Genomic DNA, 144,179 nt, shown 5'->3' with positions numbered 1-144,179 from the left:
GGCTCCCCATCAGGCATCCCTTTCCGTCTCCAATCATCAAAAAACATTCATATCCCTGAAACACATAATATGTCATCATTCACTTAATACCCTCAAGTAATTTTCCATACACCATAGGATAAATTTTTTTAACCATTAAGATTCTTTTGAATTCCTCCCCAATCTTTATTTATAGTCATATTTCTTATCACAGATAATCAATTTTACCAAGATGTCAGGAGCATCCCATTTCTTCAGCCCAAGGGCTCTCATCAGCTGGTAATTCCTTCTGAATGTTAGGTAAACACTTTTTCCTTTCTACATCCATGCATACCCTTACTCCTCCACAATTTCTCAAAGGTAGTCACAACTTCCTCTGCACTCCCACTGTGCACCTGTCTCTAGCAGCACATCTATTCGAATATTCATTTACATATCACCTCATCAATATGGCATGAAAGAATTGATCATTACTGAACTCCACTCACCAGGGATTTTGTACTTCCAACATATGTATAGTGCCTTATATATAAACATTTCTCAACAAGTCTTTGCAGTTAAATTAACAAAACTTGCAATTTCAAATTAAAAAAAAAAACTATTAGAAATCATTTTGGTCTCATTTCTTGTTAAAATCATAGCTTTGAACCCATTAAAAACTCTGAGTCATAGCACCACAATTTTTCCACTTATATTGCTTATTCATGAACTTAATAACTGTTAAGCACCTACAGTGTGACATGAATGGCTGTTAGTGTTAGGGATAGGGTACTGAACAATTCCTTGACCTTTCTGTTTATGGACCAGTGATCAAAGCTAACAACAGATGAATATCTCAGTAAGCGACACCACATTCCAGGCAGTGATAACGTATGGAGGACAACAAAGCATAAAATGGTGGAGTTCTGAAGCACAGCTGGTAGGAGCCTTCTAAACAGGGCAGCCGAGGAATTGCTTAGCGGAACCAAATTCTAGTTATTCACCTGGGAAGTCATTCTACCAATCCACAGGAGGAGGATATCAAATATCTCTCCTCGCTCTCTTCTTTTTAAAAATGAGGAAAGTAGTAGACAGCAATTTGGAACCCAAAATGGCCAGCATCTCAACACCATATGCTATGGATTCATCGGGAATGTGAACGGAATGGGATGAAATGTTATCAACGAAGGAATGCCACCTGAGGTTGATAATTCTTTCCAGAGAGACCATGGATTTCGTAAGGAAGAGACTCCTTGAAGCTCTAGGGCCTTGGGGGAGAAAACTTAGAGGAACATGTTAAGTAATATCTCTGGGACAGGCTTACCCTTGAACTCTCCAGTCATCCTTGGAAAATTTGCTCATTAGAAAAAAGACGTAGTCAAGCCAGATTGAGAGTTCCAGAAGAATAAATGCCTGGACACTAGGTTTGGGCAGGGTGTCTTTTAAGTTAATATTTCAAACATTATCCCCCTTTCTTATACATAGGCAACATAGAATCCAAACACAAATTAGTTCTTATCTCAAAATATCCAATGTTTTTACAGAATTAATTTCATTTACAACAACCTTTTCAAATTATGTCAACAATTTTTGTGATATATGACATTGATGTGTATCTTTAGAAAATACAATTTCCACAATCATTCCCATAACAATACTTAATGACTTAATGACAACAAAAATTATTCAAGGGCCCGGCGCAGTAGTTTAGTGGCTAAAGTCCTCTGCTTAAACGCACCAGATCCCATATGGGCACCAGTTCTAAACATGGCAGCCCCACTTTCCATCCAGCTCCCTGCTTGTAGCCTGGGAAAGCAGGCGAGGATGGCCCAAGGCCTTGGGACCCTGTACCCACATGGGAGACCTGGAGGAAGTTCCAGCTCCTAGCAGAGCTCCAGGCAGCGCCAGCCATTGCAGTCACTTGGGGAGTGAATCATCGGACACAAGATCTTCCTCTCTATCTCTCCTCCTCTCTGTATATCTGACTTTGCAATAAAAATAAACCTTGGAGAGGGGTGGGGAAAATCCCAGTACCTATGAAACTGTGTCACATAATACAATGTAATTAATGAATAAATTTTTAAAATTTTTTTTAAAATTATTCAAAAGACATTTTTTATTAAGAATCTAACAAAATTGCATTCTTTAACTATTCTGCTGCCTTTCTGCAAGTCTCCCTTTGTTTTTTTCTGACCCAATCACTAGTAGGTGGAACTTACTAAAATAGTATCCAAAGCCCATACAGGATTTGGCATCCAGAAAGGCTATTTTGGAAGGTTTAGTAGGTGTTGAAAACCACAATCATCACATCATTTCTAAATTCTTTTTAGTATTATTAGGACATTCTCCAGGGGAAAAAAATGACAACATAAATTATGTGATAAATTCACAGAGTAGAACACTAAAATCTCTCATTCTAGGTTCATCTAAATTTGGAATACTTTTGAAATACTGCACTTATGAATGAGATCACTTGAGAAATTGCTTCAAGCAAGGCAGAAAACACACTGGAAACAGAAAGGGGAAGAGGGGAGACAAACGATCTCACGTGGAAGCAAGATCGAGACAGGTATGTCACCACCATACTCTAAGAAGAGCTCTCCTTAAGCCACCACCTTCACCTCTCCCATAGCTGCTAAGCCATAGCTTTGAAAATGAAGTGTGTGATTGAGGATAGGGGTCACGCCCTGACAATGACCAAGACATCCACCTTGCCTACCCAAGACAAAGAATACATGTGACACCTCCTAAGGCCATTGTTCCCACTGCCACTCCAGCAGAGATACTCCGGGTTACCTCCAGCTGCCTCTTCTCTGTCTCCCCCAGCAGCAGCTAGTTCTGGCCTTCATGAGGGTGAACAGAAGTTTATGGCTCATTCATGGAGCCATTTTGTTTTCCTTGCTGAGGACACTGGTGAATACTGACCGGATGCTTTGCTGAGACACTTCTCACCAAATTTCTTACCTATGATTTTTATCCCTGGTCTGTCACTTCCGCCAGAATCATACATTGTTGTGGCTGCATTGCTAACGTGCTGAGAAGACTCATCCTGGTTCATGAAAAAAAACTATTAACTTCCCTTCGATAGGTTAACCTCGGTCATGGTGTGGCTATTCACACCAGGGAGATGGTCACATGCTACATACCAGGGCTTTCTTTCTTCTACCCTCCTGTCCCTCAAGAAAGTCCACTGAGAAGAAGCAAATGTTATATATTACCAACACACCACTGGTTCTAACCCATGGCCTGGCTCAAATTGGAAAACTTGCATATCCATGTTTCATATAATTCCCACAGATGGAAATTACTCCTTAACTGGAAGATTCTTCATCTTGCCCTTTTCAACTTACCCTTTCCTGAAGCTGGCCATGTATTATCACGGGAAGATCATCTCCCAAAACTTTCTAAGCTGCAGTGACAAATCTCTCTCTTGCTGGTTTCTGAGTAGACAAATGGCTTGTGTATGCAATAGCTCTTCTACTAGCATATTCCCTCATTTATAATATCATGGCTCTTTCTTTGTACATAATAGAGATACTATATGATTAATAAAGATTCTTTTGACAATGCAAGTGATTATTTCTAGGATGCAAAGCTGTGATTCATTTTTCATGTAAAAAGTTTTTCACTGTATTAATATGAGTAGCAAGGGACCCAGCTTAAGTCCAAGTGTATCTCTGGCCAAGATTTACTCTGTATGCAAATGGCCAGTGAGCTATGAGCTGACTTGCCAGAACTCTCTACAAGAAATTGTAAGGGACCTCAAAAGAGACAAATGACCCTAAGAGAAGTGACAATGAGGCCATTTTAACTTTTTCAAAAACAAAGTGCAAGCTAAAGGTCACATAGATAGCATGTCTCCTTACTTTATACTATAGGATACAGGAATCAGAGAATACTTTAACCCACCCATATCATAAATGTGAGTATCAAATCTTTCTCAAAATCTGTGCAAATAATGTTTGCTTGTATTTCCATGGTTTCATCTCAAGTGTTGTGAGACATTCTCCTCCAATTAGTTCAGTGTGCTGGTTACATTGAACCACATGGTAGCTCTCTGTCTCCTACAGCACAGCAGCCATTACTGTTACAGTCAGTCTGTTTCAAGCAACAACAAAAGCCAGGGCAGTTATGGGTATAGAAGACTTTACTCGGGAGATCTAGGGATTTATAACACAGGGACCTGCCGTGATCTCAATGTTTGTGTCTTTCAAAATCCCTAAGCTGAAAACCTAATCACCAACAGGCTCTAGGAAGTCATTAGATCATGAGGACAGTGTCCTCAACAACAGGATTAATGGCCTTGTGAAACAGGCCCCAGAGAGCCGCTTTTTCCCTTCTCCTTTGTAAGGACACAGCTAGAATAGTTCATACTATTTATGAACTCACTGTCTGCCAGCACTTTGGCCTTGGACTTCCCAGCATCCAGAACTATGAGACATACATTTCTGCATATTTATAAGACAATCCATGTCAAATTTCGCTATAGAAGTTCAAACAGGCTAAGAAAGAATCCAAAATACATAAAAATCCCTGCAGGCCTTGCCAAAGTGGAGCTTCCCTTTAATATCTTCTCTGTGTATGCGTCTTTCTCTCTCCCTCTTCTTTCTATTTCTTTCCCTATCCCCAATATGTTATACCCTGTAGACATACATACTCCAAAAGAGAAAGGGATGCCTACTACTACTACACACACACACACACACACACACACACACCAGCTTGGAATTTTAACAATGAGAGCACCACAGGACACCCTGTGCAGCAGGAGGCAGCCAAGCTTAGTGTGACCTTGTAATATCCAGAAAGAGACAAGATACTGAGCTGCCATCCGTGAGGTCAACAAAAGTAGTGCTGTTTCCAGACTAAGTTCTAATGGTAGATAAAAAGCAACAGCTCGCTCCAGCACAGGTAGAAATGCTTGAGGTACCACAGTACCTAGCAGCAGAAGCCAGAAATGAAAGAGAAAGAACATGGCAAACACCCGCATACCAGACTCCACTTCCAAAGAATTCATTTGACGTTTTTTTGTTTCCTTTATTATTAGGGCTAGAGGAGGGCAGCAGAGAAGACACTTAGGAAGCATTGGAGAAAAAGACCCTAGAGAAAATTGGATCATTGTTGGCAACTTTTCAGAGTTTAAAAAAAATGCTAAATTTGACCTAGGCAACTAAAAACGAGCACAATTTATTCATCTAATTATGCTTCGGTCGTTTATTCATTTATTGTATCCTATTAGCAGCAGACACTTAGGAATTGAGACCTTTGATTTTGTAGATTTGATTTGCTATGCAAATTTTGAAGAAATACTAGAGGCAAAAGGTAAAATAGCCTGCTTGTAAAATTTACAGGCATGACAGGTCAACAGAACACAAATTCTAAAAATTATAAGGTGTTTGTGAATATCATTAAGACAAAAATTCATAAATAACCTACTAGTCAAGCAAGAACAATGAAGTTGTATAACAAAGGCTTCATGGCCATGGCTTCATTTTTATGCTGATCATAATTTACAGTGACAGTAAGTGAAATTATCTGCCACAGAATCCCAAGTGAAACTCAATGGATTTCTCTATAATCATGTATGCTGTGATGGCTAATAGTATTTGTCAACTTGACTGGGCCACGGGTACCCACATTAAATATTACTTCTGGGTATGCTTGTGGCAGAGTTCCCAAATAGGATTAGCATTTGAATCAGTGCACTCAGGGGGATAAACTGCCTCCCCCTATGTGAGGAAGCATCATCCAATCCACAGAAGGCTTGCAGTGAATAAAAAGCAGAGGAAGGGAGGATTTTCCCCTTCCTTTCAGTTGCTGGAGTCGGATAATGGGTCTTCTCTTGCCTTTGATGGGAAGTTACAGCAAGTCCCCTGATCCTCCAGCCTTGGCATTGGGGGTCTCCAACTATCAGATGGCTGATCACTTAACATCTCAGCTCCTATAACTGCATGAGCCAGTTCCTCATTGTGTATGTGTACATCTATTTATCTGTCTGCCCATCTACCTGTCCATCTTACCAGCGCATCTACTTTTCTATCATTGACCTCCTACATGTTCTGTTTTTCTGGGGAATGTTGACTAATTCTGACTCTTCTCCAGCTTTTCCATAAATTATGTCAATAAATTAAGCCTGGGAACATGTAAGATTGAAACAGGTGAGACAGACTTCTGTGCAAATGGATCTCTAAGAAGATATTTTAGAATGTACCTTGTGGCAGTTGAAGGGTTACTTCATGATTCAGTATTCTGCATTGAGATTTTGATTATCTCCATCCCCAACAATTTTGAAACAAACATATACAACCATATAACTCCGTTTCAACTGCATTTAGTTAAGGCAGAGCATTTGTCAAGTAATGGCGTGCCAGCATCATTCATGACAAAGGAAAAGAAAAGCATTATTAAAATAAAATCATCCTCAAGCATTTGCCTTCCACAGTTAAGACTTCGCCTAATTTTATCCACATTTTCTGCAGTTTTTTAAGAGTCCTCTTTACAGTCTCAATTTCTCCACATTCACACCTTCATTACTGCTTGTCAGTTTTAAAATTTTTTCCTCCAGGCTGTCTTTCTTTCAGTTCCACCTACACTCTGCTATCAGAATCATTTTCCCGAAAGACAGATTTTTATCAGGATATAAATATACTTAACACCCTTTAATGGTCCCTTAAATTTTACTGAGATCTAACTCATCAGGACAGTGTATAATGCCAACTGGATCCCAATGCTCTTTTTGTAAAACAGGCTAAGTGTCAGACAGTAAATATCCAAGCTAGTCTGAACTAGATGAAGTGGTCCACAAGCATTTGGGATTTTCAGCCATCTCTGGTTTTGCATACATGATGTCTTCCTTTCTCAACATCAAATCTTACATTCTAATTACATCTATCTTCAAGAACCATCTTGAATAGGCTTTCCACCAACAGACAGCCTTCGTTTCCTACTAACACAAACTGAAGTGTAATACATATCCAGCAAAAGCAGCAATTGCCCCAGGCTTTCTTATGTAACTCCCCTAAGGCATTTAGAATGTTCTGTTGTGTTTACAAGCTTTAATGCCTTCATCTGACTTAAAGCATTTTTTTATTCTTACTTACAAATTATCATTCATAACTCATATCATAGTGTTGTTCAATCTGAGTAACTGAGAGTAAATCCTGCTAGAAAGACCACCATTTTTAGCAAGACACAAACTGAATGTTTCTGTAGCAGTAGTTTAATGTTGCTTAAACATGGCTATTTCAACGATAACTTATTTATTTGTATATGATATATAATGAGCATTCATGTATTTTCTTATTTGAATATTATCCTTACATTAATATCCAAAGAATGATAAAAATTTGTAACTGAAATGTGATTTAGTAGAGAGAGGTTTAAACAGTCCATTAAGAATTGGATGAATGAAGTGTCCCAGATGGCTGAACACTTTTTAAAAATCTGTTGTTTAGAAGTCAGAGGAACACACAGAAACAGAAAGATCTTTCATCCACTGATTCTCTAACCAAATGGCTGAATGCCGAGACCTGAATGAGACCAAAGTCAGGAGTAATGAAATTAATCTGGATCTCCCACATGAGTAACAGGTGCTCAAGTACTTTAGCTGTTTTCCACCATCTTCACAGGTACATCACCATGAAGTGGAATTGAAAGTGAAGCAACCAAGACTTGGACCAGTACTCCTCTATGGAACACCAGCACCACAAATGGCAGCCTGATGCACACAGGGCCGCAACACTCAGCCATGAAATTCTTTACTTTTTTTAGTTTTTTTAAATTTTTTGCAAAGCTCTTGCACACAGTTTACCAATTGTTTTTAATTGCAAATATCATTTTAGTGGGGTTTTTGAGATTTTTGATAGTGATCAATTTATTTATATGCTCATGAATCTTTTTAATTGATTTTTTTCACTTTAACTTTATAATGTCAATTATAAAGGTGAGGAGCCTGGAGAGCCTTGTGGGCCACCCACCTGGATGAAGAAGATCAGGATGGGGGTGGGAAGGTGGATGAGAGAAATGTTTGTGCCTTAATTGCTGTGTCCTGGTAGGGCAAAGTGGTAGGTAGGGAAATGAGGATACATAGCTCCTTGCTATCAGGCCACCACAATGCCAGGGTATGGGGGGGTGTCCCCTGCTGCCACCTCAGGGAACCAGTGGTGAAAGAATGTCCTGAGGCTATTCCTTGAGTGGTAGGTGGGTGAAACTGACCTGGGGGAGGATGGCTTCTGCTCTGTGGCTTCAAAATTAGGTTTGAAATCCAATTGTCTTGATTCTGACCTTCATCTACTGATCTACCAGTCCTAGACTTTGCCTTCAATGCGTATGGCTGTATCTCCCACATTATCCTGATTACTCTGAGAGGTTGTTAGTATCACTGTATGTGAGGTAATAAAAAAGATATTCATAAATCTTTATCAAAACAATCAACCTATTCTATACACCAAAAATTTCCCATATGCATTTTTAAATAAATGATATTTTTTATTTTATAGGGAACAGAGCTATATTATGACATAAGGAGGAGTTAGACTGGGTAGTAGGCAGTTAGGGCATTCTGGGTCCCCACGTCATTTTTTCTTCCCAAATATAAAAGGGAACTTCCCTACCATATTTTAAATTCACCAGAGCACATCTCTTCCAAGGGACAAGGGGGCTATTAGCATATCAATTCCCCATCTGAAGCACCAGCCATTACCTCCAGCCAATGTGTTGGAGGGTCTCAGGCCTATCTCCTTATCATTGAAAGGAGGACAGGAGGAAGTAATATGCAGATGCCTATAGGCCTGGAATGTCCTGTCTGGAACCTCTCTGGTCTTTTTGTCCCAAAGGCAGATACCTGGAGACCAGGAAATTCCTTTGTCCTTGGAAAACCCCCTCTTTGAACTAAAGCTTAAAAGGGTCCCAACACCCCCCATCCTCGGGTCTTTTCTATCTCAGAACCCCCTCCCGTCACTAGGGCAGGAGTCTCCTTTCTTAGCTTTTTTAATAAATCTTACTTTAAAACTAAACTGTGTCCGCATGAAAATTCTTCTTTCCTGTGAGACAAGAATTGAGGTTGCTGCAGTCTTCGGGGTTCAAAAACCCTACAACAATATGAACACAATGTGCAATAATTAAATCAAGCTTGATGATATATCTACCATTTAGATCTAGTTATTTTACAGCAAGAACACTTGAAATTACTCTTTAGCAATTTTGAAACGCACAAAACTCTCCCATGAGCAGTCACTGCCTGAATACTTCCGCTGCATTCCCTGTAACTCCACGTCTGGGTTCCCAGTAACTCCTTTCACTTTGTCACTATGGATTAGTTTATATTTGCTAAAATTGTTTTTATAAGTGGGACTATATTCTTTTTGCCTGGCTCCCTTCACTTTCATAATTATTTTTGAGATGTGTCCTGGTTTTCGCAGTGTAACATGAGTTGTTTTCTGTTGAATGCTGAGTAAGATTACACTATTGTGTTGTTTAACGGTATTCAACAGAAAACAACTCATGTTACAATGATTTTGGACTTCAAATCTCTGGAACTGTGAAAAAGAAATTTCTACTTTTTGCAAACCACCCTGGTGTATGCCATATTGTTACAGCAGCTCAGACTGACTAATGCATTAGTATCAATAGAGATAAGCCACATTTTAAAAATCCATTCCTAAGTTAAAAAAAGTCGGGTTGTTTGCACACATATCAATACTGTGATTTTTCAAAGTTGTATTTGTGGTAACTTTGTAGTATAATATTATGTCTCATATGACTACAAAACATCCATATTAATTCTATTAATCCTTACAGTAACACTAGGTGATATTTCTTATGATGTCTGTATGGAAAATTTATTTGTACGCTAAAATTTGCTTTACAATGGTTTTCATTTAGTTTATTTGCATAATTTTAGGGGCATTCTACAAATGTGTTTGATCTTTTTCCTGCACGTACTTTAAAATTTTACTTAATATCTTGAAAAATGTACGCTCAGGCAATACACGTTTGCCCTGTTATAGAGAATTTTTTTGTTTTTGAAATACCTTACAGATTTTGAGCTTTCTATTGTCTTAAGCTTTAGCATAAGCCAACATAATACAGGGAAAGATTCTGTCAATAGTCTTAGCTTTACTTTTCTTAACTGTCTGTATTTTACTTCAAGATCAATTTCCTCATTTCTCAGCAAAAAGGGAAGATTTTATCAAATCCTGTTTTCCAGAATGTGTGACCTTAACATTACTTAAGAGACATTTGTAATGTCTCAGATCTTTCCTTGTGAAGACTCTAAATAAATAGGTTTAGACAAACGCCATGGATTTTTAACTGTAAAATATTGTATTTTATTAAATAGGATATTTTATTGTGAAAATACTTACTGAAATATTTCAAACTGATTAGCATTATGCTTAATTCACAGTCATCCTCAATTATAAAAATAGAATTTTAGTGATTCAATGGAATGAATAATCCCTTTTTGACATTTTTGTAATCTAAATTAGTTTTGCATTTGGTCAATAATTATATGTTTCTAGTTTTTCTTATTATGATTTAATTTCAAGATTCTTAACTATGTATTGTTCCTGGAAGAAATTTTCAAAAGATACAGTTTCCACATGACTGTATCATCCCACTTCTGAGTATTTGTCCTCGAGACACGAAGGCCTACATTCATACAGAGGGTTGCATAGAAATCTTCAGTGTCTGTTTTGTGCAATAGAAAATAATGAAAACAACACATGGATTTCTAATAGCAAATACTGAGCCCAAAATCAGTGTACTAACATGGTACCATCGTAGTAAGGACTCTCTTCTAGGTTTGCCCTCATCTTCTTGGATTCATATGTGGTAGAAAGAAGGTCAAAAATACTTTGGTAGCAGCACTGCCCAATTAGTAGTGCTAACCCAATTCTTGAGGATTCCATCCTCATAACTTAACTACACATAGAGGAGAAAGTTTGGATTTCAACATATGAATTTTGAAAGTATACACTCAATCCGTTACAACTACTCTCTAGTAAAAAGGGGCAAACTATCAATTCATAAAATAGCTCAAATCATCTCAATTTCTACATGAAGAAAGAATGAGTTAAGAGCTGAAAACAATGGAAAGAAAGGCAGGAATTAATACACAAATCAACCAAATCAAATTTGGGTTCATCAAGAAAAGGTAAGAAGAAACAAATTAATAACATCAGAGGTAACAATGATGACATGAGCACAGATCCCATAGATATCTACAAACCACAGAAAGGGAGTACTGGGAAGAAATGTATGCTTATAAAAGCTACAATTTAGATGAAATGGACAAATCTTTTTTTTTTTTCAACATTTCCAACAGAGACCGCTGGCATGAGCAGGGTGAAGCCCGACAGGTCGGGGTCCGCGTCCCCACAGGGCACGAACATGGCCAGCGGCTGGAGGACGCCCACAGAGCAGCCTGCAGCACGCCACGGACGGAGGAGGCCGAGCAGCGCGCCGGCCCTCTCGCCCCGCCCTCTGCCGAAATGGACAAATCTTAACAATATTAAGAATTTGAATTTATGGTTAATACTTTTCCAGAAAGGAAATTTGAGAAAGAGATGGTTTCACTTACAAATTGCAACATATATTGTGGGGAGCGGCCGATCCCACATGGATTAGGGGCTTCAAGATGGCGGCTGGCCGAGTGCCAGGAGGCAGGACTTGTCCCGCAAGTGGGAAGGCAGGAAGTCACAAGGATAGGCTAATTCTCCCTAGCTGCGATTGCTGGCCTATCAGATAGCGTCCCGTGGACCACGTGCAGAAGTGATTGGTGGAAGAACTAAATATAAACAGTCCGTTTTCGGCAATAAGGGCCTTTTTTGGTTCGCCCTCTCGTTTTGGTTTTGTCTCTCTCCTTTTTGGTTCATGACATTCTGGTGGCCCTGACGGGGGAATACAGAAACGGAAAGAATTGGGAAGAAGGGTGGTGGAAAACGGGAGGAAGGGTGGCGAAGAAGCGGGTAGGAAAGCTTAGACAGACGGGGACAGGAGCAGTGGAGAAAAGGTTTTAAAACGCAGCCGCTTTTGCCAGTTTTTCCCGGACCTCCAAGAATATTCCTCATCATTTTAGTGTCGCTGCAGGGCGGCGACAATATATTGAAAGAAAACGATCATCTTTTATTGTCTTTCACGGTTCCTGTGGTCAGGGCAGAAGCAGCTCCCATGGGTGATTCTAGCTAAGACTCCCCTGTGGTTACTGTCAGACATTGATTAAGGCTAGAACGACCCTTGAGTGTTCTTTATTCAAAGACTCAAATGACTGAACACTGGGTCGCTTAAATTTCTTTCCATGACCTAGCTCATGTAGCTAAGTTCTGCCATCCACACAGGAGACTGAGAGTAAGTTAACAGCTCCCAGTTTCCAATCCCAAATCAGGAGATGCTGTGTGCATTGGGGAAGTGAATCAGCAGATATGAGACATTCTCTCTCTCTCTCTCTCTCTCTCTCTCTCTCTCTCTGGTTTTCCCTTTTTCTGTCTGCCTCTTAAAATATTAAAAAAAATTTATTTTTTACATAAATACAGATGCAGTGTCAGGTGAGAGCATGTGAAATTTGTGGAGGTCTCTATGATGATAAAACCCTTGCCCTCTCTATTTGCAGCGTGAGTATCACATCATCAGGCAGCAGAGCTAGTGAGAGGAACAGCAAGAGCAAACATCTGTGTCTCAATTCAAGAAGGAAAAGTAAACTTGCACAATGTATTTATCTAATCTGCAGGTACCTGTGGTTGCGTATTTGTGTTGGCCTGTCAATGAAGAGAAGCAATTAAGCAGAGAGCTGTGATAAATTCCTTCATCTCAGTCACTGTTCCTTCGCCTGTAAATGGGGCTAACAAAACACTATCTTCAAAGGATTTGCAAGGGAGGATGAAACAAGAAAAAGCACAAAATTCTTGGCAGAATGGCTGATATGGAGTGAGAGCTCAATAAAAGCTTGCACCTCTAAGCTTTTCCTCCATAAAACTCAGACACCAGATTTGTCCAGGGTGGAAACCATTGTTATCCCAGGGCCAGTACCATGTTTGGTGATGCAGGCTTTTGGTGAGTAGAGTGGATGAAACTGAATTGGAAAGAACCTTAATAGATAAACACTATTTTTCAGTTATATAGGGCTCTCACTTTCTGCTGCTTTCTAAGTTAGCTTAGGGCTGATCAGTACTATTTGAGACATTCAGGGTGAGGTCATCTCGTACCAGAGCACCTGGGCCTCAGGACAGGTTCTGCTCCCAAGTCTAGCTTCCTGCTAAAGCACACTCTGGGAAGCCATAGGTGATGGCCAGTGATTTGGTCCTTGACATTTGTGTGGAAAGCTTAAGGTTAGTTCCCACCTCCCGACCTTAGCTTGTCCCAGACCCTGCTTGCTTTGGGTATCTGGGAAGAAAACCAGCTGATGAAATCTGTGTCAATCTCACTCTCTCTTACTCTCTCTCCCTTTCTCTATTCTCTCTCCATCTCCCCTTCAAATAAATAAAATGTAAAATAAACAAATTTTAATTTTAAAAAATATTTTATTGAAATAGTATTTCACTGGGCAAAAGGGCAAAATGAACGCTATTATTAAGAAATCAAAGTTAGGACCAGCAAGGTGGCTCAATAGGCTGATTCTCTACCTGCTAGCACTGGCATCCCATATGGGCACCAGTTCTAGTCCCAGCTGATTCATTTCCAATCCAGCTTCCTGCTATGGCTGGGAAAGCAGTGGAGGATGGCTCAAGTCCTTGGGCCCCTAATCCCAGGTGGGAGACCTGGAATAGGCTCCTGACTCCTGGCTTTATATTAGCTCAGTGCTGGCTGTTGTAGCTATTTAGAGAGTAAAAGAGTGGATGGAAGATCTCTTTGCCTCTGTCTCTTCTTCTCACTGAAAATCCGTCTTTCTAATATAGATATATCTTTCCAAAAAAAATCAAAGGGCAATTTTATTTAGTGAATGGTAGAGCTTGTTATTACAAACTAAAATATATCACTGTAAATATTAAAAGAAAAAAAAAAGAAAGGAAAGAGGAAAGGAGGATGGAACCATGGACCAGAGGGTAGGGAGGGTGAGAAGGACCATTATGCTCTTAAACCTGCATAAATGAAATTTGTTCACATTATATTAATAACAATTTTAAAGGGTCAAAAAATCAACACTCCCCAACACAAAATACAACAAAATGTATTTTTGGGGGAGGTGATCTTAGGAAACTTAAATCCTTTTTATTTCTGAAAAATAGCTCAACTTTTTATACTTTTCCACTTTCAGGGGTCTCAAATCAGATGAAAGTTCAGAACAGAAAGTGACTCAAATCCTCTTCAGTTAGCACAAGTTCTCTCTGTTCCTCTCTTGATGTTACAGAGAATTTATCTTTTGTACCTCAAAAAAAAAAAAGTAAGAAAAACTGAGACAATAATGCAAGGCTGTCAACACATCCTGAACTCCTGAGAGGAGAGCACGTGTTGACTGCTTGCTTCTCATTCTTAGTTTGTCTCCTCAGGGGGCTTTCCAAAGGATACACCAGATTTACAGCATAACAATTACGTGGTACCAAACTCAGTAATTCAGATTCCAGTGCTGACTCCCCTGCTCAAAACCACATCATGTCTGCTAAATATCACTCAACTTCTCTGAATTTCGGCCTCCTTTTCTGCAAAATGGGCTTGTGAAAGGCTGGTGTAATGTCTCAACAAACTAATCATCTGCCTTGAAGCACCCACCCGCACCTTATATGGGCACCGGTTCCTGTCCCAGCTGCTCTGCTTATGATCCAGCTCCCTGCCTTTGGCCTGGGAAAGCAGGAGAGGTGGGCCCAATGCCTCGGGACCCTGCACCTGAGCAGGAGACCGAGAAGAAGCTCCTGGCTCTGGGGTGCCTCAGCCCCTGCCACTGTGGCCATTTGGGGACTGAACAAGTAGATGGGAGATCTTTCTGTCGGTGTCTCCTTCTCTCTGTAAAATTGCCCTTCCAATAAGAAAAAGAAAAAATCTTTAAAGGAGGAGAGGGGTGGGCTGGGGCTTGTGAAGTTTTGTGTCCTTCCCCATCAGCTTGTGACTGGTTTTTGTAAATAAGAGAGGACACTACTGGAAAAGCAGATACTATTGCCGCATACTGTTGGTGTGGTATGTGTTCATTTCTATAAAACTGAATCTTGAGCAATATTTCATTTCATAAACAGTTGTAAAATACCAACAATAGATTTTGTATGAGTTTAGTAATGCATTTAGAATATTTACTGAATGCCTTCTATATACCATTTATAAGAAATAAATACAGTGATAATTAATCTTTTTTTAAAAAAGACTTATTTTATTTTTATCGGAAAGTCAGATATACAGAGAGGAGGAGACACAGAGAGAAAGGGCTTCCATCCGTTGATTCATTTCCCAAGTGGCCGCAACAGCCAGAACTGTGCCAATCCAAAGCCAGGAGCCCACCGAAGCTTCTGCTGAGTCTCCCACGCTGGTGCAGGGTCCCAAGGCTTTGGGCTGTCCTTGACTGCTTTCCCAGGCTACAAACAGGGAGCTGGATGGGAAGTGGGGCCGCAGGGATTAGAACTGGCACCCATATGGGATCCTGGCACATGCAAGGGGAGGACTTTAGCCACTAGGCTACTGCACCAGCCCAGGTAGTTAATCTTTAAAATGACTTGATAACCTTGCTATATAGTCAAGATTGTCCTCATTGGAGAGAACAAAACCCACAGGACTATCAGTTGAGTATGGTTGGTATTCCTTTTGCATAAAAGTTCCCGACTGGAGCCAGGAAGATTATTCTCATTTTACAAATGGAAATGTTACTCCTCAGGCTCAGAGACTGAGATTCCCAAAGTCAACTAGGGTTGGTAACAAATATAGTTTCCTCCAGCCCACCTCCTCCATCAACACTCCCCTCCCCTCACCCTCACACACACACACACACACACACACACACACACACCAGCCAGCACTGCTGTGAGACAGCTCCTGGGAATTCTCTTTAATCTGTAGGGAAACTGAGGTTCAACAAGTTAGTAGCAGCTGCTCTAACTGTTCCAGGCACTAAGTGCAGGCGCCAGGATTCCAAGTCAGAACTACTGAAGCCAAGCTGCTGACTCCTGTACAGGAGTATAAAAAGTTCTATGCCAAACTATTGAACCATGCCTCCTCCATGTGAACAGATGTAAAACAAATCATTTTGCATTTTACAACTTTCATGTTCATTCCCTCTTCTTCACTAAGAAAACCTTTATTAATTCTTTCATCTGTTTTAACTGATTTCCAAAATTTTCTTTCCAGAGAAGAAGCATTATATTTTCAATTATTTTTCTTTTCTTTTTTCTTCCTTTAGCCAGCCATACTTCCATTGCTAAAAGTTCAAGGATTATCTACCTTAACAATGTCAGGTCTTTGATGAATTAGATTTAGGAGGACAGCTGCAGCATAAGGATGAATTGACAAGAACTCTTTATTGAAGTTCAAATAGAAAAACTGTACCACTGCAAAAATTCAAGATTGTAGCCAACCTCTTTGTTCACAATGTCCTACTGTGTGGTTGTTCTTTCGTGAACTGTCTCCCTAGGAATCCTTACTTCTTCAAATACCTCCTTTAGGTTCACTGTTGGGGCTTTAAAACCTTATTTCTGCTCAACACAAACTTTCAGTTTCTCTTTTTCTAGTTAGCACCATTGGAAACCAGATGAAGGCCGCTTCTCGCTTTGTGCTGATAGTAGATCAAGATAAACTGACAAACACAAAGGTTACAGAGATGATATTGTACAAACTATGCTGAGGTCAGGTAACCAGAAACCCAATCACAGGGATTAAGGAAAAAATCAGCACAGATAATCTTCAGCTTCCAATGTTTGCCCCCAAAAGGCTCAATGCAAGCCTAACTATTTCCTTTGCTCTACATAAAAGAACCTTGTTCCATTTTAGAGCCCTGCATTTTCATGAACTCAGCCATTTGAATCAAAGCCTTTTAAGGATGTCTACCCACTGAGATCTGCTTTGAAAGGTGTCTAATTATCTCGTGGTCCCAGGAGCTGCCCAGTAAGCCGTAGGCCTTCGCAAGTTACTTTTTACCTTTCAACAACATAAGGAAACTGCAATGTAAATACTATTAAGTTATCAGAAAATATTTTACTCATAGCTAGCCAATAAACATTCCTATTTAACAACAAAGAATTATTAGGGGATCTACAAAGTAAAATATCAAGGTTAGAAGGATTGACGTAGTGTTATTTAAACACGGGTTGGATCCAAAATCAGCCACCACTGACCTTGAGTACTTACTTAACTACCGTGTGGCTTGGTTTAGTATCACCAAACCAAAGATTAAAACAACTGTCCACAGCGCATGGTATAATAGATTACTGTGAAGATTAAAGAATATATGTAATATACCTAGTGTTTGGTGAGGCAGCATAACCAACTAGGTCCATTTAATATGCATAACTCTTGAGTTCTTTATGGTACATATGTGAGTCCCACATCTTTTTGAAAGTAAATTGCAGAAAAAATTCTCTCATAGACATCATCAATAGGAATTGGCAAGCCAACACAAATCAGGTGTGAAATATTCTTAAAATTTGTATTAAATTGTAGCGCTTGTAAAGTGCTCTCTTTAGCATGAAACATTCACTCAAGACAAACATATCACTAGAAATTCTCACACATCCTAAGTTGGAATCACTCTGTCATAGTTTAAAATCCCAATTCAAAGTTTTAAGGCTCCTTGACTTCTTATACTCTGTTCATGTTTGTGCATCTAAAAATATTTCAGCCAGTAAATATATCCCTTAAATTTTCTCATTGAGAGTTCTCTTCTATTCTAGTCAAAACCCACTATTTTCAGGGCCAGCACCATGGTATAACAGATGTAGCCTCTTCCCCAGTGCCAGCATCCCATTTGGATATCAGTTGGAGTCCAAGCTGCTTCACTTTGGATCCAGTTCCCTGCTAATGTGCTTGGAAAGCAGCAGCAGATGAGCCAAGTCCTTGGACCCCTACACCCACATGGGAGACCTGGAAAGAGCTGCCAGCTCCCAACTACAGACCAGCACAGCTCTGGCTGCTAGGACCATAGAAGGGTAAGACCTTTCTCATTATCCTCCTTTCTCTCTCTCTGCAACTTTATCTCTCAAATTTAAAAAAACATAAATTTTTTTCTCTTAAATGACCATTTTTACCTCTAAAAAGCTATTTTCTAGATGTTGTGCCATTTATAAACATCATTTAGCATTCTTATGTGTAACGTTTTTTCTACAATCTATGGATAAAGTAGGTGTGGATAGCATAAATTTTGGTTATAGATTTCTTGCATTACAACCCTAGCATGGAGCTTCTAGTTAGAAGCCTTGTTGACACCACCCCTAGATAGAAGTACATACATATTTACATAATGCTTATAGCATCCACTCAGCACACATATAACATCATATTGCATACTTCAAGATAAGTGACAGAAAATTACTAAGGGACACAACAAAACATCATAAAAACAAGCCATTCAGCTTTAGAATAGATTCTTCATAATAAACAAAAAGGTATGTTCAAAAATCAATTGTTAAGACAATAATCGCCTTATTTTCATCTACTGTCTCACCTTGATTGTCATTTTCAATACGAGAAAGCTGGTGCAGGGATCTGCTGTGAGAGCCTCTGTACTGTGGTGAGACAGGCATGGAAGGAGCTAGAATCAAGAAGAAATAAGTGGGTGGGGATGGGGTGTATATGTGGCTAACAACAAAATTTTACCAGCCATTTGAAGTTTAGGGCTTTAAATTTCCAAAGCCCTCTGGAGTATGAAGTTGAAAACTGGTCAAGATCACTCTAACCTCTAAAGATGGGGTCATGGCAAGCAGTTTCTCTGGCTAGGAGACACAGACAGTGTGGTGCATTGTCTTTCACCCAAGCCTGATAAGTGGTCTGATGGCATTGAAGGGAGACATGAAAATTCTGCTACTTGTCTGAACAAGTTGTACCTCCAACTGAAAAACGGTACCCACATTGTCTATTTCCAAGTGTGGAACCCACGATAGAAAAATAAATCTATTCTCTAGTTGTCTTAGTGGCAAATCTAGATCTTATGCCCCATCATTCCACCCCATGAAAAAGAAGAAAATCCCAGATGTGTGAAAGCTTTCCCTGACATTCTCTGATTATAACGTTATAGGAGGTAATCATTGCATTATACTTGTGAAAGAAACTTTCAAAATGACTCATGTTTTGGCAAAAATACTCTTTATTAATTGTGTAAGCTGCATTTTACCAAACTGTTCATCCACATGGAAATCAGTATTTTCAGGGCAGATGTTGTGTGTGGTAAGCTACAACCTTGGATACTTGCAACTCAAACAGACCCCGTTGCAGATCCTGCCTCCGTGTCTACAATCCCACCCGTGCTAATGTGTCCTGAGAAGGAGCAAATGAGGTCTGCAGTGCTCAGATTGTGGCCACCCATGTGGAGACAGACTGGCGGTCCAAGCTCCCGGCCTGGGCGTGGCCCAGGTCAGGCCCTTACGGGACGTTAGGGAGAGAAGCAGCAGAAGGGATACCTCTTTTCTTCTCCCTGTCACTCTGCCTTTGAGGTAGATGACAACAAATAAACATTAAAAAGCATGTATTTTAAAAACCAAAACCAGAAACCTGTGTTCATGAAATAACTCAGCTTCAGATTCTCTAAGGAACAGAAAGAAAAAAAATAAATTAATCAATTATAATCCCAAGATAAATTTTGAGTAAAAAGTTATCAAATTCAAAATTTTCAATTTTAATTAACTGATTAATTGATTTTATTATTCCATGATACAGTTGCATAAGCTCCGGAATTTTGCTTCCTCCCTCCCCAAATCCCTGTCGCCTCCCTGCACCAATTTTCCCCATGTCATTAAAATAATATAGTCCTTCACAATCAGTCATTAGTCCATCATGCTGCTATTTGAGTGTATCCTGACATTGTAGGCATGGACAATGGCAGAAGGTCCAATATCCTATTGTCAAGACACATTCAACAGTTTCATTAGGAATCCATCATTGATTTGGAAGTAGAAATGCACACTACATTGTATCTTCACATCTATATGTGATTGTCTACTACACAGTTACTATACATTCTGTTAAATAAAAAGCCATTAAACAAAATCAACAGGACCTGGCACAGTAGCCTAGTGGTTTAAGTTCTTGCCTTGCATGTGCCAAGATCCCATATGAATACCGGTTCTAGTCCCAGCAGCTCCGCTGCCCATACAGCTCCCTGCTTGTGGCCTGGGAAAGCAGTCAAGGATGGCCCAAAGCCTTGTAACCCTGTACCCGTGTGGGACATGCAGAAGCTCCTGGCTCCTGGTTTCAGAATGGCTCAGCTCTGGCCATTGTGGCCGCTTGGGGAGTGAATCAGCAGACAGAAGATCTTTCTCTCCCCCTCCTCTCTGTGTATCTGAATTTCCAATAAAAAAATACACAATTTTTTTAAAAAATCAACAGGGAAAAATACAAACTTTACAACAACATGAAGTTAGATAACACTTCTGAATGTATTGTTGAAGAAATGAAAAAGAAGGTGTGGATGTGGGACTAAAGGTGCCCTCCTCCACTGCTGGTGGGAGTGCAGACTAGCACAAACACTATGGAAGTCAGCATGGAGAGTGCTGAGGAAATTGAAAACTGACTTGCCCTATGACGCAGTGATAACACTTCTGGGAATATATATACAAAGGAAATAAAATCTGAATATGAAAAAGTCATTTGTAATCTTATACTTACAACAGTACAATCTACAATAGCAAAGACATGGAAACAACCTCGATGCCTGTCAGAACAGCGGTGAATAAAGAAACTGTGGTACATCTACTGTGTGGAATACTACTCAGCCATTAAAAAGAATGGAATTCTACCATTTGAAACCAAATGGTTCCAACCAGAGACCATGACGCTCAGTGAAACAAGTCAATCCCCAAAGGACAAACATCATATATTTTCTCTGATATAAGCCAACCTTCATGCAAAATACAAGACCAATAGTCTATTCAATACTGTTTTTGCTGCATCTGAGGGGGTTTGATAGTTTTGTTTTTATTTTTATTCATTCAAAAAAAGGTTTTGTTTTTCTTATTAATTTCCTTACTACTCATAGGTCACACAATGGCAGCATTTACTTAAATTAAATTCATAAGAGTAAAAATAATATACACCAAGTTAACCTTTGTGAAGTTTCATATGCATATTCTCCCTCTAAAATGTTTCCATTAAGCTTCCACGACTGATTTTATTCCTTCTTTTCCACTCAGTACCTTTTGAACAACTTTATTCTCTCTTTCACCTAGTGGAGGTTCATGTACTACAAATTAATCTTCCCATCAACTGTGAATCTAATTAAGGTTATAAGGAATTAGCTTTCTGTAAGGTAAAAGCATTCTGCCTTAACAGGAAGTGACATTCTAACCAGGCTTCGAATGATGAAAAAGGAGATTTCAAGCAGAAAATGTAGGAAATGCTACTCTATGCTAAAGGAACGATGCCAACATGGGAACAACGGTATCAAGGAGGAAAATACTGATAAGTTTGATATGGCCAGTTAGAATATGGAGATAATACAATAGATGGGCCTTGACAGTGATAACTGTTGTGGCTAAATTGTGAGGATTCTTGGATCTTACTCTTATTCTCTAGGTACTGAGAATAATTACATATTTATAGGCAACCAAATGGCATGATCAGATTTTCACACGTAAGATTATAACTTTGGCAATGAGGGTAAAGTGGTCTGGGGTAACAAAACACCAAAGACGAAGACAAGAAGCATCACTGGTGATTGGTTTGGGTGAGATCATGATACTGTGAAGGATGAATGTTAATAACAGGAGTGAATATGTTTTGGAAGACATTGCTAAACACGATATAAAACAATGTGTTCCTGAGGAAATAAGTTTTTAGTAGTGATTCATTCCCGATAACAAATTTTGGAAGAAAAGAATATATTTTAGAGAAAATATTAATTTTGGAAATATTGTTAATACTAAATGGAGATATTTGAAAGTATTTGCTAGATGTCAGCATGTGTTAGGCCATAAGTAAAGCCTCTGCCTGCAGTGCTGGCATCCCACATGGACGCTGGTCTAAACCCTGGTTTTCCCATTTCTTCTCCCCACTCGCTGCTAATGATCCTGGAAAAACAGTGGTGAATGGCCTGTTTGGGCTCCTACACTCATGTAGAAAAACCTGGAAAAACTCCTAAGTGCTAGCTTTGCACTGGCCCAGCTAGCATTGTTGTGACTATTTGGGGACTGAACCAGCAGAAGGAAAATCTCTCCCTCTCTTTCACTCTCTCTCTCTCTCTCTGTAGTTCTGACTTTAAAATAAATATTTTAATTGTTTAAAAAGGATTAATAATTGAATTATTCCTGTAAAGCAGAAGTAATCATTTTAAAATATGTCAGGACATTCTATTTGTAAAAATCCATTGGATTTATTTTCCTTCAAGTTCATACTAGAATGTTTTGTTATTCCTTTAGAGTTTTACATATTAACATTTTATTCATTTTTAATTTATTCAGAAGGCCAGAAGAAATGAAGGAGGTGGTAGGAGGCAGGGAGGGAGGGGGAGAGAGAGATAGAGAGAGAGAGAGAGAGAGAAAGACTACAAGGAAGGTCTTCTATCTACTGGTTAACGTCTTGAATACCAGGAATAGGCAGCGTCAGGGTCAGCTCAAAGCCAGGAGCCAGGAACTGCATCCCAGTCTCCCTTGTGGGTGGCAAGGGCCCCCCTGGTACTTGGGTAATCCTCTTCTGCTTTCTTGGGTACATTGACGGGGAACTGGAAAGTGAAGCACCTGAAACTTGAAACAGCACTCCAATGCAGGACGCCAGTGTTACAAGCAGCAGTTTATACTAAACAGGCTCAACTTTTTTTCCTGCAATGTAATTACTTACGGTAGATTTTGAAATTGATTAAGATTAATTTTTAGGTCCAGTATAAAGGAAAACAAAAGGCTGACTACCAACTATTTAATTACTTCCTATGCTTGGCCAACTTGCTGCCCTTTATTCCGTAATTAAGAAAAGACCTGAGCTAAACAAAAGTGTGTGATGGTGTATCCCGAATACTAAAAAGCATCCTCAGAAAATATTCTGTGAGCTAAGGTCTTTCACCATTTTCAGAGTGGAAACATGACACACTTTTGTATAGGCGAAGAAAGCTTCACATTCTTACAGTTTGGCAACTCAAAAGGACAGGGGCCAATTTCTGTGTTAGCGCTAGCAGAACCGGCCCACCCCTGGGGCTTAGGAGCGCATCCCTTGATCAGCAGATTGGACCCATCTGAGTTCTAAGGGTGGCTACTAGGATGAAAGTGGCAGAAAGTGGGAGACCAGTCTATTGAATGACAGACATTCTCTCCTGAGACACGCAGAATAAGTGTGCACTCTCACGGTGAAAATGAGTTGCTGATCAGGAGAGAGGAGTGACAGTCCATCTGTTTGGATTCAGATCACATTTTGTTTCCACAAACCTCCCAGTCTCACTGTGACTCTGCCTTTTAAATCAAATAAGTAAATCTTTAACAAAAAAGAAATAGAAGATGAGTTTATTTTGGTGCAAAAAACTACTTCTGAATCTATGCTTATTTTTCCTCACAATGTATACATTCTGTGCACTTGTACAGACTCTTCACACATTTTAATCTTTAGCTGCTTGGTAAAGGGGATGACATTGTTTATATGTCTATCCCTTAAAGTCATGTTGGGAACCTTTTGCGTTATGGAAAAAGCAGGATTAGAGACAGGTGTTGGTGGCTGCAGCAGAATCTGAAATAGAACCAACCCTTCTCAAAACCATTTCCCCTCCATTCGTCCTTCACGCTAAGTGTCAGAAATGCAGCTCCTTTGCACTTACCATATATGTAACTGTTTGGAAGACACTGGCAAAGCAAAATTATACATCAGAGCTGCTTGTGTTAAGATTGGGATTACCAGCAGAGTTAAACGATTTTCCAGGACGGTCCAATTTGCTGGTGTTTTCAGTCTTCTTCCAACTTTTGTTTAAACTGGCTTGCAGCACCTTCTTGGGTGAAAGTAAAAGCAACTCTTGAATACTGTCAAGTCTTCTTGTGGGGACAGTCTTCACGCAGCAACATCTGAAGTCACCTGGGACTGCATAGTGCCGCATTCAATCCATACTGCTGCCCCTGCTCTCTTCACTTGTTTGTTGAGTGTACAAGACAGAAGAGCAGCCCACAAAGATATTCACACCCTAGTTCCTGAAAATTGGGGATAGATTACTCAGGAAGAGGGAGTCGGGCTGTAGATGGAATGAAGATAGGTAATCAGCTGACCTTAAAGAGAGACTGGTGCCAGCATCATGGCATTGCAGGTAGTTAATGCTGTGACACTGGCATTCCATGTGGGCACTGGTTCTTCCCTGTCTTCCCCACTTTTGATCCAGCTTCCTGCTAGTGACCTGGCAAAAGCAGATCAAAAGGGTTCGGGTCTCTTGGTCCTGGCCGCACATGTGGGAGACCTGGAAGAAGCTACTGGCTTCTGCCTGTTCCAGCCTGCTTTAGCAGTTCGGGAGTGAATGGCAGAGAGAAGATTTCCCTCTCTCTTTTAAACTCTGACTTTCAAATAAAATAATAAATTATTCATTCAACGACTAATTTGATTCACATGGTTGGCTTAATGTCATTAACACATCCTTCAGAAATAGACGAGGGAGGCACGAGGGACAGTGATGGTGGTTTAATATGAGGACTGGATGGTTGTCGCTGACCGAAAGTGAAGGGAGCAAAGGCAGGAGGAAAGCCTGAAGACATGGCAGGGGAAAGACATTAATTGTCCCCTAAAGCCTCCAGAGAGGAACACAGCCCCTGCCAGCTTCTTGCTCTTGATCTAAAGAGAACGATTTTGGACTTTTGAACTCCAACACTTGGGGAAAAAAAAAAAAAGGATGTGTTTCTTCAAGCCACTGAGTTTTCTGGTAGTTCTTATCAGGGTAGCACAAAATGAATACAGTGAACTGTAAAATGCGTCTACTTTCTACTTCTCTCATGCCTCAAAGTTTGGCACATTCATTTTTAGCGTAACTCTTGAAGTAATTAAGGCAAATTCAGAATCAAGCTCTCGTGAAAATAATTCCTACACTTATACATTATTCCTTTTTACAAATTAATATGATGCTCATGTTCTCAATCTGTAAGTACAGAAGCAGTTCAAAGTCAAGAAAACAAGTGTCAGATGCATTTTTATTTGAGAGGACCAGAGACACGGAGCTCTCACGCTGGTTTGCCATTCTAACCGGTCCCAATGGCAGGGGCCAGTTGCTGGGAACTCAGTCCTGTTTTCCAGTGCGAAAGGCAGGGACCCAGGATTACCTGCTGCGGCAGAGTTCAGTCTGAACCAGGAACCCCATGTGGGAAGTGGGTTCCTAACTGGTGTCCTAAAGACTGAGCCCACTCTGCCCTCTGAAGAACCTTTGAAGACACCCTGCAGCCAGGTCCTCAGTTAGAGCACTGTCCTTAATTAGCTGCCACTGTTCAGCAAGCGAACTCCTTTAAGACTGTACTTCCTCATTCGGAAAATGGGAATAAAAATTCTGAATTTATACAGCAGGTTTGCGGAACATTTCCATTAAAAATGTATCTGTAAAATGTATACATATTTACATATCTTTCACCATGGCTACCGGCATATAAATAAATGTGCCACATGATCCTGTTAGTCACTTTTATTGCTATCACCGTTGCACTAGCTTTCCAATTTTGAATACTTCTCCTCCAACACAAAGTACAGCCTCCAAAATCCTTGCTGAGCTGGCCCACTGCACATTTCATAATAGGCAGTCTGAAAATAGCCTCTCCCTAGCAATGCTTAATCTTGAATCAACAAATCTCTTATTTATCAAATATTCACTCACTAAACGAATGGTTAAATTGTTTCACAAAAGAGGAGGGAAGACGCTCGTCTACCTATAGATCTAATTAAACATTATGATTATTATTATCGTTATTATCCGTTTCCTTAAAGGCTGGGTGGAGTGGATTGTTCGCTCGGAACCCAGTGAACTTTTTTTTCCTGCGTGGGCTCAGCACTGAAGAGCTCTGGGGCCTTCTGCAGCCCGTGAGGTGTCTGGCTTGTCCTGGGGAGGTACCAGGTGATCCCCAGCAGAGCGGGAGGCCAGGACCGGACTTGCTGCGCCTCTCGCGCAGCGTGAACCGCGGCTGCAGGTTGCTAAGCTTGGTCCTGGGCACCCCACACACGCCCTTGTAGCTTCCTCCCCTGCGCGCCCGGGACCCCTAGGCTGGAGGACTCGCTTGCTTTGACCCATCCAACTTCTGAGGCATTCACCGCACCCCAGCCGCGCTCCTGGGTTTTCCTCCCTCGCCTCCGCGGGCGTCTCGCCTCCCCGGGGCTCCGGAAGGGAAGGAGGCGTGTCCCGGAGCCGGCAGGAGGGCGCAGTATAAAAGCACTGGCGGCGCGGCGGCCCGGGCTTCACTCGCCGCCTCGCGCCGGGACTTGGAACGCCGCGGGCTGCACGGGCCGAGGAGAGGGCGCTGTGCTCGGGCTACCCAATGCTTGGACTATCTGCCGCCGCTGCTCGTGCAATATGCTGGAGCTCCAGAACAGCTAAACGGAGTCGCCACACCGCTGCCTGGGCTGGATCGCAGCGCTGCCTTTCCTTATGAAGAAGACACAAGTAAGTAAGGCGTGCCTGGACGGCACAGGCATTCCAAGAAAATCGTACCGGAGCCTCCTTGGAGGCCAGTGCGCGCCAGAATCCACACCCGGGACAGGCCAGCTTGTGCCCGCCCTGGAAGCAAAGACATGTGTAGGGGGAAAGTCGGGCGTGTTGTGCGAGCCCCAAGCCTTCCACCTGGGTGAGTCCAGTAGGCGAGGAGTGGGAGTGATAAGAGCGAGAGCCCGAGTCAAGTTTGAGCCCTGGCAGCTGAAGTTTGCAACTGTCAGTCGGAAACAGCGGTTCCCGTCGGATGGGAGGCTTGACTGACTCCTTGGCCTTGAAGTTATCCCTCGAAGGCTTGTCTGTGCAGGGAATCATTTTTCCCTTCTCTTCGGAAGGCGATTATGAAACACCTCTCCCATCCCCCGCCGCGCCACCCTCGGCTGGCTCTCGCACCCAGATTTATTTGTGCAGCCCGCAGGTGGGCGCGGGGCGCGGCGCCGCCTCGGGAGCTAAGCCAGCTCGGAGCTGCTGAACGGCTCAGCTCGGCTTGGCGGGAGGGGAACCTGCCCAGCCCGCCCGGGAAACTTGGCTCCCTGTGTCGGCGCATTTGATTAGTTGGCGGCTCTGGGTGGGCTCTCTGGATCGCTCCTGTAGAGCTGATATCTGCACAGTGCATGCACCTTCTATTACAAAGGAGAGAAAGTTTTTTTTTTTTTAAATGAGCACCTCTAATGATAGTTATTGAGATAATTCTTAGAGCTGCTAAATTGTGCATGATGCATAAAGCTCTGTGGGTGAAGCACTGCCCAGGGGTACAATTAGATTCCCCACCACCACCACCACCTTAAAGCAAAAATGTGGCTCGTTTAGAATGGGGCGCCACGGTGCAGTTTCTTTCTCTTTCTTTTCTTTCTTTTTTTTCCCCCCTCTCCCAGTGGCTCTTCCCTCTTCTCACTTGCCTCCTTAGGAATGGCTCCGTGTTTTCTCCCACCGGTTGGCTAAGGCTGCCCTCTCACCCCCCAGAGGCTACGAGGAAGATTGCACTTCCTCAGATGTGTGGAAGAGGTGGGAAGTGGTGGTGGTGAGGGGGGGATAGGGAATTGGAGACTTCTGCAAATACGCCAGCTCAGAATGAAGGCGTCCCTGGACTGGACATGCTTTCATGAAGTCATCCGCTTAACAGTGCATTTTCAACCAGTGTCTGGCTCTGAGATGTGCACACCATGTGGAGTCCCTTACACGCACCGCTGTAGAAGGGAACTTGCCGGACTAAATCAAAGGAGGCTGAGCCTTAGTCTTTAGAGCCCTCAATCTCTGAGATCAGGGAAGCCAAGTGTCCCCCCTCCCCCACACCCCGCTCTCTGCCAGCGGGTCAGCTGGTGGAGGTCACCTGGGTCACCATGAAATGAAAATGCTGAAGATTTCTGCCGAAAAAAATAAGGTCCTATGTAATCTGCTTGATGTGGCCAGACTTTCTGCTTTGTGGAATAATAGGCAAGGGTGGGGAACCTGTTTGTTTTGGTAGTAACACCTGCTCCCTAAGACCTGGATGGGGAAGTTGCTACCTTGTAATTCAGGAAAAGCATTTGGACCTTCCTATTTAAACAAAACAGGAGGAGATAGATGAGGTTAATGTCCAACACTCCAAAGCGGGCGATGTGCTATCAAGTCACTTTGCGAGTCTGTAGACTGATGATCCTTGCACCCTGGCTTTGCAAAACTAAATGTGAGCTCTGTAATCGCCTCTCTCACTTTGATTAAATGGTTGTGTAAATAGGATTACATGGAGCAATTCCATTGAAAACTAGAAAGAGGCCCAACTAGCCCTAAACGTTGTGGCTGTGGCCTGAGTGAATCAGTGCTGCGAACCAGGGACATTGGAGACAGCTAAGTATTTTAGAAATGTGACCTGTTTGGACCAAGTTAAAGTGCAGGCCCTTTGGGGGAACTTGCTGATGTTAAAGGGCACGCTGGCCAGGAGGGCCATGCCCTTGTTGAATGAAGGCATTCATTGCCTAGACTACAATGACCTTTAAAGTTTTCTTTAAAGATAATTCTAGCAATCCCACAATCTTGCTGCCAAAAAACAGGACCCTGGAAGTAGCACAGAACTCAATAAAATAATCCATGGAGACAAAAGAGGGAATAGCCAACATTTTCTAATGCAAGAAGGTATAAGTAAATTTTCTGTGCAGCTCTGTGTGATTGGAAAATAGCATAAGGAAATTGGGTTGTAAGATGCACAATGAGTCGATTGGAGTCTAATGTTATCCTAGCCATGGTGGAATATCTACAAATGATCTAATGCTTAGCCATCTAGATGGTCTTTTATATACATGGTAGTGGCCCCAGTGCTCCATTATAAGGCAGTGCAACTAGTTCTGTACTCTCACATTGACCCGTGTATAGAAAGAGAATTTGAGAGTAACATTAAAAAACAACTACTTTCATTTGATTCACACAAGCTTTCCAAGAGTCCTGGGTGCACCAAGCATTTTGGCCTTTCAATCAATTTAAATAAGTGTGAAAATTCCATCAACAACCACTTGGGGTTTGATGAATGATTCTTTCATCTATGAAGCACATGTGAAGGACTTCACTATTTGGAAAATAATTACATAGGCAATGATCATGAGGAGCAACTGGGCCATCCTTTTCATCTCCAGCATGCGGAGATGAATGTTTTTCATTTTTTCAGATTTCTGTGAGTATTTTATGTATATTGTGTGGTGTCATTTTTTTCTAACGGGATTGAGGTGGTACCTTTGTAAGAACATCTCTTTCAATGTGTATACATTTTTAAAGCTGTATTTTAAACAGGATGCTCCATAGACTGCTCTGTTAAGTAACACCCGTTAAGATTTGGTTAAAAGTGCTGTCAAGTTAATATGACCAGTGCCAGGTTTATCCATGTGCTTACATTTTCATTTCAGGGCACAGTGTTAAGAGCTGCTGTATCAGCTGGCTGTTTCAGAAATACAGAGAAAGTAAAAGGTGCACCTTGCAAAGAACATAGAAGAGTCCATTTTAGGCACACTAGCTTTCAGAAAAGCAGCAAATGGGCTTTCATTCTTCCAAGGAAAGTACCCCTTTTAAAAATTATTATGAAGTGTTTTTCTATGGGAATCAAGAGGAAAGTTGTTTTATAGAAAGAAAATCAGCATATTAATGAAAAGAACATTTGAACATCTTGTCCTCAAGATCACTCTGTTTGGAATGTATGCTTTGAAAAATTCTAGCTTATGTAGCTTTTAATTGATACATTCTGCCAAGATGAAAACTCAAGTGCTAAGTTGATTACACGTAACATAAAACAAGGAGAATAACCATATGGAAATCTGAAAGTCTGTGCCAAGCCAATTAAAATTGCCAAATTTTACTTATGTCTAACTGCTGATTTGGAGATAGCAAATGATGAGTGAAATTTGTTCTTTAATGAAAGGTGATGGAAATTTGTCTTTCCATCACCTTAAAATAACATTTAGGAAAAATCCCAGGCCAAAGAGCTGGTCTGAGACTCGAATAGGGTGCTGAGTTCCATTGCATTGTACCCTTCAAATGCTATGTGCTACAGCACCCAAACAGTGGTTAGTGGAAGGATTCTAGGCTCTTGCCTCTTAAGACTTAGATTCTAATTTCTGCTTTGCCACTTACCTTAGGCAAATGGTTAAAGTCCTTGGAGTTTCCCTTTTGTAATCTCTATAATGATTACAAAATTGCTATTAAGAGTTTTCCTCTGTGACATTTGTAAGGAGTTTGTCTGAGCTTTTCTGTAAGTCTTTATTCCAGCACAGGAGCTTCACGGAGTAGTAGCTTTGTAGTGTGAATGTATTATTCCTGAGAACTGCCTACCTGTTTTTAATAAGCCAGGGACAAACTAGATATCACAAATCAGTGATGTTCTAATAAGCAAAGGACAGGGACTGAGTTTTCCTAATTTTGGATTCAAGGATTCCTGCCTCCCATTCTAGACTGCTGTTTGATTGTAGACTGTCATTAGCATATGTCAAACCAGGAATATGCAAAAATAGAGGGCTAGGTGGGCATGAAAAAAGTTAAATTCTTTGAAGATTTTCTTGAGGGTGAGAAATGAATGAGTTAAAAGAATCACAGAAAATAGACACGTTCCCTCCTCAATCTCTGGTTCAGCTTCTTATTTCCACACTCCTGCTTTCCGGGTTCCCCCAGGATCACTGGGAGAGGGCTTGGTCTATTGCAGACTACAGAGGCTTGGTCAGCCTCCCGCGCCTGCTACTCCGGCACTTGCTCCATTGAGGGAGGCCACGCATTCATCCGGGCAGGCTCTCTTTGTTATCCTTACCAGGCAACATGCAGTGACATTTGTTTTTCTCATTATGCAAGTTTGAGACTTTTTTTTTCCTTTTCTCAATTATCTTAATGTTCCCATTATAAATTAGGGTAAGGCATTTGAAAATAAATCTGCAAGGAGGGATCTTTTATCTCTCTTTTTCTGGTACATGAATCATGGGCAGCGGCAGGAGTCTCTGTCTTTGGTCTTAGTCACCTATGTAGTCAGAACAATTTATAAAACGAATTGAGGGAACACTCAGATGCTTTTATAATCTACGCTGCTTTCAGCCTTGTTTTGGATAGACTTTGTTTCATGGAAACCCTTGACCATGGCCTTACTGATTTATAGGTGCACCAAGATGTTTTGGCCTTTTTAACTTAATTATAGGTATCCTAGAAAGAAAAAAAACAAACTGTTTACAGGGCCCTGGGAGTTTGAGAAAATTATCATTATCCTTGCTCTACCTATTTTGTTCTGTCCAGAAAAAAAAAAAAAAAGAAGAAGAAGAAAGAAAAAGAAAAGAAGGAAAGGAGAAAAGAAAAGGAGGTTGAGGGGGAAGGGGATTTTCATACGATTAGGCCTCAGGGTTCTGGTTTGAAAATCACAATGTGTCATCTCCAGGAAGACTGCTGTGTATGTAGCTCTCTTTGTCCTTTGGCTACATTTTACTGTTTTTTCTAGGTTGCCACCTTGGCTTGGCTGTTAGGAGACTGAATTCTTTTATTAACCTGGATACTAAGTTGTAGGACTTTGGAAAGTTATTTGGAAACTCTGAATCCCAGTGTGCTCAGTCTGAAAATGAGAAAGTAGGGGAAGGTCATTTCAAAGTGATTTCCTTTTTTGAAAGTTTTCCATTTTGAAGATGCTGCAAATCGTGAAGTCTGGGCCAGATGGCATTCAGGTTTCCCCATCTATGAGGCTTCCGTAGCCTCTCCTTCAGCGTAAGTACAAATGATTACCCTTGGTTTACGACTGATTGTGAACCAGAAGGTGGGGAGAAATGAAGGTTTGATTTTAGGCTGCTTCAGCTATTTTACCTACTACTAATATTTCTCAGTAACAAGGAAGGCCTTTCTACTTTTCTGTTTTCACAAAGGCTGGGATTGAAGAGAATATGCTTTCTCTCTTTTAATCTCTCGAGTTGTGTAATGAGGAAGTATCCTGCTGCCAAACTAGGCAGTGCTCAAGGAGACAAGCTTTGAAGAGGTAACGTTTTCTGGTATTTGCCTGGCTTTATTGTTCCTGGAGTATCCAATATCTGTGTGCAGAGTGGAGATGGAGAAAGATCCATTGAAGGGGGAATGTGGTGATGTAGGAGAAAGAGTGTTCTTCGAGAGAATCTGAATTTGGCTCTGCCTTTGGGTGTGTGACCCTGAGGGGGATCTGATTAACTCACAAATGATTACTTCTGAGAAGGCAGTGACACAGAGAGGCTGCAGTTGGAGACACAGGGAAAAAGAGGCAGGAGCCACTTTGCCTAGTGTCTCCTTGCCCTGCTTTTGTGCCAGGGTCTGGTACCAACCTTACAGGAGTTCTTGTCCACCTCTTTCCAGTCCAGTAGCAGGCAGCATTTTTTCCTTAGAAGTCAAAGCTTCAGCCATCCTTTTCCTCTTGGTAGCAGAGCATCTAAAGATCCACCGACCTATCTTCCAGCAGGGAGTGCCGATTCCTCTGAAAAGAGAGACATGACAATGATGTTAAATAGTGTTCTGTGAATGACAGCAGGGTCTAATGATCTGAAGCCAAGTTCAGAATTGAAACAATATCCTCTCCTGGACAATTTAAAAGAAAAAATAGCATTAGCCACCCTTTGGTTATTTGGATGTAGGCATTCCGCAATTGGCTTTGTAGGTGTAGCTAATAGACATAGCCTTGGGGCTCGTGAAGGGCTGCTGATTAGAACAAAGTTCTGTTGGAGGAGGACAATTAGGTTGCTTTTGTCAGGTTCCAAGTATACAGACAGCAGCTCAAAAATGCTTTTGCTGCCTTGCAAAGAATGCCATTGCTCCCTAGGGTGCCCATGGGACAGGGCATGAAAAGTCACAGCAAACTTATCCATCTGCCGTGCCCCCATTGGAAAGAGCACAGCTCCTCACCTTTGCAGAAAGGCCACCTCCACTACCTGTGTCCTTTACATACTTGGGAGGACAGAGTACATCCTGGTGCTGGGAGAACAGGGAGGGAGGGTGTTGTGTTTGTCTTACAAACATGTCTGGTGTTGCCTTTTCCAGAGTAGAAGTTCATTTTCCAAACAAAACCCCCCATGGGTCTTTTTCATCTTGACACAGAATCTGGGAACCAATGGCGTTTCCATTTCAGGGCTGAATGACATTTCAAGATTGAATAGCTTCACCTCAGCGAGTGAGAGTGTCTTAAGCCAGGCAGCCTCTACAATAACCCTGGAAATATCGCTTTCAGTTGTGGGAGATTTGCTTAGGTCTCCACGACACTGCATTTTTCACTGTTCACTTGGGGTCCCTTTCCCCAGGCCGTCCCTCCAAAACGACAGCATTGCAAAACACACCCAGGTTCCTTGGCCTCCCAGAACAGTGGGCAACAGAAAGTATGTTTTGTTCTAAAGGCTTTGCCACTCTCCTGGGATGAGCTAGCCAAATGGGTGCAGTGGCTGTCAACATGTATAAACTCACTGCAGACTTGTAGATGGATGAGCAGCCAGAGAAGAGGGCAAAGATGTTTTCACATAAAATAGTTTCTAACATACTCTAGAAAACCCGCGGATTGCAAAACAAGCCTCAGTGGTCAAAACATGGAATCATTATTTATGCTTCAGTGTGAAGCCACAATTTGATGCTTCTGAAATGGTAAGCATATTAGGGGCTTCCATTCCTCAGGATCAACCCAAACTCTTGTGATTGCTTTAGCTTGAGTCTCTGGCAATTTTACAGACCTGCTGTGTTCGGCAGGTAGGACCCACCTAGAGGCATGTTCCATTAGGTGGAGGATTGGCGTGCAAACAAATGTCATGCTGCTGTGTGTTACAAAGACAGATCGGCAGAGTACTTTGGAACGGCTGCTTACTGCTTCCAGGTGGTCCAGAACAGGGAATAAATGGAAGAATCAAGTTTTAGGAAACATTTGTGACAAATGAAAAGAAGTCTTAGCATGCTTTTTTTAATAATCGTCTGAAATTGATTCTAAGTAGAACAGCACAGGACTAAAGAATAGAATTTACACAACTGTTCCATTGTTTTGTAGCAACTTATAAGTTTTTTTTAAAACAAAAAAAACCTTAATTCATGATTCCTATGTAAGAAAGTAGATTTTTCATTAGTTCCTGTAAAGTTAAATTTTGTTTGAGAGGCAGAGACCCAAAGAGAGAAAGAAAACCAAATTCATCTTCTATCTGCTAGTTCATTCCTCAGATTCTGTAAAAGCAGAGACAACCAAGTGGAACCCAGCTGCCCACACAGGTCTCAGCAACCCTGGGACTTGGCAACTTGATTGCCTCTCAGGATCTACCTTAGTGAGAAACCGCATCATAAGCAGAGGTTGGACTGGATCCCAGCACTTGGATTCAGGATGCTAGGATGCAGGAATTTCAAGCAGCTTGAGTTACATTATCACCATGTGTGTCCACAGTAAAGAGTTATTAAAATGATCATTTGAAATTAGAAGTAGCTGCTGATGGGGGCTGGTGTTGTCACAGTAGGTTTAGCTGCTACTTGAGATGCCAACATCCTTCATCAGAGAACTGGTTTGAGTCCTGGATCTTCCTCATCTAATCTATCTCCATGCCAGTGTGCTTGGAGAAGCAGCAAAATATGGCCCAAAGGCTTGGGTTTGCCACCCATGTGGAGGCTTTGGATGGAATTCTGGGATACTGGTTTCATCCTGGACCAGCTGTGCCTGCTGCAAGTATTTAGAGGTGAGAAGGTGAGCTCTCTCTGTCTCCTTTTTTCTCTGTGCCTTTCACAATAAATAAAATTTTTAAAAGATCTTTGAAAACATAATTGTTAGTAATAATAGCAAGTCCATTAAAAATTTGTGGGGAAATTAAAGATAGGCTTATTTTGGTGCAAAAAAATGGAAACCCATGCATATGAGGAGCCTTCAGAAAGTCCATGGAAAATGTATATTGTCAAAAAAAATGTACATGGAACTCAAGAAATTTTTCTTGAATTGAAATGAGCACTTTTTTAAAAAAAATGTGGAGGGTTTTTTTTTTGGAGGGGGAAGCAGCCAGAGACAGAGAAAGAGCTGGAGAAGAAGAGCTTCCAAAGGCTGGCTCATTCTCTGAAAGCTTGCAATGGCCAGGGCTGCACTGTGGTCAAACCAGGAGCTGGGGGCTGAGCATGCAATCTAGGTCTAACTGGGTGATGGAAATCCAATCAATGACTGCTGCCTCCCAGGGTGTGCAGAAAGCTGGAATCTGAAGCTGGAGCTGGGAACAGAACCCAGGCACCGACATGTGGGATGCAGGCATCTTCACTGCTCAGCTCAACGCCCACTCCAAACATTTATCTTTTCACTCCAATATACATTAACTTTTTGAAGTGTGCTCATATGATGCTCATAATATGAGAGGACCTATTTTGGTCCCTTTGCATTCATTTAGTTTCATCTTATTTTTAAACACTTCAGTGGACTTTAAAATCCCTACTGTTTTTTTTTTTTCCCATTTATTGTTTGTACTTCTGTGTAAATGTCACTCATCAGTGAGTCACTATGAAGGAACGAAATCTACTGGCACAAGTGTCAAATGTTTGACATTTCAATGTGTAACTATTTTAAATAGCTTCCACTATTGTTTTATAAAATCAACACTCCTTATAATAGATCATGCCAAACTGGCACTTAGTAGATGCAGTTCCAACATTAACTGGGAGGTAGGAACTGTTAGATCCCATTTCTCAGATGAGAAAACTAAAATAAAATCTTTCAACCTTGCCAATCTTTCAACCTTGTCAAGTCTAGTTATTAGGAAAGATTATCACCAGATTCAGTGTTTATACCACAAATTCAGTACCCCAAAGGCAAGTATACTGTTTCCAAGAGCACTAAATCAAAGGCAAATGCCAAAAAGCCAGGCAAATGCCAAAAAGCCAGTTAAATGCCCGTGTGCCACATCAGAGGACCCAGGTTTGATTCCCAGGTCTGGCTCTTGACTCCTTTTGATGCAGACCCTGGGGGAAAGGCTCAGATAATGGGGTGGCTGCCACCCAAGTTGAACACATGACTGGTATCCCAGGCTCTGGGCTTTAGCCACATGTTAGCCTGGCCACTGGGGCATTTGGGGAGTGAAGTTGGGGATGGGAGTGTCTTGTCTGTCTCTCATCCTTTCAAATAAAGAAACAAATGCTCTTCGGATATTAAAAAATAAGCCACTACTCATAGATTTTAGAAAACAACAATTTTGTGTTTGGAGCTGCTGAGCAGAGTGGCAGCATTATTTTACCAAGTGAAACTAGAAACCATGTGAGGATAGAAAAGGTTATACTAAGTTATAGATGGAAAAGGAGTATCAGTTCTGCCACAAAAGAGCTTTAAGATCCTCAGTAAGTTTTTCTTTCTGAACTTCACTTTTTCAGTGTTTAAAATGAGCAGGGAAGTCACCACTTAGAAACAGTATTGATATAATGATTCAATGAGGTATATTAAGATCACCACAGCTGGCACTTAATAATCATTCCCCTCTTTGCTAGAACATTATAACAAATCTGTACTCCATAGGAAGAATTTATCATTAGCAATTCTTGACCTTGGTAACAGAGTTTATCAGGAATTAATTAAGGTAATTCTTGAAAAATAATAGCGTAGCTTTACTTATACATTATCTACAGTCTTAAGCATTCATAAACGCTCAGAGAATTAAGAAAATGTCCCACTTTTAAGCCAGATTTATTTATTCATTTGAAAGAGCAACAGATAGTAATAGATCTTCTATTTGATGGATGATTCCGCCAGTCAATAGTCAGGAACTCCTCCTGGTCTACCGTGTGTGTGCGCGCGCGCGCGCGCACGCATGCCAGGAACCCAGGTACCAAGTCCATCTTCTGCTGCTTTACCAGGAGTGTTAGCCGGAATCTGTGCTACTAGCAGATTAGCCTGAACTGGTCTGCATTGGAAATTCTATTCCAACATGGAATGCTGATGCCGCAAGCAATTAAGAAAATGTGTTCAAAATGAAAAGGAAAATTATGCAAGTGAGTGCAGGAGGTTGAACCTGAAGCCATGTTTGTTAAATTCTAGGGAACAGATTCCTTTCGTGGCTGCAAGATGATGCACCCATGCTGGGAAACATGCAATATGCATACCATCTGTGAGCTTGAGCTGCTTCTTCTTTGGGACTTCTGGATGCAGAAATGTGATGGGTTGTAATCTTTAACCAGGAAGACTGAGGGCAAGCAGCTCCTCAGTACTTCCCCGAAGTGTGAATGACTGTGTGAGCCACACTGCCCCCTCTGAGGGAGCCAGGACTCCAAGACCAGCGGTTCCCAGCCCCATCTCCTCAGCTGTCAGAAGGAAACCAGTGGCTGACTCCTCTTTTGTGAGGGAGGACCATGGTTGACCATAAAAGTGCCATTTCCTTTCTGGAATTAGGAATTCCTGCCAAAACCTTGAGCCTTTCCCATAAAGTGGTACTTGTTGGCAGGGAGTAGATTTTAAAATATTTTAAAATTGTATTTCAAAATAACTTCTTGGAAAAAGAAACACACTCTAGAGATCTTTGATTGCTTTGTTCCAAGCTTATTGATATGCTATGTTTGAAAATAGTTTTAAATTGCTGTAACTGTATTAAAAAGCCTTTTTAGAAGCCAGCAGGGTGGCCTTGCAGGCTAATAGTCTACCTGCAGTACTGGTATCCCATATGAGCACCAGTTCATATCCTGGGTGCTCGACTTCTGATACAACTCTCTGCCTCGGGCTTGGGAAAGCATCAGAGGATGGCCTAAGTGCTTGGGCCCTTGCATCCACATGGGAAACCTGGAAAGAAGCTCATGACTTCTGATTAGCTCAGCTCCAGCCACTGCAGCCATTTGGGGAGTGAACCAGTAGAGGAACAATCTCTCCTTTCTCTGTAAATCTGGCTCTTAAGTAAAAATAGATAAACATTTTAAAAAGCCATTTAATAATGTCTTTATACATATATCCAGGTTTTCAAGCTCCCATTTATTTATGTTTTGGATGCTGCTTGATAATTCCTTATCAATTCAAGCATATAAATTTTATATCTAGACATATCTCTATCTATAGACAGATTGATAGATAGAAATATGTATTAATGAAGCAGTATCCTCATTAGCAACATTATCTTATAGTGGACTCATTAGTGGGTGACTACAAATGAAGTTGTTACCTGAAAAGTGCTGGTATCATCCGGCAGGTGAGGGAGAAAATGGAATTGTGGCGTGGTAAACTAGAAAGAGTCTGCAGGCACAGTTGAAACATTTTCACTATCTGTAAACAGGATGAGAGATGGTACCTTTCACATAAGTGTTTATAAAAGTTAAGAGACACAATCCACAAAAAGTACTTTGTCCATTCCTGACACAAAGAAAGTACTAACTAAACATTTGCTGTTGTTAATAACATCCAAGAGAAGGTAACTGCAAAAATGATGGTATACTCGGTTAAATAAATAGTTTCACTTGCAAAGTGTCCAGCATCAGAGATCTCAGGCTTCAAATTCATGTGTCTTGAATAGTTAGTTTTAATTTAGCCAAAACTGGAGAAAAAAACAAAGCCGAATGTGTATAATTATAACCTTGCGAGTTTACATAGGACAAAGTTGTATCTTTCTAGCATGTGCCAAGGTCATGGAGACACTTTGTAGCAGAGCTGGATTATGAGTCAGGCTGGCAGGACCTGGAGCTGGCATTACTTTTGTTGTTGTTTGGCTTTTAAGATGATAGTTTTTTTATCTTTTATTTTTTTTTTAATTTTATGGTACAATTCCATAGGGTCTGGGATTTCCCCACTCCCCTCCTCACACAAATTCCCAACCCCTAACTGATGTTCACCATATTACAATAGTGTAGTCCTTCATAAGCAGTCATAAATCTGTCAGTCTGTTATTTAAGTGTACCCCAACATCGTTGGTACAGACAGTGTCAGACAGTCCAGCATCCCATTGTCTAGATATATCCAACAGTTTCATTGGGAGTCCGTCTTTTATTTTGAAATAAGGACGCATAATGCATTGTATCTTCACATTTGAATATCTGAACATTTGAATAAGATAGGCATTTCTATGCCAGCATTATATATTCCCTTAAATGAGAAGCCATGAAAAGCCAACAACAGGTATGAAGTTCAAACAAAAAATGTACAGCACCATGGAGTCAAAAAACATGCCACTGAACAACCAATGCATGAGTAAAGAAAAGAAAACACAAAAGCCTCTTGGATAAAGTGATGCCACTATGCAATCCATGAGTCAGTGATGAATTCAACAAGAGAAAGGAAACAATTTGAAAGAAATGAAAGTGAAAACAAAAACATCAAAAAACATGGCATGCAGCAAAAACAGTATGGAAAAGGTTCTTCATCTTAAAATTTGCATGAAGGTTGCCTTATATCAGACAGAATATATGGTATTTGTCCTTTTGGTATTGACTTATTCACTGAGCATAATGATTGCTAGTTGAGACCATCTAGTTGCAAATGGTATGATTTCATTCTTTTTAATGGCTGAGTAGTATTCCAAGGAATAGATGTACCACAGTTTCTTTAATCACTGCTCTTTGGATGGGCACCTGGATTGTTACCACCTCTTTGCTATTGTAGATTGTGCTGCTATAAATGTAGGATTAAAATCCCCTTCTTATATGCAGGTTTCATTTCCTTTGAATATTCCTAGGAGAGGGATAGCTGGGTCATATGGCAGGTTTATTTGCAATTCTTTAAGCACTCTCCATACTGATTCCCATTGCTTGTGGTTGTACTAGCCTACACTCCCACCAGCAATGAAGGAGAGTACCTTTCTCCCCACATCCACACCAAGTTATTGTTAGTAGAGTTCTGAAAGTAGGCCAACCTCACTGGAGTTAGGTGGAACATCATGTGGTTTTCATTTGTGTTTCCCTGATATCTAGGGACCTGAACATCTTTTCATATGTCTGTTAGTCATTTGAATCTATCCTTTTGAAAAAGTCTGTTCATTTCCTTTGACCATTACTTCACAGGATTTTTTGTTGTTGTTGTTGTTTGTTTGTTGTTTTTGTTGTTGTTGTTGTTGTTGTTTTTACTGTCCCTGGGTTTCTGAAGTTCTTTGTAAGTCCTGGATATTAGTCCCTTATCAGTTTTGTAGTGTGCAAAGATTTACTCCCATTCCATTGGTTGCTTATTACTTTGTTAATTTTTCTTTGCTGTACAGAAGCTTTTAAGTTTGATGTAGTTCTATTTGTTTATTTTGTATTTGACTGTGTTTTTGATGTCTTTTCCAAGAAGTCTTTTCCTATTCCTATATCTTGGAGAGTGCTTCCTACATTTGCCTTTAATAATTTGATGGTTTCCTGGTGTAGATTTAGGTCCTTGATCCATTTAGAGCTGATTTTGTATAATGAGATAGGTACTTCTTAATACTGTCAGCTGCTATCCGGTTGTCCCAACAGCATTTGTTAAGTAGACCAGGCTTTTTCCCTTGGTTGTATGCAGTTTTCCTGTCAAAGGTTAGTTGGCTAGACACATGTGGGCTCCCTTCTGGGGTTTCTATTCTGTTCCATTGATCTTCTTCTCTGTTTCTGTACCAGTACCAGACTGTTTTGATGGCCACTGCTCTATAGTATGTCTTGAGGTCTGGAATTGTGAATACTCCAGCTTGATTTTTATTTTTCAGGACAGCTTTGGCTGTTTGTGGTCTCTTATGTTTCCAAATAAACTTTTGTATCTTTTTTTCTATTTCTGAGAAGAATGTTGTTTGGGATTTTGATTGGGATTGTGCTTAATCTGTATATTACTTTTGGTAATATGGACAATTTGATTATGTTGATCCTGCGAATCCTGGTACACGGAAAGTTTCTCCGCTTTTCAATGTCTTCTTCTGTTTGTTTTTTTTTTTTTTTTAATTTTTAAAGTTTTATCATAGAGGTCTTCCACATATTTAGGTAGTTTAGTTTCTAGATATTTACGATTCCTCCCTGCTATTTTAAAGGGGACTATACTTACAATTTCTTTCTCATCCATGCAATTATTTATGTACATTAGTGCCATCAATTTGTGTTCATTAATGTTGTATCCTGCTACCCTGCCAAAGTCTCTTATGAATTCCAATAGTGTCTTGACTGAGTCTTTTGCTTCTGCTATGTAGAGAATCATGTCATCTGCAAATAGAGATAATTTCAATTCCTCGTTTTGAATTTGAGTTCCTTTAATTTCTTTTTCTTGGCTAATAGCTTTGGCAAGGACTTGCAATAATATATTGAAGGTCCTGGCGGCATGGCCAAGCAGCTAAAGTCCTCGCCTTGAACGTCCCGGGATCCCATATGGGCACTGGTTCTAATCCCGGCAGCTCCACTTCCCATCCAACTCCCTGCTTGTGGCCTGGGAAAGCAGTGGAGGATGGCCCAAAGCTTTGGGACCCTGCACCCACGTAGGAGACCTGGAAGAAGTTCCTGGTTCCCAGCTTCGGATCAGCGCAGCACCGGCCATTGTGGTCTCTTGGGGAGTGAATCATCAGATGGAAGATCTTCCTCTCTGTCTCTCCTCCTCTCTGTATATCTGACTTTGTAATAAAAACAGATAAATTTTTTTAAATAATATATTGAAGAGTAGTGGTGAGAGTGGACATCCTTTTTTATGTCTAGATTTTAGTGGAAAGCTTGCAGTATTTCCCCATTTAGTATGATGCTGGCATTCGGTTTTTCATAAATTGCTCTAATGATATGATAGAATATTTCTTCTGCACCTATCTTGCCTAAGGTTCTTAGCATGAAGCCGTGTTGAATTTTATCAAATGCCTTCTCTGCATCTATTGAGATGATCATATGTTTTTTATTTTTCAATTTGTTGATGCGATATATCACATTTTGTAATTTGTGGATGTTGAACCATCCCTGCATAGCTGAGATGATTCCCACCTGTTCCAGGTGAATAATTGCCTGATGTGCTATTACATCCTGTAGGCTAGTATTTTGTTGAAGGTCTTTCTGCCTATGTTCATCAAGGGTATCGGTCTATAGTTCTTTTTCTGTTGTGTCTCTATCTGGCTTTGGTATTTAGGTGATACTGTCTTCATAGAAAGAGTTTGGAAGGATGGCCTCCCTTTCTATTGTTTGGGGAAAGACTGTGGAGAATTGGGGTAAGTTCCTCTTGAAAATTTTGGTAGAATTTAGCAGTGAAGTCATCTGGTCCAGGATTTTCTTGGTTGGTAGGGCTTTAATTACCAACTCAGTCTCAGTCCATGATATAAGTCTATTCAGATTATTAACTGATTCTTGATTCAATTTTGGTAGATTGTATGTGTGCAAAAATCTATCCATCTCTTCTAGGTCTTCTTATGTTCACATATAGTTGCTTCTTATAGTTCCTAATAATGCTCCGTATGTCTAAGGTATCCGTTATTATATTTTCTTTCTTGTCTAAGATGCTATTGATGCGTATCTTCTCCCTCCTATTTTTGATTAGTTGGGCTAGTGGCGAGTCTATTTTTTTGATTCCTCATGGTGACGGGAAATATCTTTCCATTCTTAAATTCTTTCTTCTGCTTCATTCATTCTATTGAGACTCTCTACTGTATTTTTAATTTGTTCCACCCTGTTCTTAATTTCTGTTATATCAGCTTTCATTTGATTCATTGCTGCTATTCCCTGTATGACCTACTCTTAAATTCCTTGAACTCCTGTGTGTGCCTCTTATTGTTGTTCAGAAGCCTTATAATGATTCTCTGAATTCTATTTCCCCCATTTTCTCAATGACATCTTCAGTTAACTCTGAGGGTGGTAGAGGCTTTTGCTCCTTTGCCAGAGAATCTTCAGTAACATTCATAGTGCCTCTGTCTCTTACCTTTTGTCATTGTGGTTCTGGTTGGTAGACCCTTCTCCTTAGGGCAGGTTTCTACGATGTGGTACTCACAGATCTACAAGTCGATTTTATGCTCAAGTAGTGTCCTGGATTAAGAAAAACCAGCTGTCCTAACTAACTGGGCTGTCAGTGGTGCTGATCTTGCTGACACCTACTGGCTGTTAAGTCTGAGGGCCAACTAGAGCTATTTCAGGTAGAGCCTGTAGAGTGCCACGAGGGAACTGTTTTCTCTGAGGGACCTGTGCAATGCACTAAGCTTTAAGTGATTTTGTGCCCAGTTTAGTGCTTCTAGAGCTCAGCTTCTGTCCCTTCAGTCCAACAGTGTCTGGTCCCATGAAAATGGCATCTGAGCCCTAAGATTCTGCACACATGCAGTTTACTGCTGCTCCTCCTGTCCTCTCAAGATGGCACCTGGCGGGGCACTGATAAAGTTACAGGGCTTCTGGCCGTCAGATTCGGGGACCACAACAGACCCTGCAGGGTGCAAAGCTGGCACTATTCTCCCTGTGGGATCAGCTCAGTATGACAAGCTAGGAGCAAGCCTGCTCCGGGCCATCCCTTCAGATCCAAGCACTCTGCCCCACTGCACAAGATGGCACCCAATCTGGCACTACTTAGAGTCTGTGCTGTGAGATCCATTCTGCCCCTGAACCGCCCCTGGGAGTCCACTGTTCCTTCTCTGATTGTTGTTGGGTCAAGCAAATCAGCAGGCTAGGCAGTTGTTAGCCTAATTCCTGCTGCTTTAGGAGCCGTGGCCACTGCTAGATCGCTGACTGCCACTAGAGCCCAGATTGCTGGAATCTGGATTGCTGTTCACCGGCTGCTGGTGGGTTTTCTTTTCATTGCAATACCACTCTGCCATCACCACTGCATCCCTGTGTCCAGGGGTCTCCAGGTACCCTCCTGCCAACTGCCTGATCTCTGTCTTTTCCTGGAATCTTTTCCTTGTGCTTTACCCTGTCTAATGATTTTCTGTTCATTCCAAACCTGTGTGTACCCTAAACCACCATCTTACCTCTTGGAGCCAGCATTTCTAATGCACGTGTTGTATGCAAACTGGGATACTGCAAGCCTCGTCCATTGTGAATCAATGCATATTTTCCTGTATGGGAGGAGAAGTCCAGCATCCACAGTAATGTAGTTCCCTGTCAAAGCAGAGAGCACAGCTTCTGACTCTAACTTGCTGCGGCGATCTTAAGCAATTTATTTAACTTAGCTTAACCTTTTTAACCCTCTCTGCAACGTGGAGTACCAACATTTTGTGGCTTTCCTCTCTTCCCTCCCTTGCTCTTTTTCTCTGCCAGCCCCCCCGCCCTTTTCTTTTTCTTCTTCTGTTCTTTCCCTTCCTTCCTTCCTTCTTTAACCTGCAAGTAATTGACAGGTACTTGCTTTGTGATGTTCTCTCCCCCAGTGGTGCCACTATAGGAAGCAGTTTTCAGATTTACAACTTTTTCTGCTATAATGTTGACCACCAATTAATTTTGTTGCAAATGTTTCACTCATTGATTTCATAGAAACTGGAAGGAACCTGGGCTTTGGAGTGAGGCAGCATGAGGTTTAAATTGCTGTCCCTAAGCTCTGATATTATCAGCTGGCTAAGGAGTGGGAAGGGAAATAACCTGGGGGGGGGGTGGCAGGCAGTTGTTTGGCACAGTGGTTAAGGTGCTCGTGGGACTCTTGACAACTCCTAAGAGAGTACATGAACTTGAGTCCCGGATCTGCTTCTAATCCTAGCTTTCTAGGGGGCAACGAGGGCTCATTTGAATGGTTGACTCCTTACAATCTAGGTAGGGGATTTAGATGGTGTTCTATATTCCTGCCGTCAGCCTAGACCAGCCTTGACTCTTGCATGCAACTGGGAAATGAACTGGCAGCTGGAAGATCTTTCTTTTTGAATGTCTGGGTTTCTCTCTGCATCACTGTGCCTTTAAAGGAAAATGGAATGAGAAAAGGGAGAGGGCTACTAGTACATACGTGAAAGAATACAGTGATTAAATGAGGTCGATCTTGTCCTCAAATAATATCAGTAAGTAATATTTCTAATCGTTAGGGACTGTATTGCGTAGCAAACATACCACTTTGATTTGGTTGTCTTCTATGTGTCATTTTATTCCATTTTGTATAAAGGTCATAATAAAATCTGCTGTCACTGAGAAGTCAAACAAGATTGTGGGTCGTTATGAGAAAAGAGATTGTGTGACTGTGTGCTGAGAATGATAAAGGATCCGGGAATTTGCGACTAAGATGCCAACGCACATCTTGGCTATGTCACAGGTTGTTAGGAGGGTCAAGAGAGATAATAATTAATATTATTAATTTCTCTGGTGACTATACTGTTAAACTTTCCAAATATATGATATCTTTGTGTGTGCTAATATTTCCAAAACAAACCTCAAACTACTTTTGTGAGGTCTGGAATCGACTGTTTAGACTGTATGCCATTAAGTGACTGAACTCTTGTAATATTCTGATTTTCTCATTTGTAAGAGAGGTGGCTCAAGGAAGGCCTAATTCCTAAGAGTTTTATGGGGTTAAGTGAATCAACATAAGAAAAGGGTGATCATGGAGACAGACACAAGATTCCAGGTAAATGTTCACTGTTTGCAAATAAATGCATTCATGCATTCGAAGATACATTATTATATTTTCAATGTCTTAAGTTTGACAAAGAGCACTTTCCATTTAATCTGCTCAATCCATTTTAGTTAATTAAGTAAGTCTTAGTTTAAGGAGTAGTACTTTTAACATTCTTTGGTGTGTTGAATTTGTTGAGTGGAATCATTAGTTTGGAAATATTTCATTATAAATTCATTTTTAAATGTCATTGTCTATGGTTCAGCTTAAAGTTTCAGGCCTTTGTTGTCCAGGTTAATCTTTGAATAAACTTTGTATCAATCAAGACAGATCCAAGTTATACTTATCAGTCCATTACTCCAGGTACACAAGCATCCCGTTCTTCGAGAATGTTAAACTTTTATGTTCCTGTTGATGGAGTGCTGACTTGTTCAAGGCAGTAGCGAAAGGGACAAAACAGCTCCTGTTTTCTAACATTTTACAACCAGAAGGAGACTTTTAAAAGTTTCCTTTCCAGACCTTTGACTATGGATGCCTCAGTGATTAATTCCCCGAGCCAGAAATGTGTGACATGATTTTGGGTTCGTTTCAGAGCAGGATCTCGCACAAGCATTTGAACCAAGACTAAGCAGATGTAAAATCTCTTGTAGATGCTGAAAACAGAAAACAAAATGAAAACCCAGATGAGACCACTCTGTTGAGGCTCAACGAGAACGCAGAACATTGGCGTGTGTTATTTTTGTACATAGCTGAGGAGAATTAGATTTAAACGGGGCTTAGTTTTTGCACCTTTCCCTGAAGGTTAATGTCACAGCCTTTGAGAGGCAGTGCAGAAACATGGGAGCAAGAACTTGCTGACAGCACAGCGGGTTCCTATAATTAATTCAGGCATGTGATTGAGTTGCCCTAAGAGGTCCTTGTTATTATCCAACAAAGAGTGGGTGCTTTAACATGTTAAAGATTTTTTTTCTAACATGCATAACCTAGAACTATTCACAGAAGGCTGGCCATGTCATTACTCTTGCTAAACCTCTGTACTGGCTTAGCTTTCCCTGCAGGATAAAGTCCAAACACTCAGTATACTATACAAGGTCCTCTGTGGTTTGGCTGCTGCTTATCTCCACCACTCCCTGAGTGGTAAATTTCATTCCTGTGTCACCTAACTGAGCCCGTGAGAGACCCACCACACTGCACTAGGTTACACAGCTCTTGACAGCCTCTTCCTTGGTTGGACTGCCTTGATGTCTCTTCTTAGACAGCTGTGTGTCCTTTCTCCCAGTCCCACTCCTTCCTCTGTTTGGAAATCTCACCCACGAGCTGCTTTAGCAACAAAAACATATCATGTCAAGGATCACATTGTGTGAAAATGATCTTTTTACTTACCTGACTAAATTGCCCCACCTGGTATTCCCCAGAGGGTGGCAGAGTTCCAAAATCCTGGTAAAGGTTAATGAATCATGGTGTCTTTGAGTGAAAACATCTACTTATCAGCATTCTAAGCATGTATCAGAGCATTTAAAAAATTTGTGCCTATTGACCTCAGTGGATACGTAGGTTGGCACTGATAAGGGGGACTTGGAAAGTAGGAGGAATTTCAGAACGTTACTATTACGCATTGACGTCTGTAGGAGACACACATAATTGTGCATGGGACACTAACCCATACAAATGTGCACACATTGTTCAAAACATACTTCTCTGTGGAGAGAGAAATGATAAATGGGCCATTTAGATTGGTAAAAGAGAGTGGGGACCCTGAAATTTAAAAAAAATATTAGGCAGTCTCTTATTGTTTTTTAAAGGAAATAATACAATAGATTGAATGGCAAGTGAAAATTGGCACTTACTCATTCAAGATACACCAGCATGTGGACAGAAGTGTAAAACCCAGAAATTCACATTTTAGAATAATGTAGCTGGGCATGGCAAAGCAAATGTTGATCTCAGTGCTTGCACTCTGTGCCAGCAAGCACTATGAGTCAAGTGTGTTATGTGCTACATCTCCCCTAACTTTCCCCATCTATGTCATTGGTGTTGTGGTTGTTCTATTTCACAGAAGGTGAATGGGAGTTCAGAGAGGCTGAATAAATTGCTCAGCATCTTATGAAAATACTTTAAAAGGTTCATGGAAATGGGTTTAAAAGATTAAGTACAAATTGATAGACAGGATGTTGAAATCCACAAAGATTTTTTTTTTTTTATAATATACTCTTCCCATGAAATTGTTAACATACCCTCATCAACCCAGCTTTTTTGTTCCTAATATTTTGTTTGATACAAGTACGGTTGCCATCTTTTTCCCTTGCCTACATCTTTTTCTAATATATATAACAATTAAGCCTATTATAAATACAGTAGATTCTGCCTTCATCAGTAGCTCACCCACATTCCAGATGCCTCCTTTAATATTTTCTTTTCTCTGTTTGTGATGGTTATTAAGGAACCAGTGCAATAGACAAGCATAGGAAATTGTGTAGTTCTGGATTCTGATATGTGTTTTCTCTGTCTAGAAAGTGTTCACAGGCAGAATTATTATGATCTGAGAAGCCTAGATGCTTCTATTTGCATTATGTTTATACAGTTAAAGCTAGTATAATTGAAGAGCTTAGCGAAAATAGTGGTTTAGTATGAAGAGATTTGCATGTAGATAGTTGGAGAAGGATGAGCAGGAAGTCATGTTTTAAAACCTCATGAACTTGAGGAGCCACCATCTTAAGGACCAAAGACAATAATGCATGTACTACTATTCCATAATGCAATGCTCTAATGAAATAGTATATTATAAAAATTCATTTTGAGGGTACTCTTGATGCCAAATTTTAAAAATTATGTAACTTTCTGACATGGACTCTTTCCCACTTTTAAAAAAATAATTTGATAAGCTTCTTGGCATTGGGTATAGAACTGAAAAGTTAGCATTCCTTGAACCAATATAACTTTTTAAGTTTTGTAGAATTCTATCAAAAATGGCAAATTCTACTCCTTGCCTCAGTTTGCAAACAAAAGCTCCCAAAGGACCAGAAGAGAGGAGACAGGTTGAAAAACTGCGCAATGAATAGATGTGCAAAAAAGCTTTGGCTCTGTCAGCCTACAGCAGCTGAGGCATATCCTTTCAATTTCATTTAGCTGGATTTGCTGCTCATGAGGCTCTCGATTCATTTCCTGAGGAAGTAGAGGGCCATTCTCTCTCATATGGTGAGAGACTCTCTTTGCTATCCAAACAGTCTGTTGTTTACATTTATTTTTCCATCCCCTTTTGATTCTTCAGCAAAGCAGCTGCTTTGAATAGAAACCCAAAGGATTATCCAAAGATCATTCAAAATTCACACGCTTTCCTGCCCAGAAGAGAAAGTTCCTTTTGTAACCCCCTGAATTAGAGTAGAAACTTAAGACCTTTGAAGTATGCTTTCCATGTTCTTTCTTTTTTCTTGTTTTACTTAGAAGCTAAATTGATAAGCTTTTCCAGACTTCTGTGGAAGAATTCCAGAATGTGAAATAACTTAACATTTACCTAGAAAATTGTGATCCTAGAACCCTGTAAAATAGTGATGATTATAGTCATATTTATGTGATGCCAGAACTTCTGATACAGTCTATTATTGTCATCTCCTTTCTTTGGTAAATCAAGTCTCCTATGTTGTGATGTGATGGAGAATGTGAAACACGACTGCATGTATTGCCTGGTGAGAACTTGGGATAAAAGTGCTTGCCTCTTGATAGTCTTATCAGCAAGAAAGCGCAGTGCTGCATCCTCTTTAAGGTGGGAGGAGGGTGTGGCATCCCTTGAGTCAGCTCATGATCAGTGTGGCACACACTTGATCCCTAAAAACAAACCACACTGAAGCACTCGCATCAACACTGTGTCAGAGTGACAATGAAGAAAAAGGGGGCTGCTTTTATTTTTTAGCCAGAATAAACAGACCTGGCTAACATAAAAAATAATTTAGGAGATTCTTTTTAGCTGTTTTAGTAGGGTTGGTAAATACATATGAGTCAACCAATGCTTTGGGAAAAGAGGTAATTAATATGAAAAACTTGTCCCATGCTCTCACTTTTGGATATATTTGCTCATAGGTGAAATTTTATTCCCTGCATGCATTTCCATGGCAAATTGCCATGAGTCTTTGCTTAAGGGTGGTTTCTTGAGAAATGTTGATCAATTGAAGCTTATTGGGAAGATGGGAAGAAATTTATAGTGACATGGAACTGTAGGTTTCTTAGAGACTTGTTAATTTATTAAAGAACAGTGCCTGTATTCTTGGTCTGCAGGATTTTATGTTCACTTGGTTAGGGGTGTGTGTGTGTGTGTGTGTGAGTGTGTGTGTGTGTTTAAAGATTTATTCCTATTTATTTGAAAGGCAAAGTTACAGAGAGGAGGAGAGGCACAGAGATTTTTCCATCCACTGGTTCACTCCTCAAATGGCTAGAACAGCTGTGGCTGGACTAGGCTGAAGCCAGATTCCAGAAATTTCTTCAGGGTCTCCCATGTGGGTGCAAGGGTCAAGTATCTGCGTCATCCTCTGCTTATTTTCCAGGTGAATTAGCAGGGAGTTTGATCAGAAGTAGAGCAGCCAGGACTTCAACCGGTACCCAAAGGGGATGCTAATGTTGGACACAGAAGCTTGGCTGGAGATGCCACAGCACTGACCCGACTTATGTTTTTAAATATGTCTCTGTTGGGTCAATAAAACAGCTAACTCCAATTCATATTTGCTTATTCCTTTCAGAAAGGGATCTCTGGAGATCTTAACACCTCAATTAGCCCTTGGATTTATCATATTATCTATCAGGAGAAACATTTTCCAATAACTGTTTATTGAAAAAGGGTTTATTTGGGGTAAATATGGTGACATATCAGGGTAGGCTACTGCTTGTGACCCTGATTCCCATGTAGGAATGCTGGTCCAGGTCTTGGCAGCTCTGCTTTTGAGTCATCCTGAGTGGCAGTGGACAGTGCCTCAAGCTCTTGGCTCTCTTTCACCCAGGAGGGAGAACCGCATAGAGTTGCAGGCTCCTGGCTATGACCGGGTGCAGTACTGGCAGTGGTAAGGATTTGAGAAGTGAACAAGGGATTAAAGATAACAGTCTCTCTCTCTCTCTCTCTCTCTCTCTGTCTTTTGAGTAAATGAAAATAAATTAATAAATATTATTATGATTATTAGTAGTAGTTACTACCAATAAGACACTTTTTCAAGAGGCCAGACTTATAATAGTCAATAACTTCTCTCCCTAGAGTTAAATTTATTCCTGGTTTTATAATCAATATTTTCATGTGGATTTTATAATCAAATTCACTATTGACATGAACACAGAGAAGCATTACATATACAAATAAAATAGTTAAAAACTCAAACTGAAAATAATTTAGCTAATTATCATCATGGGGATTTAGCAGTTATTGGATCCAGGAAGAGAAGAAACGTAATGGCTTGTATAAAACTAATGAGCAAGAGTTTTCTTAATCATTCATTCTAAACAATATCCACAAGAGTTTTCTCCACACCCAGCATTGCTCTAAGCACTTGGGATAAAATAATGATGGACTTAAAGTCCCTTCCTGTAGTGCTCACACTTAAGTATAGGAGGCAGGTAATCAACAAAACTGGGCAAGTGACCATGCAGTTCCACTGTATAAATATTATATCATCTACTGAAGGTTGAATCACATGTTATTCAGATTTCATCTCTGTCCCTTTTTGTATGCCTGGGTTTATTCTGTGCAAATAATTTAGATATTGCCATCACCACGATCGATATTATATAGAAGTGGATTGAATATAGGAACATTTTTGTTAGTAATTGAACAACAATTAACAGTCTAGGCAATCCACAAATATAGAAGAACATGGACAATGAAAAAGTCCCAGAGCAAGGTGTTGGAGATAAGAATGGTGAGTAACATTAATATCACCTTAATTCTCAACACCATTTATATTGTCGACAGGTGGAACATACAAGGAGCAAACTAATTGGGTTATCAAGATAATTTCTGAGAATAAAAATATTTCAGTGAAAATAAAACTGTGATAATGATATGGGAATGCGATATGAGAGACCCATTAGGATGAGCTATCTGAAGAGATGTTTGAACAAGTCCTGAATGATGAGAAAGACTTCTTTTTCCAGAGTATGAGAGAAACTTTTATGAAATGCAAAGAACTTTAGGCTTGAAAATATTACAGGTGTTTCAGGAGCATAAAGCAGACCAGATCGACGGGAACATGATAAGGAGAGAGAGCTTGGCATGACTTGGGTGTGGAAGTTGGCAAGTCAGTACTGCATACGGCCTTGGAGGCCTTCGTCAGGAATTCAAGTGTTACTACAAACTATAATGGAAAAGCATTGGGAGATTTTAAGTGACCAGTTACCTTTTGTATTCCCAGAAGTGAACACCATTATATAAGTAAAGAAGGTTACTTAGAAGGTATCTGTGGTCTCCCAGTAAGGTTAATGGAACTTGGCAGAAGCTGGAGTGATATGAGAAGCGATGGAAAGAACTGAACACTCTGAGATTTAGTTCATTGGCTAAAAAAAAAATATATGATAGGACTTGACATCTGAGATGTTGAAATAGCGAAACAAGAAGAATCAAAGCAGGTGCCCAGGGCTTTGGCTTAATTTACCTTCCTTCATGTTTGGAAACAGTATTGCTTGTTTGTAGGCATGGTTTAAAAAACAGCAATGATAATAGTCATAGTGAATAAGAGACTTGCCATGTCTATTAAGAGCCATACAGAGTCTCAACAATGCTGTAAATTGTGTTCTATTACTATACCCAAGTTATGAAAGAGGAAACTAGGCACGGAAGAGTTATGTAGCTTTCTGAAAGCAACATAGATAGCAGGGTAGAACTGAAAATTTGGGCAGTCTTGAGTAGGTTTCGGGCACAGGTGTTAAGTTACTTGGAATACCGCATATACTATAAGATTGCCTGGATTCAAATATCAGCTCTTTCCTGATTCTACCTTCCTGCCAGCACACCCCGTGAGTCAGCGAGTGATGGGCAGCTTAATTATTTGAGTCACCACCACTCACATGGGAGAAGTGGGTTAGATTCCTGGTTCCTGTCTTTGGTCTGGCCCATTGCATAGCTGTTGTGGGTATTTGGAAGAATGAACATGTAGGTGAAAGGTCTTTTTGTGTCTGTCTCTCTGCCTTTAAAATAAAGTGAAAATAAATAAATGAAGCTATTGGGAAGCTCATTCTAGGCTGGATGACTCCCAGTCCTCCTACTCTACACAGCTTCTATGTGTTTGTATTTATTATTGATGACTTTTCAAACTCTGCTATGGCTTAGGTGTTCTACCAGATAGAAATGAACCTACCTGCTTTTGGAGAGTGGATAGAAATCCAAGCCCAGGAGGCAGTTTTGCAACAGCTTTTTATCACCTTCCCATGCTGATCTTTTATCTGTCAGGGAGGCATAAATGAGATTGTGTCATTCATTGTTAGTATGGCTTCTAGAGTTGAACATTTAAAGGATTAGCAGTATAATAAAATAATAATTGCAGCATTAGCAGTTATGTAATGATCTGGATCTCCAGACCTCTTGTAGGTGCTTTATATAACATTGTCTTATTTAATCTTTTCCAAAATCTAGAAACACATTATCTCTATGAGTACACATAGACTCAAAGTGTTACATAAACTTTTTTCAAGGTTATTTCTTGGAAATGACAGAATCAAGATTTGCATCCATATCTTACTTTGATGATGTTCTATTTCAAACATCATCTCTTTCATTAGCAATGAAACTGAAATTGAAGTGTATTGTTATCAGAGGAACAAGTCCCGGGCATGTCAATGAACCTGTAATTGAAGAGTATTGTTACCGGAGAAACGTGCTCCGGGCATGTCAAAAATAAATCCTTTGCCATCCTTCAGGTGATGGAATTCTATTAAAACTTATATGGATTGCCAGTCAAAAATTGCTTTTTAAAAAAACCTAGCATGATCCTTATTTTCAGTTTGAAATAGTAACGGAAGATTTCTAAGGAATGTTTAGACCAACTTTTGGGAGAAATAACCCCTGAATAACCTTGTTTTCTTCTTTCAATCTTGTTTAGGGTATAGTTACAATTTACTGCAGCTACTTTACGACAGAGATATATTGGAATGTATCCAATGGCTTATAAAACCAACTGAAAGTGCAGGTAGTTGACTGAGCTTCCCAAGAACTCGTAACCTAGTTAAGTCATTGCAGTCTGCACTATGTATGCAGCGTGTAGTGATGTGGTCATGTAGTATGGCCAGTGCTAGAAGCTGTTATTACTGCTGACTGCAGGATTTTGCAGCCACCACCACCTAAAGCCAGCAAAATGCATGTCCAGCATCCAACCTCCCTTCCCAAGGATTTCCCTTCCCCAGCAATCTTTGCAATCTTATGCCTGATTGGGAGCCTACACTGTGCCTACAACACTAATTTCACAGCAGTCTGAAAACTACATGTTGTAGCTCTGTGGTATCTGTGGTACAGGAGATGGTACACCAAGCTTGGAGAATGGAAAGAGAGAGCCAGTCCATAGTGTCATTCACATTCACTGCATTTTTGCTTTGTCAAGTTACTCTGAATCAAGAGCATGTAACCAACAGTCTAAATGCGATAGTGGATAACATTTTATACATTTTTGCTAGTTTTCGCTATTTATATCCAAGAATAACCTAAAATAATACCAGGTACTTAAAATATGTTTGGGAAAATAGAATTCAAAAGTAAGCCTAGGGGCTTGGCGGCGTGGCCTAGTGGCTAAGGTCCTCGCCTTGATCCCATATGGCCGCTGGTTCTAATCCCGGCAGCTCCACTTCCTCTCTATCTCTCCTCCTCTCAGTATATCTGACTTTGTAATGAAAATAAAATAAATCTTTAAAAAAAAAAAAAAAAAAAAGTAAGCCTAGGGAATGGGTAAAACCAACATCTGTAATTACCAGTGTCCATATCGGCACTGGTTCAAATCCTGTCGACTTCACTTCTGATCCAGGTCCCAGCTAATGGCCTGAGAAAAGCAGCAGAAGATGGCTCAAGCATTTGAGCTCCTGCAAGCCACATGGAAGACCTGGATGAACCTTCTGGGTGTTGACTTCAGCCTGGCCTAATCTTGGGTGTTGTGCCCAAGGTGAGCTAACCAGTACATGGAAGACCTTTTTCTCTATATCTAACTCTGACTTTCAAATACATAAATCTTTTTTTAGAAGGTAAGTTTAATCTGGTTTAAAAAATATGCAGCTCATAGTTTTTTATTAGGTGTTTTTTCTGTGATGTTCTTAAACACAAAACATATGCATGGATCAAAGGTTTTTGTATGAAATAAACTTTTTTTCATTTTGTTTGAAGAGGAGAGAGAAAGAAAGAGACTGATCTTCCATCTACTGGTTCAGTGCCAACATGCTGGAGAGAGCAGGGGTGGGCCAGGCTGAAGGCAGGAGCCCTGAGCCCAGTCCGTATCTCCCACATGGTGTCAGAGAGCTGAGTGCTGGTACCATCACCTGTTACTCCCCACGGTGTGCATTAACAGCAGCTGGAACCAGCAGCAGAGTCAGGACTCAAATGCAGACACTCTGATATGGGATGCAAGCATCTTAACCACCGTCACAGACACTTGCCTCTGAACTTTGAATTCTGTTTTTAACCACAAGCTTATTGCATTACTTTCCAGTGAATAACGTGCAGAGCTTGTAAACTATGCACATTCCTGAGTTGCACCCTCAGAAGCCTTTATTCTCTGTGGCCCTACATAATCTGCCTTCCGAGTTAACACCTCAAATGCTTACACCTTCCAAAGACAGGTACCTGCTCTGGTTATAGCTGAGGCACCAGCACCCAGGGGGAAGGAGTGCTGCAGGCACTGGATCCATTCAACAGGCAGTTAATGTGTCCAACACGGATTGCATAATCTGGAAAAGCAGTTCGGTGACCTCTGCTAACCAGGCTAATCATCTGAAGTGATAAAGAACATGATCAAGATTGCCGTGTTCCTTCAGCATGTGCCTCTCCAACACCACTGGCTTTAAGAATATTTGCAAGCAGTTGGAGCAGAATTCAAGATATAATTGATTTTGATGTACTAAAAACCAAACCAGGGTACAAATAAAGCTGTGTGAGAGACTTCCTGAGCTGTTTCCTCGGATGAAACTTTCTAGAAATTTAAAGGCCCTCAGAGACTGTGCTTCCTTGACTCTCAGAAGCTGATCTCAAAATACACCTGACCACTGTAAATTAGATGGATGTGAAGTTCTCCGAGGCTCACATTGCACATGCAGGATGAGAGGCAGTTGCAGTCTGCACTCATTTCCCAGCATGGGATTGTTTAGTACTCAGAACTTTACAGGTTTTAAAGAATGGCAGTGCATGCATTTGGTTCACATGAGCTCACACTTTCAGAAGCCAGTCACATATTTGGAAAAGTATGCATTTTTGATATAGGCTTTTGTCACTGTTTTTGGAAAGCCATGATTCTGAGAGTCTTGCGTAGTGAGGCAGCTCAAATTTAAGAGCAACTAATTGGCAGAAGAGTGAATAGTGCCATGCCAAAGGAGCTGAGACCCAGAAAGCTCTGCCAGTGGGTGAGAGGACTTGAGAACTGTGGTGAATTTGTCCCATACTTTGTTCGATGTTAGAGGTTTGTGCCTTGTAGATGTTTGAAAATATACTCCGAAAAGGGAGCCAGCTGCAAATTTATAAACCTAGGTTCAAAATTTAGCTAGCACCCATCCATTTTCTGAAATGCTTTAGTTTGTTATGTATCATCCTCATGAAATTTCTTAGGGATGAGTTAGAATCTCCCTAAAACAAGTAAATCACACCATGTGGGGACATTTATCTTTGCTCTTCTTTGATATGATTACTTACAGAGACATATTTATGAGCTAATGCTCTATTTATCTTCTTAGATATTTACATTTGTATTTTATTTATTTGGGAGGCAGAGATGGAAGGAGAGGGGGAGAAGAGGAAAGGAAGGAGGGAGAGAGAGACACAACACAGAAAGCTCTTTGATCTGCTCATTCACTTCCCAAATGCTTGCAAGAGCAAGGCCAGAGCCAGGCTGAGCCAGAAGCCAGGAACTCAATCCAGGTCTCATGCACCCTATCACCTGTTCCCTCCCAGAACACCCATTCTTGGGAAGTTGGAGCTAGGTGTAGACCTAGGATGAAATACTGTATACTCTGAAAGAAATGCATATTCAATTATGTCTGTCTTTATTTAAAGTAATAACTTCAGTACTTGAAGACTCAGGGCCTAGGTAGACACACTAATTCCCTTCTAGAAATTTTCACAGGAGCAAAGCCCCTGAGCTCACCTGACTCTCATTAAACACAGGTGAGTTGTTTTCTATTTCTAGGCTATTTGAACAGGACAAATGCTTAGCTTATCATTTTAGACCTACTCTTTCAATGCAGTTTTTTCCTTTCTACCAAGACTGAGGTGATCTTTCTGGCCCGTCCAGATACTCATATTACTCTTGTTGGTTTTCTCTTTCTTTCTTTTTTTGTTTTTTTGGCAAGCTGAAGTGAGTCCTTGAAATTCCCTCGCCCTCCTTCACACCTGCATCCACCATGCACTCCATCCACGTGGCCTGCCAGCTAGGAGCACCATCACTCCATGGAGACTGTGGTGGTCGACCCCATTAGTAACGCTTCAGTAACTCTCTCTTGACATCCTTCAGTGCTTGTGATTTCCCAGACTCTGTTATTTCAGTTACTCATTTTCTGCTGCCTGCTGAGCTCCACAGTCAATGGATTTGCCTTTCAGGGATGTGGCTTCACTCCCGCATCTGCCATATACTAGGTCAGGAGAGCGAACCCTGCCTTGGGAGTGATGCTGCATGAGCTGGGAGGCAATGATGGCAGCCTTGAGCTGCCGCTTGCTGCCACTTCTCTCCCTGGACCCCCGCCTCAGTGAGCAGTCACTCAAGTTAGAACCTGCAAGTCATGTGTTCATTTTCCCCCTTTACGCATCCACCTGTTGTCAGTCTCAAAATCCTGTTGTTCTGTTTCCACATTCTATTGAACTTGGTCTATTCTTTTCCTTTGTCCTGGATGACCTTGGTAACCTTCTCAGTGGCTTCTGTCCTCAGGCTTGTTGCTCCTGCACTTTCGCCACCAATTCTGACCTTCATTCTGATGTCTGATAAACCTTTCAAAACTAGATCAGATCTTCACAATGCACGACCCCCCCCCCCACCAAAGTCCCCTAAGGGCTGCATGCTGCCTTTAAGATAAAATCAGAATCAATTTGCAAAAATCCAAGGGCTTTTGCATGCCTTTCTGCCCTCATCCTTAATTGCTTATGCCTTGGAATTTACTTCCTTGGTCTCCTTTGACCTGGTCACCTCCTACTCACCTTTGAAGACACTTCTCCCAAAAACTCTCTGTGAGCTCTTTCTTAATTTAATCCGCCCCACTCCCTTTCAGGTTCAAATTCACTTTCCAGACTGTCACTCTTTCAAAGGGTCCCATCCTTCAATGCTGTTCCGTAGCTTGATCTTCCAGATGCCAACATCCTTATCACTTCTGTCTCCATCTTAAGATACTTGTCAGGTCTTGCATGCATGTTTGTTTTATAAATGTTTCTTGGGATGATGTTATTAGAAGCCTGAAAGCATTTTATGTTACTTTCATTAGAAAATAACTAACATCACTTTATTTGGGGGACACTACTTATGTTTTTGAAAAGCAACAAAAAAGTATAATTTGGTTTACCTTCACTGCTTGTTTATCTCAGCTTGGTCGTGACTGTGTTGTCAGTTAAAATCTGACTCAGCTAAAGGTGCTGGCCTGTATGCCTTCCAACATGAAGACATTTTACATAAAATTATTTTTAGTTTATTAAAATACAAACTAAATCAATCTTAGTGTCTCACTGGCCCAGTGTTTTACTTTTCAGCACCAGGGCTGTCATGATTTAAACCTAGTGCAGCAATGCACTGACAGAATGGTCATAAGGAAATTCTTTGGCTGTTTGCCTCACTGTGGGATGGTTTAGAATCTACCTGGTTGAAGGCAGTGTGACGTGAGATCATATGTGCGCATCGCTCATACTAGCTGTGAACCTAGGACTGATATTCTGCATGATTTCCCCTTTAAATAGCAGTTCCATGTAGAAGGACAATGAGATCTCCATTTTCAATAGATTAAAGGCCTTGAAATCTGTAAATGGTCTTATGATATTGAAGCTCTTCTGTGTCTCTAATGAAACAATTCCTTTTTGGGATGTTCAGTTCTGTTCTAAGAGTATATTCACCACACATTTTGGTAGTACGCACATATTTAGAAAACTTTTTAACTTCTCCATAAAAGGCTCTGCATGGAAAGAGGGAAAATAACTGCAAAAATTCAGTGTAGCACTTTAAACTTCAAGCTGGTTTGAGTTTCAGTTGTCCTGTTAACACCTGCTTTACTGGTAGTCGTAATGTTTAAAAAAAAACAAACCTGCTAAATGTTTCTATTGTCCCTCCAAGAATGTTGGAATTTGAGTATACTGTTGTAGAGTGATTAAATATTTTCTTCCTAATGCTAACAATAAATTTTCAAGCAAGAAAATTAAGAAGCATCCGATAGAACAAAATGAAAATCCCGTTGTTGCTTTACTTCAAGATTATTTTTGAAGGCTGTGGCTCATGCGACCTCAAAAGTCCTATGCTTCGGACTAATCGCTCTACCTGTACCTTGGTAACTTGCTTTCTTAGCTCTGGGTAACTGAGCCCACTGGCAAGCTTCCAAAGCATATTTGGGCTGCAAAGGAACTGCCTGCTTCGATAGCTGGCATGCAAGATTAAAGAGAAGATGAATGTTGTTTTTGGCAGCAGCTGCTATTTTGTTCGCGGCAGTTCTAATACCATTTTGTAGGTCTGTGCATAAAGAGTACAAACAGCACTGCTCATCCTAAGTGACTCTGGGCATCCTGGAAGTGGATCCTGGTAATGTAGATCTTCAAATAGCTTCTGGTTTGTATGGAAAAGAAAAGAGGCTTTTAAAACATTTTTCTCTTCCCAAGTTTTGAACATGGTGATGTTCTGAATTCCTGGACAGCTTATGTTCCCTCGAGGTTCCTGGTTTGCATGCATATTAATTCCCACAAAGGGAAGTCTGCAGTGTGATGTCTGTGTTATAAGCAGATGTTGAGATCAGGTAAACAGTTTCCTGCAGGAGGGACATTGCGCTTTCCATTCTTGCTATGTGGCTTTTTACTGTAGGAAACCTGTCTATTCCAGAGGGATCAGTTGGTGTTGGGGTGACTATTCCACTGGAATCTGCCTAGGTCGATTCTCAATAAAGCCAAGAATTAGGTAAGAACTGTGCCTTCAGAGAGTCCCACTTCATCTTCTTCAAACTCTCTATCTTCCTTTGAAATACCTTTGCAGGACCAGTTTTGCAGTACTCTTTACATATACTCCAAGATAAGCATCGCTATATCTATCATTTACAACTGAGAATAAATGCTAGCCACTTTTTCTTCTCTCAATCAGACTAATTTCTGTTGTATGCTTCCCCTAGCATATAGTCAGACTTTTTTTCTTATGGTGCATGCATGCAGATATATCATTGTGTCTTTTATCATGTAATTTATGAAAAGGCAGCTTTTTAACAGTGAAGGGGTCATTGCAACTTTGTGGGTTGTTGGTAGTGTGAGGGACATTTTCGACGCAGACTTCTAAAGAAAAGCAGCAGGAATGCCGGCAACAAGATTAATGTGTCTGTGCAAAGAAAGGTTATCTTTTTTTTATTAATTATTCGCATTATGTGACAGTTTCATAGGCTCTGGGATTCCCCCCCACCCTTCCCCATGCCCCTCCCCCACGGTGGACCCCCCCCCCCACCCCGTTGCAGCATTACAGTTCAAATTCAATCAAGATTCTTCCCTTGCAAACAGATGCTAAGCACATAGTCCAGCTGCTCATTGTCCAGACGGATTGAACAGCTTCTTGGGGAGACTGTTTAGCTGCGATCAACCCCTAGTGGTTTTAATATTTCTCCAGCCATGAATCACTGCCAGTCTCGCCAATCCCAGCTCGATGAGGTCGTTGCAGAGTTCACTGGTTGACACTGTCCATCACAGAGTCTTCATTCGCCCAGTTTTCGCTGCCAACATATATCTGAGATGGTTGACTGACCCGCTCTGTCCTCCGTCCTCTCCTGGCCAGGGCTCTGAGTCCAGCTGGTCATCGCCACAATCAGCTTGTAGGTGCAATTCCTGAGCTGGTTTTGTTTTCGGACTGGAGTTGCTCTGGAACCAGTGGGTATTGCAGACTAGGTTGGTTCTGCCTAGCACATACTTGGCACTTGCATCAACCAGTGGGGGCTGCAGCCTAGTCGGGGCGACCCACAATAACCCCCACTAGGTCCGCCCCCTATCCTCGTTTGCCTATGTGTATAGCAGACTAGTCCAGTCTGTCCCACATCCCATCTAGCTCCTGCACTTGTCCCTGGGTTTCAAAGCTTAGTTCTAACTAACCAGCTCAGCCATCCACCCCCACAGACGTCACTGAGTTCCTCTCCGTCTAGCCACCCCGGCCCCCCTCCAAGTTATCATGTCCTCCCGCGGGAGCAGTGACCCAGGAGGGGGGAACCCATTGTTTCCCTCCCGGGTCTCTCACTGTCCCGGTTTATGCACTCTTCAGGTGGCTCCGCAACTTGACCTAACAGAATTAGCCCCCAGAGCCAGCTCCCGCCAGCTGGTGTCACAGCCAAGTCCTTACACCCCTCATCCATTCTAGTTTATGCTTGCCCCAGCAGGGGATAATTTGCTCAATCTAGCTTTTCCCCAGTCCAGTCCCCATGCAGCGCACAGGTGCCGCAGCCCTGCCTAGTGTGGTCTGTCCCCAACCCAGCCCACGCTCTCCAGTGGGAGCAGCTGTCCAGCGAGGGGACCAGCCCCCAAATCCCCACGCCGGCTCTGCCCTTCCTGGTTCCCACGTGTGCTGGTTGGGCGCTGCAGTCAAATCCAGCACCGGCAACCTCGCCCTGACATTCCACATTGTACTCTGGTTTTGACGCGACCAAACCCGGCCCAAACCACACTCCGTTCTGGTGTTTGGATTTGCCAGTGGACAACATGCACTGATTCAGCCTGGTCTGCCCCTGTCCCGTGCCAAATGTATGCCTGTGGGAAATTTTCCATGGCCTATTCTGGGCTGTTTCCTATTGTGCTTCTTGCACTAACCTGGAGGGTCTGTATCTTGCCAGAGGAGTTGCCCAGGCACCTCCCTCTGAGCCTCTCCCATTGCCAAGTTATGCACATACCAGGGGGTTTTGAGCCAGCTCTTCTCAGTTCACCTCTTGTCCTAGCAGGAACAGTGGCTTAACCTGGCTGGCTTTCACCCCATTCTGGTTCTTGTTATAGGATGTTTCAGCCCAGGTGTGGCTCGTCTATACCAACGTACAGTTCACAAGTGGCTCAGTGGGGGAGTCGAGACCTAGCCTAGCCAGTCTCATGTTTACCTTGGTTATCCAGGACACCAGATAGTGTTGGGGTCCGGCACAGACCAGTGCATCCAATCCCAGCCCACACTAGTGTCCTGGGAGACTACAACTATTTCTAGGTTAGGACACAGCCCCCATTCCCGCACACGTTCCCCTTGGAGGGAGCCTCAACCCAGTTAGGGTATCCCCTTGGCTCCCAGACTGGGCCTTTTACTAGCCGTAGATCATATGCCTGCCAGTGGTTGCTCTGACTCAGCTTGTTTCAGTCCCTCATTTGTCCTAGCCTCAGCCTTAGACATTGTGGCTTCACGTCCTTGATTCAAGCAGAGTAGCAGGTGCAATGGCCCAACTTGGCTTGACCTGTGTTCTATCCTGGCAGGCCCAGGCACAGTTCGCCTTGAGCACCTGGTGGCTGGAGTCAGGATCTGAGCAAGACTCCCCATCCTGCGGCCCCCTGGCAACTTCCCAGTTGCCGGAGGTTTGAACCCCCGAGCCCTAGATCGCGCCACTTTCCAATCCCGTTCATCATCCAACGAGGGTGGTGGGTGTGTTGTTCTAGAGATTCAAGCCTCTGTTCCTGGACATTGCAAGGAATCCTGTCTCCCTTATACCAAAGTTGGGCCTATTGATGGGTGTCCCCAAATAGCTTTCCATATCGTAAAAACCTCTGAGTTCGCCGCCGGGCAGCCAGCAGGCAGAGCCTGGCACCACTTGGTGCACTGGCCGCCCAGAACAGATGACTCTCCCACAGCCTCCCTGCTGCGGGTTTGGCGAATGGAACTCACCCAAGTTGCCTCGCTCCCGACTAACGGGAGCAGGGCGGAGCTCGGACTTTAGTCCGGCTCTGAGGTGGCCCCCATGGCTGCTAACCTGGGGGCTCCGTTGCCCCCCCTGGGTCTGGGGGGGATCAAGAATGCGCCCGCAGGGTTTGGCACCATTCTGCGGCCGAGTTCCATTGAATAGAGGCACCCCCGGCAGACCGCCACCTTGCCAAAGTAAGAAAGGTTATCTTGAAAGAAGAGGTTATCACACGATGAGCGTGACCTAGAGAGAAAAGTTGTACAGTCCTAAAACAAAGTAGCCAAAGAAGAATGTCATATACAGATGCAGGGAGTGTTGCAGAGGAAAAACAGGGGGTTAATTACCAAACTGAAAAGATATAACTGAGAGCAGAAATCACAAACACAGGGACATTTTGCTTAGCATTTTATCTCCGTATTGGGGTGTGGGTGAGTGTCTGTACACACCCACGCATGTAGGCACCCGTTTCTCCTTGATGGAGTTTGCAGTAGTCAGAAAAAGAGGAAGAGAGAGAGAGAAACACATACACACACACAACAGAGAGAGAGAGATTAGAATATTTGACTTAATTGGAAATCAGTTTTCTATTCACTGAAGTTATTCTAACCATGGTTGAGAAGTAATCAAGACAGTGATAAAGAAACTTTTATCCAGGCCAGCATCAAAATACTCTTATGCCATAATGAACATACACTTCACAACAAAACGTTCAACCTACAGATACAATTTCCTTTGTGAATTTAAAAAAAAGAATTTTAAAAAACATAAACGTCACACTCTGCGTTCATGCAAGATTTACTCTTCAAAGCCCTTTCTCTGATAGTTTCAAACATTCTGAAGCCTATTTTGTTCTCCCTGATTTCCTAGCCACTCTAAAGCCCATAAACCATGCAACCAAAAGCAGCATTGTGTTGTGAATAGCTTTCCATTCAATTTGCATCACTAGTTCATGAAGTGTAAGAAGCAAAGACTTTGCTTAGTCTCTCATTTTATAGGGTGATAGACAGATACTCAGGGCATTAATTTGCTTGTTTGAAGTCACAAGGTAAGGGGCTCCAAGTCCTTCTACGTCCATAGTTCCCAAAAGCATGTCTTTTTTTCCGTCTTCTCTTGCCCTTAGAAACCATTGTTCCAACAAAAATCTTACTGAGAGCATGGGCAAATAAAACCAAGAGAGAAAGAGAAAGAAGTGATCGACTTTGCTTCAAATAGAGGCTAGGGGTTAATAATTCTCATTGGGACAGTTCACATTCCTCACTCAAAATAGCTTGAACACCACTAGGCTACATCATTCATACCCCAATGCATTCATTTAGCAAGTATGTTAAATTGGTCTCTGTTTTATTTAGTGACTTAAGGTAGCACAAATTTGTTATGTTATGATGTAAAATATCAGAAATTCAAAATAGGGTATAGTGGGTAAGACCAAGGTCAGTGAACTATCCTTTACAAAGACCTTAGAAGAGAATCTATTGTCCTTCCTTTTCCAGCTTCTAGAAGCTACCCACAGGCCTTGACTCCATGTTCAAGACCAATGATGTCAAATTGAGTGTCATACAGCCCTCAGTCTCTTTATCATTGCATGTTTTTTGTTTGTTTTTGATCACAATTGGGAACAGTTCTGTTTTTAATGACTCTAGTGACAAGATAAATCTCTGAGAATCTAGGATGATCATCCCATTTCTGTATCCTTAACCTAATTCCATGTGCAAAGCCTCTCTTGCCACTTATGACAGTATTTTCACGTGTTCCAAGCATTGGGATATTGGGCAATTTTGAAGTGGTGATCTTCATACTGCAAACTGTAAGCTTTTATAATGGCCATGGATGGTACTTATCATTAAGGCTACTACAGGCTTGAAATGGGCAAGTTGGCAATAAAAGTCTATTTTTGAAATCTGGGAGGGGAACACTAAAAAAACAAACACTGAAACTAAATGTTGAAAACAGTCTTTCAAACAAGTGCAATAATTTAGAACTGCTTGGAGGACAGTCACAATGGGGAGCTGCTCTGCAGGCCTTCTCATCTGAGGACCCTGATTTACCAAAGAGAAACCAAGTTTTACATTTCTATCCACTGTTTAGGAAATCAAGGACAGGTGGGTGTCATATGCAAAACTGGATTCCAGTTTCCTGACCTCAACAATTCCTGGGAATCAGAATTAAAAGTTTATGGTGGTACAAAAGCAATAGGATACTATGAGATACATGCATAGTTTCATTTAGAACATGCATTCCCTTATAGACTTTTTGAGGTACTGTTACATGGGAAACATTTCTGTATTGAAGAATACTGAACATTTTCCACTAAGTTCCCCCATTTTATTCTACCTTTCATCCCTCTCCTAAGAATGCAGGTGAAGGAGATGCTGTCACTGCTCTGTACCATTCTCCTACTGTTTACTTTGCTTAAATGAGTTGCAACATTTTACTAAAGGGAAAAGAGTCCTTTTTGGTAGTAAAAGAAAGCATTGGCCCAAATACATGACTATATGAGTTTATTGGCACTAGCCTTACAATAGAGTATATGAGCACACAATATTTTTTTTCAGATATTTGAATGTTTCTAAGTTAGCACAGATTTAATGTTTGTCCTGAGCAAATATATTTCTAGAAGATGAGTAAAATCAAATCTTTACAGATAATAACATTTATCTGAAACAAAAAAAGGCATTGCTGCCTCTGGTAAATTATTTTTCAATTATTACGGCAGTCTGTGTTGCCATGTTTCAAGAAACTTTTAAAGGCTAGTTAGTGAAAGTTATGATAATTAGAATAATGTAGTATATTCAGCTATCGCAGGGAATATGGAACAAACTTGTCTCCTTATGCTTGATATTTACAAAATGATTAAAGGTTTGGAGATACGCCACTGAAACCTTCACAAAGGATCTTAACAGCTTTTTCAGAGTGCTGGCATTGTAAATTAAAAGGACAGACAATAAAATGGTTCAGATCCTAATGCCACCACACAGAAACTACTGAATCTCTCTGTATCTCCATTTCTTTATTTTTAAAGTGAGGATACATGAAAGTTAAACTTCACAATGTAAGATGCTTGATATATGTAAATTTTCAATGAATTTTAGCTTTATTCACTGTGATGTTTCAAAACAGCATCTGCATTTGCTTTCAAATGTCCCACCTTATAGTGTGGTTCTTTGTCCTCCCCCTGAAAGCCAGTCACTGTACTTGAGAATTCACTCTCACACCTGCTTGTCTATTCGACAGTTCTCTATCTTCTGACCAAATAACCAGCTGCTCTCTCCTACTGGATCATTCCCCGCAGGCATGCAGACATCCTGGTATTTCTGCAATCTGATGAATTAGACTCCCTTCACTCCCAGTTCCTTGTTAGGTACCTCCCTACTTTGTTTTCATTTTGGTGTTTATTTTTCTTATGAAGAATGTTCCTTGAAAGAACAAAGCATAAAGGAACACTCTTCATAAGAGCGGTCGCTACTTATTGCTTCTGGTTTCTATCCTCACACTTCTTTAGGTCCATTTATTTTAGATCAGCATTTTCTCATTCTGCTTCAAGAAAAATATTCTTATGTCACTGATGACCTTCACATTGCAGAATGCAATGGTCAATTCCAAGTCCTCTTACTTCACCTACTAGCAGCATTTTATAGAATTTGATGTTTTCCTTAACATACATCCCAAGAATTGACTTTCTCTTCCTCCTATGCCTTCTACCTTTCAGTGCCCTTGGTGTGTTCTAGTTCTTCCTGTCCCTTTAAGGTTAGAGCTCGTGGGATGCACAGTCCTCTGGTCCCTTTTTAACTTTTTGCCCTCACTCCTTTGCTGATCTCATCTACTCTTTTGCTTAGCAGCTCTTTTACATATTGAAGGCTTTCTTACTGCTTTCTAGAGCCCAGACCTTCATTTTGAGCCTGGATTCCAGTTTCCTGACCTGGTTTCATGACTGAGATACATCAATGACTTCTCTTACTTAGCATCTTCAATATTTAACTCCTGACCTTTGCTCCCCCAAGCATCCCCGTGACAGTCAACACTATCCTTCTAGTTGTGCAGGCCAAAATCCTTAGAAAAGTTTCAGATCACACTTCAGTTGTCAGGACACTCTTCTGACTCAGCCTTCAGAGATGTGTGCGGAACCTTCTAGTTTGAGTCGGTGCTCTGCTATAACTCCTTCTCAGCTGAATGACAGCAGATACCCACTAAGTGTAAGATTCATTTCTTTTTTCTACCTTTTGTTACTCTGAAGTTCATTTTCACTTAATTGCAGCAATCAGAGTGATATTATTATTATTAGTTTTGAAATATGCTCATATTCCTCCTCTGCTCAAAATCCAAATGATGGGCTATAGTGCTCTATATGATCTGGCCACCACGTTCTCCGATACCATCAATCTTTTATTGCTCAACGACACACTTTCTTTCAATTGCTCTTCCTTGAATAAAGAAGATTCCTTAAATAGGTGTTAGACCTTGGTACCAGCTTTTCAACCTGCTTTTCTTGCAGATTTGTGATCACCCTTGTAGCTTCATTCAGTGTTTAGCAAAATGTTGTGTTCCCAGCTAAGCACCACCTATCAGCCTATTGAGAATTTCAAGCTGCTTCCACTTGCGCTGCAGTCTCCAGAAGGCAAGGACTGATGGGTAATTCTATGCCTTTTCCTTTAGATTCAGGGCTGCCTTAGCATTTGATCCCTTCTGTGATCCTGCCTACAAGAATTCATGAACCTGTTTTCATCCTAGCGACTCCAACTAAAGTGACTAGGGTGCAGAGGAAAAACCAATATGTCCTTTATTGCTGATACTGGTACTAATAGGGAATAGCCAGTGTAGGAAGAGAATGGATTTTTATCCTGTACCCCTTGTGGACTATTGAACTAGCAAACTATGCGCTGAAGGAGTAGTCCTGCCAACCCAGTGCCATCAGTCATCACCAAATACACCTCAAATGTGCTTTGGGGACATGGGAGGTAATTTGGGAGTCATGAGACATCTGCTCTGTTAGCACTATACCTGCTCTTTTCTTGCACATTCTAAATCAATTCTTAAAATTCAGAAGTACACTTGGTGTGGAGAGAAACCTTCGATGCCTCCCAAGTGTTGTCATCAATCTGCACCTGTGATCACTGCTGTTAACATGTGGGTACTTTAGGAAGTTCACAGGAAATGATATGAAAAGATCAGTTTATTTGGGGGCAAAGACAGTAGGTTATGAAAACTGATGTTTACACAAATGAAGAATGACTGTTGCTAGTGAGGATTTTGTCGGGATTGTTCAAAAAGAAGAGTTACCTAAACAAATAATTTTCACCATTTAGTTTTCATTGTGATCTAAAGGAGGCAATACTCTGAAGAGTGTGACAACAGAATGCTCAAAGTAGCCTAAAAATAAAATTAAGCCAGATGGATGCTAAAATAGACCACAATTGCAATGGAACTAAAAACGGTTTAATTTGCCTTATGTGCTACTATGTCTATATTATGTAGCATTATAGTATTAAAATTTTATTGAAAGATAATCATTATTTGATCTAGGCTAAAATCGAGTTACCATGCCAGAATTAGTTGAAAATAACATCAGGCTAGTTACATAAATAAGAAAGATTGCTGATATATGCATTTGGGATTTTGTACGATTTAAGATACCATAGATAAACAGCAGCTTACTCCCCCCACCCCCGCCAAGGTATCCTCTCATACTTAAAAATACCTTCACATTTCCATACCATTACTTCTGCTATTTATTTTTCCAGGATTTACTAATTCTTTGTTTTCCACTTCTTCCAAACTCCTGCTTGTCTTCCGGAATCTCTCAGGCTTTTCTTGGCAGTGTCTTCCTGCCACAGATTCTCCTCCTTGGGGTTAATTGATTAATTGCTTCCTCCTGTTTTCCCAGAGCATTTATCACAGGATGTGGGTGTTGTTTATTTACTTATCTCTAAGTTTCAAGGGCATCTTTATCATCTTTATTTCTCTAATGACTGGTATGGTCCCTGTTGTATCACACCTGTTCAATTCAATTAAAACATTAGAATGTGTCTAATTACCTTGACCAGGAAGTTACCCAGCAAATAAATATGAGATTTTTATATGCAAGGCATTAGATTATGTGTTGTAAAGATATTGAAAAAATAAAATAGATATCCAACTTCTTAAAACTATTATGTGGAGACTGGTGTTGTGTCACAGTTGGGTAAATTGCCATCTGGGACGCTGGCATCTCATATTAGGCTGGGTTCAGGTCCCAGCTGCATCACTTCTGATTCTGGTCCCTGTTAATGTGCCTGAAAAGGCAGGAAAGGTTGACCCAAGGACTTGGACCCCTGACACACATATAGGAGATCCCGGAGGAGTTCCTCACTCCTGATCTCCATCAGACCCAATGCTGGATATTTTGGATATTTTGAGAGTGAACTAGTGAATGGAAGATCTCTCTTTCTGTCTCCTCCTATCTCCCTATAATCCTGCCTTTTAAATAAATGGTAAATTTTCTTTTTAATAAAGAAATCTCTACTTTGATGTACTCAGGAAAAAATATAGAATAACTATAAAATGACTGTAAATATATGGCGGAAGAATATTGTATAAGAAAACTAGTCAGATGACTTCCTGGTAGAATTTAAAACTATTTCCCACTTAACTCTCTCTAAAAAAAATGTTGTGATCCAAAACAGTAATTTTCTTTGATGTCTAAAAAATTAGATTAAATTCTTGGATCTAAAGATACACCCACCCCCCTCCTCGGTTTGCCTTGCTGGACTCTGGTGGACTGTTGGCTGAAAGCACTGCCAAGGGGTTTTGCTGCTACTTGTCAATGGATTCTATATTTAAAGTAAAAAGATTCTTTTGGTGCCTTGAGGTACACATTTTATGCATTCTCTTTTTAGAAGTCACCCTAAAAATGAGTCTTTCACATGCCACTACACGTTCATTCCTGATTGCCCTTAGGAAATTGGCTGTAGAAAGCCTTTGACAAAAGATAGCAATAGTGTCATTAAAAGGATAATTCAGACAAGATTTTACAGAAAGTTTTTTTTTGTTGTTTTTTAAGTTGGTGAGCGTTGTTTGATTGCTTAGCCTTGTGTTGTATTTAAGGTTTTGTTGTTGTTGTTAAATAAGGTGGTAGATTGATTGTTTTCCAAGTCAGGTTGTAAGATGTCAATTATTTGAATTGTTGTGGATTTTTACCTGCGGTCACTGAGAAATTTTTCTGTTTTCATTTAGACTTGGATTATCACTTGCATTTATCTTCAACTGCTCCTATTTAATCCTCTTGTCAAAACTAAAGGGATCTGCGCGAATATTGTGACGGATAATGTAAAAGACATCACAAAACTGGTAAGTAAGGAATGTTCTATCAACCCTGTGACAGTTTTTTCTTATATTTGTTTATCAAAGAAATTGGATTTTTTTTCATGCCCCAAATTAAATATTTTTCTAAGATGAAGAAAGGAATTGTTGCGTTTCTTTACAGTACTTAAGAGAGCGGACAGGCAAGCAATTGCAGAGCATGGAGAATTTATAAAATCAACCCACTGGGTACCAGCCCAGCAGTGGTTCTATTGGTTTGCTGATGTTTTCTCCTCATTTACAGGCAGTGATGGGGTCTGGAGAGGTCATCGTGTGCAGATAAGGAGCTCCAGTTTGCCCCCCCATTCTCTTTAGTATGTTCCCCAGCTTACAAAGATCCTTCCATGGGCCCACATTCTCTAACAGGAGATCTGAGATGGCCAACCTCCCCTTTTCATCAGTAGCAAGGTCCTGTCACAACTGACAGGTGTTTGTTCCCTCAGTGGCCATGGTTAGGGGAGCCATTTATTGTCCAAATGTTGAAGACTTTCATCTCCTGCATTGTCTCCATTGCCACTCCTGCCTCAGCAAAGAAAGGCGTTGTGCAATGCTGCCGCTTGTTCAGTGCCAGCTTTGTGTGTTACCTCCCCAATGCTTCTTCTGAGACTCAAGCCACGCAGATGGCATAATATGACGGTATTTCAAAAGGTTGACAGAAAAAAAAGAATTAGAAGATATTTATTTTAATGCAAGAAAAAGTCCATACATATAGAGGACCTTGAGAAAGTTTGCAAACTCATACTATGGAAAAATTGTCTGGACTTCAAAAATTTTTATACCAAAATAAATTTATCTTTTAATTCCATTTTCCATGAATTTTTTGAAGAACCTGTCTGGAATGCATTCTTCCAAACTCTCATAAGCCTAATGCAGATTTTACATAGTCATTTGGAAAACTCAATGTGATTTTAGGCTGAACAAAGTTTGAGAAGAATTTTTGTAAGGTTCTTGTTAAAAAGGTTCTTGTTAAAAATTGTTTCAACACTTAGTAAAAAAAAGAACTTCTACAAGGATAGGGAAGTAATGAGGATAATAATAAAGAGAAAAGAAAGGAAAGGCTAGTTTTTAAGATAGCATATGCAACAGGTATTTCTCAGAGGAAGACATACAAATGGCCATCAGGTGGATAAAATAAAATACTTAACAACATTAAGCACCAAGGAAATGCAAATCCAAATCACTGTTTCACCTCGCTGCAATTACATTATTATTATCAAAAAGAGATATCAAGGGCTGTGAGCATGTACAGAAATGGGAACTCTGACACACTGTTAATAGGAATGCCAGTTTCTACTATAAGCATTGTTGGAAACAGTAAGCACACTCCTCACAAAATTGAAACTAGAAATCCTACATGATCTAGTGATCCCACTACTGGATATATATACCCAAGAGGAATGAACCCAGTCTGTTGAAGAGACATCTGTACTCCCATTTTTTGGAAGCACTATTCAAAATAATCAAGAAATGCTAAAGAACCTAAGTGTCTGACCACTGATGAATGTCTAAAGAAAATGTGGTTGTCATGTTGAGTGAAATAAACCAAGCACAGAAAGACAACAACCAAATGATCTCAATCTTATGTAGAACCTAAAATAGTTGATTTCGTAGAAGAGTGTAGTCGTGGCCACAGAGGCTGGCAACAGGAGGTGGGGTAGAGGTGTTATTAGGTACGAGGAAGAAGTCCTGGTATTTTGTTGCATGATGGGATGGCTATAGCTAATGATAATGTACTTACATGTTTCTCTTTTAAACATTCACAGAAATGATTTTGAAAGTTTTCATGATAAAGAAGTGTTAAGTGCTTAAGGAAATAGGTATTTTTACCTTTATTGGACGTTACACAACACATCCATGTATTAAAGATTCTGTACCATGAAAAAAAGTGTGTGGAGTAAGACTCTGCTATGAGTAAGCTTTGTGATACATTTCCTCATTTATATGCTTTGTGAGTTCATAATAGAGCTTCAAAACAGAAGTTTAATGTCAGAGTTGGAGTCTCTTTAGCTTATAATCAATGCAGAATTAAACACACACCACACTTGCAGATTCTCTTGAAGGACACCCAGCGAGTATGAGTTTCAACACATTCTTGATGCCACAGCACCAGATGTGACAACCTGGCTTTTTGAGGGACTGGTGAGGAAATCCATGCAGCATTTGCAGCTATACACAAGCAGGCATTATATATATAGTGACGGGTGAGGAAGAAGTCTTTTAATAGCATAGATCAAGATCCTTTTTCTCAAGTGGCTTATAAGCTTATGATCCAAGAAACAATACTAAAACGATGATGTGTGTTTATATAGTAAATTTTGTCTGTATCAATAAAAGGAGTTCACTGGGCATTTGTTGAATGAATGAAGAAGTACTGCGTTCCACTTTGATGCACTTTATATTACCTGTGTCCTTTACTGAAATTTCAAGTGCCAGGGCTTTACTCCAGGAAACTGGTTTGATAAATCTGTGCAAGGACTCCAGGAATCTACATTTTTAACTGATTTCTGGAAGAGATTTTAAAAACCATTGCTGTAGATGACCTGTCATGTCAAAGTTTAAAGACCAAAACGTCCCAACTCTAATTTACTGTCAGTGCTTACTATGAGTAAGCTTACTATAAGTAGCTGTATCTATGTCATATAGATTTGCAAGATGTCAAGTTAATACAGGTCTCTAAAATATGCTTAAAGTAGGTCATTGGAACATTATCGTTTTTATGAAACTGCTTGTGTAACTCTCAAGCTGACATTGAGCCCAGGAGAACAGTACTGATTGCATGGGACAAATTTCAACCATGTGTGCAATGAAGCCTACTTAGAAGACAATGTGCATCAGAGCACAGACCAAGCAAATCCAAGATGGACATGCTATTTTTTTTTAAAAAATCATTGGTGGCCATTATATTTTTTCTTTGTGTTTAGGAAATACTACTTCATAAGCAGCACTTCTTGTGAAATGTCAGACCAGCATTTTCAAGTCACAAAAGGAGGTATTGTTAGCATCCTCCAAGATTTTCTATTCTTGTCTCTAACCATCTGCTTATTATCATGCTGTTACCTACTGGTTGATACAATGAGAAGTGGCAAGAAGCATTAATGAGTTAGTGATGAAGAAAAAAGACTTGGAAAGGAATATTTCCATAGCATTGATACTAAGATTGTAATTCCTCACTCCTAGAACAAAGGCCAAATGACTACATTGAAAAAAAAAAAAAAAAACAGAGGTGAGGAGGGTAGAATGGGGAGGAAGGGACAGTAGTTTCCTACTTTTGGAATTAACTCAGAAGAAAATAAACCCCAAATACTCCATGTATTTTCTTGGATTTTATTTTTAATAAAATACTTTACAGGAAATCAAGATAGTTTGAAAACTGGGACTCAGAAATTACTTCTAACTAAATATTCAATGACTTACATTACTCACAACCTGTATTCCTTAAGGTATACAATATCCCTCAGCTGAGAGTATTTCTATATCAGTTTGCAAAATAGACCATCTCTTAAAAAATAAGAATGCATGTCACTCGCAGAGCAGTAACACCACGTAAATGCCATTGAAAAAGATTTCATCATAGGGCTGCGTTTGCCTCTTCACCTGAAGGAAATACCTGCATCTCATATCAGGGTGCCTGGGTTTGAGTCTTCATTCCACTTTATATTCTGCTTCTTTCTAGGATGCACGCTCGCTGGTAGCTAGTTGGGGTTGATGTGCATAGCTCCCTACCACCCATGTGGGAGACCAACATTGAGTTCGTGGCCCCTGACCTGGCCTATCTCCAGCTGTTACTGATATCTGGGGAGTGAACCAGTGGATGAAATATCTCTGACTCTGTCTTTGGTTTTGCAAATAAATAAATTTTAAAAAATTAACTTCACTGTAGAATTTGGAACCCAGGCTGTACCTGTACTTGTATTGAAGAAAAGAATGGATTTTGGATTCTGGTGGACCTTGCTTAAATCCCAGGCCTTTGTATTTATATAAGTAACTACCTTTCTAAATATCAATACTTCCTTCCAGTTTTGTAGTGTAGACCAGATAAGTGAAAAAATAAAAATTTCTGTGAATTATTGTCATCATCTCTATGTGTCTCAGTGTCCCCATCAGTACAATAGACATGTCAGTGGTACCTCAGTATACAGAGTGTTTGGGAGGATTAAACAAGATGATGTAGCAGTGCTTGAAATACAGTATGTGTGCCTTAAATCTTAGCTATGTATTGTGGTGATGTTTGCAGGTTCATAAAATACTGGAGCTGTAAGAAAAATGAGAGATAATCTAAACAAATTATTTTTATCTGTGAGGGGACTGTGATCTGAGAGTACAGCTCAGTTCCTGGTCCTAGAACGAGTGAGGTGTCATGTAGGGCAGTGGTTTTCAGGCTGGCTGTTAGAGCCCATCAAACCGCTTAACTTTATTTGCGTATCTGGCTTGTATCCAAAAAATAATTGACTTGACAAAGACTTGAGCTCATGAAAATATCTAGAGGAATAGGTATGCATCAAAGGACTTGAAAGGTCAGCTGAGAGGATCATTCCCATGTTGGAGTACCTCAGTTGGATGCCCAGCTTTGCCCATTGATTCCAGCTTCCAGCTAGTGTAGACCTTGGCAGGTGACAACTATGCCACAAATGATTGCTTTCCTACCACCCATATGAGAAACCCAAAATGAGTCCTTGGTTCCCAGTTCCTGCTTGGCCTAGTTCAGGCCAATGTAGATGTTTAGGGAGTAAAACTTTCATGTTTCTGACTAGCTATTCTGACTAGCAGTAGCAGACTGCTTAGGCCATAATATTTTAGTGTTAGTTCCTTCATGTTTGAGAAGGAGCCCGGTGTTCATATCCTAACAGCAATATCACTGACTGTTGAGTTTCATGGATCCAGGAAATCACAGCCTTTCTATAAAGGTTGTTGGCATTGAACATCTTGATGAAAATCTGGAAAACTGGATTGTTAGAATACCAGCTCGACTGTTATATGGAGGTATGATCTTGGAAGAAAACCACAGAATCTGTCTGTGATTGGTTTCCTAATCTTCAAAAAGAAGAACATAGACATGATCAACAACTCTTCATCTAGAACTCATATGTTCTAGAAGCTTACCAGTGAAACTCAGAATTATGTCTTCATGGTTCTTTTGTCCATTTCTGGGGAAAGAGTGTATTAAGATGGTTTCAGTTGTCACTTAGAGAAGTCTGTCACCTCAAAGAATATAGAAACTGTTTAACTACAGGATCCTGGAAGTTTGTCTCAACTTATTTTATCCCATAGTATTTCTTTGGGATGTATCTCTTGGAATCATTCAATAATGTTCAGATTAAAGAAGGTTCTGTGGAATGAGAGAAATGTGTTTTGCACATAAATAATTGTGGTACATTTTACTTGAGGGAAACAAGTGAAGCTACCAGTGTCTTTCTTCTTCCTCTTCTTTTGTCTTGCTTACAGTAATTTTTCAATTGAAATCATTACTTTGCTTTCTGTATCACTTTTGCTTTTGCCTAAGACAGCAACTTGCACCTTGCACTAGCCCTAAAATGTTCAATTTGTTCACTTGCGGTGGTTCTCGTGTGACAGAAACACATGATGTATGGCTTTAGAGTGACTTTTGTTATTATTAATATTTCTTCTTGGACACTTTGTACCGCCCCCCCAGTGCCCATGGTTCTTATTTGAAATCCTCCTGGTATGTTTACTCAGCATAATCATACATCTACTTACAGAACATTTTGCTTTGTTTTTAAAAAATGTTGCAAGACTTGTTTTAAATGGAGGACTCTGACTTACCTAAAGAAAGGATCAAGTGTCTGGGAAGAAGATACATCCAGTTTTAGAAACTTGTATCTCAGAGATACTCCTGTTGTAGCTTTTGATAGGTATACATAAACGAATAAGTGGGAACACAAATGCTGAACTGGAACAAATTAACTTCCCATAAGGCTTATCCCTATTCTTTTCCATCAATGTGGTATTGCATTCCCTCCATTTGAAAGAATTTCCTTAAATGTAACTATTGCACTTCAAAATGCACATTAAATATCTTTCAAATTATTTGTCTTTCTCAAAATGTTCTTGGGGTAGGTTGTTGTTCCACCCGATCCTAAAAAGACGAGTTTCACTGTGTCCTTTCAAGGTCAGTACACTAATCAGTCGGATAGGATTAGAACAAAGGAATCCATGGCTGTAGTAGCCCCTTATTTTATCATTCTTGGTAATTCATGTAAAGGGAGGTTACAAAAATGTCCTCAGGTAAGTTTTTACACTTTGGATAATTTTTTTTCCAAGCATATCATTCTTATCAGGAGAAGAAATTGTCCTTCCTTTATGGGTTCAACAACTTGATGTTCTGTCTCCTGCTTTTTAGCTATTTAAAGCAATAGCTGTGAAGTGTGTTTCCAGGCATTATCTGAAGCACTTTGCATGGGTCTCTCCTTTAGTTTTTGCAGTCCAATGATGTCCTTGTTTTCACACTCAGGTTATTGATTAGGAAGCTTGTCATGGTTAGTAACCTACCCATCTGTATCCGGAAAGTGGAAAACTGAGTAAAGTCTTGAACTCATAACTGTCTTTCAAGAAAAAGAATTTAGTTAATAGTTTACAGTGCCTTCCTGGTACTCTGAGATGATGGTTTTCAGTGTACCTTACAAATTATCATTATAATTTACTGAATTTTCTTTCTTGAGTAGTTTTCACATTATTCTGTTATGATTGGGAATCCACTATTTTTGCAGAAGTTCAGTTTTAGCATGACTTAGTTGGAATTGTCTCTGTGTCTGAATCTGATACTAGAAGCAGAATGCTACAGAAGGTAAGTCATAAGAAAAGAAGTTGGGGCCGTTGTTCTGGTGTAATAGATAAAGCCACTGTCTTGCCATACCTGTCTGAGTCTCAAGTAATCAATTTCCAGGCCAGCTCCCTGCTAATAAACCTGGGAAAGCAGCAAAAGATGGCCCAACTGCTTGGGCCCCTGCCATCCACATGGAAGACAGGGAAGAAACTCCTGGTTTCTCATTCCTATTTTTGGCCTAGCCCAGCCCTTGCCATGGTGGCCATTTCAGGAATGAGACAGGGGATGGAAGAGCTCTCTCTATAACTTTGCCTTCCAAATAAATAAAATAAATATTTAAAAAGAAATTTATTTTGATTTATTGTTCTGATCCAAGTTTGAAGAAACACATCATTGAGTGATGGTGCTATTATTGGTATCATGTGGCTGAAGACAGAAGTTGCATGAGAAATCTTGTCCAAACCGGCCTTTTTAACAAACCAACTCTAGATAACACTTTAAGACATTCATCTGTTTATCCATTAATTACAAGATGGGTGAATTTTTTTCATGAATACAGAACCCTAATTACCTAGTGAAGATCCCAAGTAGTCCTACCTCTTAATATTTATAATGAGGATTATATGTCAACATGAATTTCGGAAGGGACATATCAAGCCATAATACTATGAAAAAGACAAAAAAAAGTTTTTACTATCTTCTATTTGAAAGAAAAGAAAAGTTCGCTTCTTTTGAGACAGTGCTCAGAGATGGTTAGGATGGTCCAGCCTTTCACATACTGCCTCAGCCTTTCCTACAAGTCAGACTTGTAGGAAAACTCCTGGGAACAGAATGATCCATCTTTACAATAAGAAGGTTGGGAAGGCACTGAAATCTGCACATGGTGTGTGCCCAGGCTGACCGTGAGGGATTCATGCTGTGAGACTTCAAGTGCTGACAAGATGAACATGTCCGCAGGGCTTGTGGTCCTTCCATGTGTGCTAAACGTGTCCATGATAGGACCACGTGGGCTTTCCTTATTGAGGAGCAGAAAGTTATGAAAGTTCTGAAGGCACAGTTAGAGTCAGAAGCTGAATAAGAACGTAAAACTTTTGAGTAATTAAAAAAAAATTTTTTTAAGTTTTTTGATATGTTTATTTAGGGTTCTTTACTGAGAAAAGATGACTTAGAAAAGTCTCCTGAAGTTTTTAATCACAAATTAAGCTATTTCTTAAAGGAAGAAATAAAACACCCCAAACCTTTGAAAATCAAAGATAATTGACCTAATTAATTAGAATTTTTAGCCAGCATTAATGATGATACATTATCAGGAGAAACAAAAATGCAAAAATAATTTTCCTATGTTATTCCTGAAGGCTGACCAAGCAACAGAAACCTACTGTGTATTACTGAACTGTAATGGTATTCAAAAAGTTGTGGGAAAAGTTGAAAGATAAATTTGTTTGGTATGAAAATTTTGAACCATGCATGCTTTTTTAAAAAAAAATATTTTCCATGCACTTTTTAACCATCCACTTTTATGTTAGGATGACAAAAATATTGGACATTTTTTCCTCTTACACCTGACTAGATCAAAAGGGAATGAAATTGTGGACTGTATCTCAAGAATGGTTTTAATAGACACAACACTTTACATTTGCTGTCAAGGTAATCCTGAATCAGCACTGCATTTTGATTTCCTCCTTTGGACCTGAGACAGAAAACTGAGAGTATGAAGAGTCTTGATGCAAGTATCAACTTCATGACTTAATTTCATGAAGTTTAGGAACTTCAGTGACATTTTCCTTCATGAGATCCAAAGGTCTTCATCGGAGTCCTAGAGAGGGGGCTAAATGTCTCACTTTCAGTTCTTTGAGTCCAAGTACGGTGTGTAGCCAGTGCCAGCCTGGCTTGCAGAGACTTTATCATGGAAACTGTATCTTGGCGGAGCTTCTGGTATTGCTGAATATTGTTGTCTTTTTGTTCCTGTTTTTTGAATGTGGCCAAACCTCACAGTATATCCACTAAAGGTAGCAAAAAGGGCCCATTTGGTAAAATTACCCCATGATCAAATAGTTTATTCTTATAGTTTTCTACATTTTTGCAATGTTCTGTGCTACAATTCACAGCTCATTGGAATGACTTTCTTTGGTAAAATTTCCAGTTAATTAGATGCCATTTTTTTCCAGTTTGAACTTAGTTTAGTAGAATAGATTGGTGGGTTTTTTAAGATTTATTTTATTTGTATTTGAAAGGCAGAGTTATAGAGAAGCAGAGGAGAGAGAGAGAGTTAGAGAGAGAGATCATCCATCTGCTGGTTTACTACCCAAATGGCTGAAACAGCTGGAGCTGGGTTGCATGGAAGCCAGGATCCAGGATCTTCTTACAGTTCTCCCATATGAATGCAGGGGCCCAAGGACTAGAGTCATCCTCTACTGGTTTCCCAGGCACATTCCCAACCTACACAAAGCTGAATCAGAAGTGGAGTAGCTGGACTTGAACCAGCACCTGCATAGGATACCATATAGCCTACTATGCTATGGACTGCCCCATTACAACAGATATGTCCTTAAAGTATACAGCCTTGGTTACTTACTGATTTAACCCTACCATCAGAATATCTCCATGGAATCTACACCAGATTTTGCTCTTCTAGCTTCCAGTGCGTGCAAATAGTTAGCACATATGCAGCACTTTTCTAATGTTACTTCTAACATGCTCCCTGTCTTTTCTCTTTGCTCCGATATGTCCTTCCAGAATATTCTTCTTGGCCCCACTGCTTATACAAGAAAGGTAAAACAAACTTTAGATTTCAGTAATTATCTAGTTCATTCTCTTTATTTTACGTAAATGGGCTAGAAGTTCCATAGAATTGACATAATGCATATAAGGCAAAAGTAACTTCCTATAGATTTCTTATGGTAGAAATGGCCCTACGCAGCCTTGTTATTTCCCGTTTGACCTACTTTGCTTTGCTCTGAATTTCCTGTTTGTTTTTTCATTAAAATTTTAAAAATGTATTTATTTGAGTTACAGAGAAGGAGGAGGAGAGAGAAAAAGAGTGAATGGATGGATGAATGAATGACACCCTTTGGTTCACCTTCCAGGTGGCTGCAATGGCAGTACTGAGCCAGATCAAAGTCAGGAGACTGAAATTTCACCCAACTCTCTCACATGTGTGGCAGGAGTTCAAACATTTGGGACATCTTCTGCTGCTTTTCTTAGGCTATTAGCCTGGGAAAGGGCTCCTCCACTCTATAAAACTTTCTGCAGTGATTAGTATACATCAAAAAAGTAAAATTCATCTCAAGATTATTTGTGCTTTCTGAAAGGTATTCAACTTTACTAAAGTAATATAATAATTCACAAACCTACCATAAATATCTACAGTTTGACTTCCCAGGTTCTCTGCCAAGTGTATTCGTAAATAAACCAATCAAAACCAAGAGAGAAATAAAGAACCACTCTGCAGACCAGCCCAGGTTTGCATTTTTTCTGTACCAGTTATTACTTATGCCTGTAACCTTGAAGGTGCCTGCTAAGCTCTCTGAGCTGCCTTGGCTTCACTTGTAAAATTAGATTAGTAAGATATATCTCTTGGGGTTGCGGTAGAGTATACATTAAAACATGTTATGAATTGTTAAGCACTTTTCAAAAATAGTATTATTTCTAAATCCCACAAGAAATTAAATATATGTAAGTCAGCTTCCTGCAAAAATACAACCCTCAAGTGGCACTGTGTAGAAATTCCAGTGTTGTGGCCAAAGTCAAATTTGCTTTGACTTTTTAAATCTTTTTTTTTTCTTTTTGTATATAAATGACTCATAAAGTCCAGTTGGCTGGCATGTCCCTTACATAATCACTTCTCTAGATCTAGTCCCAGAGCCTCTGTTTATATAATTAATAATTCCATTGAGTCTATACTTATACTTTTAGGTGATGCTACTTCAAAATCTTCAAGAAAAAAATGTAATGAAAAGATGTTTCTTTGGGCATAAAAATGTCTGAAACGCATGCATATGTAGGAATGTATGTTAGGAAAAAGCAATCCATAGATTTCAAAATGTTGAATCTTTATAACTTTTTTTTACTGTTCTTTTAATTTATTTATTTGAAAGACAGAGATACAGAAGGAGAGAGAAAGATGTTTCATCTGCCGGATCATTCCCCAGATGACCCCAATAGCTGGGACTGGGCCAAGCCAACACCAGGAGCCAGGAATTCCCTTCATGTCTCCCACATGAGTAGCAGGGGCCCAAGCACTTAGTCCACCTACTGCTGCTCTCCCAGGTGTATCAGCAGAGAGCTGGGGCTCCAATCCAATGCTAATGGGACCCTGGCACAATGGGTGGTTGCTTAATCCACTGCACAAAAGCACTTGCCCCTAACTCCATTTTTTAAAAAGAAGTATTTTCTTCATTTCTTTGAGTTGCATAATGATGAAGAGAGGAATACTGACAGAGAAACAGGAAAAGAGAGAGATTATCCATCTACCGGTCTACTTCCCAAACAACCCCAGTAGCCAGTGTAGAGGCAGACTAAAGGCAAAAGCCAGGAACTCTATTCTGGTCTTCTATATCTGAGCCAGCCTTTTCTGCCTTCCCAGGTATATCAGCAGAGCTGGATCAGAAGCAAAATAGCCATGGTTCAAATTGGCAGTACCTGATGTGGGATACCAATTTCGTATACAGTGGATTAATTCACTGAACAAAAATGTTGTTCCCTCATTGTGCTTTTCCATAAACCTTTTGAAGTAGCTGGAGGAAGTGTTAGATGGTGAGGCAGGTGTTGGTTCACAATACCTACCATTTTTTACATTTTTGACTTGCAGAATGGTTTTATTTGAGAGGGGTAGATAAAATGGCAAGAGGGAGAGTACAGGGAGCGAGGGAGGGATAGGGAGAGGTTTGAGAGAGAGAGAGAGAATAAACTAAGAGAGCTGCAGCTGCTCATATACTCCACAAATGTTCACAATAGCTACAGCTTGGTTAAGTTGAAACCAGGAGCTAGAATTCAGATTTCTCACTTGGGTGATAAAATCCTAGTCACCTGAGCCATCATCACTGTTTTGTAGGATCTATATTAGCAGGCAACTGGAGTCAGATCACGAATTAAACCCAGACACTCCACAGTGGAATGCAGACATCTTAACCAGTAGGCTAAACATTTTCTGTCTGGAATGGATCTAATTTACATGGTTAGTTCAGTACTAAATAAAATATAGCTGCCTAGTTTCCTATTCAGGCTTTCATTCCTGCAAAGATGTGTGCTATCTCTTTGGCACTAGGGCTTACATAACGTGCATATCAAAGATTGGAACAACAATTCTGAAATAATAGAAGCTCCATGGCAAGTTTGAGCAGAAGAAAGTAAAGTGTAAACAGCAAAAGAATTAACACCTGAAATACAGGAGAAGGGAAACCTGCCACCTTCTGCTTGGTCCAGATGTGTTTTCTATCAGCAATGAGCATTCTTTCTTTCTTTTTTTTTTTTTTTTTGAGCATACCATGAGCAAGGATGATGCTGGAGACTTCCAAGTGGAAAGCAGACATGTATCCAGAGAGTAGATGAAAATGAAAATATATAATGGAGCAAAGAATCCCTGGATTCTAGTCTTGACTGAACACTTAGTGGTAGTGTAACCCTAGTCTCTTTGCACCTTCATTTTCTTACCCTGTTAAATAGAACGCATCTGAGGCATCTAGGGGTTAGATGTTATAAAGCAACTTAGACCCTTGTTGAGCCTCAGGCTGGATGCACAGTAAATATTTGGTAAGTGTTAGACACTGTGCAAGAGAAATGAGGAAGGGGCAACCAGTGCAGGTGTAGTGCAGTGCAGTGCAGGCTGAGAGGGGCTTAAGGTGGTAACCTGAAAAGGATGATGGCAGTGAGCACTATGGAACCAATTCCTACGTCAGCTACCCTCTCACTACTTGTGTCTTTGCCCAGATTATTTTCTAGCAAGGCTGTATTCAGATTCTGGAAGCTACTGGCAAGACTCAGAAGCTTTTGGGTTATGGTTTTGGAGACTTTGGGAGAGGAACTAGTCTAGCAAACATGCCATGGTCTCTGCTTTCTATTGAGAAATGCAAGCTTTTAAAGACAGAATGAAAGGTGAAATAATTTTCAAAACAAGGCAGACCTATTGATGCATTTTTTTCATTGTATATCGTTGGTTATAGTATTCAACTGAAAACTTTTACGGTGCTATAACAGAAGGATGGGGAAAGGGAGATAAGAGAACCTAGAACTCAGTAAGTTTAACAGGTTTTATGCCTCCAAAGTCATTTGCTTATATAACTTCGCATAAAGAACATAGATTGAATATTTACAAGGTGTTTGCACATTCACTTATCTCAGCTTTTCAATGACTTTTTAATGTAGGAGCTTAAATTTTCATTTTACAACGGAAGGGAACAATGGAACAAAAAGAGTATAGATTTGTTCCAGATTGCCCGATTCCAAATCTGTTGCTTATTCACACATTGCACATCGAATGTAAATATGTTAGACATTTAGTAAAGCCTTTAAAGAAGCTAGACAAGCAGCTGAGGCATCTCAGATACTCAGTTCAAGGTAAGTGGATTAAGTCACCATGCTAAACCAATCTTTCTAAATTATGTAAGTCATAAAGCATCTCCATCTTGTAAATGGTATTATGCTTTACAAATTTTGGAGGCTCCACATAGAACAAAAATTGTCAAACTTGATCATGCATTAGAATCAACTGAAGGATTTGTTAAAAATGACTGAGTGTGTTCGGTGTGGTCTGAGAATTCCCATTTCTAACAGGTTCCATATTGGTGCGGACACATTTTGAGTTGCTCCCTTTGCAAATCACTGACTAGAAAAGCATACTAAATTCCTAGCCCTATGGAGGAACAAGTTAGAAAATTTTCTTGGAGAGGAATTCAAAAGCTGAAAGGCATATTTTGTTTCAAGATTTAGTAGATTATAATTAGCTACCCATAAATGAATTTAGAGCCTCAAATATTTGTATTATCACCTGGATTTATTAGAAAGGGAAGCTGAAGATGATAAATTTTATCTATGTATATACATATATATACATAGATATATGTGTCTATGTGATACATATGTAAATGTATGTGCATATTATATGTAATGATAGATATGTAATGTTATGATTTTAAAAACCTAACAAGTTTATATCTATTTTTCTCCACACAAATAAAATAATATGACTAATTAATTGATAAGTATGAATTTTCCTAAGGAACTTTTTGTTGTTTTGTTTTCTACCTTTGTAGGTGGCAAATCTTCCCAAAGACTATATGATAACCCTCAACTATGTCCCCGGGATGGACATTTTGGTATGTAAATTGTTCATTTCTGAGTTTTATTTTAGTAATTGACAGAAGAGATGGGATAGGAAATAACCTGCTTTTTAAGAGTTCGCTAATTCTCAATATTTGATGAAGATATTTTTGGAGTTTAGATATCTTTTGGATCACTTTTTTTTTTCTTTAAGCACTCACTGTACAATTCAGCATATTTCTTACAACTATTCTCTGAAACTAAATAAGATCCTCTTCTTGGAAGCTAGTCAAAGTTTTCTTTTTTTTCCTTGATTATCCCCCCACTGAAAATATTTGAGTGCAAAATTCAGTAGCTTTTTTCTTAACTTAAACAGTCTTACATAATTTAACATAAGCCAACAGTGTTTAATTTAATAGAATTTCTGAACTTCACAAGAAAATAGTTGATTATGAACACCACTCTGTTACTAAAATCACAAAGTTTTTACTACACAATACCAGAATTCATACATTAAGAAGATAAAATATTGGGCCCAAGGCAATGGCTCTAAGGTTAAATCCTCATCTTTCATGTGCCGGGATCCCATATGGTTTCCAGTTCATATCCCAGCTGCTGCATTTCCCAATCAGCTCCCTGTTTGTGGCCTGGGAGAACAGTCAAGGATGGCCCAAAGCCTTGGAATCCTACACCCGTGTGGGAGACCCTGAAGAAGCTCCTGGATTCACATTGGCTCAGCTCGTCTTTGCAGCCACCTGAAGGGTGAACCAGTAGATGGAAGATCTCCCTGTCTCTCATTCTCTCTGTAGATCAGCCTTTCCAATAGAAATAAATAAACATTAAAAAAAAAATAAAAACAAGATATTGACAGACATCACAGAAGTTTTCAGGTTGTATGATATTTAGCTCAAATAGATATCTTCAGGAATGAAACATTACAAGTAAAGCCTCTTAGAGTATGATCTTTTTCTATCTCTTACTAGTTCTCACTTTGTTTTTTAGGGGTAACAATTATTTTGCATTGGAATTTGTCAATTCCTGCTTTCAGGGCTTGCCATGAGGGCAGTATCTTAGAGTTGTATAGAGCGCAACAACACCCAGCAGCCCTGTGGGCTCTTTATGCTTTTACTACAGGGTATGCACTGCTAGTGAAGTTGTTGGACAAGTTTAGAAATTTTGTGTTGAGATGGACAGGTAGCCTGACTGTGAAGACACTGGCTCTGCATCTCATATCCTGGTACCTGGGTTTGAGTCCCTGCTCTGATCTAGACTCCATCTGCCAGTTAGTGCAGACCTTGAGAGGCCACAGTGATACCGCAAGCCACATGGAAGGCTCAGATTGGGTTCCCAGCACTGGCTTTTGTTAACATTTACAAAGTGAATCAGAATACAGAGGGCTCTGTCTGCATGTCTGTATCCCCGCCTTTAAAATAAACACCTAAATAAAAATTTATTTTGATGCCATTGTACTGTGTATACCGTTTAGAACCTTTCTAGTATTTTTCATCATTTCAACTTGTTGTTCCATGTATATTTATTGAAACCACTGAATAGTGTTCCTGCGGTAACTTTAAACCACTTGGTATTCTCTACTTTCAATTCTCTTGTGCCCATCATTTACCAAATACTTATTACATATTGCATTAGCTTTTGAGTTACTTTTATGGTTCAACAAATCAAAATTATTACCAATTTGAGCATAGTACTCTGTTTTTTGTGCTTAAGATGCCTTTCAAGGACTACAAGGCTATCATTGTAACAGAAAGTCAAAGGTTGTGTTTCTTTACGTTACTTAGTATGAACTACCTCCAGTTTTTATCCTTAGAAAATAGCTTTAGATTTGAACTATAATACTGCAATAAGGTGCAGTAATCTACCATGGGGAGAGGGTCTGGGGAGGGGTTGGGGGAACCGCAGAGCCTAGGAAAAGATGTCATAAAATGAAATGCAATAAAAAAATTAGCAAAAAAAAAAAAAAAAAGAAGAAAATAGCCTTAGAACATGTATCTTCGTGTTGAACATGTTATCAACAAACTCAGGTCAATGTTCACCTTTATTGTGTTAGGGAGAGTTCTCTGGAAATTGAAATGTGAAATTATAACAGCCTGTGGGCGAATTAACCCAATTGGCTGGTCATGCAGTCAACAAGACTTCGGTTAGGAAAAACTAGGGAGCCAGTACTTTCTCCAGGTTTTAAACAAGTACACATCTGTTAGGAATGAGCCTTATGTTAAAAGGGTTTAATAATTACTGGGAAGATACTATCTGGCCTTTGGGTAGCAGTTTAAAAAAAAAAAAACCCTGACACACTAAGGTTTACAGTGCAAGAAGTACTTTGCCCAAGGTTGTACAACTGAAAAGGGAGAGTGATCTAAAGAAAACTCTAGGTTATCTGACTCTTAACCCTGGGTTAGAGTGTGGAGATGGGAAAGTGCGGGAAGGGAAGTGGGAGGTAATAAGGACCCACCCCTGCTCCGGACTGCACTGCCTTTATGCTGATTGCCAGACTTTCTTTGGAAGAAGTCCTGCTGCTCTTTTTGAAAAGTGTCACCCTGAAAATACCTTCATAGATCATTTGTGTTTGTGTCATCACAGATCGTGCTAAATCATAGATTCCGGTATTGGCTGGCGATAACCAAAGCCAGACTTGCACAAATAAAGCCGAGGTATTGCCACATTTTTTGTGCTTGTTTCTGTAATTGAGAAGAGTTGGCTATTGTTTGGTCTTGGCATGCTATTCTGGAACTACTGCAGAAGCACTGTTCTTGGTCACCAGGGTTGGCAGGAGAAACAAGCCTGAGCATGGAACTTTGGACACAAACAGGGGTCTTACCCTTTGTTTTACCTTCATGTTAGTTCTTGCCAAGAGCAGAGGAGAGAGGCCTCTGGTTATTTGTAGGGGTCAGAGCTCCAGATGCCTTATCTTTTGTTTTTAAACAATACAGGGTGGAGTGTGAATGGGTGCCAGAAAGACCCCCTGGGACCAAAGCTGTACACTTCTGCCTTACACATTGGGCATAAGCAAGCTCTAGAATAGAATACACTTTTTTTTTAACCTTTGTTTTATAAATCAACCAAATACTCTTGAAAAGGAAAGTCTGCTCTTCTAAGGGCCTCCTTATAAAATTACCTACCAGATTCTCTCACAAATAGCAGGGTGTTATTAACCAGTTAGTATTTAATTCCAACTGTAATCAGCAATTCTATTTTAAACTCTTGGAAGCTATAATGTTGCCAGACTATGAGGTAGTAGTTTCTTCAACTTAACCTTAAAAAATATCTAAGTATTTCTGTTCTTTGTCATCTGTAGTGACGATATTTTTGTAGAACTGAAAAAGTTGCTGAATTTGTGACATAAATCATAGGTGACTTATTGAAGTAAAAATTGATTTGTTGATTTTTACATGAAGCAAGTTATACATCATCAGTTTGGGAAATAATTTCAAATTTACAGAAAAGTTGCAGCAACATTCAAAGAACATTCATATACATCTTTAATCTAGATTCTTATATGATTAATATCCAGCCTAATCATTTGCTGTAGCAGTTGTTTTACTGTTTTTCATGCATGTGTTTTGGTTACTTTTCTGACCCGTTAATTAACTTACATACCTTATGGCCATTTACTCCTAAATACTTCAGAGTAGATTTTCTGAGTAAACGATAATTGTTTTATCTTAAACATGGTACATTAACAGTATCAATAAATTTAGCAATAATTTAAAACTTTCTGTTGACTGGTTTTTCAATTTTGGTCATTTAAAAAAAATTTCCTTGTTTGAGAGGAACATTGATCAAGACAGAGAAGAGAGAGAAAGAGAGAGAGAGAATCAGCCATTCACTGGTTCATACCCCATCAGGCCTCAATAGCCAGGGCTGAGCCAAGCAGAAGTCAGGAGTTCTATTTTCTTTCTTTCTTTTTTTTTTATTATTTTTAATTCATTAATTACATTGTATTATGTGACACAGTTTCATAGGTACTTGGATTCTCCCCACCGCTCCCCAAACCCTCCCACCATGGTGGATTTCTCCACCTTGTTGCATAACCACAGTTCAAGTTCAGTTGAGATTCCCCTATTACAAGCATATACCAAACACAGAGTCCAGCATCTTATTGTCCAGTCAAGTTCAATGGCTTCTTAGGTATACCCTCTCTGGTCTGAAGACAGAGCGAGCAGAGTATCTTCTGGTTTCCCACTTGGGTAGCAGGTATGCAAGTGCTTGGGCCATCATCCTCTACCTTCACAAGCGAATCAACAAGAATTTGCATTGGAAGTGCAGTAGTAGGAATTTGAATCAATTACTCAGAAATGGGATGTCTGTGTCCCAAGAGGTATCTTAGTCCTATAAGCCTCAACAGCATATATCCCGTGACTATCATTTTGATATTATGTGCATAATGACTCACCAAGGATATTTTGTCTTATGAACATATGACTTATGCAAACAACTTTAGAGGTATAAATAATTTTGATATGGGGAGATTGTTCTGGATTCATTATCTAGATGGGCCCAATCAATTCACATGAATCCTTATAAAAGTGAGGCAAGATATCAGTAGCAGAGGTAAATCTGAAATGTTAAAATATAGGATTTAAAGATGGGGCTGGTGTAGTGGTTCAAACTGCAGCCTGCAGAGCCAGCATCCTGTTTTGATCACTGTTAAGAGTCCCAGCTGCTCTTCCAGCTGCATGCTAATGAGCTGGAAAAGCAGCAGAAGATGGCCCGAGTGCTTGGGTCACTGCATCCACGTGGTAGACCTCTAAGGAACTCCTGGCCCTGGCTTCGGATTGCCCCAGCTCTAGCGGTTGCTGCCACTTGGAGAATGAACCAACAGAAGGATGACTGTCTCTCCTTCTCTTTTTCTCTCTTTTTTTTTAACTCTACATTTCAAATAGATAAATCTTTAAAAAGAAATGCAGGAATGGACCATAAGCCATAGACCACAGTTGCCTATGTGACAGAGGTGACACAGAAGCTGACACAAGCAAAGAAGATGCTCCTTTAGAACTTTCAGAAAACACAAAGCCCCAATGAACACCTCGACCTCAGTAAGACCTACTTAGCATTTCTGATCTCAGTGATTATCAAGCAATACATTTGCATTTTTGAGCCACCATGTTTGTTGCAATATACTAAAGAAGCAATAGGAAGTGAATATGCCAGCTCTTTTTCGTCTCCTTCAGTGTTTCTCTGCCTTTCTTAGTTTTTATGGCAACAAAATTATTCCACCTGACAATTAACCTAAAAAGTGTAATAGTCCACTGTGCATTTTACACATGCCACACATTCCAGTTCATATACTACGTTTTCATCAGTAATATTTATTCCACACTTAGATGTTCACAAAATTTACTGTGGGAATCACAGACCTAAGTTTTCCCAGAAATATTTTAAAGTTGGATCAAGTGTTACCTGCTCAGTCACACTAAGCACATTTGGAAAGTAGCTGCAGGTGCATAGTGACTTTGAGATACAGAGACTAAAACTTGGGCCTCTGGTTCATCAAGCTTTGCTTTGCTTGCTACCCTGAGCTATTCTTTTACTGCTGGTTTGGCTCTGCTCAGGAGCCATTCCAGGCCTGCCCTGGGAAATTACAATGCTTGAGTTGAGTACAACCTTAATCACACTGAGGTTTCTTCAACACTTCAATTCAAACAAGAAAGTGCAGTTAGATGACTAAAGTGAACTCAGAGGACCCAAATAAACTGTTTAAGAAAAGGCCTAAAGTAAATCATTACAATTCCAACTCATTCAAAAAGATGATGTTGAAAATGCTTAACCTGGCCAATGTGAACACACAATCATTTAAATTTACCTGCTCTGGGGCTGTTGTGGTGGCACAGCAAGCTAATCCTCTGCCTGTGTATTGGCATCCAATATGGATGCTGGTTCATGTCCCAGCTGCTCTACTCCTGATACAGCTCCTTCTTATGGCCTGGGAAAGCAGTAGAGGATGGCTGCAGTCCTTGAGCCCCTTGTACCCTGTGGGAGACTAGGAGGGAGCTATAGGCTCCTGGCTTCAGATGAGCTCAGCTTTGGCCATTGAGGCCATGTGGGAATTGAGCCAGCAGATGGAAGATCTCTCTGTATGTCTCTCTTTTCAGTATAAATCTTTCAAATAAAAATAAATAAATCTTTTAAAAGTAATTAATTAGCTTGCCCATTGAATGTTTGCTAGTGGTAAAGGAGTGTCATCTGTCCATCCTTAAGGGTAAACACCAAGGGGATAATAACGTCCAGTAATGGCAGTTAACGTTGTATCACTGTCAGGGTTGCTCGGAGAAATTACTTTCACTTCTATGACACTAGATTAGGTGAAATGAAATAATCATTTCAATTCCTAAGAAATTTCTAAATTGAGCCCAATAACCATTATATGTGGTCCAGATGTAAGAAGACATGAGTCACAGTGAATCCAACAGAAAGCAGACTAGCTGTATTTGTCCTGACTATCCTCATGATGATTAAATAAATAAATAAATACTAGATGAGTGACAGAGTCTTGCATCCTAATGTTTCATTCTAACTTGTCATGTGACCTTGCCCTAGGACTTGGCTTTGCACTTATGCAATTGGTAGGACTGGAACATAAGACCTTTAATATTGCTTTGAGATCAAAAATACTATGATATTACTGACAGCATGAGGGTAGTCAAGGCAAATATAGCTAGTCTACTTTCTGCTGGATTCACTGTGACTCCTGTATTCTTACATTTGGACCACATAATGGTTATTGGGCTCAATTTAGAAATTTCTTAGGAATTGATATGATTATCTCATTCATGTATTCTAGTGTCATAGAAATGTCATTTTGATGGCTTAGCCTCAACATTGATGCTAAGAGTACCAGACTAAAAAAATTCTTTATGCATTGGTATTTCATATCTCGACTTCTCCCAAAAACGGACTTGACAAAGAAAACAAAATCAGCTGTAGGTGGGGAAGTATTATTGGAAACTAAGCTGGACATCAAGGCTGGCTAATAATTCTCGCAAATATTCCTCAAAGACTTCATCTTTTAGCAGATAGGACTTTTCTTCCTGAGCATCTTTTTCTCCTCAATACCTTTGCAAAGAACTCTTACCAGATAGAAGCCAACTTTTAGGCCAGTGAAAAAGTTTAGAGCTATTTTTTGTAAAAATAACTACCAAATAAATAGTAAAACTTGCATTTATGAAGAGATATTATGATATATTTTGCACACTCTCAGCTTTTAACTTGATACACTTTTTAGTTTAATTAATCTATTTGAAAGGCAGAGAGAGATCTTCCATTTGCTGGTTCACTATCCAAATGCCCACAGCACCCGGGGCTGGGTCAGGTTGAAACCAAGAACTCCATCTGGGTTTCTCAACAGGGTGGTGGGAACCCAAGTGCTGGAGCCATCGCTTGCAGCTTTTCCCTGTGTGCACCAGCAGGAAGCTGAAGGGAAAGCAGGCTAGCCAAGGAAATATTAGTATTCCAAGTGCCAGTTTAAGCTGCTGCAACGCCATGGGCACCCCAAATTCCATGAATTTAATGGTGACTGCTCTTACAGGCTCTTGGCATCTAATACTGATGCAGAATGATAAGTCAAACTCCTTCTAACTGATAAACCAGTGCAGTTTGTTGAATGAGGTAGGGAAAGCAAAAGTGAAAATAGGCCACATTATGAAATCCCCAGTGTCTTTTTTACAGCACACAGTTTGTTTGGGAGCAGGGGGATGGATATCTCAAATTTACCAGCTCTGAGACAACAGAAGTGATAGATCATATTTCTTATACAATTTATATATCCTCTTTAAAAAATTATGCTTGGGGGACTGGTACAGTAACCTAGTGGCTAAAGTCCTCCCCTTGCAGGCATCTGTATCCCATGTGGACACTGGTTCATGTCCTGTCTGTTCCACTTCCTCTCCAACTCCCTGCTTATAGCCTGGAAAGTAGTAAAGGATGGTCCAAAGCCTTGGGACCCTGCATCCATGTAGGAGACCAGAAGTTCTTGGCTCCTTGCTTCAGATCAGCTCAGCTCCAGTCATTGCAGCCACATGGGGAGTGAACCAGTGGATGGAAGATCTTTCTCTCTGTCTCTCCTTCTCTCTGTAGATCTGCCTTTCCAATATAAATAAATAAATCTTTTAAAAATTATGCTTGGTTTTAGAATATAGATGATAAATTCATAGTTGATTTCTGGAGGCAGTAATGGTTTAGTTGTGCATAGAATATTGTTGATTCCATTTATTTTTCATTTTATCTTTTATTTAATAATTCAGTAAACTTGTGGATCTGGTGCTCTTGATTCTTTGAAAGCCTTAACTCATCAGGGGAGAGACATACACTCCCGTCAAGGAGATGATTTCAATATAATTGAGTCGTTAGAATTATAGAATAATAATAATAGGAATAAAAATGCATGTCATTCCAGTAGTACTGGGAAGAGTTAGATTCGGCTAACCCAGAAACTAATTAACTAGGTAACATAGAAAATGTGAGACAAACTACTAATAAAGAAGCTAAGAAATTATTTGGACTATGGAGTCAAATGAAAATCCAGACAAATTTTTCTTTAAAAGTCTAGTCTCTATTTTTTCTTTGGGAACTTTGGATATGGTGAACAAACTATCAAATTACATGTACTTAAGAAATTTGAAAACTCTTGTTATCAGCTCTTTGACATCTTGTGTGACTATCAACTTCACTAATCTTCACAATCTTCCAGTGAAAAAAAGAATACTAAACTTTATGTTCTTCGAGTGAATGTTGTGTAGATTATTCAAAATTATTTAAGTTTAAAATGACAACTAATAGAAACTCTGATGATGCCACTTGCTTGGTCAAAGGGAAGAAATACATTTATGAAACTGACATTCTGTTATAGAAGATCCCAGAAAAAGCTATGTAAGAATATCCATATAAATTTCTAGAAAGAATGTGAAAAGACAATGTTATTTGTCAGACACACAAAAAAATTTGAATGCTCACAGCAGAATAATCTAGTTAGTGAAAGCTCTCTGGCAAGTAACTATTATTCCAAGAGAACTTGCGTGCGCCATGTTCCACAGCCTAGAAGCCCTTGCAATTGGGCTATCTAGAATGAATTTCCACTGCTTAAAAGAGAAAGCTGCAGGACAATTCAGTACCTAAAAACAGACTGACAACTTCAAAAGAGACCTGTTAGTGATGCAAGTATAAACTTGCGTGTGCTGTAGATAAGTATTCATGTAGCAAAATGAAGAATCTATTCTGAACATACTTTGGAAGTACATAGTCTTTAACCTGATTGTGATAAGCTGAATTGGCCACTTGAACTAATTCCCATTGTGGAGTTTGTTTATCCAGTTTCCCTAAGGTTAGAGCCAACAATTCTAAAAGCTTGAATGACATTTAATGCCTCCAGTAATTGGGGTTTACTGGCTTGTACATAAACTAGATTTCTATTTTGTTGTATGATATTAATTGTCCTGTCAAATTAATATAAAATGGGTTTCTTGAGTTTAGAATAAAGGGTATTTTTTTTCACCACAGAGATATTGTTTATAAGTAGATACTCTGGGTATTTTGATTTCTTTTACATAGCATGAATTACTCTCATTTCAATACTTTTATTGCAATAGACATTTTATTCAATTACTTATAAAAGTTAAACTATATTCAGTTACTACTGTTACATTTAAACTTTATATTGAAACTTTTTGCTAGAAATGTACTTCATTTCTTTGTAAATGCACCTACCTAATATCTTTGGGTTTACCTCTTGGCATTGGCATGCAAAAAGCTAAAACACTCACTGTTCTTTACAGAAAGAGTGTACTCATCCTTAATACAGAGGATTTTTTATTTTTCACTCATTTGCTTTATTCACTCGTGTATCCACTCATCACCACAAGGAACAAGACTTAAAAAAAAAAAGCTGCCCTCAAGAAACTTATTTTCAAATTATCTATACCATCTGCTCAAAGGTACCCTTTCTAGAAGGTTCTGTAATGGACAAGCACATAAGATTCAGAGTCATTGTAGCATGCCCTGAGTCCCAGCTACAACTCCAATCAAATACACCAGATCTCAAAGCTTGAGCTTCCATGAGGCAAGACAGGCCCCATGGGTTGGGCTGTCTGGTTTACTGCTGTCCTCTCTCAGTCTTTACATTTTACTAGTTTTTGAGTAATGAATACATTTTCAGTTTTATACTGGATCCCATAATGTCACTACCTTTGTCACAAGATAGAAGGGCTTCTCTCTTAGACTACTGCCACCAGGGTCATTTTTTTAAACACTGACATGATTTACCTGTTCAGAAGCATGGAAATCTATTCAGCACTTTAGAAACATAGCTAGTATTAATCAACTCTTTTGTATCCTACTTCACCAAAAGACTGAGCGTTCAACTCTCAACTATTTCTTTTTTTCAATTCCCTTTGCATTTAAAGCTCTTTTGAGTTTACACTGAGTAAATAATAAAATTCAATATGATTAGATTCCATTAATACCTGAACTTTATTGAAAATTAAAATAGGTTCTGTCTTAGCTTAATTTTATTCCACGGAACAGCAAAATTTTGTCCTCAATAATCTTCTTTAGTTTTTATGCATTTATGAATTTTTAAACAATATATTAGAGCTGAGTTTAACAAGACAGGAGAGTTGACCTTTCTGCTTTAAGAAAACCCATTGTCCAGCAGCCAGTGACTGAAGTGGTGATGGTTTTAAAGAGTGCTCAAAGTTTACTGCACTTCCTTAACTGGGGGCTTTGTCTCCTTTCTTTCCATTTCCTGCAGCCAAGTCACTGTTGGATACGGGACATGGTATTACAGTTGTCAGTCAGCTTGACCAATCTTCTGGATAAGTTTTCAAATATTTCTGAAGGCTTGAGTAATTATTCCATCATAGACAAACTTGGGAAAATAGTGGATGACCTTGTGGAATGTGTGGAAGAAAACTCACCCAAGGTAATTTGTGGTTTATTGAGACTGTTTGTTATTGTTATTATTATCATTATTATTATTAATCTTCTGTAAAACTTATGCTAATTAGTAGTTTGGAGTTGAGGGGATGGGACATGAGACAATTTGTGTTGTTTAGGAGCCATGAACTTTAAACTTAAAACAGTGTTTAAAAAGTTTTCCCTTTTTTATTTGAAAGACCAAGAGATGGGAGGTACAGGAGAGAGATCTATTTGATGACTCCTTCCCCAAATGCCTACAATAGGTGGGCCAGGCTGAAGCCATGGGCCAGAAACTTCATCAGAGTGTACCACATCAGCAGGGCGGTAGGGAATCAAGTACCTGACCCATCACCTGCTGTCTCTGATGGCACACACACAGGAAGTTGGATCTGAATCAGGGACAGGGGCTGAGCCAAGCTACTCCAACAGGGTGATGTAGGCTTCTAATAAGAATGTTAATACTATGATCAGAAAGATAGATGTTAACAAATCTTGACATTATTATATAGCACAGTGTGTATGTTATGATAGGGTTTAGAGCTTAAATGGACAAAGATTAGCCTCTTGGGTTTGTAGAAATTTAGACATAATGTTTTAAATGTGATTCTTCACCTTATAATATCTAAATACCATTGGCCCTCTCTGATCAAATTTTCAGCTGCTGTTAAGAACCAATTTCAACATCAGTGTCATTGTGCTTGGTGATCTTAGGATTATTACTATACAAAAATCACATTTCATCAATTTTGCTATATTATTTTATAACTTCTAAAACCAGAATATATTGACCTTACAATTAATGATCCCAAGCATTAGCATCTCTATTTTATATGACTACAATAGATGGTGTTGATAGCATTCATAATAAGAGATGACAAAAAAGCAAGCCATACAATATAAAATGCCATGAAGGAAATCATAGATGCATGGGACTTCAGCAATGAATAGGTGTTCCGAAAATGGCAGTGCTGGGAAAAACACTGCAAATAACAAAGAGCATACATTACAAATTGTGATGCTTTGGCCTGGGACCTAAGAGATTGCAAATGGTATTTCTCATTTTGGGGAATGAGCTACTGTATATAAAACACTTAGAATAACACAGTTTAGCAATTGATGGATTTTTAAAATCACCCATTTATGGAACCCTAAAATGCATTTGCTTTGATTTTTGTGTAAATTAATTGTACTATTTCATTCTTTTGTGATTTGCTTCTTTCTCTCAGCAATATGTTTGTAACATGTATCCAGTTTGCTGCATGCACCTGTGGTTAATTTGTTAATTGTATTCCATTGATTCAACACACTACTACTTCCTAAATTACTATTCCATTGATTGACATAAATGTTATAATCACTGAGAAATGTCTCACATGCTTTATGGTACATAGCTGCATAGGTACTAGGCTATTTACTTGCCTAAGAGTAGATATACTGGATCACTGGATGGGTACATATCCAACATTACTAGATAATATCCAATTTATCAATCTACATTATATCCACAAGGTACAAGAATTCTTCATTCTATGCCCTTGCCAATATTCTACTCAGCCACACTTTTACAATTTTGGGGTATTAGAACATTTATTCCAGACAAGTCTCTTTAATGTCAACATTTTTATCTATTATTTATTTATTTGCTTGAAAGAAACAGAGAGGGAACTAGCTCCCCTCTGCTGGATCACTTCCCACATGTCTGTGATATCTAGGGCTACTGCAGAGTCAGAAGTGCAGAACTCATCGATCTCCTACAGGAGAGGTAGAGACTCAAGTCCCTGAGCCAGCACCTGCTGCTGACATAGGAACAGGATCAGAAATCAAGTGGGTAGCCAGGAGTGGAATCTTGACATTCCAGTATGAGATGCTGGCATCCCAAATACTGTCTGAACTGCCACACCCTTACACTTATGCTTGCCCCTACACTCCAGCACCAAATGCTTACCCCTACACTCATGTTCTTAATGAGCATCTCTAAAGAAAAATATCCTCTCTCAATTTTTGTTTATTTTTATTCAAGAGCTCGAGAGAGACACACAGACAGCTAGAACTCCTATTAATCCTCAACTAAAAGAACCAGGAACTCAACCCAGGTCTCCCACATGGGTAGCTGTGACCTAACTACTTGAGCCATACCAGCTACCTTCTGGGTATGCCTTTTCTGGAATGTAGAATCAGGAGTCACAGCTGGGCATGAAACCCAGCGACTTGCATGTAGGACAGTCATCATAACTGGCCCTGTAATTGCTGGGTCCACACCTACTCTGCTCTGCAGTTTTTGACAGGATCATTTGATTGTTATGACATTGTGTTCACTGCACCCTTCTTTCCCACAACAACTTGGATCATGAGTTGAGTCCCATGTTGAGCTGGTGGGTCACTGTCCTTCTCTACCACGATGAACTGAGCTTATCAAACTGCAGTCTAGGAGTGTTCATTTTAAGAGTTCAAATACTTGCATCACTAAAGGACAATTATCTTCCATTATTTTGGCAACCATGAAGTCTATAGATTATTTCAAAAGTAAAATCCTGCTTTTTCCCCCTTCTAGAATGTAAAAATATCATCCAAGAGGCCAGAACCCAGGCCCTTTACTCCTGAACAATTCTTTAGAATTTTTAATAGATCCATCGATGCCTTCAAGGACTTTATTGTGGTATCAGAAACTAGCGATTGTGTGCTTTCTTCAACATTAAGTCCTGAGAAAGGTAAGACATATACGCATCTCCAACTTTATTGCAAATATCAATCTTGAATCTTAAATGTGTACATAAGAATTCACCTTTGAGTCAAATATATGTGAGCCATAAAAAGATGCATGTGTGTTTGCCTAATAAAAAGCAAATATCAGTATCAGTGGCACAAAACAAACTGAATGCACATTTGTTGGTGTCTAAGCCAAAACAATGCTCATTGTTTTCAAATGAGAGAAATATGTGTGAATAAACAACATATGATAGGCATTAATATTTTCTGATATTTGCTGGTAATATACAATTGTATGATTCTTTATCTTCAGTCTTATTGTTCATTTCTGAGACATTTTTCTTAAGGCTTTAATGGAATCATGGCCTCTGATCCTCATCAGTTAACTCCATGTTGAGAGACAGCCCCTGGCCCACCACGGGGCCATTGTAACACAATCCTGAATTTTACTGCTTGTTCTTTTTTAAATGAAAAGTGACTGACCACTGGTCATTATTCATATTTATTAGCACTAGTAGGCATAAATCTCTGCTCTGTGGGGGTGAGTGTGGCGAATATCTTCATGAATAGAGAGCACCAGGACTCAGTGTGAAATAAATAGGGTCTGCTATTCTAGATTTGGGAAGTGGACCTGGCCTGTACTCGTGGGTTGTACTTCACCTTTTGGGGACACTGTAATTCATATAAAACCATATAACACTGACGCATTATTGCTTTCTATTTAGATTCCAGAGTCAGTGTCACAAAACCATTTATGTTACCCCCTGTTGCAGCCAGCTCCCTTAGGAATGACAGCAGTAGCAGTAATAGTAAGTACTCCTATCTGATTTAATGCATGCATGGCTCCAATTAGCACTATAGGAGTATTGCATGTGCTCTGAAGGAAGTTTCTACACCTACTACTATTCATACTGTTCTGTTACTGTTATTCCTCTTACGATCTTCCTGAGAACTAAATATTAGTTTTATCAAACTGGGCTTCCCTAGAGTTTGAGAATTGCTTGGGAGATTTGGGCCAATCACTTTTTTGCTAAGATTATTTCAATAAGGCATGAAATTAATTTTGGAAATGTGTTTCAGTTTTTGTCTTTGTAGACTACAATTAGATGTTGTGTTAAATTAAATTTTGTAAAATATACTTGACTATAATGGAATTCCTAAATGGAAGATAAAAATGCTAGTTGTGTATAATCCCAAGGGTCATTTTGGTTTTATATATTCATGTATCAGTACTCGCTGTTGCGTACTTGGAATTTATGCCTGTTATTTTCCTATAAAAGGATATGTTGGGAAAAGAATATTCTTCTCTGAAATTGCTGTCCTCCTTGGCCAAGAACATGGTTTCTGGAAGATTGTGTCCTCTTTTCAAATCCAGGCAGAGGTCACTGCAAAGGTTATTGGATTTATTACATGCTCTCAAGTCCCCATGGAATTTGCAGGAGGAATAAGAATCATCTAGAGAACTTAGCTAAAAAAGTCTTCCCCTAAGACTTAAGTGGAGCATTGTCATTTATGCAAGGACACAGAAGACATACATAGAAGGTGGAATGAGCCATTTATTACAAACCCACATTTACCTATTTGTCTATACTTAAGAAATTTAAAAATATATATAATCTGACAGTTTTACCTACCAAAAGCTGACCTGAACTGAGGTTATTTACAGTTTTAGTTGTTTTAAAAGTAAGACTGTTTCAAAAGTAAAATATTCGTGTTGGATGGCAAGTGAAACCCAGAATTCACTTTGGATAAATATATATTTGAAGGACAGAATCTTCTAAAAATCTATAATCCTGAATTACATTCCCAGTCAGATCTGAAGCTTTAAAAAAGGATTGTGTCTCATTTGAGTCTTAGTCAATTAAAATGTTTCTTACTATGAATTTTCTCTTTCCAAAGTGGCAATTTTGGCTTCTTAAATTCTCTACTTATAGCTTACCAATTTCTAACCTTTATTATTATTTCCTTCTATTGTTGTACTTTCTTACGGTGGTTAAAGTACTCATTGATTTTAAGTGATTCTTCCGTACCTATATACTCTTCAAGGAATAAGTGTCCTCGTGGACACTGTTTCATTTTTTTTCCTTTTTAATTCAAGAGGCAGATCTAGATCTCACCTGTAGGTTCACTCTCCAAGGCCTGTGATAGCCAAGAGAGGCCTGGTCGAGGACGGAAGCTGGACATTCATGGCAGCTGTCCTACCTCGGTGGCACCTGCACCGTCACCTTCTGCTTCCTAGGGGCTGCACTGGCCCATGGTGGAATCAGTCCCCAGAACCAGGAATCTAGTGCAGGCACTCCAAAATAGAATGCAGGTGTTTTCATCATTAGGCAAAATGCTGGCTTAGATCCCACATATTTTTCTATGTTGTATTTTCATTGTAATTTTAAAAAATATTTTAAAATTCTCTTTGTGATTTTTTTTTTCTGAATCAAGGGCAGTATAGAAATGGTTTGCTGGGTTTTTTTTAAAAGCTTTTATAAGTTTTCCTAAATGTAAAATTTGGATTTCCCTTGATGTCTCATTGCATTTAGTTTCTAAATTAACTCGGTTAGTTACTGTCAGAGAACATACTTTGTAATCTTCCAAAGTTTATGGAGACTTTTTATTTCTCAAGTTAGTTATAATGTGTTTATATTTTTTTTTTATCACTTACTTATTGAGAAAGGGGAATTTAAAATTTTTCCTTTTGCGGCCAGTCTGGTGGCTTCCCAGGCTGATCATCACCTGCCAGTGCTGGCATCCCATATGCTGTTCCGCTTCCCGATCCATCTCTCTGCCTATGGCCTGGGAAAGCAGTGGAGGATGGCTCAAGTCCTTTTGTTCTTGCAGCTAGAGGGAGACCTGGAGGAAGCTCCTGGCTCCCAGCTTTGAACCATCCCAGCTCTGGTTGCTGTGGCCATTTGGCGGGTGAAACCGTGGGTGGAATATCTCTATCTCTTTCCTCTCTGTCTACCTCTCCCTCTGTAACTGACTCCCCCCCACCAAATAAATAACACATCTTAAAAAAGAAGAAGTGCTTAAAAAAAAACTTTCTTTCCTATTGCCTGACTTTCGATTGTTTATTTGGAAGACAGAGCAATAAAAAATATACCTATCATCTTTTATATTTACTAACATTTTTTATTTCCTGTTCCTTTCATTCCACTTTAAAATCCAAGTTTCCATCTGCTGTTAATTACTTTCAGGCTGAAAATTTTCCTTTTGGTCTTCTTGTAGCACAGATCTACTGGCACAAATACTAGGAAAAAATTATTTTTTTCTTTTAATTAGAAATATATTTGTCTAGCATGCAGCTGCTACTTTTTTTCCAAAAAGATTTGCTTATTTATTACAATTATTTCATTGAAAGGCAAAGCAGCAGAAAGAGATCTTCCATCTTCTGATTCATTCCCCAAATGGCTGCAACAGTCAGGATCAAAGTTACAATCCATTACATCTTCCATGTCTACCACGTGGATGGCATGAAACCAAGTACTTGGGCCATCATCTCCTTTTCCCTGGGACCATTACTGTGAAGCAGGGTTAGATGCAGAATAGCCAGGACTCCAACTGGCACTCCTGGGAGTGCTCACAAGTCATGATTCATCTTGTACACCGTGATGCTGGCCACATAACTACTGCTTACTACTAGATATTTGGTTTCAGTAGACTTTTTTTTCCTCCCCATTATGTGTCTCATTTCCCTTCCAATGGTTTTTACTTTATTTCATGCAGACTGGCTAGTATAGACACCATGTCATTGAGTGGCTTCCAGATATTATAGCATTTCTTTAGAGGCTATTTTGTTTTGTTGCAGTTTTAATTACTGGTAGAAGTTTTAGCTTCTTTCTCAGGTTTGTTTTTAAACTTTCTTCAGGATATGGAGACCAACAGCGTTACTCCAAAGGCATGGAATCCCTGAGATATCCTTAGGGAACTCAGAAAGACTTGCTTTGTCCAAATTCACTTGTTCTCTGTTGTTGTGTGGCCGCAGGAGTCCCTGTCAAGGTTGTAACTGCTCAAGAGTGGCTTTCTGGCTTAGTTTTGTGACACGTCTTGCTGTGCATGTGCAGTTTATTCCAACAATAGCTTAAGGAGACATGACTGATTTCTGATGCTCTTCTCTGAACAGCTCTCTTCTTGCAAACACTTCTGTCCTACCATCCCACTCAAGTTGACAACCTCAAGTTTCAGTGTCTTGCTCAATCAACTCAGTGAGAACCTCGAGCTTTGCGGGAACGCTTTCACCACCCAATATGAAGGTGCCTCTCAGGCAGCAGATCCAAAGTCAGGAAGCATTAGCAGTCATCGGCCTCAGATCACGTCTTCTCTCAGGAATTACACTTCTGTGCTGGTTGTTGACTAATTTCTGAAAGTAGTTGCCTCACACAATTCTCCAGGATTGTAATTATTAAGGTTGAGAAGAGCTGTCTGCTGCAACTATGTGGTTGGAAGCAAAAGGATTTTCCTGCTGAGTTTGAAAGATAAATGTGAAAATCCTTTTCATTCCTATGCCTCTGTGGGGGTACCATTTTTTAATTCATTTTTTATTTATGTAAGCTGCATATGTCTCATATATACAGATTTAAGATTTACTTCTCACCCTACATTTTTAATAGCAGGATGAGGCAGCAGTCTTCTTTATTTTTTATAGTTTATTGTGCTTTTTTTTCCCAAAAAATTTAGGTCTTTTATTAACAGCTTTTCTCCAGGTGACATACTCATGAATATGTTACTTAGACACCTGTGTTTTAAATAGAAAGCGAAGAAATATTTGATATCTGTTGTCTTTATATCAATTTAAAATTGTAATGAACTGGTAAAAATAACAAATTTTCATGGTATTCATATTCTAAGAGAAATGGATGTGAAAAAATGTTCATAGTACAGTATATAATATGAATAACAACAGAATTATATAAATGTGCTAAGCTGTAGAATAAAGATGAGGATTTTCTGCTGCTTTTTGGAGAAGGGTCAGGACATTTTCAGAAGGAATGCTAACTGTCAAGAATAAGACTCAAAAGCTTGCCATGCCAGAGGAGCAGGGTTTATAAGGCCTATTCCAGAGATGTGAGAATATAAAGAAGAGTCATGGGATAATGTACAAGCCTACCATTTATCCAGAGGGACTTATGTTAACAATCGTAATGTCCTCGATGCCAAGTTAAAGAGATGTTTAATTTTGAGATACTTGCAGACCGTGTTTAAAAATGTAGAAGGAGATCCTTCGTTTGACATTATCGTATACATCTTCAGAAGTACAGACTTGAATCAGATTGTCTGGACCTACATTCCAACTCTAGCCCCTGGCCTAGCTATGAGACTTTGGACAAGTTACTTAAACTCTCTTGACAACTCCATCCAGCAGACACTGATAATAGTCCTTCACAGGGATTCTGTGAGTTTTAATGATTAGCACACACATACAAGTGGCATAACTGGGTCTTAGTAAGGACTCACCATTACAAGATTATAAGAACAATTAGATCCAATGAAACTGTGCTGCCATATTTCTGGTGTTCCTGCAGTGAGCTCTGAGTCTATTTCTTAAGTGCCCAGAGATCCACATCACAGGCATATTCATAGGATTACTTCTTAAGTTAAGCAAAGTTGCAGCACAATATTTCATGTTATTTTTAGGTGCTAGTCATTTTTAGTCACATCAAATAACTCAGTCTCAAGAATTTTGGACAGCAGACAGTTTTGATGATGAAATTCAATTAATGTGGTTAACCTTGGAATTTGGGGTTATTTCAATTCTTTCCAGATGAGTTCCCCCTCTGTTCAAGATCTCTGCAATCTGTATAAAAGCAAACCTTTGCTATCAGCTAGGGTTTGGGCCTCAAATAACCTTCCTAAAAGTCATTGGTTCCTAGCAGATACCTGGATTAGCAAGTGCTGAGGAACCACCTCTGCAGGTGAAAGCAGCAGGGTCCCTGGAGAATCCAAGTTCTGGTCTTTAAGCTCTATGCAGATTAGATGAAATAAAAAGGAAGGCAGTGAGGTTCGCTCATCTGAATCTTTCCTTATCTCTCTGCACTCTGCCTCTCCCTCTGTTTCTCCAGCAGGAGGACTGCTGCCATGTCATCATCAGATGCCAGCTCTTGTATTGACCGATAGTCCTAAAGTGGAACTGTGAAAGTGGTTAGCAAATCACAGCCCTCTCAGAGAGGGGACAGAAGTTTTCCAGAGCCAAGGGTTTGTTTGAGACTCCTTCCTTAGGCACCTTCCCCCTCCTTCACAATCGTTTTGGGTGGCCAATTCTAAAATACAATCACTACCTCGTTAGCGTCTTCTGGGCTTTTTTTGTCAGTAGGTCACTCCTTTTCTGTGATCTGAGTGGTGAAATGCAAGACTCGGGTTTTACGTTTGGGTAGAAGAGTAAAAAACAAGGCTCTCAGTTATTAAAAAGAATGCAACACAATTGTTTGCAGTCAGATGGGCCAAATTGGACACCATTATGCTAAGGAAAATGAGCCAGTCTCAAAAGATCAGATACTACATGTTTGCTCTAACATAACTTCCATCAGGAACAAGGGAGATGGCTGTTGGATTCCAGTGCATCTTGCTGACCAATCATAGGACATAAGAGTTCTCTATAGCACCATCTTTTCTTTTCTTTTTTTTTTTTTTTTGTTTATTTTTATTGGGAAGGCAGATTTACAGAGAGAAAGAGAGACAGAGAGAAAAATCTTTTGTCCACTGGTTCCCTCCCCAAGTGGCCACAATGGCTGAAGCTGAGCCGATCAGAAGATAGGAGCCAGGAACTTCCTCTCAGTCTCCACATGGCCATAGCACTGTCTTAACTCATTAGTTTTGTATTATGGTTTGGTAACAAAATATCAATGGCACCCTTTGTGCTCCATGTACATTTGTTAGGGCCTCACAAGAAAGTCACATAGTCAGATCTTTCACAATTATATATCAGCAATTCCGGTGAACATAGGAGGCAGTAACAAATGGGTGATCAAGAATTCGAACACAAATCACCAAAATATTTTTCATAAATAATGACACTAGAATTCCTAAAACAGTAACAATAACACTATTCCTGCTGTACCAAATCCTATTGTATAATTCAGGCTCTTTTTTGTTTGTTTATTTTGGGTTTTTGTATAAACTCAAGTTTGAGATCCTGAAGCTGCCATGAGGCTGTAATTTGTGGGTGGGTCAGAAGATCTCTTAGTCTTCTTCAGGAGGTAGTTCAGAGTTATATAAATTGATAAACCCATTTGCTAAAAATCACTACCAAACCCTTTGCAGCTTACACTGGATTCCCATTGCTCATTTTTTTCTCTTCCCCAACATATACACATGCATTGGATAAACATGCAAACATCCTATCAGTAGAGTCTCTGGAAACATAGGAATCATTTAAATAGGTAATTTCCTGCTCCCAGTCCACAAATGGTGAAAAAAATGGACAATTCCTCTTGTCACTGCAGTAGATACATTTCTTATCTCAGGCTAATTCTCTGAGTTTATTTTTCTCTTATAAATGATGCTATACATTTGTGGATAGGTTCTTTTATATGATATGCTTGAGGTACTCCATGTATTACCTAAGTAATTGTAGGCTGATCCTGTAACACAAAATACTGTTGCAGAGTTAACCAAGAGCTGTCCGCTTTACCTGGACTTAGTTTACATTTTTATCATGTAATTGTTTGAATTTTATAAATTCTCAATTTTATTATAGCTTCCAACAAACCTTCCAAATTTAACTGGCAAGCTATCATGTCTGTGCCAACATTTCTGAGAGCCACCTTTGTAAAAAGACAGGTGGAAAAATCTGTCAGAGTAAGCTTCATTTTATGACACAAAGACCTTGTGAGAGAGGTGTTCTATTTAATTCAAAAATGATTCTGCTTCTAGTGGAAGAGTGAGGCCAGACTAAGAAAGAGGCCCCCCAGATATCCTATTTGTCTTCTCTGTCACTAAGTTCTTATGCAGAGTTAGTGAGTATGGGATGGCACAGGTGCTTTCAAGCAATTTTAGACTTAGTTTCAAATTCTCCAACATAAAAAGACTGAACAATCAAATGTTTTGTGCATGGTATGGTGCCTGTCCCTACCAAATACCCCACAAATGTATATGGGAAATGTAAATCAGGATGAAGTAACCCAAAGCACTAGAAACACAGAGCACTCTTAATGCCAATATTTGCAAGAGGTCAGAGATAGGGAAGGAGTACAGATTTGGATCCATATTGTAAAAATCTCATCTTTAAAATTGTGGGCCAGATACCAAGAGTGGGGAAGTGAAAGAACACTTGAAGCAAAAGGTACAGGAAGCAGATTTGCTTAGAAGTATATGCCATTCCCTCCAGGAGTATGCCAAGTTTGTCATCCTGATAACTTCCACTTTAATCAAGTCAAACTTCTACCTGTCTGAAATTTCTTTCCTTTTTAAATGTACTCATCTTTCGGAGACTGCATGAACTTACATTGCTTTGCAACAACAGTCCTCAGCATAAGTAAGCCTTTTCAATACTTTAGATGTAGGTCAAGAATACATTGTGGAAACAGTTGAGATCAAGCACAGTACAACAGGAAAACCTCCAGGACCTATCTGCTGTATTCACCACTGTGCTCTTTAATCATTACAGGCAGGGCCGCCAGTTCCATTGGAGACTCCAGCCTACAATGGGCAGCCATGGCATTGCCAGCATTCTTTTCTCTTGTGATCGGCTTTGCTTTTGGAGCTTTATACTGGAAGGTAAGTGTTGCTGTTCTTTTATTTTTCCTCATATTCATCCTCCTATCCTATTTGTTTAAACAGATTTCCATTTTCCAAGAAGAGATCCTACAAAGGGAACAGTGAGTTCTGCCTTAATGATTTCACTAGAATCTAGAAGGTTCCTACCATTGCTCATTATGCTTTCGGGAAACTTAAAGAAGAGGAAAACATACTGAAAATCATCTGATTGCAGCAGAGCTAGAAATGCCTTTTATATAAGTGCTGTTTTGAATTCCTGCTCTTTGTTCTTTTATTTTTCTGGAAGCCTGTGTAAAATTTAAAATGTGCTAAATCATCATGAGTCAAGTTTTTGGAAATGTCTTTTGAGTTTGATTACTATTCAGATCTGTCAGTCTCTTTATTACTCTTCCATCCCCAACATCCTAAAAATGCTGTGTGGATAACACTGCCTTTTGCATGATTTTTTTTATTGTGAAATATTTTGCATGCTATATGCAGAAAAAGATAGTTATTTATGGGTTTGGACATGAAATGTGAAAGAGAAGGGCCACTGACTTCTTCAGGATTCTATCATTCAGTAATGTTTTTACAATTTTTGTCATTATTCTTTTCCCAGAAGAAACAACCAAATCTTACGAGGGCAGTTGAAAATACACAGATTAATGAAGAGGATAATGAGATAAGGTACTTGGTTTTGCTCATATCTGCATAAGGAGACTTGGCACTGCCATTTCAGGAGTTGTGCGTGCACATCCTCGTTTTCGGAAGTTGTTCACTAGCATGAAGTCCATCCCAGCTCCCCGTCCATATTCCTGACCTCCCGCTGCTTCATTGTTGCATCTCCACTTACCTATAAAATGCTTTCACGTAACTACGTCTGGCGTCACATTCTGCTTTTGTTGTTTTCCACACTGTTACCCTCCTAGACACACTGATTCATTAAGTCCCTGCTTGGCATTGAACATCCTCACTCATTTATTTAATATCTGCTGTCCAAGTTGATACTTCAGAGTCCTTAGCCCTTCTTAAATTCACACATTGTTACCTTTTCTCTCTTTTTTCTTTAATCTTTCCATTCAGGACACAAGTGATGACGTTCTCTTACATACTTAATGTATCACCTGCTAAAGTATGATTTTCCAAGCCCTTAACTTTTGTCATACTTAGTATTTTCACAAAAGGCAAATTAAATAGTTGTTTAGGATGCCTTTTCCAATGACCCTTACTCTGTCTTGCCCCATCACCTGTTCTTCCATGTACCTTCAGTTATAATTTTTATTTGGTCATGATATTTTCTCTCGTGTCACACTGTGTGTATACACACACATTAAGTGCATGTAAGCATTTTATTATGTATAAATATGTCCATATATGTGTAAATTATATATACAAGTATATACATATATAGAGATTAATTTTTAAAACTCCTCAAAAAGACCATTATTAAATTAATAAACCTTTCTCCTCCATGGGAATACTTACTTAGGTGTATAAGTTGCTCACCCAGTTTTGCTAACTTCTGCCTTGTTTACAGAACAATTGCCCTTTACAATGCCCAGGTTTTGGTGTACTTCAGAATCTCCACTGAAGCAAGTGAATATGTTTCTTATTTTTCAGTATGTTGCAAGAAAAAGAGAGAGAGTTTCAAGAAGTGTAATTGTGGCTTGTATCAACACTGTTACTTTTGGACATTGGTAAGTTTTTAGAATTCAAGCTGAAATAAGGTAGCAGGAACTATATAATATCATGGATACCAATATTCAGAAATAAATTTTATCATTACATCTTCCATAAAGTAGATATTGATATGTTAAGTGAATTTGTTACGTATTTGAATTGCAAATATTGAATTCATTGTGTATTCTCACATTTTTAAGAGCAAACAGTATTAGTCCTTGTTTGTATATTACTAACATGAAGTATTATTATTGGGGAGGGATAAACCGATTTCATTTAGAATTGGTTATAACAATGTCCCATTTGTTAGATACTGAAGCAAGAGAAAAATCCAAATGGTCCCCTGCCCTCCCTCCACAGTGCCAGTGGGTCATTCACTGAGAAGGCTGTTAGGGAAAAGGTCTGCCATGATCTTTCTCATTGAACAATCCACTGGTACTGTGGAGGGAGGGCAGGGGGCAACAAGGATGCAGGAACGGGGGAGAGCAGTCAGATGCCACCTTTTCAAGTGCGCTCAGGAGTGTCAGCAAGGGTAACGGCACTGCAAGTCACTCTCCCTTCTCCTAGACGGAGAGCTTTATCCCCCACTGGAATATTCCTTGGGAAGCAGGCCATAGATTCTTTCCTCTCCTAGAAATTCACTTTTCTAGTTGCTAAAGATCTTTTTCAACAACCCAACAAAAAGCAGACATAAGGATAACGAAGTGTATTGCCATGAAATTTGAGTCCTGTTATTCCATAAACTTCTTTATTCCAATACTCATAACCTTGATCATTGTGTCCCAAACATACTCATCATCTTCCCTTTTTCCTTCTCAAAATCCTAAGCTTCTCTCTAGGCTCTGCTAAATGATGAAAACGACAGAGCCTCCACAGACTCTGTATAAATTTTCAATACAGTAATCATTTGATTCCATTTGTCACAAACTTTAAAAACTTTAGTAGAGAGAATGAAAAATAAAAGAGGGCTCTCTTTGCTGGTTGACTCCCCAGGTACCTTCCACAGTCAGGGCTTGGTTCCTATCTGGGATATGGAAATTCAGTCCAGGTCTGTTACCTGGGTAGCATGTAAATCAACTGCTTGGGCCATCACAGCTCCAGCCCAGGGTGTGTATTAGCAGGAAGCCGGCCGTGGCAGAGCCAGGACTGGAACCAAGCACTTGACTATACAAGTATGCGTCATCTCAACCAGCCAGGCCAAACACCTGCCCCTGCCTGATAGTTCTTATTTTCCAGGGTAATATTCCCAAAGCTGAGATCACCGTTTCCCTGTGAATTTCACTTCTCTGCTCTTTGACCCCAATACAAGATTTACTGTTTTCCAACTGCCACTTCAGTTCTTTAAAGCCAGATATCCACAAACCACACATCCAATGATTGAATCTTAACAGCTCAATTTAATGTCTTTTGTTGCTTGGTATTGCATTGCTTTTCTGGGATCTCTTTTGGCAACCACAGTTAATTATGTGGTTTTCATTGTAGCATTTTTCCTGGGATAACAGGAGAGTGCGTTTATGATGAGGAAAGCAGGCCATTTATTTTGGAGAGAAAAAGATGGCGTTTGGAATGTAACCATAGTGCAACAACCTGTGCTTACTTCTATGGATAACAATGAAGGATAGGAACTCGTTTCTGGTTCTTGTTATATTCCCAGAACCTAACTTGTTGCCTTTGCCATGTAGGCTCCTAATAAGTGCTAAATGAGAGACTGAAGCACTGGATGAGCCCTAAACAAAAGTTTAACTGAATAGTAAGAGGAAGAGTTCTGAAGTAGCGTTTGCATTTTGTGTATGTAAGTGTATATCTGATTTGCTGGATTTGATCAAGGTGATGGCAAGGTATACAGAGAAAGGAGAAATAGTCATATGGAAAGTTCACTGTTAATTTATTTAAGTATGAAATATTACTCATGTATAGAATTAGATGTGTTAGAAGTTAGGTTAAACTCACCACACTCAATAATCAGGTGAGATTGGTAGAATGATTGACGTGATTGATGCTTCTGGGAGTTCCTTTCCCATCCTGCCTGCAGTGCACCCCTCTCCCCACCATGAATCAATTCACATATCACTGCCTCCTGCAAGCTGCCTTCCCAAAGGAAGCTCATTATTTGTGATCTTCTAAATACATTTCACACGACTCTGGGTAGCACATTGCTCATCACCAACAATTTGCAATCCCCAATTTCTGAGTGTGTAGGTTCAAGTGTCATTTTTGATCATTTATTGACTGCCCCTTGAATGGAGAAAAGCTTTAAGCTTAGCCCTGAACCAATGAGGTTATAACCCCCTGAATACAGTGCTTGTTCTGGTGCAGCAAGTTAAACCACTTTGGGAATGATAACATCCCATATTGGACTGACGGTTTGAACTCTGACTTGTCACCCTACAATCTAACTTCCTGATAATACATCTTGAGAGGCAACCAGTGATAGATCAAGTGGTTGGGGCCCTGTTCCAGTGGATGCAGGTTCTGCCTCTTGGCCCGACCCATCTCACACCTGGCTCTTGAGGTCATTTTGAGGAGTGAACCAGTAGCTATAAGATTTTCTCTCTCTCACTCTGCCACTCAAGTTGATGAAAAATAAATAAGCATTCATTAAATCATTCACACTAAAAAAGAAAAAATAAAGCTCACAGGGTGGGCAACTTCAAATTTTGTCTGGGTAGAGGTGAATGTAGCGAGAGATGAACAGAGAAATCTCACATCTGCTAACTCACTTCCCAACTGTCCCCAACAGCCAACACGAGGCCAGGTCAAGACCAATGACTGGGGGGAAGGGGTGCTCTGTGGTAGCATATTAGGTAAGCTTCTGCCTGTGGCACTGGCATCCCATATGGGCACTAGTTCAAGTCCTGGATGTTCAACTTCTGATCCAGTTCCTTGTTTGCCCTGCAAAGGCAGTGGAGGATGGCTCAAGCCCCTGGGCCTATGCACCATATGGGAAGACCTGGAAGAAGCTTTTGGCTCCTGGGTTCAGATTGGCCCAGCTCTGTTTCTTTTAGCCATTTGGGGAGTCGATCAGCAGTTGGAGTTTCTCTCTCTCTCACTCTCTTTCTCACTCTCTGTTTTTCCTTCTAACTCTGCCATTCAAATAAATCTTATAAACTAAAAAGCCAGCAGTTGGGAAATCAGTTGGATCTCCCACATAGGTGAAAGGGACCAAGTACTTGAGCCATCTGTACTGTTAACTTTTCCTACTAATCTTATCTTCACAAGCTAGTAAGTACATAGGTGGATGCAAAGTTTAATTAGCCTAGTTGCATCTTCAAATTGTTAAGAGCCTGCAAAAGCAAATAAGGCATAAGTGTTATAATCATTTTTTTAAATATTAACTTTAGGGCCTGGTGCGGTAGCCTAGAGGCTAAAGTCCTCACCTTGCACGTGCCATGATCGCATATGGATATCGGTTCTAATCCCAGTGACCCTGTTTCCCATCCAGCTCCCTACTTGTGGCCTGAGAAAGCAGTGTAGGACGACCCAAAGACTTGGGACCCTGTACCTATGTGGGAGACCAAGAAGCTCCAGGCTCTTGCTTCAGCTATGTGTAACTCCAGCCATTACAGAGTCACTTGGGGAATGAATCAATGGACAGAAAATCTTCTTCCTTGTCTCTCCTCCTCTCTTTTAAAATATCTTTTAAAATATTAAATTTACAAAGCTTAAAAAGCAACAAAAGTAGCTCACAAAGAACATGCCCTAAGATTCAGATGGGGCCATTTGTAGTGGTTAGTGGCATTTGTATGTTGAGATAGATCTTGACTGATTTGTCTAATTTTATTAGCATTAAGGAAGAGTCCATTCAAATACTGCAAATATCCTATGCCCAAGAAAACCCAAAAGCACAAACTGTTCCTTGAACTGTCCATACAGTTGAACTCCAGTGGAAATCATACATACAGAGTTCGAAGTACTGAGAAGAAAAGGAATTTGAATAATACACACATGGCTTACATTTCATAGGATAATATAAAGAGCTATTTTGGATCGTTTAGAAAAAATGAGTGGTGCAATTAGAGCTGAGATTTAGGAAAACAAATCTGTGTTGGTGTTTACAGATGGATGGGAATGAAGAACTAGAGGAAGGGAGTCCACCCAGGAGGTGCATCTTTACAGATGTGTGGCAGTGAGAACCTGGATAGGAAACAGAAGGCATAGACCATGGTGGGACACGGCAGTGAAAGAAACAATAAATCCTAGCTGCTGATAGGATGTGAGACTCGATGGTATGCCACGATGATTTGGAATTTTATGGAACTTGCCAGGTATCAGTGCTACTCAAAAGAAATGGAAGATTAGGCATTTGGCATAGCTAATAAGAAACCATTTGGGATCCTCACATCTCATATTGGAGTACCTGGGTTTGAGTTACTGCTCCACATTCAATTCCAGCTACCTCCTAATATTCACAGTGGGAGGCAGCAGGTGATGAGTCAAATACTCGTGTGCCTGCCATCCACGTAGGAGACAGGTGGAGTTCCTGGCTGCTAACTTAACCTGGCTTAGTCCTGGCTGTTAAGGCCATTTAGGGAGTAAACCAGTAGATGGAACACAACCACTTTCCCCTCTCCTCTACCCTTTTCCCCACCCCCTCACTCTGCCTTTCCCATTCCCTCTCTTAAGCCAATAAGTTACTTGAAAAGAGAAAGAAAATGGAAAGCCAAGAGAAGCTGCTGGTAAACAGTGGTGGTACTGACCAGTGGCCAAATATGCTCGACTGGGCTTCAGGGAGCTATGTGGGGCTGGACACAATAGGCCTGGGTTTTGACAGTCATCTACAGAGAATCTTAATTGAGACTTCGGGAGAAGGAATGCTTATTCACAGAGGAGACCTGGTCTGGTGGAGAGTAAATAGCATGGGTTTATATATACTGCACAGTTTACGGATAAATGTAGAAAGTAATTGTGACTTTAGTTAGAAACTGTAAGTGTCCTGTAGATTTGAGCAATGTACAAGCTTAAGTCAAGTTGTGAGATTTAAGGCACAGCCCTTGGGGATGTTGGTTACCGAATGACAAGGTTTGGTGACTGCCTGATATCACCCGGCATTTTTTTGAGTTTTGGAGGCCTTGTTTCTGAGCTTCCCTTCTGTAGAGACAATGTGAAGCAGAAAAGATTAGCTTGGGTTCAAGCCATGGCTCTAGGACCTTAGTTGTAGGATGATTCAGCTAATGTCTTTTAACCCCTAGTTTTCATATATAATGAGACAATAATAAAACTCACCCTGGTCTCTTCATGAAGTTACTGTAAAACTCAGGGTTATCATTATAAAAATTGTAGTTTTGTTCTAGTAGAAAACAGTCGTCAAACTTTTCATTTATTTTCTTTGCTAAGTGACCCAAGGGCAAAATCAAAACTAGGTTTCTAATCTTACTTTTTCCACATTTAGTGAGATTTAGAATTTTAAATTATTCATGGTTGTTAAAAAATAGATATTTTTTTCTTTTTTGGTTCCCTTTTCTTTTCTAAACAAGTTTCTCTTCTAAAAACAATCATATGTTTGGATTTCTGAAGTTTCCCCTTAATGTCTCTTAATTTTTCTTTCTGAATTTAATTCCCATTTCCTAACTATAGGTTCCCTCGTTTCTGGAATTTTCTTGTAATACAGCTTTTAATATTACAAGTAGAGAGTTTGGAGGAAATAAAATTTACTATTCATATTCTTGAAATGTATGCATATCCTGTTTAATGATCACCACATTTTAAAATAAGGGCTCTATGATATAGTAATTGAAAAACACATGAGAAAATAAGAAAAAATGTTAAGGAAAATGAGAAATAAAATACAGTGATTATAAGCTGTGATTTTTAAAGATGTATTTGTTTGAAAGGTAGCATGAAAGAGAACACACAAAAGAATAATCTTCCATTTGCATGTTTACTCCCCAAATACTGTAACACCCAGAAATGGGCCAGGCTGAAGCCAGGAACCAAGAGCTCCATCCCGGTCTCCCAAGTACTTGGCCGTCTTCTGCTGCCTCCAAGGTGCATTAACAGGAAGCCAGATCAGAAGTGTATTGTATTGTAGGTGGGAGTTAAGTCAGGTGCTCTGATGTTGTATCTGCCCATTCCAATCTGTGACTTAACCTGCTGGGTAACAATGCTCACAGCAGGAACTGTAATTTTAGACAGAGTAATACACACACACACACACACACACACACATATATATATATAGATTGATATATATCTGAATAAAGATGGAATAAAGACAAGTTTATTGGAAGTTGAAAAATCTGAAAGCTCACTGTTTTAACACCAACCCAGGAGAACTGAACCATAAGTCTGGCTTTCATGGATAGTGAAGTCCAATCAGCTGCGCCGAGGACAAGTCAGTCTGCACAGAGGTGTGGTTAGGAGTTGCCAGGACTTCACGTTTCTGTTTGTGAATGGCAGAGCTGAGTGAGCGCTGACTGCTGTTTCCTCACCTGGGAGAAATGACTGCTAGAACCCACCTAGCCAGTCACAACGCAAGAGCTGCTCAGTGGACATGAAGCCACTCTTCATTGCGCCTCTGGGCAGCTTTCCCACCTTTTCCTCTACCTCTGCTCTCCACTGGCTGAGCTCTGTCTTGCACCTCAACCCTACTCCCCTTGCCACCCATCTACTATTTACCTTTTCAAACTAACTTCAAGTTCAAGGCTAGCTAGGTTGATAATCCTCTTAGTACAAACAGATAATTGGCAGGCCGTGTGGGGGTATAGGATCCTCTTATTACAAACTGAGATAATTAGTAGAATGTATAATGTTATATAATCTTCTTGTAAATTGAGATAACTAGTAGTATGTATGGGGGTATGAAAGTTGAAGCCTATTCATTTTTCCTTTCTAATGTTCAAAAATGTTTAAGGAGGATGTATTATATGCCAGGAGCATATCAAATTTGCAAATTATAAGAGTTACGACAATGGTAGCACAGCAGTTAATGGACAAAAGTCCTGTCCTTATGAAAGTTACATTCTAATAGGAAAAAAACAATAAACAATGAGTAGGATAATTTCAGACCATATTAAGTGTTACCACAGAGATTGTATAAAGTGACTTACATTGCAACTAGGAAAAATATGTATTTCTGGCTATGTATACATTGAAAGTCTTTTACTCACTCTGTGGTCTTCTGTAAATTCAGTTACTAAGAGTGAAGAGAAGGCAGAACACAGACACACCATAATCTCTCTTCTTTTTCCTTCCTCTCTAGGCTGGTAACAGTTCATGTTTGCTTCATAAATGAAGCAGCTTTAAACAAATTCATATTCTGTCTGAAGTGACAGACCTCGTCTTTATCTGTTCTTGCTACCCATGAGTTTATATGGATGATTCAGAAATTGGAACGGAGTGTTTTACTGTGAAACTGGCACTGAATTAATCATCTACAAAGAAGACCTTGCATGGAATGGGACTCTATTTTAAGGACTGGGGGGTCTTGTGGTCTCCTTTGGAACTTGCTACTGATGTTGGGAGAGAAGGCATGAGTCCCTGGCTATGTGCACCATTTACACGGCTCCAGAAATGTCTAAATGCTGAAAAGCCACAGAGCTTTAGTCTTCAGTGACATCATGAAGCCTGTAGTCAGCCTTGTCTCTGCAGATAGATTTCAGCCTGGATAGTAGGGATAATACATTTTTCTCAAAAGATTCTAGAAAAACTTAGGCGAAAACTCAAAAACGTCAGCCACTGTATAGCGTAGAAAGAAGTCGGAGTGAAGCAATGTGATAGGTAACATGTCAGTTTTGTAGTTTTTAATTAACAGTATGGGTCGAATCTTGATTTCTTCCCAATCTAAGCCATGCTCTCCCATATCCCACTAGAACAACAACAACAAAAGGGTATGGTGGGCTGGCTCTGTCTATGAAGGGGAGCCAGGACTGACTTAGAACGATGCCTGGGCAGAAGGGAGACCCATGGAACGTCATCGAGGAAGAACTATGGACACTGAAGAACAAAGCAATCTGCCAAGGAGGAGATTTGGTGCCCTGATGAAAAGTCTTCCTTTCTCCTTGACCACTAGAATGTACAAATTGTGTTTGCAAAATATAGTATGATGTGTTTATGTCCGGAAACTATTGCAGAGTTATGTAAAGGGACTTGTGGGAAAATGCTGAATGGATGACGGGCTTGCTTTTAATTTCCACCATGGGAGAGAATATACATAAATTATGATATTTAGTATCTAAGGTTAGAAAAACTCACCCCCACATTAATATGGGTGTTGGAAACTAAGCTCCTTGGCTTTTATAGAACACAAAGAATCAGGAAACTTTAGTTATTTATAGAATAACCATCATTGTCTGTTTAAAGACTCATTTATTTAAAATCAGGCTCTCTCTAGTTCATCAACTAAAAGTTTTTTAAAAAGGGAGATTTCATGTCATTATGCATGTCAGCCTGCTATTTAAAATGTATGACAAGCATTGTCATATTAAAGCGAATTTGGAAAGAATCCCCAAGATGGACATTGTGCATTTAAACTAGAATTTGTAAGATATTATGTGAACTCCCCCTTACCAGTTGTTTTTAAAGTCAAAAGAACATCTGAATAAATGTAAAAAAATTTTTCCTATTTTTAGTGAAGTTTTTTTTTAAACATACCATGAATATAATGGATCCAAAGTTTTCCATTTCAACTTAATCCTTGTAATAACACCATTGCCACCCATACAACGATGACCATCTTCAATGGGAGAATACAAAGGTATGTGAAAAACTAACTGCTAGCTTTCCTTCCATCTCAAAAGTCCAAAAATTTCTGAGCTAGTTAGATTTTTAGCTCATATTCAAAGCCTACCCAAATACAACTCTAGTAAGTGGCCTTGGCTCTTTTGTATACTAAAGAGCCCAAATGATTTCCACAGTCCCTTTCTTCTCAAAAGGCCTGTGGCTCCTCAAACACTCATTCATTTAAGACAGTCCATATGCATTGGTGCGGCCCCTCTGAGACTGCTGGTGCAATCAAATAATAATAAAATCAGAGATTACCTTAACTGCCAAAAGGACTTGTATTGGTGTGAGCCACTAATTATTTTTAGAAAAAAGTAAATTTTATATAGATTAATATGAGATAAGTGTGAAGAAGGCGACTGATACATTTCAATCTAATGGTTTGATTTACCTATGTCTTCAATTTGCTTGGGTGGACAAAATGCTGTTTAATGAGCTTGAGAGCATGGTAATTGTGCTTTTGTTCTCATATCTAATAGCTGGGACTTAACACTCAAGGAAAAGGTCTTATTTCTTAGCATCAAATGAATTAGTAAATACAGTAAGTTATAGAACCTGGCATGATAGGGGAAGGAAAAAGCATTGTGCCTATTAAATGTATTAGTTTATTGAAAGTTATCTGAATTGTCCATTTCTACAACACTGAAATTCAATAAAGTGCATGAACAATAGAAAATGCTGAACATTATTTTGGATACTAGCTGCTTGGGCATTAACTGTGTCATGTCTGCTTTGGGATTAAAAGATGTATGTTGGCGCTCATTCGATCCCATGTGTACTGAATAGTCAGCTTTGTATATTGTGGAAAATTCACATTATGATGATAAATTATGAGATCATCACCGAAACTGATGTCTTTTAAAATGATCCCCAAATTCTGCAAACTTAATTTATAATGAAATTTTTGCAACTCTTTGGTGGAAACCCAGTCTATTACAAAATCAGCTTTGTGATAAATGGGGCCTTCCCAGTGAAACTAAAGGGCTCCTGGATGCTGTATCATAATTTAATGTGCTTATGACCACACTGCCACTTCGACGTGTCAGAAGCAAGCTGATTTTAATACAATGAAAGAACAACTTATTCTCTTAAGAAGGATATATACATATATGCAAAATAAAAACATGGAAAACCCATATGAAGTATTTGATTTTGGTAAGAGTAAAAAAAACCCATTTCATTAAAGTACTTCAAAAAACTTTGTGGCACACTTTGGTGCTTTAATTCAATTGAAGTTATAATGAGTACAAAAATACATTCAAAAATCTTAAGCATTAATTTTTTTCTGCAGCTATGTTTTAGTTTCAAATTTTAATTCCAATATGGGTTTTTAGCCATTTCCTGTGTATTTAAGAAATACAACCCCGATAAGGTAGTTTGGCTGGGTGAGAGGTACAACGGGAAAGACCTCAGGTGCCGCCACACTGCCATTAAATGATGTGATAAATTACCTCTTCTTTGGATCTCAATTTTTTATTTCTAAGTACAGTGAAGTTGGAGGTCGCACCTTAGGGTTGAGCCCTTATTCCTATGAGTACATAGCTGACAAAGAAGATAAAATAGAGCTGAAGCTATTTCATGCAAAATGCCCAACTTTGGCCTCTGTGAGTGTCTTGACCATAAAAAGTCATTGCTGTTCTTGTTTCTAATGTAAATAGGGCCCATTAGTAAAAGTGAAATTTTCAGTCTGAAGTAGGGTTAATTGGGTAATTGTTTACACAACAGATGGCTTTTACTTTTGCTTAAACAAACGTTTTGGATCACCTCAGAAGAATGAAAAGCAGCAGTGCAGTTTAGTCATTTTAGTCTGGACGAGGTACTGTAAGATGCGTGTGACATTTGGAAATGCACCAAATGAAGCATTTAAATGATTTCATCATATTGAAAGCTAAAAGCAGAAGATGTGAGATGCTCATGGGCTTTGGGGATGCCAAATTTTCTAGAATAAATGAATAAAGAAGTAACCCATAAGTTACATTTTAAAACTGGGGGAAAAGGGAATTAAAATTTTTAAGAAAACCAGCTTATCTCTGGTTTATCTGTGGAGTTTAACCACACAACTTATGATGTTGCTTCTGCCCATGATTAGTCTTGCAATGCCTTTGCTGATAACAAAAAAATAGTGGTACTTTTGGTTCATAACCAAATACTGATTTTAAAATGATCAGTATTGAAATGGGCACTTATGATCCTAAAATGTTTGCTAAGCAATGTCTATTTTTATCTGCCATTGCCAACTACATCCTTTTGATGTTTTTAAAAATAAACTTAAGGTAATTGCTTAAACTAAAAACTATGGTATTTTCAATTACTTGATTTCTGAGCTACCAGATTCACTAAATAATAATGTTCCAATCGAAATATCCTGTTCTTCTGTATTCTAAGGATTAATGTGTGATTATAATGTCCACTTGCCACTGTTTTTAAATCAATGGACTTGAAAGTTGTCCAATGTTTAGATGGATACACAGATATTCTACTAGTTCAGTCATAGATTGGAGTTTGCATATTGTAATGTAAATGTATGTCAACACTATTCTAAATAGTTTTATTATGACTGCAGTTTAATTAAATAAAAGATTGTAAAATGTGATGTGTATGTGTATATACTGTATGTGTACTTTTTAAAATAGGTATATGTCCTGACCCTTTTTTATACAGGTTTGAATTTGAAATTACATTATATATACATATACTTTATTGTTCTAAATAAAGAATTTTATGCACTATCATCAGCTTGCCCTATTATTTATCTTAATGTTAACACATGTTCACAACATGATTAAATAATTTTTCAAATAAAATATTTTTCAGTCTCTAGAATGAGTAAAGATAATCACAGAAGATAGAGTTTATTGGATAAACCCATTTTTTGCTTTCAAGATGTACATAACTTAGTTGGGAAATGATGTAAAAACCACTGTAATATAAATAAGGATACTCTCAAGTAACTACTAATGCACAAAATCAAGATCTAGTAAATGTGCTTAGGGAACACATAAAGGACACAGATCCAGAAGAGAGGCAGATCACAGAGGATCTGATGTTTAAGCTAAGACTCATAAGGATCAGAGAAATTTTTTGAGAAAGCAAGATTATGCCAGTCTTAGCAATGTTTTCCAAAGCAAGAAGCAGTAAGATTTCTCAGCTTATTCTGTTAACTTGAACAGGTGTCTCCTCACTATGTCTTATAAAAAGATTTACAGGGATGCCACAACACAGAAGGCACACACTCTGCTATGGGTACACAAGAAACCAGTCTGTGTTTCTGAAAAGCAATATTCAAACTCAAAAGCAATGATGGTTTCTCTGTTTAAATTTCATTATTTATTTAAAAGGCAAAGCAAGGGGGAGGGTGGGGATGGGAATGGAAGAGAGAGACAGAAATTTCTGTTTGCAACAGCTAGGGCTGGCCCAGGCTGAAGTCAGGAGCCAAGGACTGCATAGGTGGCAACTGTGAGTTTAGACAACTATTCTTCTATAACCCCCTAGTTATTGGACTCAATACCACATGTCCCAAAATTAGGATGCCAATGTATTTCCTCATCTGTCGTGTGTGTGTGTTTTCAAAAGGCAGAGATATCTGCCATCCTCCGGGTTTATCATATCAATTCATCCATCCACCATTTCTTTTTATGTATATTATTTGCAAGGTAGAGCGGCAAAAAGATATTTCCACTGGTTCAAACCCCTAGGCCCACAACAGCCAGTGGTAGGTCAGGCTGAAGCTGTGAGCCAGGAACTGAGTCCAGTTTTCACATGTGGCAGGGACCCAAATACTTGCACCTTCATCTGTTGTTCACCAGAATGTACGTTACCAGGTAGCTGGATTATATGCCAAGGAGCTGGGACTCAAACCAAGTACTGCAATATGGAGTATGGACATGCCAACGTGACATCTTACCACTAAGTGAATTACCTGCCCCCAAATTATTTTCTTTTAAAAATGGTTATAGTCAATTTAAAATATATACAAAAGTAAACAAAATGATTAAATTAAATCCCACATTACCATAACCCTGCTCCAAACATACCCAACTCCTTAATAATGTTGTTTTAAATCATTAGCTATTAACTTTTCATATTCACCCAAGTTTCATATTATTTTCAGTAAAATACCTAAACTATTTGATGTGTAAATATTTTTATAAGCATCAGTGAATGATTTCTGTTTACAAGCACACACAGGCTAATCTTGTTACATATAAGAAAAAGGAAGAAAAAGATTACAAACTGCAAAGAGTCAAAAGTTAGTGTTTCAATTGTCTCATATAGTACATTGCATTGTGACGTGAGAACAGGCTATGAAATTATAGCCAGAAGTAAGTTCTACCTTTAGTAGCTACCCCCCAGAAGTAAATACTTTAATTCTGCTAGTATTTAGAGCTATTTTTCCCATGTGCAGACTATTTATACATATACTTGAGGTCTTTAAACAGTTCATGGAAAATTTATACTGCGAAAAATTACTGGGGTCAGCATTGGACTTAATGGGTTAAGCTGCCACCTGCAGTGTTGACATCACATACGGACAATGGTTCCAGTCCTGTTTGCTCTGTTTCCAATCCAGCTCCTTTCTAATGTGCCTGGGAAAGTACAGAAGATGGCACAAGGGCTGTGCCCTTGCATGTACCTGGGAGATCTGGATGAAAGTCCTGGCTCCTAACTTTGACCAAGCAATTGCAGCTATTTAGGGAATGAACCAGAATATGGAAGGCATCTCTCTGTCTCTAACTAAACCTTTTAAAAATAAGTCTTATTTTTTAAAAAAAGGGAAAATTACACAAATTTTTCTCAGATATTTTGTACCATTTTGACTTTCAAAAATATTTTGCACCAAAATAAACTTGGTGAAATGTCTTTGTAAATATGTAATCTTAGTCTGTATCTATGTTTTTCCATTTATTAGTAGAATGTGTGAAATATTCTATATCAATTCAGACAATGTTTTTTTCCCACTGTGCAATCATAATCAGGAATGATAGGTTGTCATGAAGTTTGCAGTATAATGTGTGCCCGCTGGAATTCCAGTCCGTACTTAGCAAAATTATTCATACCTATACTCTTCTTTAATCTTCTCACTCAAAATGAAAGGCTCTCCATTGGGAGCTATCAGCTTCCTCAACCTTCGCAGTTGGTGGCTGTGCTGCTTAACCCCCACAGCTTCAGTGAGTCTGGAGGTAGGTTTTAGCCTTACTCATTCTTTTCTCATCCCTATACTCTCCTCAGTTTGAATCCCGTTTTCATATTATCTATCCTCTGACAATTGTCACGGTCACAAACCTATGACCTTCTTCATTTTGATGGTTTTTGCACCTGTGCCACTGTGACTTGTTCCACTTGCACTCCTAGAATTCTTGGGGATATTATTAACACATAATTATCCTTTTAACAGCCTTTCCTTTCAGGTCTTTGAACTTCTCTCCCCTTCACAGTCTGGCATTCAGTCTGTCTTAACCAATCCACCTCATAGTCATCACCATTAACAGCAGCCTATTTGTATCACGAAGGCATGCATTTCAATCTGACCACCACTTTGCATCTTACCAGCTTACTCCAAATTCTCATACTCCTTTGACACACTGAACCAATCAATCTATTAATTTTATAATTTGTCAGTGAGAACCAAGGCCTCTTTTGATCCTTAGGCAGTCATTGCAACACTGGTGCTGCAATACAATCTATCTTGTATCTGATTTCATCTCCCTTGATTGTCTCCATTTACTAACAGCTCCTCGGTAAACCACACTCCAGCTCAAACACCATTGTTTCCCCATTTTTATCCATGTTTCCATCGATAAGCATGCTGGCCGCACGGTACATCATGATGCCTATGAGGACCTATGAACTCCTTCCCCACAAACTTCAGGTGAGTGTTAGTGCATTCTGTTATTGCTGTCAGCAATTACATCATGTTTCTCTAGTTCATCTGTCATTCTATTTTCAAAGATGAATTTAATGCATTATTTTCTCTGCCAAAATACATAACCTCATTTCACATTCTCACTTTCACTTTATAATCTTGTTATTTTCACCTGAAAAAGTGAAACAGAAAGAAACTTTTCAGACTTCTAGAATGAAGGTGTCAAACACACTTAAATATTAGGACACCTCATTAAACCGGCTGTTTGTAAGTCCTGGAGAAGACATCATGATGTGTTTTCAAGTTCAAAGATTTTTGTAAAATTTACAGCTACTTTCACTTACAGAGGCCGTTATGGTATAGAAGTGACTGCCGGAGACCGTCTCACTGACCACTACTGCAACTCAGGAGGCCGGTGCATTCTGATGTGAAAGTTTATAAACCTGGCATCAGAAGTATGTGGTTTAGGAAGCAGAAACAAGGCCTGGGCTGAAAGGAGCCAGAAGCCAGTGTGTAGAAAATTCCCACACTCATTACATTCACTTGATATGTAAAAGTTTAATTTGAAATTCAAATACTATTAATATATTCCCATTAGAAAAATACATAATATTGTAGAGTATACATATACAATCACAAACTGTACCTTTTATGTTAATCTTGAGGAAACACAAAACTTGGCAAAATTACTGTGTTTTTATAGCTGAAACTGTGTGTGAGGTGACATGTTCTATGCTTCTCAATGTTCTGGTCTTTAAAAATACATTAATTCATGTAACCACCATTGAACAGAATTGTTTAACTGGCCTAAATAAACCTTTGTTCTCAACAATCTTTGATCCTTTCTTCATTCTGAACATCTAGAAGTCAATGTTTTGATTATTTATATCAGCTTCCTACATATACACATATGTGTATATACATACATGAGATATATAGATAGATAGATATAGATAGATATATACCTTTACAAGGATGTTCTATAATTAAGATCCTACAGGGGTAGGAATTTAGCTCAACCACTCAGCTCAAGGGCACTCAACTCAATGCTACTTGCAAGGGCTGGCATTTTGTCAAGGGTGGTAAGCTGCTGCCTGCAATGCCTGTATTCCACATATGCCCTTCAGATTCCTAGCTGCTCTAATTTTTATAAAAGATTTATTTATTTTTATTGGAAAGGCAGATGTACAGAGGAGGAGAGACAGACTTGAAGATCTTCTGTCCGTTGATTCACTCCCCAAGCAGCTGCAATGGCTGGAGCTGAGCGAATCTGAAGCCAGGAGCCAGGAGCTTCTTCCTCCTGGTCTCCCACATGGGTGCAGGGTCCCAAGGCTTTGGGCCATCCTCAACTGCTTTCCCAGGCCACAGGCAGGGAGCTGGATGGGAAGTGAAGCCACCAGGATTAGAACCAGCACCCATATACGATCCTGGTGCTTTCCCATGCCACAAGAACGGAGTTTGATGAGAAGTGGAGCAGCCAGGATATGAATCAGCACCCATATGGGATCCTGGCACATGTAAGGCAAGGACTTTAGCCACTAGGCAACTATGCTGGGCCTGATTTTATAAACTTTTTACTTCTCACATATTTGGGCTGTTTGGTGTCTTTCAAATCTACCTGAAAGGTCTTTAAAGTGTTCATGCATTTGTAAGACTGTAATGGCTTACGATGACCCAGACTGTCTTGTTACACTAAAATTTTTTAAAAGGTTTATTTACTTTTATTGGATATGCAGAGTTATAGAGAGAAGGAGAGACAAAGATTGTCCATCTACTGGTTCAATCCCCAAATGGCCACAAAGGCTGGAGCTGAGCTGAGCTGAAGCCAAGAATTAGGAGCCAGGAGCTTCTTCCTGGTCTCTCACGTATTAGCAGGGTCCCCAAACCCTGGGCTATCCTCCACTGCTTACCCAGGCTATAAGCAGGGAGCTGGATGAGAAACAAAGCAGATGAGACATGAACTGGAAATGATTTCTCAATTGAGAAGCACGAACATCTAAATGAACTTCCTATATACGAAGTATAGAAAACATCAGCAGTGACTGGAGTTTTCCATACAGAAGCACCTACCTGCTTACTCAGTGTGTTAGCATGATCTTTTTAACATAGACAATGGTTTCATGTCCTAGCTTGTTCTTGGTGAACAGCTTAAAGACTCACAATTTGCAATGGGAAATGCGAAGCAACACTGTGATTATTTCCTACTTTGAATGACATTTCTTAGTGGTATACATACTTGGCTGATAATCCTATGTTTGAAGAACACAACACCTGGCAGCTAATAGGAACTGGTCCCCCTTTTGCAAGGCTTTCTGCACAAGTCATTCATAGGCAGTAAGGACCTAGAAATATGGGTTAGATAATCCGACTTAAGACATATGTGAGACATAGGCTCTTGGCCAACCACAAAGCCAAGGACAATTTTCTTTACTCCTGAGGGTGGAAAAATTTTTCCTTGGAAACCAAACATAACAGACTTTCTGATATATAACTAGTAGCAAATAGATTAAATGTGTAATAGTGCAAGTGGAACAATTAAGGCAAAGAGCACAGAACCAGAAAGGGACTATGTGTAGCTTCTATCACATTTAAATGAGTATATCCAGAGCACTCCATAGTTTTTAAGCATTTGTGCTTGTAATCATTCCTATTGCGGCATCAGACTGCTTTGGACTAACCAACTGTATTATGAGTATTGTGTTCTACAAAATTGTCATTGAAATGTCTGGGCCATTCACACCATTGAAAATGTAATTCTGTCAGCACAGTCAGGTAGAAGCACTTCCAACTTCTATAGAAAATGAACAAAGCTGAGATGTTTCCTGTGCCAATTAGCAGTTTTGCTGAGCAAGAAGGAAGTGTGTCTAAGGATGCCTGAATAAGAACCCAGCAAGCCCAGTATTTGAATGAGAACAACCCAGCAAGCTCTCTTGGGCTTTTGGCACCCACAGAAGCCACAGTAAAGAGTTCCCAGGAAGGTCACCCAATTGCAATGAACCATATGAATTATGTGGGAGGAAAGTAGCTCTGTGGCTTGTTTTCTTCAGCACATGTCCAGGGGAGGACATTTGCCAATTCCTGGCACCATAGGGCTTATAAATATTTTCTAACTGAATATGAATGCAGCTTTTCAAACACCAGACAATTGGTGAGAAAGAATAAATTCAGTGAAACCTATAAATTGTTTGAAAATTGAATGAAGTTGCAAATTTGTACTTGGAAGTAACATACATGCTTCAAACACTTAATTTGATTAAGATTCAGGATGGAAGTTTCTTTTTAACTGTGGAGTACTTATCTGAATATCTATGCTGTTGGTGGAAATAGCTATTTGAAAAAATTTCTAGAGGTTCAGCAAAATTTAATTTTAATGACAAAAAATATTATAGTATATTTGTCTTTTCACATGTTTGATAAACTTGTTATTCTTGAATTCCATACTTTCTCAAGTCCTAATTCATCTTGAAATCAAAGGATTGTATTTTATTTTATTCTTCGTTTTAAAGCTTTATTTTACTAATATAAGTTTATTTTTCTCCTCTATTTTACTTATCCATGTAGTATTCCTTCCTACCAATTAAAGATCCACATCGTCTTTTCAGACTCCAGTTAATCAATACACGTCTCTTATGTGTAATGGAATTAATTCAGTAAATATGTGACTTTTGATTTGCCGAATCATGAAAACATTGCAATAAACAATATCCAGGTTTTGCATTCAGAGGGAGAGAATGTTAGAGATGAATAAGCAAATAACAATAAGATAGCATGATATACGTTCTACCAAGTCTATTCTCACATCCAGTAATCACAGTCAGACTTCTTAGAGAAATCAGATCCTGTTAGTTCCCTGTCTAAACTCCTTCTATCCAACATCAGTGCTTTTTCAGTTTTTATGTTATGGTCCCCTTTTTTAGTTTGCTCCTTTCTTCTTCCATTCTGCCTTCTCTCATTCCGAATACTTTGCACTTATTCTTCAGTAACACACTTAAATTGAGCAAGGTAAGCACACACCTTCCCCCAGATATCATCTACATTCTTAAACATCTGCTCAAAATTCCATCTTCTCAGTGAAAACTTTCCTGAGCATCCCATGTTATTGAAAGTTTTCCCCAACATGCCCATATTTGTCTCTCATAATAGTCTATATCCTACACATACTTTTTTATAAATTGATGCTAAGTCTTTGTCCCATAAGATGGCTGGGAATTTTTGCTGATTTACTCACTTCTGTGTTTTTAGTGTCTTTAAGAGAATCCAGCATACAAAAAATGTTCAATAAGTATATATATTGAATGAATGAATGACTCCCCAAGCTTTTTATTAGAGTTGAGAGAGGGAAGTGGTGTGTACCACACAGTTTTATCATCTGCTGCCTGCAAGGTGAAAATTCAAGACAACCAGTGGTGACCTCCAGCTTAAGTCAAAATGTCTGGGAACCCAAAGTTCTCATGTTCAAGAGCAGGAAATAATGGATGTTTTTGTTCAAACAAAGAGCAAATTCATTCTTTCTCTACCTTTCTGTTCCATTTAGGGCCTTTTGGACTGGATGATATCCTCCCAGGTTGATCAAAGTAGTTCTTTACTCAGTCTACCAATTCAAACTCTAATACCTTCATGACGTGGTGTGGCCCTCTGAAATATCACATGCTCTTCACAGGGCCTTCTCTGATGAATCAACATGAAGGCATATATTGGCCTCCCTATTCATTTCCTCCTCTGCTTTTGTACCCCATTACAGCATTTATAACTACCAGACACTACAGTGTCATTTGGATATTCACTATCATAACATCAGCACCTGGTAGAGAGGGAATTCACCATATTGCACCAAATAAAAAAGCAACTACAAAGTAAATTAAAGTTCCTAGAGCAGAAGAAGATAGCTGTACATTTTCTAAAGATCAAATTTAAGTGTCTAATTTCCAAGTGCACACATTTTTTGGAACATGATTTTTCACATCTTTATGGCTATAAAATTCTTGGCAAGACAGTTCTTGCTAGAATGCAATGATACTGCACTGCAAGTTTCCTAAGTCATCTAAACTATTCAGCAGGATGATTATCATGAACTTTGAGAAATAACATTAGGATATTTTAAAACACTAGACAGAAACCCATAATCTCTACCAGGAAGATCTAAGCCACAGTCACCAAAAGCTTACTAGTCAGTATTTATTCAGCATTAATTGTATGTCATAAAATATACTGAATATTTCATATAGATTTTATTGAAATATCCCAATAACACAATGTACAGCTAGTATTACCATATCCATTTCCTTTTCTGGTACATCATCACTTAGACAATTATGTGCTAAACAATCCTTCATTTGCATACCACTGCCCAGTTGTGTTGAGAATCAAAATTGCGGTTCAGGTTTAGCAACTCATAACCTATTATGACTCTACATTTTCATAATCAAATATACATCAGTTTAGACTTAATACTGTTAGCATACATGAGCACCTAATGTATACCTAGTGTGTAGAAACAGGGAAACAAAATTTTAAAATAGTGGTATTCAAAATAGGAACCATCCTGCTCTACATTCAACTCAGCATGTTGAGTTGAATTTGATAAGAGGTCAAATACTGACTACTATCCCACTCCCCAAGTTTCTCACAAAAATAAATGTGATTTCAGCAAAGTACCCAATCTTCTCACTCTTGTTCTCTCTCCTTTTCTAATGGCGAGGGAGAAGTACATGTTGATTAACAGCTTTTGGACTTGTGTTCTTTTTGTTTTAGATTTTTTTCCTGATTGTGAAGACAGAAAGATGATCTTCATACTCAAGACATTTGTTACTAATCATGCCTTAGGCAACAGCTAATTGCTTCATCTAGCACTATTCTAAGAAATCAGAAATGAATCATAACTGAAGGAAACACCATTTGAGTTAGACTACCAAGAGAGGGTGAACCCAAAACTTCACAGCTCTGCCATTTATCTCTCTGATTGTGATATAAGAAGCAACCTTAAGGTTTAGTCTTGTCTTCCTAGCTGGACAGTTAGACTCTTGGTGGAATTCCTCTCACCTCCTGTCTCTTCTTACCAGGAATTAAGACAACCAAGTACACATTCCCATATTGTTGGACTGCTTCAGTCTCGAAGGGATACATATGAAAGCACAATAAAGTGGTATCAAGAGGTCTTAGATCAAGGACACCTCCCCTAACAACTATGCAACCTCTGGCAACGGGCCTCAGTCCTTTCTGTCTGCCAGGAGGGAGTGGACCAGAGAGAGAGAATGATAAAAGATAATGGTATTTAATGCTCAAGTTCCCTGGCAATAAGGGAAATCCAAATTAAAACATCAATGAGGTACCACCTAACGCCAGTAAGACTGGCCCACATGAATAAAAGCACCAACGACACTTGTTGGCGAGGTTGCGGGGAAAAGGGAACCCTACTCCACTGCTGGTGGGGCTGCAGGCTGGTACAGCCTCTATGGAAATCAGTATGGAGAATATTCAAACAACTCAAATTCAACATACCGTATGATCCAGCAATAGCACTCCTAGGAATATATCCAGAACACTTGTTCTATGAGAAACCAACATGCACTCCTATGTTCATAGCAGCACAATCAGTAATTGCAAAAACATGGAAACAACCAAAATGCCCATCAACAGAGGATTGGATAAGAAAGCTATGGTTCATCTACTCCATGGAATACTACTCAGCTATTAAAAAAAACAAAATGCAGTTCTTTGTGGCCAAATGGGCCAAACTGGAAACCATAATGCTAAGGGAAATGAGCCAATCCCAAAAGGTTAAATACCACATGTTTGCCTTAATTTAAGATGATATGATGTTATGTATAACATGTTATGTTTTGAATGTTATATGTTGTGTATAAACTAAAATTGAAGTATAGGTGAGGTGGTCACAGAAGGTGGCTGGGAACCCGCATTTACTTTTAACATATTGGTTACTCATTACTATGTCAATTAATTCCATAATGATGTAAATTTTTGCTGATGGTATGTTGGAGCTTTCAATTGACTGGGATGATACTCTGCTGGCTCTGTCATCAGACCAGAGAGGGTATACCTAAGAAGCCGTTGAACTTGACGGGACAATAAGATGCTGGACTCTATGTTTGGTATACGCTTGCAATGGGGGAATCTCAACTGAACTTGAGCTGTGGTTATGCAACAAGGTGGAGGAATCCACCATGGTGGGAGGGTTTGGGGAGGGGTGGGGAGAACCCAAGTATCTATGTAATTGTGTCACATAATACAATGTAATTACTGAAGTTAAACAATAAATAATTAAAAAAAAAAGATAATGGTATTTGGATAAGCTGTCTACAATGACTGTCTCAATAGTATGAGTCTATGAAGGAAATGTTACTAAGCCCACTTTTTAAATAAATTAAGGTCAAGATAGGTTTAGTCACCTCCCAAATTTACACAGTGATGGAGTTTACATAGATCTATTTAATTTTAGACTACTGATACCTTTTTAGATTAGCAAGTTTGACAACTGATGATTCCTAGTTACACATGGTTTGCTGCAAGATAATACATAATCCAATCCGTTATCAAGAATTTGAGGATCTTTTGTTTACTTCTCTATTTCTTCCTTTGTTTCCCTATCTCTTCCTATTCTTACTCTCCAATTTAGCTATTTTGAATCTCACTGTTTATTTCAATCCCTCAATTGTACTACTGTTACTTCATTCTTACCTAGTAATCCAATGTCCTATTCCATTATGAAAATAAAGGCTGCCAGGTATTAACATTGTACTAGATAGATTAATGGCACCTCCAAAATACCCATACCCCCCAATCCCTGAGATTTGTGACTATGATAGCTTCAAGGATGACAGAAAGAATTTGCAGGGGAAATAAGACTATAGGATGGGGGACTGGTGTTTTGGCTTAAGCATGATAAGCTACAGCTTATAGCACCAACATCCCCAATGGGCGCTGGTTCACATACCAGCTACTTCACTTCTGATCCAGCTTCCTGCTAATACTCCTAGAAAAGCAGATGAAGATGGCCCAGATCCCTAATCCCTGTAGCCATGTGGGAGACCTAAAAGGGACTCCTGTTTCTTGGCTTTGGCCTGCCTCAACCCTGGATCACTTCAGCTATTTGGGGAATGAACCACCAGATAGATTTCTCTGTGTCTCTCCTTCTCTCATTGTCTCTCTGCCTTTCAAATAATTAAAATAGATCTTTAAAAAAAAAGTGTGTGGAATATTTAGTAAGTATCTACTCATTCTATTTGTATTTCTTTTTTCTTTTTTAAGATTTATTGATTTTAATTGGAAAGGCAGATTTAGAGAGAAGGAGACAGAGAGTAAAGCTATTTGGCTATTTGCCTGAGTGAGACTTCCAGAGGGAGCTCCGTTGCCTACGGCTGATTATTAAACTCTGGGTGACTACGAATTGTTTGAAAATCCCATGGATTAGTGAATGGCTCAATACATCACTATATCAAAAAGATGGAATTTGTACTCTTCATTTAACATTTTTTTTAATTTTCAGTATTCATGTCATCAAGATTAGCAAGGCTTAAATTCCCTGTAGTTCTTTATCCAGATTTGTGATTTACAGAAGCAGTGAAGAACCCACAAAAATAGATGATTCATATCTAATACACATGAAACACCTTATCTACTTGGAAGAGTCAGTGGAATTTACTGACTGAAATACTCAGAAGAATGAAATTGATGTGAAGTGGCACTACACATCCCTATGAAACACATAACATACATGTAATATTACAAAAAACAATCATTCTTTATTAAGGTTTTAAAAGGCAAGGGTTGATAGACACTAAATCAAAATTAGAGGCTGATTGCATCTCAGATATGTCTAGCTCAAGGGACAACTCTCAAATTAAAATTTTAGGCTAGTAATTGTTGAGACAACATTTTTATATTAGGTATGCTGTCCCATTAGACTGACTCATACTCTAAAATTGGCATTTATTCCTCCAAGTGAAAGAAATCTTTCTCTCCCTGCTTCCTTGCTTCCTCTTGTCAATCAAGGAAAGGCTATATAAGGATGTACCTAGGAACCAAGCCCTCACCAAGAAGCTGACCACACTGGCATCTCCTGATCTCAGAATTATGATTATGAATAAAATAAAATATATAACTAGGCCCAAAGAAAGAAATAGCTGGTAACTATGATACAATCCAAAGTGAGATATATACTCAAAGAAAATTTGTATACTTAGATTTAACTATTACCAGGTAAGACAGAAGTGGCCAAGCAGCACAGAATAGCTTGGCCACAGTAGATTAAAATCTTTTAACATTTTTTCAAGTGTTAGCTTTTTTCTTTTTCACTTCTATTCAAATATTCTTCTTGGTTTTTCTTTGCTACATTTTCAGTAGTTTGAGATTTTTCATTTTCCTCAACATTCCAAACTCTTGCTGCTGCCTCATATTCTACTTCCTGAAGAGTCTTATCAAAGATCGGTTATGCATTTCTGACAACTAGTGCCATGTTAGAATGTTAGTCATGACTTACAGCTTTATAGCATTCTGGTCCTTATGACACACTTATGGGGTTTTTGTTGCTCAGGTTTTTCACCTAACTTTTTGTAAAACTATGCCTAGGGCCCAGAGTGATAGCCTAGTAACTAAATCCTGGCTTACACCAGCCATAATCCCATATGGGCACCGGTTTATATCCCAGTTTCTCTACTTCCCCTCCAGCTCTTTGTGACCTGAGAAAGCAGTAGAGGACTACCCAAAGTCTTGGTACCCCGCACCCATGTAGGAGACCAGAACAAGTTCCTGGCTCCTGGCTTTGGATCAGCTCAGCTCTGGCTGTTGAAATCACTTGGGGAGTGAACCAGCAGATGAAGGATCTTTCTGTGTCTCCTCCTTTCTGAAAATCTACCTTTCCAATAAAAAAACAAAACAAAACTATGCCTAATGATGAAAAATGTTTATTTACATATAACTTGGACAACAGTTTGTAGAAGATCTGGAATAAGTATATCTAAACAAAGCTGCTCAAGAGAAAAATTTGTAGACACATGTTCTAGTAAATTCCATGAGATCCTAAGGGTACAGATTATGTAAGGACAGAAAAGCGTGAGATACACGTTTGCTATAGGGAAGTAACTGATTTTTTAAGTACAAATACTGAAAGAAGAGAATAATTAAATTAAACAGCTGCTTCAAAAACTCAGGTGGAAATATCTTTTTAAATTTCTTTTAAAATTTTCTTTTTAAATTACTAGAGGGTATTGCGAGAAGATTGTAAGAAATTCAAAAATTAGACTTGACATGGGTCATCCTAGCTAAATGCTGGTTGTGTAGAAGGTGTAAAGGCAAGGCTGAAGTTCAAGGAGAGAAAAGATTCTGAGATTGTCATTTGGGAAAGTTTACTATATATATATATTTATATTTATATTTATATTTATATTTATATTTATATTTATATTTATATATGTGTAAAGAAGAAACAGCTGTGGATTCAGAATCAGTTCTAACCTGAACAAAAAATGATGGCTATTTATTGGTCCTTTGTATTCGCTAAAGCTTATTTTCCTCAACTATAAAATACAGATCATGAAGTTGGTGAATTCTAAATTCCTAGCCAGTTTTAGGACTGTACATGATGGTGATCAGAAGAAATGGTATTTGTCCTAGTTGCAGCTGATCAGTAGGAATCTGTAAGAAATAAAGGAGAAGTAAAAACAAATGTGCTTAGCGGCTGATCTGAAGTCCCGATATGAAAAGCTGAAAGGTCTCAGGTGAGCTCAGAGATCCTTCCTGCAGATGTTTCTGAGTGAGACTAGCCATCTTTCACAAACTCCATCTACCCTGACAGGATGCTGACCAGTTCTGTACTGAGAGTATATGTATTGGGCAAAGCAGTCCAGAAAATGTAAGGAAATCATTTAAAAGGGCTGGTTAACATGTGTGGTCATATCCCATCCCTCCAAAGCCCAGTTTTCTCACTTACTTCGCTTCTTTTGGAGGGAAACACTGGTTTCCTTGTTTGTGTTGCTTATGGTTCGTTTGTTATCCTTACCCATTGTCTTGGAGGCCATTTCATCACCCCTTTATTTGTAAGTGACGGAAAATGCCCCCATCTTGTAGTTTATTGCCTTACCTTCTCCTCCCATTGATTCAGTTAGTGAAAGAATCCTGGCTTGTAAATTATCACAGGAAGATATAGTGTATGTGTGTATGCATAGATACGCATGTATATGTATACGCACACAAACATATATATGCTTATACATACATATATATGTATGTATATATTATATATACATATATATATATATATATATATATATATATATATATATATATATATATATATTAGAAAATACAGGGCCAGAAACCATCATCCAGGGGCTCGATCTAGGTTCCCCATAGGGGTGGCAGGGACACAATTTGCTTAGGACATGACTTCTAGTAACATGTAAGTAGGAAGCCAGGAGCCGAAACCAAGGCCAGATATTGAACTCAAGCATTCTAATGTAGGACAAGGGCATTTCAATCAGGAAACATATCTACCCCTTCCCCCCTTTTTTTGGTAGTTTTTTTTTTTTTTTTTTTTAAGGCAGATAAACAGAGAGAAGAAGAGACAGGAAGATTTTCTGTCCGATGATTCACTCCCTAAGCGAGCTGAGCCAATCAGAAGCCAGGAGTCTCTTCCGGGTCTTCCACTTAGGTGCAGGGTCCCAAAGCTTTGGGCCATTCACAATTGCTTTTCCAGGCCACAAGCAGGGTCCTGGATGGGAAGCGAGGCTGCAGGAATTAGAATCGCACCCATATGAGAACCTGGCATATTCAAGGTGAGGACTTTGGTCACTAGGCCACGACACCAGGTTAGGATTTCAGCCGTTATGCTATCACACCAGGCCTTTTTTTGGTAGTTTTTGTCTTAAACTCTGCTTCATGTTTATCCTGAAAACTGCTTGAGACTCCAACTACTACATTTACTTCCAAGAAGCTTGAAGAAAGAAAAAAAAAAAATGGTGGTAAGAGTATCCTTACCTTTTAAAGATGCTAGTTAGTAAGGAAATGAAATTCTCACCTCTATCTCATGGCAAAAACTTACCATAATGATTTAGCTTCAAAGGACATTAGAGATTTTCAGCTCTTAGCTGAGACGTAAAGGGACTAACTGAAAATCAGTATTAACTTTAAAAAAAGCACAGAATAAATCCTGTGAGATCCACTCCATTGTGGGTCAACTGGGGGCTCTGCTTCTTTTCATATTTATTCAGGAATGGGGCTAACAGAGCCCCTGCCATCTGGAATGCAGATGGTTTCTGGAGTGTGAAAGGGATCACATTAGTTCTACTTGTTTCCATTGACCAGTGGTAGTCACGTGACCACAGCCAACTTTGTGGGGACAGGGAAATGTCACCACATGCTGTGATGGAGAAGAACCAACATGTGTGAGAAGGGCTAATGACTAGCAGAGACACTTTCCTCAATCGGCCAATATCCTCAGGAATTTATAAATGATGGCCCAGGATTATCTACAGCAGTGAAGGCATCGGGAACTGTTCTAGGGACAAACTCTAGTGTTGCTCAGAATCACAATCGAATTCATTTAAAATTAAAATCTTGTTGATAACTAGACAAATGGGTGCCACGTCAAATACTAACTCAAGCCACGTTTCATGTTTTTAAAGAAATTCAGAGAAATCAAATTTATTCTAGATTTGAGAGAACTACAAAAAAATTATTACTGTTTTATATAAAGCAAACTATCAACTCAAAAAGGAAGAAAGAAAGAACTTCCTCTTGCTTTAGCAGTTCCTGGGAATTAGAGGTTTTCAGTTACTTTTTGTGTGAACTTTGGCAAATTTACCCTTTGTCAGAGGCCCACCTTCCTCAAAAGAGGGGTAAGATTACACCTCTTACTGCTCTGTTATGATAATTCAAGGAAATCATACCTGTGAAACATTTAGTCCAAATAGTCGGTGAGTGTGGTGAAACAAGGACGAACAATTAAACATTAACAAGTTTCTTTCAAGGGTGGTCATTTTGTTTAGCAGTTAAGATGACTGCATGCCACATCCGAATACCTGGTTTGACACCCTATTCTTTTTTTTTTTTACTCATTAATTACATTGTATTATGTGACACAGTTACATTGGTACTGGGACACCCTATTCTGGCTGCTAATTGCAGCCTCCTGTTAATGAAGACCCCTGGAGACAATGCTGTTAGCGCAAGTGGTTGAGTTCCCACCACCCACCTGGGAGACCTGGACTGAGTTCTAAAATAAGTTCCTGGAGTGGCTTGGCCCAGCCAGTGTTGATCAGGCATTTGGGAATAAAATAATAAATGGGGAGTTTTTGGCTCTTTGCGTTTCTCTTTCTGTCTCTCCCTCTCACTTAAATAACAGATAAATAACTTCTTTTAATGGTTTGTTATCACGCTGTTGCATAACCTAAAGATTCTTTAGGAATTCTTTGTGTCATTTCATGGATGGATTTACTGCATAAAAAAACTGCATACTAACTTATAAAAGTAATTACTTCTTGATGCTAGTAAAAAAGCAGACAGTATAGAATATCAGATAATCACCATCAATTTATTAGATGAACATTTCCTCAGCAACTATTCCTCTGATCTAAGCAATTGCAAATCTATTTTAAGCACAAATGTCTGTCATAATATTGAGTAAATCTACATAATGGGTGAAAAGACAATAAAGCTAATGCTTTTTCTAGATATGAAATATGATAAGAAATCAGTGTATTGCATATGTATTTTATATATAAAAGCAGTTTCTGTCTGGACAGGTAATAAACAAAGCAAAACCTGTGCATTTAGAGCAAGGACTGAAAACACTATCATTGCAAATGTATCCATTGAGGATGCACCTCTAGACACTGGTATAAAATCATCCAATGGCAAGGGAAGATCACTAAGGCCTTGAAGTACAGTCAGTCCTGCTGCATCCAGTCTTAATGGCTGCCTCCCAACTGCGCTAAGCTGGTCATCGCCTAACAATGGCTGATAACAAAACCAGATATCTCACCAGCTGCTGTTTGCTAAGGGAAAACAGTCCATACATGAGGCAGGCAGATGAATTCTATAAAAAGTTGCTGGAGGAGAACCTCAATAGTGCCACACAGATTACTGTTGAATGAAGGCAGCCAATCCCATCTGACAAAGGAGCCAACCATAGGTGTGCAGTGTTTTGACAGTAATTAGGGATGAAGTGTTCACCCCCAGGATTATCCAAATGCAACCTATGAGGCAAAGGGGAATGCAGAGGTGGATTTACAGAATAGCAAATCAAGCTTGCGCTGGTGTCTGAGCGGCAGCAGGGGAGCTGACATGGGTTCACACACCATCCTTTGTTTCTGTAACATTTTGAAAAGTGTAGTATTTTACCAGTATTAGCTTGAGATTAAAGTCCCTTCCCACTCCCACGTTAACCTCCCTCACACTCCTTCTTATGTGAAGGTGTTAGAAAAAGTAGAGATATTTTAAGATCCAACCATAGGGAAGCTGAGTTGCAGATACATTCAGTTTGGGCATAGTGGGATATATTGACCATTTCCATCTATATGTGCAATTTTTCTACAGGAAATTAAGGGATACACAAAGCCAATTGTGTAGACTCATTAAGAGCCCCAGCGTGAAGATGATTCCATTGTTAATATGTTCCCAAGCATCAGGTTTGGAAAAGATAGTACAGTCTTTGGGTAACTCTGGTTGTTAGAAATTTATATATATATATATATATATATGCAAACTTCTTTAGTAGAAAAAGATATTTCATCTTCTGGCTTACTCTTTAAGTCTGTACAATATCCAAAGCTGGGCAAGGCTGGAGACAACAGCCAGAAATCCAATTCAATCTCCTATTTGGATAGCAAGGATCCAATTCCTTGAACCATCACCTTCTGCCTCCCACAGGCTGCATGAATGGGAAACTGAACTAGGGAGCCCTAGCCAGGCCATCAGGCTCAGGCTGCCCAACGTGGGACACAGGTACCCTAAATGGTGGCTTAACTAGGCCAAGCATTAGCAGACATATAGGGTTTGTTGTTGTTGTTGCTATTGTTATGTGACAAGTCCAGCTTTATTTTCAATCAATATATGATACTAACTGTAACACAGAATGATTTTTGTATTGCCTGGATGGAAATACATTCATGTCCAACAAAAGGTTCTTGCTTGAGGGATTGTCTTGAATTTTGATCTAAAATTATGGAATCTCATCTTATAATAGCTTTAGCATTTTGTGATCAATACTGTAGGATTCAGGGGTGGGCACTTGGCACGGCAGGTGAAGATATGACTTGAATACTCACATCCCATATTAGAGTGCCTCGGTGTGAGTTTATCCTAGCTTCCTGAGATTTCAGACCCTGGCAGGCAGCAGGTAATTGAGCAGTGAACCAGTGGATGGGGGAAATCTCTTTTTTGCCATTCAAATAAAACAAGCAAACAACAAAAACCACATTGAATTTAGAAGTTACTGAAGCATAGGGCCAACTCCTCCTGAAGCTTCTAGAGATATGTCAAGTAAAGTGGTTTCTGAGGACACAGCCAACTCCTAAGAGTTGAATGAGCATGCCATTTCACCTATGTCTTCGATTACTAAAAATGTTACTGAGAGAAAAAATATGGATTGTCTATAGCAGTCTAATCCATGTTGCTATTGACATCTTTGCAAAAGCCAGCAACAAATCCTTGTGAAATTCAGTTGGGGCCAAGCCCAGCAGCCACACACGAAGACACCAAAAATGGTGTTAGCTGCTTGACACACATGGATCAGGAATAGAAGTTTTCTTTCTTTATAAGTGACATGCTGTTCTGAAATCTTGCCAGGCAAAGTTCCTCACTTGCACTTCTAGTTGCCTTAGCAGGCTGTTCATGAGGAAGTAACCCAGGAGTCCTGACATGTAAAAGTTTAAAGGGAGTACTTGCTTCTTAAAATTAGCTGGTTGTGAATTGTAGGTCAATACACTGTATGCATTGAGGTTGCCACCGAGATGCAGATTTTTGTCCAAAACCTAGGACCAACACTCTGGAGGCTGAACCTTTCAATATAACAGAAACCATAAGGACAAAGATCCAGAATAAGGAAAGCCCACTGGTCAGCTATGACCCATCTTTGCTAGCAAGCTCCTGGAAAGTAGATGAGCTTTATCTGACTATAGCATTATAAAGAACTTCTCTCTTGATCTTGTGTTGAGACTTCACAACAGTGCTAAGGAAAGGGAGAAGTCTTCCACCACTCATGAGAAAAGTGAGCATGCAAGGAAGAAGTTAAGCTAGGTTGCTTGAAGCACCATGAGGTGGATGAGAATGGTAAAAATTAGTTTCCTGCATGGCCAGTGCTGTTTGGATGAATGTGGTGCTGGAAATTTTAGGGCACTTAGACAGTATTGTGGCAATGTTGTCTAACTTACTGCTTCAACAAAGCATAGGACAACTAACTGTGTGTGAGAAGTTAATAAAAACCATTAACTGAGAAACATTCAACAAAATAGAAATTCCCTGCTGTTGGAAATACATTTTATATTGGAGTATGAAATAAAGATGAGTGCCATAAAAATTTCAAAAAACAGAACTTATCAAAATTTCTGTGATTGCGGAACCCAAGCTTTTAGTAATGCTGCAAGCAAGAAATATGTCTAGGCAAGAGATTTTTTTTTTTCCCGCAATAGGCATGCGTTCCAGTGGGTATTGGGCTGCTACTTAAGATGCCTCCATGCTATATCCAAGTGCCTGGAATCACGTACCACCTTGGATTCCAATCCAGTGTCCTGATAATGTGCCTATGAGGCAACAGATGATGACTTAAGTAAATTGGGTTCCTGCCAGCCACGTAGGAGATCCTAATGGGAGCCTCATTTTTGGCCTGATTCCAGTTTTAGACGCTTGGGAAATGAAACAGTGATCGAAGAATTCTCCCCACTACCCTCTCTGACTTTCTCCTCCATCACTCAGCAGTTCAACAAACTTGAAAAAATAAAACAGATATCTCATTCTGAGTATTCTTGCTCATGAGGATGAACATAGGTACATATTTCAGATTTATACACAAAGGACTGAACTGCTACTTTATAAATCTCATTAAATTATAAAACAAAATTAATGAGCATGAGTTAACATTCTTCTGACTAACCCTCAAAACAAATTTAAAAATGTACTGACTAGTTGAATATTATAGTTCTGTGTTTCTATTTGATTGTGAATTTCACCTTTAAGATAATATGGTTGAAAGCTGAAAAATTTTAAATAGCCAAAAGGAAGGTGCAAGTCAGAATTATAGATCGCACTTCTTAATCTGGGATATTAACTCTTTACTAATGATCAGAAGATTTGGGGGTAAGATAAAAAGATCCAAACCCCTAGTTCCATCCATGGTCCTGGAATAATGGCATTACAATTATGCTGCAAGGTCACCTAAAATAAGCAGAAACACTTGGGTATTAAAAATTACTGCTAAAATGCTAAAAAAAAAAAAAAAAAAAAGCTAGCACACAGACCTACTATCACTGAGAATTACAGCTGCAAGCAAGGGCCAGACAAGGCAATAGTGCCCAAACAAGATGATGGGATTGGGCAGTCATAGGGCATGGGTACCTGGAGGTCAAGGAATGGGAGAATTTGACTGATTTGACAATTTGGCTGTCCTTGAGTCAGTAAACATGGGGAAACTAATTTAGAGAATATTTTCCTATCAGAGTTCAATCCTATGACCCAGTAAATTTTTCAGAATGAAAAGTAGCCAGTGGGACTCAAATAGTTAAAATAATAATAATAAAAAGACAAATACATGAACGTTCAACACTTAGCCTATACATCTGTGTTCTACAGTTTCATAATATTTTACTTGGGGCCGATGAACACACAAATCTTTCAAAATAATTAAAGCTTCTCACATAATAGGTTCCAGCTCTTCTTTTTTTACTATGCAGATTAATGCTGCATACTGAGAGGTGACTTGAAAAATTAAATATTTATCTTTAAAGCCTTGAACTAATGAAAGAAAGCAAAATTATGTTAACAGCCACTAGCAGGTAACATATTAACACTTGTGTAACTAATATGTGTTAGGGTTGTTCTGTCTTTCACATGAACTGTGTGTACTAGGTGCTATCATATGTGGCAATTTACCAAATAAATAAATAAACAACTGGGAGAAAGGAAGAGAAAAAGTTTACATTAATTTCCTACATTAATACAATTTACATGCAGAAGAAACTTAGATTCAAACCCATTTAGGTGGGGCCCACAGCAGGGATGCTCACCCACTGTGACGTTATTTCATAAACTAAGATGTGGCAGGTAAGGAATCAGGAGACGTAATGGAGGCATGAGAGTATTACAATCAGAAAAACTTAATTCACTCCTATTTACTAGTAACATGACCTTGACCATTAAACTTCTGGGGATCTAATTCCTCTCCTGTAAAATGCAATAGTAGGTGTTTTCATGGTGAATGAGATACATGTTCCAAATGAAGTGCCCTACAGCAGTACCTACTTGTAGACTTCAGAGGCATTTCCTCTCCACCTTCTTTAGACAATGTAGGTAGATAGGTAGGTACGTAGATAGATAAAAATCATTACAGCTATATGGCACAACTTGCTCTAAGATCTTGCCTCAAAACAAATGAAGACCATTCAATCCTGTCCAGGTTTTGCCCATGTAGTTAGATTTTTCAAAACCTGCATTTTAAAATATTTTATCATTTGAATTCATATGTAATAATCTACTGCAGTTTCTTTCTATGATCTCCCGCAAGGGTAGAGTTCATGTATTCCCCAATGGCACATGAGACATGGTAGAATTTGTTTGAAATCAATAGTTTCCCCATCCCCCCAACACTAAATTTCCTTGAGGATGAAGAGAGCATGGTATTCACAGGGTTTGATTTTTCAGTCTTGATATGTATGGCCAGAGTCAGGGCTAAATCTGTTCTTTGGTAATAACACCTGTTCATTCATGGTCAGGATGAGGCCTATGATTCATGAATGTTCAACTGAATTGACTTTAACTTTGTCGCATTAATAAATAACCCTATAATCCTTACAAAATTCACAATTTGTCTCTAATTTAGGTTACATATTCTTGATTTCTTTAGGCTCCAACACTAGTAATTCTGTTCAAACTAAATGTAACTATTAAATTTTTCTCCAATTAATGCTGAGTAGGGAAGTGCACACCTGATAATCTGCCTTTTGGTTAAGGTATGATGAGCTGCAGTAACAACAGACCTACAATAATTTAATGGTCTAATGATGATAGAAGCTCATTTCTCTCTCATGTCATAAAGCAGCACTGGTGCTCTAACTCACGCCCTACTGCCAAAAATAAATCCAGGCTGACATAATGTCTACCATCTCTAACCCTTTAACTTCCCTGGTTGCCTTCTTCACTGACCTTTTAGGCAGTAGAACAGGAAATGGGCTTAGAGGAAACCACTTGGCATTGTATATGAGATTGCTTGGAGTGTGGAAATGACACATCACTTCTGTTCACATCCCATTCTTGAGATCACAGTCATAGGCACAGCCCAAGAAAGACTAGGAAATGTAGTCCATGGCTGGACAAAACATCCTAACCACAACTCTTATTACTAAACATTTTTGGATTAACTTCTATACTTTCCAAATTTATATGTTTAAGATCCACTCTGCCTAGGATATAGAAATATGATTATATATTGAAATAGAATTTTTATAAAAGTAATGAAGTTAAAAGTGATATCTTAGAATCGACGCAAATACAGTATAATGCCCAAATAAGAAACAGAAGTCAGTATACATACATATACAGAGGAACACACAGGTGAAAACATAATAGGAAATAGCCATCTATAAACCAGTGAGGAAGAAAGAGATCAGGCATCATTCCTTGCCAAAACCTTCATTTCAATTCCTCGCTTTCAGAACTGTGAGAAGACAGTTTTCTATGGTATTATGAAAAGTAACCTCAGTTCAAACCTACCCACTTTTTTAAGATTTATATACTTGTATTGGAAAGTAAGATTTAGAGAAAGAGAGAAGGAGAGAAAGAGCTTCCATCTGTTCATTAACTCCCCCAGTGGCTGCAATGGCCAAAGCTGATCCAAAACCAGGACCTTCTTCCAGGTCTCGCATGTGAGTTCAGGGTTGTAAGGTTTGGGGCCAAAACTCTGCTGCTTTTCCAGGCCATAAACAGGGAGAGGGATGGGGAATGGAGCAGCCAGGACATGAGCCAGCGCCTGCATGGAATGCTAGCCCCTGCAAGTGGAGGATCAGCCAACCGAGGCATTGCACCACCCCCTAAACTAGCCCTTTTTTAAACAAAGGAGGAGAGATGAATTTGGAGAAACAACTGATTTCTCCAACTCCAAAACAGCTCCCAAAAATTGTGTGATAATGTACTCATGAATTTAGTTAGAATTTATAAACAAATTGTTTAAAGTTACTTACAAACTTTTTCACTGGTCCCAGTGCCTTTCAACAGCCAGTGATCCTTTGAAAATATTGACTATTCCATTCTTCTGTGTGAAACCTTAGAGATTTCCCATTTCATTGAACACAAAAGCAATTGTTGCTCTGTCTTAGACTGGTGTCCATTCCACCGATGGCTCCTGTGATGAGGCTCTTCATTCGTTTTGTTCCAGACACACTGTTCTTCCAAGAGGCTCTCCTCTCAGAGCCTTTTCACCAACTCTTTCCCTTCTAGGTATGTTATTTCCCAAAATAGCCACACTAGTCACTTTTTAAACTTAGAGTAGGTATCTGCTTCAGAGCTATGTCATCAGTCAGGCCCTCACTGACCACTGTATGTGAAATAGGAATTCTTCCCCCACATCTCTGTGTACTCCTTCCATTCTTGCTATGTTTTATTCTTCTGCACAGTGCTTAATGCTCCTTAATGGGCCAAATATGAATTTATTGGGTTATTATTTTTCCTTTTTTTGTAATCCTTTGGAAGTTCACAGAATTTAATTTGTTAACTGTTACATCCTTGACATCTAGAACACTCCATGTCAACCTCTACTGATTGGTCACATCAATCAGAAATTTTCAGAGACTGACACAAGAATTTTCATCTGGAACAAAAGCGTCTGAAACTTGAGCCAAAAGGCAAAACTATACTAAAAAGGATATAGAGAGGAGTGAAGGGAATGTAGGGGATGATCATGGGGAAGAATTTACTCTTAGTGGTTCCAAATAACTAAGATATCTTTAGGTACTTTCATCTTGAGTGTAAGTCAAGCTAAAAACATCAGAAAGGTGAGAACCATTTAATCTTTTTTATATTCTCGAATAGGCTGCACTTAATGTATTTTTGCAGAATAAATTATAGCACCTCATTATTTTTCTGATATTTCTGTGACTTTGAAATGGAAACCTTCTGTAGGTCAGAATCTCAAGATCTCTACTTCATATGTCCTTACTGTCACTGTTTCTCGATCTTACTATTTCCCTCTACTCACTTTACTTCAGCCACTATAAAGTTACTAACTTTTCTCCAAGTTGATTTTTCATCTCTCAATTGTTATCTCCTACTTCAGGTCACCACTCTCCCTGTTCTAGTACATTTCTCCTTTGTGGTTTGCTTAGGCCACCTGCAAATCTCA

The 144,179-nt window shown here is 39.4% G+C and overlaps 1 protein-coding gene across 2 annotated transcripts; it reads left to right on the top strand.

Annotated features, from left to right (window-relative positions):
• Positions 1 to 26,354: 26,354 nt before the first annotated feature.
• Positions 26,355 to 119,489, top strand: KITLG (KIT ligand). 2 transcript variants are annotated; one of them, XM_058673460.1, is made up of 10 exons: positions 26,356 to 26,605; positions 69,885 to 69,998; positions 84,042 to 84,104; positions 94,805 to 94,975; positions 97,523 to 97,679; positions 98,403 to 98,486; positions 106,271 to 106,380; positions 106,979 to 107,046; positions 107,980 to 108,056; positions 115,238 to 119,489. In XM_058673460.1, the coding sequence occupies exons 1-9, from the start codon at positions 26,591 to 26,593 to the stop codon at positions 108,017 to 108,019; spliced, it is 822 nt and encodes a 273-aa protein (XP_058529443.1). In that variant the 5' UTR covers positions 26,356 to 26,590; the 3' UTR covers positions 108,020 to 108,056; positions 115,238 to 119,489. The 2 variants fall into 2 exon arrangements, with proteins under 2 accessions (XP_004583138.1, XP_058529443.1); XM_004583081.2 differs by lacking the exon at positions 98,403 to 98,486 and having other exon boundaries at positions 26,355 to 26,605.
• Positions 119,490 to 144,179: the final 24,690 nt, after the last annotated feature.

The sequence above is a fragment of the Ochotona princeps genome, chromosome 15, assembly GCF_030435755.1.
Source record: "Ochotona princeps isolate mOchPri1 chromosome 15, mOchPri1.hap1, whole genome shotgun sequence".
Taxonomy (NCBI): domain Eukaryota; kingdom Metazoa; phylum Chordata; class Mammalia; order Lagomorpha; family Ochotonidae; genus Ochotona; species Ochotona princeps.
The sequence above is the reverse complement of the archived record's forward strand: the minus strand, read 5'-3'. Positions and strand labels throughout refer to the sequence as shown.

Bases quoted from the DNA above. Each gene is read 5' to 3' on its own strand.
- KITLG (XM_058673460.1), top strand. The intron at 69,999-84,041 runs GTAAGTAAGGAA...CTACCTTTGTAG, and splicing joins TAAAAGACATCACAAAACTG to GTGGCAAATCTTCCCAAAGA. The intron at 94,976-97,522 runs GTAATTTGTGGT...TCCCCCTTCTAG, and splicing joins TGGAAGAAAACTCACCCAAG to AATGTAAAAATATCATCCAA.